The sequence below is a fragment of the Schistocerca cancellata genome, chromosome 6 (assembly GCF_023864275.1).
Source record: "Schistocerca cancellata isolate TAMUIC-IGC-003103 chromosome 6, iqSchCanc2.1, whole genome shotgun sequence".
Taxonomy (NCBI): Eukaryota; Metazoa; Arthropoda; class Insecta; order Orthoptera; family Acrididae; genus Schistocerca; species Schistocerca cancellata.
The window spans coordinates 18,401,742-18,507,878 of record NC_064631.1 but is presented as its reverse complement, the minus strand read 5'-3'; the positions used below and the strand labels follow the sequence as shown (position 1 = coordinate 18,507,878).

The following is a 106,137-nucleotide window of genomic DNA, read 5'->3' as shown; positions in this document are numbered from 1 at the left end:
TGAAAATTTCCACTGCAGCTGCATACATATATCACACTGCACAACCCTCAGCTATGTAGGGCATCTGGGGATGACTGCAGTGGTAGGAATTTGGAGATTATCAATGCATTCACCACAAACGTCCTTTATTTTGAATCTTCTCTAGGCTGAGCGGTTCTGAGTGCTTCAGTCCGGAACTGCGCTGCTGTTACAGTCGCAAGTTCGAAACCTGCCTTGGTCATGGATGTGTGTGATGTCCTTAAGTTAGTTAGGTTTAAGTAGTTCTAAGTCCAGGGGACTAATGACCTCAGATGTTAAGTCCTATAGCGCTTAGAGCCATTTGAACCATTTGAATCCTCTCTCACATAGAATACATGTCCACTTCTGTCATGCTCAGCCAGCACACTGGTCATTTCACCAGGCCTCCCTGGCACAGACAAGATTAGACAGGTAGGCCCAGCTCCTGTAAACATCAAAGGCTGAGGTAATACAATACCTCCAGTTGCTGAATCCTCGTCATCACACTTGCAGGCAGCTTCAGTGCACTGTCAAACAAGCCTCTGCAGCTTGGAAGCATATGTAGTTCTGAACAATCCCTCCCCCCATATAGATCCACCAGCTTAAAACATCTACTTTACCCAGCCTGTAGGTCACTATCAGCTATACTTTGTTGTGTGTGTTCGAGAATTAACAATGAATGGGCATACTGCACAGTCGTCTATCTATATTGTCACTGGTACTTGCAAAGTAGTGGAGGGACTATTTAGTGATGATACATAAACTGGGAAGCAAGCTGCCGTGTCACTGGTCAGTGTTGTAAAAAGCTGGTAAAATAGCTAAAATTTATCACACTATCAACTGTGATGCTTATTATTACAGTACATCGCTGGTGTCTTTTCCAGCCCATCCGTCCACTAGTATGCTGTTGATTGACTGACATTGCTTGGTTGAGATGGAGAAAGAGACTTGGAGGGGCAACACCATCCAGGGACGGCTAGCACAGAAACGGTGATTGCGTACGTGACAGCAACATCATGAATCAATAGAAATGCAACACCAAGCCATCAGCTATTCCATCACTGTGAAAGATGAGTTTAAATGTAGAGGCCATCATCCACCTTCTGACAGCTGTTTGGAAATGTTCCACAACGCAACAAAACTCTCCGTTTCCTTATGTTGTGTCTGTCTTTTATTTCAATCATTCAGGGTGTGTGTGGTGGGAGCACCAGCAGCATGATTTAGACTGTGCGATGTCCAGTTTTTTGTGAGAGCCAATGGATTGAAACATGTTAATGTCAGTTTAGAACACGACACAGACGACGAAGTTGTTGAGGTAGAAACAAAATGCATGGCAAGTACAAAGCCTGTTACAGCATAAAAAAAGTATCAAACAACAAAACTGGGACCCTCTCTTGCAACTGATAGTCTGTAGCATACGATCCTCCTACAGTATAGGCAATGAAACTTTACACTAGTCTGTGTAAGCGACTTCGATCAATGGCTAGTTGTTCCAATGGATTAATACCTGTATACAGGGTGTTACAAAAAGGTACTGCCAAACTTTCAGGAAACATTCCTCACACACAAATAAAGAAATGATGTTATGTGGACATGTGTCCAGAAACGCTTAATTTCCATGTTAGAGATAATTTTAGTCTCGTCAGTATGTACTGTACTTCCTCGATTCACTGCCATGATTTCATACGGGATACTCTACCTGTGCCGCTAGAACATGTGCCTTTACAAGTATGACACAACATGTGGTTCATGCACAATGGAGCTCCTGCACATTTCAGTTGAAGTGTTCGTACGGTTCTCAACAACAGATTCGGTGACCGATGGATTGGTAAAGGCGGACCAATTCCATGGCCTCCACGCTCTCCTGACCTCAACCCTCTTGACTTTCATTTATGGGGGCATTTGAAAGCTCTTGTCTACGCCACCCCGGTACCAAATGTAGAGACTCTTCGTGCTCGTATTGTGGACGGCTGTGATACAATATGCCATTCTCCAGGGCTGCATCAGCGCATCAGGGATTCCATGCGACGGAGGGTGGATGCATGTATCCTCGCTAACGGAGGACAGTTTGAACATTTCCTGTAACAAATTGTTTGAAGTCACGCTGGTACATTCTGTTGCTGTGTGTTTCCATTCCATGATTAATGTGATTTGAAGAGAAGTAATAAAATGAGCTCTAACATGGAAAGTAAGCGTTTCCGGACACATGTCCTCATAACGTATTTTCTTTCTTTGTGTGTGAGGAATGTTTCCTGAAAGTTTGGCTGTACCTTTTTGTAACACCCTGTATTTAACAGGATCACCAAATATGCCCGATGCCGGCATGCAGAGGGTATTTGTTTTCATATAACAGAGGAGAGAGATGAGGTAGAAATCTTATCGAGTTTTCTGTCAGATGAAGTTAGTGGAATTTTTATAGTTCGTAGTTTCTTATTCTCTGTTGAATGGTACAAAATAATGATGATAGAATGTTTGGGTGACAGATGTAAATGCATCCTGAGGGACACAGATCTCCTTTGGACTGTAGTACCTGTATGATGTGGAGTCTTCCTTATTTTCCCAATACGGAACACCACGGTAACTGTTCATACTGTCTTTTATCCTACCTCATGTTGCAGGAGAAAGCTTCGTTTTGGCGCTGACCTTACACATTGTACACCATTGTCGGAGATATGACAACATGTTCCTATTTCCATCGATTGGTGGAAACACAGTTCTATGGCATTAACTCAGGTTACCCTGTTTACTCGGGTTGCATAAGGTGGTAGATATAGCATTCTCCGACTTTCGTTTAGTTCCGACTTAAACTGGAACGATCATAAGCACAAAGCTGCAGGGGTGGCGGGGAGAGACTAAAGAGCAGCTACAAGATGCATAGGGACTATTTAAAACCGCGTTGGAGTTTACTGTAGCGAATAGGTTCGGAAAAGTTATTCGTTTCGAGATATGAAAGCGCTTCGAATATGTTTCACTAGCGGCTGTAATCATTAAAAGACATCTCCATAGCATCCAACGAAGGTTGAATGGAAAGACTTGATTCCAAATCACATACATCATTAATGTCTGAAAGCGGAATACTATCACTGACTCTTGTGTATTCCTGTAGAACCAGGACTGCTTTTCGTGCAGGGTGATGTTAACATAGTCGTTGTGATCACGTTTTTCATAGTGCGGTCGTTACATGTAAGTATGTTGCCGGCGGTAGCTTCCTTATTTGTTGGTGGAACTACGACAATATGTTCCCATTTCCACCGAGTGGTCAAAAGACAGTCCTGTTGCATCAACCCAGCTCAACCTGCAGAAGGTGGTGGATATAGCACTCTCTGACTTCCGTTCAGTTCCGACTTAAATTGGGATGATCACCTGGACGAAGCTGCAGGGAGGCTGAGGCAGAGACTGAAGAACAGTTACAGGAAACATAAGGATCGCTTCGGAGTTTTGCTGTAGCAGATAGGTTCGACAAAGGTTACTCGTTTCGAGATATCAGAGTGGCATGAACGTTATTCACCAGTGGCTGTAATAGTTAAAGATGTCTCCAAAGGAGCCAACGCAAGTGTGTGGTTCAATGGAGAAACTTGATTCCAAATCGCAGGCAGCGTTTCTGCCAGAAAGTGTTACACTGTCAGCCACGCTTGGGTGTGCATGTAGAACCAAGACCACTCTTTATGTAGGGTGATGGTAACATAGTCGTTGTTATCGTGTTTTTAATAGTGCGGTCCTTACGCGAAACGTGTGTTGCTGGCGGTAGAATCCTTCTGTGATCTGCTTCAAATTTCAGTTCTCAGTAGTGTTCCACATAAAGACCATCATCTTCTCTCCAGATATTCCCATTTGAACTAACGTGTGAGTGTAATCCGACTACTGGAAAAGAAAAATTGCTCACAAGGCAAAGTGACTCTCATGATCAATTTAATTAATTAGCCTATCAATTTGATATTACTGACATGACGCCTGCCGGCTGTAGTCGATGGCTAGGGCACCACAGATACGATTTTTTACTTGGTGTTTTTTTCGTTGCGGCGATACCTTTTAAAGATATTTCAATCATCTAGTTATATAGGGAGACACAACCATCGTAATAAAATCAGATGTGCTTGTATAAAGTGATACATAGTATAAAACTTACATTTACAATTTCTCTATGCTGTTACCTTAAGAGACTTCGTATGTGGCGAGACATTTGGTTACCTAAAGAGAGAGCTTGCAGGTGAGGGTTGTCCTGTGACAGTGGTAGATCTTAGCACTCCTTCATGAACCAAAAATGAGTTTACTATTCTAGTTCTGTGATGCATGACGTGACAGATAAAAAAAATATTTTTCTACTTGATGAAAGATTTCTTGAGGGCACATAGTTTATATCATAGTCCTGTACGGAATTTTCACAACAAACAACGATACTTTAGCGATGCGAAAACTCGTGTATTGTCTAATTGCTTTTATCTTCGAACATAACTCGTATATTGTTATTGTTGTTGTGGTCTTCAGTCCTGAGACTGGTTTGATCCAGCTCTCCATGCTACTCTATCCTGTGCAAGCTTCTTCATCTCCCAGTATCTACTGCAGCCTACATCCTGCTGAATCTGCTTAGTGTATTCATCTCTTGGTCTCCCTCTACGATTTTTACCCTCCACCCTGCCCTACAATAATAAATTGGTGATCCCTTGATGCCTCAGAACATGTCCTACCAACCGATCCCTTCTTCTAGTCAAATTGTGGCACGAACTCCTCTTCTCCCCAATTGTATTCAATACCTCCTCATTAGTTGTGATCTACCCATCTAATCTTCAGCATTCTTCTGCAGCACCACATTTCGAAAGCTTCTATTCTCTTCTTGTCCAAACTATTTATCGTACAAACGAGAAGAATATACATCTTGCGTAAGAAATTCGAGGTGTTTGGTCAACAACATCATTGCCCTCCGGCTGGGTAATGTAGATATTTTACAGTGGCGGGTCTATATGGGGGTGGGATTGTTCAGAACTACATATATGGTCAAGATGCAGCTGCTTGTTTCGCAGTGCACTGCAGCTGCCTGCAAGTGTGATGACGGGGATTCAGCACCTGGAGGCACCGGATTACCTCAGCCTTTGAAGTTTACAAAAGCTTCGCCTACCTGTCTAATCTTGCCTGTGCCAGGGAGGGCTGGTGAAATGACCAGTGTGCTGACTGAGCACGATAGAAGTGGACATGTACGCTATGTGCCTCCCAGGGAACGTTCCATACGGAGACAGTAGCCACAGTAGTTGCTTGGATAGAAGTCGCCATGGAGCATGTAGTATTCAATCGCAACGCAATTTCTGTGTTGCATGGTCAATGTGAGGGTGTGAGGGTTAAAATAAATGGTTCAAATAGCTCTGAGCAGAATGAGAGTTAACAACTGAGGTCATCAGTCCCCTAGAACTTAGAACTACTTAAACCTAACTAACCTAAGGACATCACACACATCCATGACTGAGGCAGGATTCGAACCTGCGACCGTAGCGGTCGCGCGGTTCGAGACTGAAGCGCCTAGAACCGCTCGACCACCCCGACCGGCCATTACAATAAACTGGCAGTGTTGCATCGGAAAGACTCTACTTGATTCCCAGGTGTAGCGCCGCTTCCTTTGAATGCGAAGATGAAAATATGAAAATAGTACTCAAAATTCAATACAAGTCCCAAACCCAAGAACCAGATTTCATAAAAAAAGAAAACGAAGTCCCACTGTGATAGCATCACTTGCATAGTAGCAAGTATACTGAAGAGAAACAATATAAAGAGAAATAGCAATGAAATCCAGTATAAAGTAACTTAGTATTTTTGGATAAGAATGTAAAATAGAATCCCTTTTGTATCAAATTAAAGTAAAAGTAGATCACAAAGTAGTGTTCTTATAGAGCACGGAGTACAACAAGTGACCTCAAAGAATACTCCCTGTGAGTACTCTTTGAGGACACCACGGAATACAGATGATAAAGTTATACACTGTTAATGTGCTCCTAGCACTTGCTTGATCATGTCATAACTTAACGTGTGCTCTTGTACATAGGCAATACGAGATTGTTTTTACATTTTGGAGATTTGCGATCTGCTTGAAATTATTAAGCTTGAAATAGGTAGGTCAGCTACCTTGAGTGTATCATTATGTAAAGTCAAGATAGGTAAGAACTGATCAATCTTTAATTGATTATTATTAACGGAAGACTAAACTTTGCCCCAAAGTGATAGACTGTTAGTAATTGAACGGAAAAGGAAGTGAATATTAGTATCGAATTGTGTGAAAACACTTAGATTTCGTTAAAGAAGCTGGTGAAATCTGGACCTTATTGCAGACACTTTGACTGAAATTTACGTAACAAATTCCACCCAGCTTAGGGAAAGATGACTTCTTTAAGACAATGATAGGAATGCTTAGACTATAATAAACAGCATAACGTGAATTTACCGTGTTTGACATTTATTTCAAACCAAATAATATTATGTGCTTGCAAAACATTTTAGCAGTGCAATGATACAAATTAATAACAGAGTGCTGCATATAATCTTTGCCACTCTCAAAAAGTTATCGTACTGATTCAGACTATTTATCTTACATAAACTGAAAACTTTAGTGGAGAAAGTATTGCTGTATATAGACTGTAACCATGATTAGTGCAACAATAGCAGTTTGTATGCATCTACGTGTTGCTGGGCCCATACACGTCGGGGAGCATATGATTATTTGAGCTGGCTGGTATAATTAATACACACTCGGCGTGAATATAGTGCAGGACAGACTTATTTTCTAACGTTACTTATCAGACAGTATGCAGACATTCTAAGGCTAGCTGGTCGGGGCACGTACTTCATCAACGAAAATTTTCGATAGAAGGAGCAGTTACAAAGAAATGGGCCCAATGTGGGGCCCGATTCCATTGAAAAACTAGGATACTACGTTTAGGACACAAGTAACAAAATTAGTGCCCTTAAAGCGTGGCCAGATTCCATTATTACTTCAAGTAGACGCCACCTTGCGCCCCCCACCCCCTACACCCACTACGCAGAGCTTCGAGTCGATATCGGGTGATGCAGTGCTGACAGAGCTACGACGATGGGTCGACCTCGACTACGTGGAGGCCACCGACTGCTGAGAGCGACGACTTCCGACGCCATGAAGACTGGGGGGCGCTGTTGCTGGCAAAGCTGACTGCGCATCCTCCGTCTCAACTCAAATATCAATAGTAAGTAATAAACTGAACAACTCACATTAGTGAGTTTCTAGTTAATTTTTTTTTCATTGTGGTCCAGCACCAAAATTCTTGTACCATTATTTGTTTATGTGTAACATTGAGTGTACAACCAGAAAGACAACTTCGAAATAAGTATACAGAGACATTTATTAAATTGTTAATTGGTATAACGTTAAAAAATGTCAAAGAGGACAAGAAACAGTAAATTATAACATGAAAAAGACGAATCTGAAATCAGAGAAGAATTGGTAGAGGAAATGAGTCAAACTGTAGAGAACATTTTTCTATTGATACAGGTAATGAGCCAAGAGAAAGAATAGATGCCCTGAAAGTGTCTGCGACTTCCGAAGATGAGATAGAAAAAATTCTGGATGTTGTGGAGGCTCAAGTGACAGTAATTAATGAACAAAGGTGAACTTCTGGGTTGACGAATGTTTCTTCCATACAGCACTTTGATATGAGCGTGTTGTTCAGTTTCATGTCCCGTATGGAAGAACGTGATTCATGTCAAGCTGAAAGAGATAAGGCATTTAGACTTGACATGGTGAAACGTGATAAAGAAAGAGAAGAATATCTGGCACAGATAGAGTTAGAAAGAGAGGAATATTTTAGAAAGAGGGAAGAGGAAAATAGGAAATTTAAACAGGACATTTTAGAATTACAGAAGGCTTGTGATCTGAAATATAGTCAGAAAATTGTAGAAGTACAGACTGAGATCAATGACATCTCTGGCGCTGTACAAACACTAGAAGAAAATCTCGCTGTAGTAAAATCAATTCAAAACGCTGTAGTTCGGAAGGTTTCGGAATTGTCTGACAAAATGAATCAACTGGAGTTAAACAATAAACAAAATGTTGATTGGTTTCTTCTTAAAAAGTCTAATCAATGAGGAAAGGAAATGTGTCTATGGGTAGATGAAAAAATCATAGGAGATAAAGAAGCAAGTAAACGACACTGTTGAACTTAAATTAAACTCAATTAGTGTGAAAAAATTGAACATAACCAATACAGAAGATATTGAATAACGGAAAGAGGAATTTCACGTGATTAAAAACTAAGTAAACAGCGAAATACCTAAGGATATGGAGAATTCAAGTCGTTTTAGCTGTGTTCTAGATGATTGCATCGTGGATCATAACCCAGATGTACGGGAATTTTCTGTCAGAAATCAACATTGTGACCCTAGTCTAGAGAAGAAAAGACATCATGAGTATAGAACTGTTGGAATCGATAGTGATGAACGCTCTTTACCTGAGTTTGAGCTATTCACTCAGAAAACGTCTTTGTCATCCATTAAAATTGAAAACAGCAGATTTAAAAGTAGACAGTTTCCGGTATTCTAATCCGGAAAGAACACAACCAACCCCCAAATTTTCATTAACAGTTTCAAGAGAATATTTACAAAGGTATGGACCAAATATGATAAAATTCAATTTATAGTTTCAAAGATTGTTGGTGAGGCATAGCTCTGGTCGAGTGAAGTTAGTGAAACTTGTAGGACATGTCATGAGTTTGAGAAATTATTTTTGGCTAAGTACTGGTCCACGAGCAAGCAAGAGCGTTTAAGAAAAGGGGTGTTCAATCCTGAGTTTTATAACCCGAAGAAAGGAACCTTATGGTCGTACTTTGAAAAGTAGATTAATAAAATTCGGTATTGGACCAAACGTATATCCCAATGTGAAGTTATTCAGATCCTAAAAACCAGGCTTCCGATTAACCTTCGTGAAATGCTTGTTCATGCATCCAACAATGATTCTGAGCAATTTCTGTCCACAAGTGGTCCCGACAGTCGGGATACCAGTTACTTGGGAATAAGGCTGGGCATCTCGGACATATTCTGAGTCGTGGTCACCTTTGTGCTCATACGGCAAAGACTACCAAATCCATCGGTTAGTCCCTCAGCCGTTGGGGGTAAAACCCAATGGGACTCGGGGCAAGTAAGGCTAGTAACCTGCTTCCCTGGTACTTTAAATATGATGCTGGCAACAATCAGAGCAAAATGCCTTGGACCTTTGGAGGTGACACGAGTCCCACCTCTAACTGACAAACCAGGGACTCCTAAGATACGACATGGTAAACTAATGGTAATGAGATGGGGAGCTATTAATATCAATGGGGGCTACTCTGGGAAGAAGGTAGAGCTGGCAGAGGCTGCAAGTAAGATGGGGCTGGACGTTTTAGTTGTTAGTGACATTCGGGTAAGGGGTGAGAAAGAAGAGGAAGTGGGAGAATACAAGGTCTACCTGTCAGGAGTCAAAGCAGGAATAGCACAATGGGGTGTAGGGCTTTACATCGGGAAAGAAATGGAACCCAGCGTAGTTGCAATAAGGTATGTAAATGAACGACTGATGTGGATAGATTTGACAGTGTCTAGCAAGAAAATCAGGATTGTGTCAGTATATTCGCATTGTGAAGGGACAGGTCAAGATAAGATGGATAGTTTTTATGAGGCACTCAGTGATGTAGTTCTTAGAGTAAAGGACAAGGACAGTGTTCTGCTCATGGGTGATTTTAACGCCAGTATTGGAAATCGAACAGAAGGGTATGAAAATGTTATGGGTAAATTTGGAGAGGATATGGAGGCCAACAGGAACGGGAAACAACTCTTGGATTTCTGTGCCAGTATGGGCTTAGTAATCACAAACTCCTTTTTTAAACATAAGAAAATTCACCGGTATACTTGGGAAGGCAGGGAACCAGATCTGTCATTGACTATATAATAACAGATCAGGAATTCAGGAAGGCTGTGAGGGACACACGTGTATTCAGGGGATTCTTTGATGACACTGATCATTATTTAATCTGCAGTGAAATTGGGATTGTGAGGCCGAAAGTGCAGGAGGTCAGGTTCATATGTAGGAGGATAAGAGTGGAGAAACTTCAGGATAAGGAAATCAGGCACAAGTACATAACAGCGATCTCAGAAAGGTACCAGTTAGTTGAAGGTAGTCAATTACAGTCATTGGAAAAGGAATGGACAAGGTACAGTGACACAGTACTAGAAGTGCCTAAAGAATGTCTGGGAACAGTAGTGTGTAAAAGTAGGATGAAACAAACAGCTTGGTGGAATGATACAGTCAAGGCAGCCTATAAAAGGAAAAAGAAGGTGTATCAAAAATGGCTACATACCAGAACCCAGGTAGACAGAGAAAGTTATGTTGAAGAAAGAAACAAAGCCAAACAGATAATTGCAGCATCCAAGAAGAAATCGTGGGAAGACTTTGGAAACAGGTTGGAGACTATGGGTCAAGCTGCTGGAGAACCATTCTGGAGTGTAATTAGCAGTCTTAGAAAGGGAGGTAAGAAGGAAATGACAAGTACTTTGGACAGGTCAGGAAAACTGCTGGTGAATCCTGTGGATGCCTTGGGCAGATGGAGGGAATATTTTGAAGAGTTGCTCAATGTAGGTGAAAATGCGATCAGTAATGTTTCAGATTTCGAGGTAGAATGGGATAGGAATGATGATGTAAATAGGATCACATTTGAGGAAGTGGAAAAAATGGTCAATAGATTGCAGTGCAATAAAGCGGCTGGGGTGGATGAAATTAAGTCGGAACTCATCAAATACAGTGGAATGTCAGGTCTTAAATGGCTACACAGGATAATTGAAATGGCCTGGGAGTCGGGACAGGTTCCATCAGACTGGACAAAAGCAGTAATCACACCAATCTTTAAACATGGAAACAGAAAAGATTGTAACAACTACAGAGGTATCTCTTTAATCAGTGTTGTTGGTAAAATCTTCTCAGGTATTGTTGAAAGGAAAGTGCGAGTATTGTTGAGGACCAATTGGATGAAAATCAGTGTGGGTTTAGGCCTCTTAGAGGTTGTCAGGACCAGATCTTTAGCTTACGGCAAATAATGGAGAAGTGTTGTGAGTGGAACAGGGAATTGTATCTATACTTTATAGATCTAGAAAAGGCATATGACTGGGTTCCTAGGAGGAAGTTATTGTCTGTTCTACAAGATTATGGAATACGAGGCAAACTTTTGCAAGCAATTAAAGGTCTTTACATGAATAGTCGGGCAGCAGTTAGAGTTGACGGTAAATTGAGTTCATGGTTCAGAGTAGTTTCAGGGGTAAGACAAGGCTGCAACCTGTCTCCACTGTTGTTCATATTATTTATTGATCATATGTTGAAAACAATAGACTGGCTGGGTGAGATTAAGATATGTGAACACAAAATAAGCAGTCTTGCATATACGGATGACTTAGTTGTGATGGTAGATTCTATTGAAAGTTTGCAAAGTAATATTTCAGAGCTAGATCAGAAATGTAAGGACTATGGTATGAAGATTAGCATCTCCAAAACGAAAGTAATGTCAGTGGGAAAGAAATATAAACGGATTGAGTGTCAAATAGGAGGAACAAAGTTAGAACAGGTGGACGGTTTCAAGTACTTAGGATGCATATTCTCACAGGATGGCAATATAGTGAAAGAACTGGAAGCGAGGTGTAGCAAAGCTAATGCAGTGAGTGCTCAGCTATGATCTACTCTCTTCTGCAAGAAGGAAGTCAGTACCAAGACTAAGTTACCTGTGCACCGTTCAATCTTTCGACCAACTTTGTTGTATGGGAGTGAAAGCCGGGTGGATTCAGGTTACCTTATCAACAAGGTTGAGGTTACGGATATGAAAGTAGCTAGGATGATTGCAGGTACTAGTAGGTGGGAACAATGGCAGGAGGGTGTCCACAATGAGGAAATCAAAGAAAAACTGGGAATGAACTCTATAGATGTAGCAGTCAGGGCGAACAGGCTTAGATGGTGGGGTCATGTTACATGCATGGGAGAAGCAAGGTTACCCAAGAGACTCATGGATTCAGCAGTAGAGGGTAGGAGGAGTCGGGGCAGACTGAGGAGAAGGTACCTGGATTCGGTTAAGAATGATTTTGAAGTAATAGGTTTAACATCAGAAGAGGCACCAATGTTAGCACTGAATAGGGGATCATGGAGGAACTGTATAACAGGGGCTATGCTCCAGACTGAACGCTGAAAGGCATAATCAGTCTTAAATGATGATGATGATGATGATGAATTGATTCGATAGATATCATCCAAGAGGATTTCCGTCAGTTAAATGGCAGAGTTGCGCGTTACAACAAGGATAAAGGACATAATAATAGTAATTAACCACTCTCTGTCTAACAGCAGTAATCATCGGCAATCGAATAACAGAGATTCACAAAGTAGACAGAACTTCAATAATCAAAACTTTCATAACCTAAATTCCAACAATCAAAACAATAGAAATGCATACAGCCAGGGACCGGTTTCACCGGATGTAAATGAGACACATATTGGCGAGGCAAATGTTCAAAATCGAAAGAGAAAATTCAGTGACACAAGGCAATGCTCTAACCCAGAACAAAACAATCCTGAGAATCGAAATCAGTCATATCATTGGGTTCCAACAAGTTCTCGTTGGAACAACCAAATGAACCAAACCAGTATAATGAACGTTTCACGTCAAAACACTTCTGCAGCGATTGCGTTAGGAAACGGTGTAGCTGATGTTCGGAATACAATGTACAACCCACAGAATCACAACGTCCATGTCGTAAAGACAGTGGGGGAGCCACGTCACGAACCAAATAACGCAAAAAACTAGGACCAGCCAAACCTAGACTTCTGGGGGTGGCTAGTGGACTTTAGGGAGGTCAACATAATCAACCTGTGTGTTTACTAATGTACAATTCTGGAGTGGACATTAGAGATGAACTACTGAGTGAGGCAACTTCGCACCAACCAGAATCCAAAGAATATGTGCAAGCTGTATTAGCTGGAGATATAAATGGTATACCTGTACACGTTCTAATAGACACAGGAGCTACCACTAATGTGATGTCGTTGGACCTGTTTAAATGTATTAGTAAAATAGAAAAGAACTTACCTTTCCTGTAACAGGGTGTACTATTTCCGGAGCTTTTGGCACAGGTTTCAACCCATTAAAGCTCAAGTACTGGCGGAATTAATCATACAGGAGGAAAAACTTAAGAGTACCCACCTGGTAGTCAAGAATTTATCTGTACTGTGCATTTGGGGATGGGACTATTTAGTCGAAACCAGGGCAGTCATTGACTTACAGAAAGGGGTGTGTGTTTTTAATACAACCAACGGGATCGCTGAATTGTCTTTGTGAAGGGAAACAAGGATTCTCGATAAATACTGTCGGAATCTGCCGTTATTATGTAATTATAATAATGTAATGTCAACTGACGTGATTAGTTTGCCTGTGGTCGATTGCAATTCAGATCTCGAGCAAGTTATCAAAGACCTTTATAACCGAGTCTGAATATTTGTCAAGTGTACAGAGATAGGAACTATCAAATTTACTAACTGAAGACGCACCAATTTTTGGTGTCATCAAAGGGTTTAAGTATAAGATGCATGTGCGGCTTCATGAAACATATTGCAAATAACTTACTCGATACCCTGGTCTAAACAAGAATCCGTTAGACTAGAAATTTAGGGAATGTTGGAGTGGGACATGATAGAACCGTATAGCAGCCCAATCCTAGCAGTTGTGAAAGCTAACGGTGATATAAGACTTGCGATTGACGCCAGAAACATCAAGAAAATTTTAATACCTATTCGGACGAGGCCAGAGAACTTAGACAAACTACTGCAGCGGTTCTTTGGCGTAAAATATTTGACCTCCATTGACTTCCGACTTCCTATTGGCAGGTTAAGTTGGATGAAGAGTCTCGGAAATATACAGCTTTCATTTTCATGGGAAGAAGTTTTCACTTCAAAGTCATGCCATTCAGTCTCAGTATTACTGGTGGTGTTTTTATTTCTGCATTAGATACGGTTTTAGGCCCAGACTTGTTAACCGACGTAACCTTATATGTCGATGACCTCCTTGTGGCAGCCGACATCTGGGAGCGTCATATAGAATTGTTACGTCAAGTGTTCCGTCTTTTTTAAGATTACAGAGTAACTGTAAACCTTTCTAAGCCCAAATTTGGCAAAGAAATAATTAAGTTTCTCGGGCATATTATCTCTCCCTTGGGTATTACACATAACCCTAAAAAGATGGAAGCTATAAGTGATTTTCCGTACCCATGCACTTGTAAACAACTAAACTCTTTTCTTGGTTTAGCGTCTTTCTTCAGGAAATTCCTGCCTGATCAGATGCTAAACCAGGATTGTTTACTTAACCTGTTGACCAAGAACGTTTGGTGGCAATGGACTGCTGAATGTCGCGAAGTGTTTAACAGAATACGAAATGCTTTGCTGAACACACAGATATTACACAAGTCACAAATGGATAAGCAATTTTACGTAGCCACAGATGCTTCAGACACTAGTCTGGGAGCAACGCTTTTTCAAAAGGGTATTCCAGATGACATTAGTACTATCAAAATTATAAGTTTTGCCAGTCGTACCCTCACAAGTTGTGAGAGAGGTTATACCACTACGGAATTAGAAGTATTCGCTTTGGAGTGGTCGTTAAAGAAATTTAAGTGTTTTGTATATGGAAAACCAATAATAGTGTATTGCGACCACCAAGCTGTGACTTTTTTGATGACATGTATATTGTTACACGCACAGCTAATCACATCGGCATTACTCTTGCTGGAATATTTATTGGACATACGACATATTCGTGTCAAGGTAGCTAGAGCCAATAGGATTGCTTCGCTTTGGATGAACCTGGCGTGGACAACTTTATCTTTGGTGTTTACATGTCATCTTCAATAACATGGACTGCATACGCGCCAATATTTTGAGATAGTTATTGTTTTTCTCATTTATAATTGAAATTTGGCATTAATTTTAGCAATAAATAGTCTTGTCATGTTGCCTTTTCACATGTAGATATACAGTTAACGTAGTTACTGCGAAATTCCTTATGTTAGTACGATAGTTACCGTTTTTACATGCGGCCAGGTGAAACGTGTTGACTACTCTTTTTACGAGCAACAAAATTACGCATCATCAGTAAATACCTGTTTTCCTTGCACCGACAGTCTTTTAGTGGTACGATTACTTAGGAGAGGAAGACAAAATACCTGTTTGGCAACATCTTTTTGACGATTTCTCAACTATACTAGTGAAATGTTTCGTTACTTTTTTATAACAAGTGCAATGGTGTATTTTGTCACTGCTGTTATTTTTGTGAAAAAAGGGAGGTAAACATAACGTGGTTAATATTGTCAATGTTGTTGTTGTAGTCTTCAGTCCTGAGACTGGTTTGATGCAGCTCTCCATGCTAATCTATCCTGTGCAAGCTTCTCCCATCACCCAGTACATACTGCAACCTACATCCTTCTGAATCTGCTTAGTGTATTCATCTCTTGGTCTCCCTCTACGATTTTTACCCTCCAATGCTAAATTTGTGATCCCTTGATGCCTCAGGACATGTCCTACCAACCGATCCCTTCTTCTACTCAAGTTGTGCCACAAACTTCTCTTCTCCCCAATCCTATTCAATACCTCCTCATTAGGAGGTATTGAATCTAATCTTCAACATTCTTCTGTCAATATGCGTGTGCTTATTGTGCTGGAACATTCATGTATTTTTTAGATCCACTGATATTTTTGTAACTTGTAGCACTTAGTTTAATGAATATCTGTCTTGACGAACTTTGTTGCTTGCTACAGTTATGTGTTTATTTTGTCGTTAAATCATCATTTATTTTATAACAAAAAAATGGCAGTGTATATGCCGCAAAAAAATCACATAAAGCTGGTAGAAAAATAATTTGTAACATTGCAATGTAAAATTCCTTTGAATGTTTCAGTTTAGTTTCTTGTGGATATATTCAAAGCCATCCACTTCTGCAACTTTTTCGATATCCCTCTAGATTGGTAGTAAATTTATTCCTGTGACAAACTTAACTCATTATGTTGTATGCAGTGTCAGTACGTATCACAAGAAACAATTTTGTACACAACAGAGAATGGACTTTGAGATTAAGGTGTTCGACTCTGGTTTGTTCCGTAATTTTCGCACTTTGGACATGTTTTAATTCTCATTATATTTGGGCCTAGTGAAAGTGCTTAAGATTTTACACATAAAGGGTGTAGAGCAAAGTTGTCCCGTTCCCTAACTGTAGCTTCACACACATGTACTGCATGTAATATTTAGTGGCTTTTGTTCTCTAAGTGTTACAATTAGTGCAGCAAACTGACTGGGATATGGCATGTTCCATGGTAGCTTAACATAAGTAGGGTCAAGGCACCACTGACGGCCCGATTAAGGACAATTGCTATACAAATTAGTTTACAGATTACTTCAGTAATTCTATAGTTTCAAATTCTGTGGGGAGCAAGTGTTCTAAATTATATAACAAAAGCAAACGAAAATATTGAAAATGAAATAGCACATTTCCCCAATTTTTGCCACGTTAAACCTCACTATGGCCACACATTTCCTTGCTTTTGGCTGCTACCTATTATAATGAAACTGAGGCTTTACATAATTTCAGAATCTATTTGCAGAAAAGTAATTTATTCTTTGTACAAACATCAGGGTGGCCATCAAATTTGAATTTTAAAATTCAATGTTGTCATGTATTATGTTTACTGTATGGGTTTAGGCATACATACTACACTGGAAAGAACAAATTGCTTGTTTTAAAAATATATGATGTCCGATATGAATCATGTCAAGATGTGCACCACATACAGCATGACTGACCAAGTGGAGTAATCATCTGAAGGATAGTGCACATCAAAATGTCACATGGTTGCATTTATGCAACACTGTCTGTTTGTTTAAGCCAGACATATTAGGGTCAAATGAAGGGTTAAATGGCCAGTACATGAAAATAGTGACACAGGACAGACAGATTAAATTCCACAGTCACATCTCATGGATTAATGATGGTAGAATGTTACAGTTAATCTTGAAAGAAAACTTGAAGTTTCTCGTTGAATTTTGTTAAGGTATTCATAATCTTACATTGATTTGTTTACAAAAAAATTCCTTTTGCAGCAAATTGTCATTACACCTACACTATGCAATATGAAGTTACAGAACTGTGTATTAGCTATATTTGAATAAACTATGGCGACTCATCAATGATTACTTGGTGATGTGACAGTTTGAAAGTTTGTCACGAAAGCTGATTTTTCAATCCATCAAGTCTGTTGAAACAAGTGATCAAGTGTGTGTAACAGGTACAACATACACCGTGCATATCCCTGCCCATCTGCATTAGCTACCCTGCATGTTTGACTTTGACCGACCATTCTGTAGCACACTTACCAATGTATACTTTCTCAAACATCAATTTCTGACAATTTTAGCTGCTTCAGCTGACTTTTGTTTTCAGGGATTGTAACACATTAATTTCAGATTTCATTCCTTTTCTGGATAATTTTTGTTCTTGTTGTTTTTCAGCTTCACGTAGTTGCTTCTTTTGTCATCTATGTACAAGCAACTTGCATTACACATAGACAGAATTAAACTTCCGTTGATTTTAAAATTGTCAACACTGTGCAAGCATTATGACCGAGAATACTTTTCACTCTAACTCTCAACAATACACTCAGAAACTTCCTGACAGATTAAAACTGTGTGCCAGACCAAGACTCGAACTCGGGCAAGTGCTCTCTTATCTGAACTACCCATGTACGACTCACACCCCAACTTCATTTCTGCCAGTATATCACCACCTACTCAAGTTTGTGTCTAGCTCTGGCACACATTCTCAATCTGACAGGAAGTTTCATATCAGCGCACACGCTGCTACAGAGTGAGCATCAATTCTGGAAATACATTAAGAGTTTATTGAGAAACCTCTTTCTACAACATCATTTCCAGGCGAAAGTACTGACATTTTAAGAAAATCTACAAAATTACAACATTCTTTCTGGCAATGTAATGAGGTTCATCCAACCAAGTTTCACTTATTTTGAAAAATGCCAATTTTTTTCTTTTTGAATATGAGCATCATTACAAATATTGACAAATTGTTGTTTGACACAAACACAAATTTTCACCAGAAAGAGAATTTAAAGTCATAATGTCAATCTTTATACAGCTGTTTCTTGATTTAATACTGCTGATGGGTCCAAACATGAAATGGCATGTGTAGGTTTATATTTCAGTGGTTCGCCTTCAAGTAGCTTTTGTATTATACCAATAATACAAGAATGCATTTCTTCTTTTAGCCTCAAGATGTCAGTCAGTCAAGTCCTTAACTTTCTTTTGGTACCTTGGCAGTGAAATCCATAATACACTAAGCATTGTGCAGTGATCAGATTCTTAATATTCTTCATGTCAGCCTACACGAGGGATTTTTCGATTATGCAAAATGTCTGAACTGACAACTTGCTGCATTAATGAGGTGGTACAAGTGAACAACTCATTACACAAAAAATAAGCCATAGGTACATCAGTTAATAAATCACAAAAATTTTTGAAAGGATGTGCTGTCAGTGAAAAGCCAATTTTTGACCTAAGAATTTGTCTCCAACTGTTAAGAGAGAGTTTTCAAACACACTGAATCAGGTAAGTTTAATTTTAAGCCAATTGAGAAACATAAGTTCTTAGATGTGGGAGAATTTTAAAGCTAGTTGGGCCACATTTTCAATCCATTTTATGCCACAGAATTGCAAAGGAAAACCTGAAGACACTATATATTCTGTATATTGACACCTTCGCGTAGGCAAATCGTGAAACACACAATAAAAGGCTCTGAAAATGGTGGTCTTTCCCAATTTGTTTGTGACACTCCAGTTTTAAAAGTGCAATGAACTATATGTGGGTTACAACCACCTAACTGCAAGAGTTTCATGTTACCAGAAATTTATTTTACTTCATTATTCAAAAACTTCCAAGCTGCAAAATTTTAGGAATATTCTGCAAATTAAAAGGTCCTTTCAAAGCATAGACTCTTTGGCATTGAATAAAGACAGAATCAAGTATCAGGTCGAGATCTGCGACTTATTTCAAATCCCAAAAACTAACATGGATGTCCATTCGTTCGTTGTTTTATTTTTGTATGACGTCGGTGCTGTATACAGTCTGACATAAGTAATGTGTGGTCGTTGGCCACATAATTTTATGAAGCTGCTCACATTTGTTGAGTGAAACTACTCAAAATAAAGAAAAATTACATGTAACTTGTGGCTGGTCTACAATTTCAATATCCAACAGTCGCTGGTTCCCTGCAGATGGTGCTTGCTTTTGCTAACATGAAATTGTGTTCACAGTTTACACTGCCAATGCAGAGTCACTCATACGAATTGTCTCATTATTACCTGTTACTTGGCACACTTAAACATTGCAACATGTAAGATACACCAGGGTCATCAGGACACATTTACATTTTCAGTATGTTATGGGAAAAAAACAGTTGATTGGAATTTAAATATTAAATTTTTAATTAGGATTTATTAGTACAATTTTAAGACTATATTCATAATTTGTCATCATATCTTATAGACTTTATGAAGTAATACAGTGACGTGTGAAAAAACAGTTTTCAAATATTCTACACATCAGCTACAAATATTAAGATACACAACTGAAACTTCATATTTAAACACAAAATATGATTTTACATCAAAATTATAAACCAAAAGAAAAGATTAAATTCAGTACAAAAGTATCTGCAGGCATAACTTACAAGAAAATTTTACTGTAACTTTTAGCTGAATGTACAGCAATTATAAAAATATTTCACAGTATCATGAATTGCAATAAAATCTTAGTTTTTGATAATTAAGTTTCTTTCCAGTCAGTTTCAGAAACTTGATTCATCCAAACTTCCAAAACTGTTTGCACACAGAGCAATGGAACTTCCAAACACAATGGTGCTCGACATCTGGCACGCGATTTAGTTTATCTGTGAGTTTCCTGGCATCACAGGTTGCTGAAACATCAAATCGAAGGCAAAATAATAGACATTTCAAGGGTATAGTTGCTCCAAAATTCAGTCTACCAGTGCCATTTATAGCATACAACCAATCCAGTTCTTCACACACTTATGCATGTGCTATTAACTTGTAATAAGTGTCAATTGCAGAATATGTTAAGCATTGAATCAAGAGTAAACAGAATCTTTTGTTGCTGGTCACTGCTTCAACTTACAGAGACAGTCTTCACAAAGAACACATATTTAGACGGAAATACGGAAGCGTCCGATCCCACCCGTCTGCTTTGACCCATGACGTCACAAATATGGCGGAAACAAAAACAAACACACGCACTTTCCACAAGAAGCCTAATGACACTAACGGGACAATCGCGGGAAATGGGGTGTTTTGGGTGGGGTGGGGGGGGGGGGGGGGGCAAACTAAATATAAACAAATTTAGACGCCTTGCGTAGCTACAACGTGTAAGTGAAGACAGCCATGCATGAATACCCACCTACCTCCCCAGGGGTCGTAACCCCTGGAACCCATAGAAGATAAAGATGCTTCAGTAGCTGATTAGTGTTTTTTGTCTTAAAAAAAAAAAAAAAAATCTCACGGGATAGAACGAACAGATCAGAAAGATAAATATAATAAACTAAAACAGAAATTCGAGGAAACAGATAATTAAAATAAGTGTTTTTAAATTAAAAAAAAAATCTCACGAGATAGAACGAACAGATCAGAAAAGTAAATAAAATAAGATAAAACAGAACTGGAGACAGCCACACTCAAACCAAACTCCGCGCCGTCATGACGTCACACACGACAACACCATTACGTCACGGGTCAAAGCAGACGCGTGGGATCGGACGCTTCTGTCGACCCTTTTAGACATCTGAGTGGCATGGGAGAGAATTATGGAGAAAAACACTCATACAAAGTGAGTTCACAATCTTGCCTATATACCGTATAGCACATTCTGAGAAAATAATCAAATAAAAGGAACAATGTTGCTCTAAGTTAAAAATAATTCAAAGATCCTAGCACATAGCCTGACTAAAAAATAGTTAGTCTGCACTTGACCAGAGTTGACCAACATGTCTAGTGCCGTCTCACTGACGGCAAATTAACACACTACTGAAGCACAATCTGTCCAATATGAAGTGCAGCACCTTCGACCTTCACTCTGAGAATCTTTCCCTGCAGCTGTAGGTGCCCTTGATGTTGGGATTGTAAACACTATGAAGTACATCCCCACACAGCTGAACTCTGTACCTAGCAGTTTGGCTAGGTGTCATGGTCAATGATACATGCTTCATCCTGTACCATCTCCACATTCTGCTTGTGCTTCTCAGAGGCATGGTCAATGGTGTAGTTCCATCTATCACATCCATGCTGTCTCATAACCAACCTGTGTTTTAAAAATCTATTTATAGTGAGTCATAACTTGAATGAAAATTATAAAAATGTCAGGTATTTTCTATGTTGACAACTTCATTTACTTCAAGCTAAAAAGATTGTTCAATTAATCAAACTTTTGAAATTATGCACTAAATGCTGAAGATGTCAATATCTAGTGGTGGTTATATCATACTGAGTGCTGACTACCACACTGCATTGTCTTATTTAGCCTTTTCATTTGGTGTTTACTGCATCTGACACTTTCTCCTCAGTGAGCAAGGTAAGATTCTCTGAATTCAAGTTTAGTGAGGAGTAAAATAAAGTGTGTATGACATTATTATAAGGAAGACTATGGAGTGAAATTTAGTCTCATTTAAAAACTATTGCTAAATATAATTCTTGGTGTAACTTGCATGTAATGTCCATTGAGGACATAAACTGTAGTGTTTCTTATGGATTAGGGTGAAAAAGTTTATGTCCTATCTGCAGTGATTCAAAAGTTACAGCATTTTTTTAATTTTCCTAGTGAAGTGTACTTCATGTGCAAGGTGTACTGGGACACGTGAACAAATCGCCTGTGCAGACAACATGAATCACAACAAGGATGTATGTGATCCTGACAGTTTAATTCGTAACCAAGACAATTGCTTATGCCTGTAATGTGAAATATTGGCCATAATATCATCAATACAGAACGACTGTATCACACTATTATATAGCTATATTTGTACTAATATATTTTGTGAAGAAAAACCAGTCTGACAAGCAGAGACAGCAAAGGACTTGGAAGAGCAGTTGAATGGAATGGTTGGTGTCTTGAACGGAGGTTATAAGATGAACATCAACAAAAGAACTTTTCTTAATTTATTAAGGTTCCTTAATCTGTACTGTACCATCCAGTGTCCAACACGTAAAAATTCATGCATAGACAATATTATTGTGAATTTTCCCCGTGGCAGCTACACTGTTAGCCTTGCAAATGGGTGCTTTGCAGACCACGACCCATTGCTTCTCAATCTCTTTAGTAAGCAACCAAATTCCACTAGTGTGCACAATATGACATGGGTAAGAAGACAAAAAGAAGAATACATTATGTCATTTATTCGTATACCAGAGGATGCAAGTTGGGACTTTGTCTATAAGTGTTCATCTGAGAAGTCTGATGTTGAAACTACCTTTGAAAACTTCCTTAAAAATTATACAGAATTATGGTATTCATGCTCACCACTAATTAAAACCAACTCTTCTGGAACATATAAAAATAAAAAGCTGGAATGGTACACAGACGAACTGGTCCAGATAAGAAAAAACATGCTCGTACTATACACAGCATATAAAAATGCATGTAAACAAAGATCAGAGCAGGAGGGCACCTTTTATGCAGCATACCAAAAATGTAAAAAAATCTACAAACTTAAGCTGATACAGACAAAAAAGGCTGCTTATGAAGGGTACATAGAAGGTGCAACAAACAAGTGCAAGGCAGCATGGCAGATTGTAGCACAAGAAAATCCCACACGTCACACACATGAAACTCAGCTCACTCCAAGGGAACTAAATGACTACTTCATTAGCTCAATTAAAGAAATTGAAAGTAAGATAGAAAAAACAGATACATCTGCAAGCGATTTACTTAATGCCCTTCCACCAGTAGATCATGTCTTTAACTGGTATAGTATCACACCTGCTCAGATTAAAAGAACAGTCACAAAATTTTCAAATTCTAAAAGTATGGACTGCTACTGGCTCTCCAATTACATAGTAAAAAAAACTGTAGACTCGATCGCTAAACCATTGGCATTCATATTTAATAAATGTTTACAGTCAGGAGTGTTTCCCGACTCCCTCAAAATTTCCAAAGTTATTCCAGTGTTTAAAAAGGGTGACAAACATCTTCCTAAAAGTTATCGCCCAATCTCAATTGTGCCAATATTTTCTAAAGTATTTGAGTCACTTATGTACACTCAATTAAGTAGCTATTTTGAGACACACAACCTTTTGAGCAATAGTCAGTTCGGATTCCGACAGGGCAGAAATACCACTGCGGCCATCCTGGAAATTGTTGACCAGACATTAACAGCCTTTGAAGACTGGAATATGGTGTCACTTGTCTTGTGTGATCTGAGCAAAGCTTTTGACTGCATTCCCTTTGGCACCCTGGTTGCAAAACTAGAATTTTATGGTGTATGTAACCCAGCATTAGCAGTAATAGAGTCATATCTTCATAATAGAAGACAGTTTGTCTCAGTTAAAAATAATTACTCCCCTGTAGCAGCAGTTAGTACTGGTGTACCACAGGGCTCGGTTCTGGGACCCTTCTTCTTCATCATAGCCATCAATGACCTACCTCATCACATAAATAGTACTACCATATGCTATGCAGATGACACAACCCTCCTCACCTCACATCAGAACATCTCAGCTTTGGACAATAACACACAGGAATCACTCAAATCAGCCATCCACTGGTTCACATCCAATAAATTACTGTGTAACTCAGAGAAAACACAACAGCTTCTCTTAGGGTTACCCAAAACCATAGAAAACAAAACTGTAAAACTATTAGGAATGCATATTGATTCCAAACTTAACTGGGAAGAACACGTAAATCAGGTTTGCAAAAAGCTTTCAAGAGTCTCCTATTTCCTTTGGAAACTTAGGGACATGATTAGCATGAACTTTCTGAGAACAATGTACTGTGGACTCTTCCAGTCACATATTACATATGGCCTTCTCATATGGGCGCACAGCTCTCACAGTAACAAAACTTTGTTGATGCAGAAAAGAATGCTGCGCATAATGTGTAAAGTCGGTCCCACGGAGCACTGTCGTCCTCTCTTTATAAGGCTAAGACTGTTGACCATTGTAAACTTGTATATTTATATCTGTGTGTTACACATTAAAAACAATGGTATGGAAGGTGTTGTCAGGGAAGAAATTCATAACTACAACACTAGAAGGAAGGCAGATTATGATATACCAAGACACAGACTAACAAAAAGTAGTAACTCACACAAAGTGAATACCTTAAAAATATTCAACAAACTACCGCAATCTGCTCGGGACATGCCCACAAAAATTCTTAAACAAAATTTGTACAATTGGTTATCTGACAATCCATTTTATTCTATGCAAGAATATTATGATCTGAGTAGCACAGAGATAAACCTGTAATTGCATAATTAACTTAATTAACTACTATATATACTGTTACAAAATATTTCATATTTAATACCTTTGTATTTCAACTGTGTTAGGTAACTACTTTATTTGCCAGTGTTATGATGTGTTACGTAACTACTGTGTTTGCTACTACAATGTAACTCATTTTTGGTACCTTTGTATGTATCTGAAACAAGAATATGTATTAAGCATTGTAGTCACCTGCTTAAGGTTTATGTTATTTGTAAGTTACTCATATGCTAATTATATCTATGCCTTATATATAGTGTCTGGAATATTAATATTTTTTTTATGTACTGACGAAGCCTATTTCATCTTGCATGATCAATGGCTAATAAAGAATCTTGAATAGCAAAATGAGGATAATGGAATGTAGTCGAATTAAGTCGGGTGATGTTGAGGGTATTAGATTAGGAAATGAAACACTTAAAGTAGTAAAGGAGTTTTGCTATTTGGGAAGCAAAATAACTGCTGATGGTTGAAGTAGAGAGGATATAAAATGTAGACTGGCAATGGCAAGGAAAGCGTTTCTGAAGAAGAGAAATTTGTTAACATCGAGTATAGATTTAAGTGTCAGGAAGTCATTTCTGAAAGTATTTGTATGGAGTGTAGCCTTGTATGGAAGTGAAACATGGACGGTAAATAGTTTGGACAAGACGAGACTAGAAGCTTTCGAAATGTGGTGCTACAGAAGAATGCTGAAGATTAGATGGATAGATCACATAACTAATGAAGTATTGAATAGGATTGGGGAGAAGAGAAGTTTGTGGCACAACTTGACCAGAAGAAGGGATCGGTTGGTAGGACATGTTCTGAGGCATCAAGGGATCACCAATTTAGTATTGGAGGGCAGCGTGGAGGGTAAAAATCGTAGGGGGAGACCAAGAGATGAATACACTAAGCAGATTCAGAAGGATGTAGGTTGCAGTAGGTATTGGGAGATGAAGAGGCTTGCACAGGATATAGTAGCGTGGAGAGCTGCATCAAACCAGTCTCGGGACTGAAGACAACAACAACAACAACAACCCTGAAATGCTATTGGTTATTTTCGTTTCGAGCCGAGCTCTCCCTAATGGTTTCTGATACTTGCAGTTTTTTGTTATGACTTTTATGTAAAATTTGTACATGTCCTATTGAATCTTCATTGAATTGCATTTACAGATTTCTTAGATCAGTACACGTATTGGCACTTAATTGCAACAGTTTTTAGCCGCAGCAGAGACCGGCTCCAAGGGGGAAAATGCACCAAAAATATAATTAGTATTATTAATTATTATTAAATCTCTGAATCGATGTACTACAGTAAAAAAAAAGAGGGATATACAGGGTGTTTCAAGAGTGACCGGTATATTTGAAACGGCAATAAAAACTAAACGAGCAGCGATAGAAATACACCGTTTGTTGCAATATGCTTGGGAAAACAGTACATTTTCAGGCAGACAAACTTTCGAAATTACAGGAGTTACAATTTTCAACAACAGATGGCGCTGCGGTCTGGGAAACTCTATAGTACGATATTTTCCACATATCCACCATGCGTAGCAATAATATGGCGTAGTCTCTGAATGACATTACCCGAAACCTTTGACAACGTGTCTGGCGGAATGGCTTCACATGCAGATGAGATGTACTGCTTCAGCTGTTCAATTGTTTCTGGATTCTGGCGGTACACCTGGTCTTTCAAGTGTCCCCACAGAAAGAAGTCACAGGGGTTCATGTCTGGCGAATAGGGAGGCCAATCCACGCCGCCTCCTGTATGTTTCGGATAGCCCAAAGCAATCACACGATCATCGAAATATTCATTCAGGAAATTAAATACGGCGGCCGTGCGATGTGGCCGGGCACCATCTTGCATAAACCACGATGTGTTCGCAGTGTCGTCTAAGGCAGTTTGTACCGCCACAAATTCACGAAGAATGTCCAGATAGCGTGATGCAGTAATCGTTTCGGATCTGAAAAATGGGCCAATGATTCCTTTGGAAGAAATGGCGGCCCAGACCAGTACTTTTTGAGGATGCAGGGACGATGGGACTGCAACATGGGGCTTTTCGGTTACCCATATGCGCCAGTTCTGTCTATTGACGAAGCCGTCCCGGTAAAAATAGGCTTCGTCAGTAAACCAAATGCTGCCCACATGCATATCGCCGTGATCAATCTTGTGCACTATATCGTTAGCGAATGTCTCTCGTGCAGCAATGGTAGCGGCGCTGAGGGGTTGCCGCGTTTGAATTTTGTATGGATAGAGGTGTAAACTCTGGCGCATGAGACGATACGTGGACGTTGGCGTCATTTGGACCGCAGCTGCAACACGGCGAACGGAAACCCGAGGCCGCTGTTGGATCACCTGCTGCACTAGCTGCACGTTGCCCTCTGTGGTTGCCGTACGCGGTCGCCCTACCTTTCCAGCACGTTCATCCGTCACGTTCCCAGTCCGTTGAAAGTTTTCAAACAGATCCTTTATTGTATCGCTTTTCGGTCCTTTGGTTACATTAAACCTCCGTTGAAAACTTCGTCTTGTTGCAACAACACTGTGTTCTAGGCGGTGGAATTCCAACACCAGAAAAATCCTCTGTTCTAAGGAATAAACCATGTTGTCTACAGCACACTTGCACGTTGTGAACAGCACACGCTTACAACAGAAAGACGACATACACAATGGCGCACCCACAGACTGCGTTGTCTTCTATATCTTTCACATCACTTGCAGCGCCATCTGTTGTTGAAAATTGTAACTACTGTAATTTCGAAAGTTTGTCCGCCTGAAAATGTATTGTTGTCCCAAGCATATTGCAACAAACGGTGTATTTCTATCGCTGCTCGTTTAGTTTTTATTGGCGTTTCAAATATACCGGTCATTTTTGAAACACCCTGTATGTTTTAAAATAGTTGGAATAAAGGGATCGACTTCTTTGATATATCGACTATATTCCAGTTCGATATTTAATTCGAAGTTCCTTGTTTACCAGCAAATTTTTGCGCTTATGTCTTTATGTTTATGAGAATTTGGCGTGAGAAGTGGCTTAGTGCGTGTGTTACGAGTGTCATTTAGTGTTCATGGAAAACGCAAATTACGAAAAGAGCCCTAAAGATTATATGGGTGAACAGTCTACAGAGGATGACTTGGCCGCCGTTACTGCGAGGACGTTAAATGACATTTTAATGGAAGATCCTTTAATGTGCGATTTGCCCAAGAATGTGACTTTAGAAGAGGTTAATTCGCAAATTGCGCTACAACAAGGACAGTCAATTACAGTGTTTATCGACAGGCATAATGAAACTACGGTACCAGTTGTGGTTAGTAATAACATGTCATTGCTATTGGAAGTGTTTGGATGGCGCGTGTTTCCTGTTCTGTAGCAAAGCTGTCATTTCGGATGATAAGATAGTTACGCACTTTTGTAGCAGTATTTTTCTTTATTAGCGGATTCATGTTACGTTGCATGGATTCATTCTGATGTTTAAACGCGTCATTTCGGTCATTGTGCGCAGAAAGTACATGGTGACCATAAATTTTCTTTACAGCTTTAGATTTTAATAAATTGCATGTGACAAAATAACTTAGTTTTTTGAGACACGTAGTCGTACTGGAAAATATGGAATTAAGGGTGATGCTGTGCAATAGCTTACATCATACCCCCAGAACTGGAAACAAATTGCAACTCACTTCTGATGCAGTCCCAAGTGTTCCTTCGCTATACATTTACGAAATTTTTATTTTATTACACTCAGAAAAAAAAAAAAATACGTGAGGAGAATGATTTCAGCCACACCACATGACGAGAATTCACAGACGCCAGTGAATTATATCCGCAAAACATGTTAGGATGATGATACATAATAAATTAATGGGCAGAAATTTTCGTAATATGAAACAAAATCATCGAAAAAATTAATGCTGCAGGAGATTGTTAGAGGAATGCTACTATTTAGTTGAATTCACATAGGGTGAACAGATAATTCGACCGGGAGTAAAGTTGTATTAGAGATTTTTATAACGTGAAGAATTATTAGGACTCAGATGTTAGAATTGTTCGGTCTCTGTTTTTGAGATTTTACTGCACAATTTGTCTCGTGTCTCTGAATCAAATGATTTGCTGTGAAGGGTGATTCCATGATGATGCAAGTGTTAAGGAATTATGAAGAAGCGTAAATGTATCAGAGGCAAGGGACTCGAGTCCAGAACTAAAAGTTATAAGTAATATTGTTCTGATACCATTGACAAAGGACATCGTCAGCTGCAAGCCCTTTGCTTTCACTATCTTGGGATGAGGTAATATGGATGAAAACGAGAAAAAGTCGTCTAGTAAGCATAGGCTCTAAAGTGCATACCTTAAGAGCTACAAGCACTTGTTCAGTCGCAGAGGTTTGTTTCACTGTAGCAAAGGTGAACAGTTCCTCATAGCTTTTAAGATACGCATTTTAGAGGTCTTATTTACTGGACTTTTCTGTTTTGGTCCATAATACTACCTGCCAAAATATAGAAACCAAAGAACATGCAGGAGAAGAGGTTCAGTGTCTTCTACCTCAAACTGATACATTTACCCTTTTTAATCACTCCTGAATGTTTGTAACATCATGATATCTCCGTCTGTATGTTATGAGACTAGTAAACCACAATTCATCCCAAGCCTTAAGGACAGTTTCCAGCTGGCATCCAGTTTTTCTCGGTGTAGCCTATACTCTAGGAATCCAATGGCAACACCTTGAAATGCATTGTGAATGCTTGTCTTCAAGTTTTTTTGGTCCATGACTCTGTTTCGGTAAATCTTTTACAAAACCCCCATAGGAACAAGACCATCTGGAAACTTTTCATCCAGAGATTAATAGAAATTTAGGGACCGGTGCTGTGATGCCCCAGGTTACATGTGTTCCAGTTGTGACACAGCATACTGTTGTGACATATCCAGGTAAATATTACTGTTGATGGGAGACTTGCTGAAAAAGAATGGGCAAATGATGCAATTGTGTGCCCGTATGCACCACACATTGTCTTTCCATTTCATGACTAACATAAGCTTACAGATCCCCATATATTATGATGGTACAGTTTGCAAAGTTGACTTATTGAAGAGAAAAATCTTTCCCAAAGGGTCTTGTTTGTGTCAGTCTTGGCTAGTACATCTTTTACAAATAGTTTGTGATGATGTTTGTCTCTCAGATTTAGTACCTGAAGCATCTGCATCTTGTAGGCATAAGCCTGTAAGCTCCATAGGCATTGATTTTCATAAATGTGTTCCAGGCCTGAGGGGTTGGTGGAGATTGTGGTTCCCTTCCATATTGTGTCTGAAAATTTCGTTGTCCTAGGACATCAGACTTCATCTCTGTGAGGCAAACTATACACTGAGCTTTCTCCCATAGTGTCCATGTTTTTCTTTGTTTGCCATTCTTATTTTTCCCCTCATGGTTCTTAAACGTACTTAATATCATCTGTATTTCCCTAAACATTATAACTATTTTTTTGAGAATGTTGAACATTTTGCACCATTTTATGCTGTTGAATGATTATCCTGGATCGACAAATCCGATGAGTTTGATTTTTCTGAAGTCTTCATTCCACTGCCAATAGAAATGCCAGGACTAACTCTCGGGTACCGTTCATTACCTTTGCTAAAGTCAAACTGATCCTAATGGAACAGCTCCCTGATTTTAGTTTTCCTTTCTGTGTATTATTCTTGCCTACAACGTGGATGCATGAGATGTTAAGCTCATTGAGTGTTAGTTTTCACACTTATCTTCCTGTGCTATCTTTAGGATTGCAGGGGCAGTATTTTTCCAAAAGCCTGGTGGTATGTCTCCAAACTCATAGATTTTATCCACTAACTTGAAAGCTATTTTGTTGCCACTTTACCCAACGATTTTAGAAATTCAGAAGAATCTTGTCCATCCATTCTGCCTCGTTTAATCACAAGCCTTCCAAAGCTCTGTTAAAATGTGACTGTTATACTAGATCCTCTGTTTTTCATATCGGCTCCAACCTTTTCCTTTGTTACATCATCAGAAGAGTTGTCTCCCTCCAAGATGCCTTCAGTGTACTCTTTTCTCCTATCAGTGGAATTCCCATTGATTCTTAATCTTGATGCCCTCCCTTTTTAATTTCACCGATGGTTGTTTTGAAGCGTCCCTTTAAATTCTCAAGCTTCCAAAAGTTATTTCCGACAGTGGAGTGCTGCTCATTGGGGTCAACAGAAGCTGTGTGTGTGTGTGTGTGTGTGTGTGTGTGTGTGTGTGTGTGTGTGTGTGTCCACTCTACTTTGCAGTGCTGAAATTAGTTGGTGATAAGTAATTTTTTTGTCTATTTTTATTGAGTTGTAGTGTTTTGTGTATTTATTGTGTATTGAATGTGTTTTAATTTATGTAGGGATGTTTGACTTTTTGATGTGTTGTGGTTTTATTTTTGTTTTTCGTAGTTGTAGGTGCTGAATTTTTTGTATCAATAGTTACGGTTGACCTATATAGGTCAAGGGAAATGACAGATTCCAATTTTTGTAGTTTTACATGTAGGTATTGGTGTTTTGGTATTGTCAGCTTTGGTCAGGGGAAATGTCTCATTCTAATTTTCATAGTTTTTGCTGTATGCGTCGCTGTTTCGGCTTCGTCAGTTGCGGTTGACCTATATAGGTCAAGGGAAGTGTGCGATTCCAGTAGATTTTTGTGATTATTGTTTTTTGTTCGTCATTTTGTGTGTTTTTGGATTGTGGTGTGTTTTTTTTTACTGTTATATTTCTCGCGGTTTTCCCATTAGTTATCTTATTTATATGTACTTTCGTGTTTGCAGTGTGTATGTAGTGACATCATAGGCGCCATATTGGAGACGCTTTGAGTAGCCGTTTCCGCCTTATAGATGACGTCGTGGTTCATGGTGGAATCGGACACTTGCGTAATCCCGCTCATTGATCCAATCCCTAAACTGGAGAACCAGGATTTTGTATCAGGGTTTACTCTCTTAGGAGGGTTGACTTCTCTCCATGTAAAGAGACCTGCTTTCCGTAGATAAGGCACATTTTCTATGGCAGTTCTCCTGCAGTCTGTGCAGTTTGGTTGGCCTTGTTGGTAGTTGCCTGCCTGCTGGTGTAGCCCTTGAACGTTTCCTTCAACAGTAAGAAATGAGTTTTTAGGTTAATGGTTGAATTTGGCATATGCTGGTGATTGTGGCTATGCACATACATATTCTAAAGGCTCTTCTGTTGTTTGTTGCTCAGTTTAGTTCCTTCTAATAGTCACATCTTATCCTCTTCTCAATGGGTTCCAAATACTTCATCCTAGACCATCCTGTTCCTTTCTTTCCCGGCACTTTTCCTCCAAGAATATTAGTGGTGTGTCCAATAAATTTAATTTTTCTCTTTTCCGTTTCCTGAAATAATCTTATCTCTGAGTTTATTTCCCTTAAGACTTCCAGGTTTTTTTTACGTCCAGCTCTTTCTTGTCATATTCTGCCATATTCGCATTTCAGCAGCTTCAAGTCAATTCCTTGATTCCACCCATCTGCTTTGACCCTTGGCATCATCAGTATGGCAGAAATGGCTAGTTTCAGTATATACAATATGGCAACAGTGACGTCACACAGCAACAGAAATGACAGAGTAACATTTTACTCCAAAAATAAGATGAAATGGGACAACTGCGTAAAATTGTTGGCTTAGGGTGGGGACAAGCTAGATATACATTAAAAAACTACACCATCCTAAAATAAATAATATGAAAAAAATTTAAATTAGCCCTACAGCATTCTGCTACATCAAAAAAAACCACAGGACTCGGACATTTCCCTGACCTATATAGCCCAACTGCAACTATCAATGCCAATAAACCACACTTACAGTCCTGAAAGTCTTTTCGGATGTTTCCCATGACCTGTGTAGTTCAACCGCAGCTATTGATACCAAAAAACCAACTACAACTCCGAAAAGTGGAACCGAAACCCCAGAAACTGAAAAACCCAAATACCAAAGCTCAAAACCACATTAACACAGTGACAACCAAAACTCAAATGAACCCAATACCACATGTTAAACTCTGCGTGTCCGCATCCAACACCAGAGGGCACCATGAAATACAACAACATGACATCTACAAAAAAACACAATCAACTCAAAAATATCACGCCATAGTGATGTTACCCACCACGCCTTCATTACTTCACGGGTCAGAGTAGATGGGTGGAATCAGGCACTTCCATTCACCCCAAATTTCACTTCCAGAGAGCAGTTACACCATACAATTTTGCAAGTAATTTTCTAACATCTATATTCATATATCTGGTTGTTAATATGTTTTTCTTTGTCATAAATACCTTCTTTCCCAGTGCTATTCTTCTCCATTGTCATCTGTGATTATACTACCACATAACAAAATTGTTCCGCACGCTCAGTTCTGGCATCATCAATTTTTATATTGTTTTCAATTTCTCCCACTCTTCTTCTTACAACCATTACTTTTGTTTTAAATTTGTTCATTTTTAAGTTCCATAGTTGAAGAGTGTTGATAAGACTTGCAACATTCTGTTTGTTTGTATGTCATGTCCTTCATGATCTAAATAGCTTCCTCAATGAACATCTTAAATGAATATAGGCATAGTATAGGGGCATGCTTGTGTAATTACTTTTCTAAACTTGGCCTATTCCTCTGCATTACTGAGATTCATTTTTGTGCATTGGTTCTGATTCAATTTATTAATCATTCTTCTGTCACTCCAGAAGAGTCCTATTTTCTTTGTAATTCTAAAGAGTAGCATCCAGTTCACAGTGTCAAAAGCTTTTTTGAAGTCAGTGCTCATACCCATGGATATTAAATGCTGAGCTCAAAAGACAGTTGTTAGCTGTATTAATTGATTGTTTATGAAAGAGCATCAAAGTGTAAAAAATTGAGAAAAGGACTAATGATCAAAATGAGGACAGATGACACAGTGATAGAATTGAAAGAAAACTCATTAAACTGGTACGGACATTTGTTGACACTGATGCTGAAGAAATCTTTCTTGTTCAGGCCATGTCAACAGAATAATGGTCTGCACAAGGAGGATGCTTTGAACAGAGAAGCTTGGCAGAAGATAACAGGAATACAGCAAAAGTTGTTGTTAATTAATCTGTTGAATTCCATAACTCACTTGCCACTGAAAGAGCCATCTGGGTGAGTCAGACTGTCCATTACAATCTGCTCCCTTTTGGGAAACATTGTAACTGTGTGTGTGGAAGTGGACTTCCCAGGTCCTTCGTGCACGCAGGTAAGCTGGTCGGCTGTTGTAAGCGGCTAGCAGGTAGCCCGGAGACTGCAGTGAGCAGACGAATGTCTCATGCAGCCCAGGGCCACAGCTCGTGCGCACTTGGTGCACTTGTTAGATATTGCTGAATAGCACCTGTAAGGCAATATGGAATAAAGTATTTATATATCAAAAAGATTGTCTTTGATCTAATTATTGTGAGTGGAATCAAGGGGAGGACAGTGAGTTCTCTTGCACTACACACTCAAAACTTAGTACAGTCAGGACTAGAGGTGTGCAAGTGAATTGCTTACATTTTTTGGTGGTCTGGGCCGGATACTATCAGCACGTGGAATAGTTATGTTCATCCATGTGTTTGTACCAGTATTTGTGAATGCATGAAATACTGCGAGAAGCTAACTGTGTGTGTTGCACACATTCCGGTTTCTTCAGTAAGTGCTACCCAGTGTTCCAAGGCCTGTTTGTAACACTGATAACAAAAGCCTTAGCACAAGTGACCGGAGACATTTTTTGCTGATGTCTGTTGAGCTCTACACGTGAGAAGTAAAGACACGGACAGTGCCATCATCATCTGTGACGTCATCTCTTGCTCTTGCCGAAACTTTGGGCTATCAGAGACTGCAGCTCCTGACAAGCCAGCACCCGTGATGCTGCTGCTGTTCCAGTTCATACTGTCCTGTGCTGCTGCTGCAACCTGGTAAGTGCAACTGTTGGCTTCCTGTTACCATCTGCCCATTCCTGAAATAGATTCCTTTGAGAAAACGAAATTAGTCAGAGGGGGGGTTGCAAAGGCAGCTCTAGCACACGTACCTTTTTGTAGAATGCAGATAGTGCTAACATTGAAATACTAGAGGCAAAATTAAGCAGACTGATTTTGAGTCATCTCAAGGTCAGTTGGAAATTGAAGATGAATCTGTTGATCACAGCTAGGATAGGGAAGAATTTGAGGATTCATGGACTTGATTGAATCGATTATCAAGGGTTTAATCAAGGGACATACTATGCTACAGCCTATGGAATTGAATCTGAGAAGCAGTGCCACTACTTTAAAAATACCTGCCATTAATTTGCCAAATTCTGAAGGGGAGTGCCCTAAGTGGTCATCTTACAGAGATGCCTTTTTAAGTCTCGTTATGAACAGTAATTCAACTGATGACATACAGAGATTTCATTACCTAAACTCCTCTTTGCGAGGTGAAGCAAGGAACCTTTCGCAACATGTACCTAAAACATCAGGAAATCTATGAATTGCTTCAGGAATTATCATGCAGAGGTATGATAATCCAAACATAATTGCAGCCAGGCATGTAAAGGCTTTGTTACCTCAGCCTACAGTCAGCCACAGCATGGCAACTGATTATAGGCAATTAATTAATCATGTGTGTAGCTATTTTGAAGGCCCTAGAAGCTCTTAAACCTGACATTCCACTTCAGGAAGTGATTCTTTCTGAATCAATTTTGGCTGTTCTATGCCACTCACAGGCTGGCATGAGTGGGAGGTAAAAATTTCTGGGTTCACGTTCACCACATTAAATCAACTAATAGATTTTTTTGGAAATGTCAGGCTCTTGATTGATCAGATTCAGGGACATCACCTCAAGGGAACCACAAGGAAATGCCAGTAACTCAAATCAAACTAAACATGTGAGGAAGGTTCATCTGGCGAATGATGATGAGTTCAGCAAGTCTGCCACAGTAGATTTAATTCTTGGCGTTGCAGTTTTCTTCAATGCTGTTTTGAGGGAAAGACTAGAGAAACCAAATCATCTAACACTGATTGAAACTAAATTCTGGTAGATTTTGTCTACTAGGATTCCTTCAACTTCATGCAACATGCCTCATTGTATATGACCTCGTGCTTTGATAGAGGCGACACTTTCGATGCCAAACTGCAAAGGTTTTGGGAGCTAGAGGAACTGTCTACCAAAACGATGAGTAAGCGGGATAAAATATGTGAGGCTCACTTTCAGTGCCCCACAACTCGAGATGAAGATGGGAGATATGTGATACTACTGCCAATAAAACCTGAATTAAACCCTTAGGTGAACCACAAGAACAGGCCTCTCGGAGGCTAGAGCATCTTGAGAGGAAATTTATGAAGCAGCCGAACTTGAGGAGGGAATATGCTGCTTTCATGCATGAGTATATTGATGTAGAACACATGGAGGTTTCTTAATTCTCAGGATATTGTTGGTCCAAGGTTTTACCTTTGACATCATGCTGTCTTCAAGGAATGCAGCTCCACTAGTAAGTTAAGAGTAGTGTTTGATGGCTCTGCTGCCACTTCTAATGGAGTGTCTCTCAGTGAAATCTTGAAGGTTGCTGCCATGGTCCAGCCAGATTTATTTTCCATTATAATAAAATTTTGATCCTTTAATGTGGCTCTGTCAGCTGACATAACAAAAATGTATCATGAAGTGTCTCTCCATCCTGTGGCAGGAATCACTGTCAGAACCAATGCAAGAATATATATTGTCTAGTCACTTATGGAACCACTCCTTCTGCTTTTCTTGTGACTAGATGTCACCAACATTTGACCTTGGAAAATCAAGACAGGGTTCCAGTGGCATCGCAAACGCTGTTGTGTAGCTTTTATGTGTAAGACTTCTTAGGTGCATCAGCTACAGGAGCTGAAACTCAGGAACTTCAAACCCAGCTGACTCAACTATCTGCTGTTGGGGATTTTCCACTGAGGAAATGGTATTCCAGTAGTGACAAGGTTATGGCAAAAATTCCATTGCAGGACAAACTTCTTTGCCTTGTAATTTTACTGGTGAATAAACCATAAAAATGTTAGGAATATTATGGCATCCTGGCTCTGACACATTCTAGTTTCACATGCAGCTGAAGAGACGACAGTGCTCAAAGTTTACCAGGTGCTTGTGTATACATCAGATGTGTTCTTTCCAACAACGAGGTTGTAGTTTCATTGGCTGCAGCCAAATCTCATGTAACTCCTGTCAAACTGCAATCTCTTCCATGACTGGAATTACATGGTGCTCTGCTTCTTGCTTGACTCACTCATAAGGTGGCAAATTCCGTAGATGCTGTAAACAACAGTGATACCCAACTCTGGATGGACTCCACAGTAGATCTGGCTGCAGTGTAGCTCTAGTCACTGGAAAACTTTTGTTGCCAACAGAATCTCTGAAATTCAGGAGCTGAGTTCAGTTCCCAACTGGAGACATATCAAATCAGAAGACAGTCACATGGCATGGCATTAGTCCAGCACATTTGAGGTCACTTGTGCAATGATAGTCTGGCCCTTCATGGCCATCCAACTATGACCTGGGCTGCAGCAGTTGTCCTTTTGTGGTAGAAGATGTGCACAAAAGAAGGTGTGTGCAAGTATCTTTGGTGTCCGTTATTGAGCTTGATGATGAATTGCTGTCTAAATATTCCTCATTCAAGAAAACATACAGGGTTTTGGCTTATGCACTGAGGTTTGGTAACAACACTAGGCTGTGGCAAGCATACAGCATAACTGGTCCACGCAGCCTACAAGAATGCCAAAACACCGTCAAAAAGGTCTTTGGCATAGTTCAAGATGGTGAGTATGGTAATGAGATCACTTTGTTAATGGCCAATTCTTCTATGCCACATAACAGCAGATTATCAAATTTTCATCCATTTGTTGATACAGAAGGTATCCTACGGATGGGAGGGACGTTAATGAATGCTGACATACCATATGATGAGCGACATCCTATTATCATACCATCTAAGCATCATCTGACAGAAATTCTCATCATTTATGAACCGGAAAATCTGTAGCACACTGGGTCACAGCTTTTGCTGAAAATGTTGTGTAGGAGTTTTGGATTCCCAATGGGAGCAACACAGTCAAAGGTGTTATTGGGAAATGTTTGAAGTGCATTAGGTTCAAATCATAGACTGCAGTTCAACTCGAGGGTCAACTACCAGCATCGAGAGTAAACAAGTCTCGTCCTTTCCGGTACTGTGGAATTGATTCTGCAGGCCCTGTTAATGTGAAGCGTGGTGGAAGATGGAGTAGGGTTACTATCAAGGCCTATATTACCTTATTCATTTGCATGGCAACCAAAGACATCCATCTATAGTTAGTTACTGACTTAGTAACCGGCTTTCTGGCTACCCCCAGGAGACTCATTGCGAGAACAGGAAAGCCTTCTCACATGTATAGTGATAAAGGTACTACATTTGTAGATGCACACACTGAACTTAAATGTTTTTTCTGTGACGATGCTACAGTTGAAGGTTTGGTGAACTTTCCGACCTCAGAGGGTATTAGTTGGAATTTTACTCCACCTCGTGCCCCTCACTTTGGTGGACTGTGGGAAGCAGGAGTCAAATGTATGAAGTCGTGTACATAGCAGTACAGTACTGAGCTTCAGAGTACTAGCTATGGTATTAACTCAGATAGAAGCATGCCTAAATTCAGGGCCATTGTGTGTGCTCTCTCTGATGATGTAAATTCTCCGTCTGTTCTCACTCCTGGGCATTTCCTCATTGGACAGCCACTTTGTGCCCATTCCAAACCCTCCATCCTTGAGATTCCTGCCAAAAGGTTGCACAGCTGGCAACTTGTACAGAAACTGCATCAGTCCTTTTGAGGAGATGGTCTACTGAGTACCTGCACCAACTGCAGAAACGCAGTAAATGGAAATTGGAAGGAAAATTGCAACCCCAGATAGGTGATCATGTCTTGGTCAAAGAAGATAACTTGCCTCACGTGGTGTGGAGGCTGGGTGTTGTCGAGCAATTGTTTCAGGGACTTGATAATCATGTGCGTGTGCTGATGGTGAAAACTGCTCACATGCAGGTTAAGAGGCCTATAGCAAAACTGTGTCCCCTGCCTAAGCAGTGATCACTCAAGTGTACCCTCAGATTTGTGTGGTGGTACATTGTAAAGGCCCATTGCTAAATTGTGATTTACAGGAACAAACCCTTAATGAATAAAGTCAGCTTGAGAAGCTGTTCATGTTTCTTTTGTGGACTGGCTGTTGTCAGTATTGACTTCATACATTTCATATGCAGTGTGATAGTAATATTTTGTTGCTTTTGTGTTTAATGTTAGTATTCTTCACGTCTCTCATCAGTGTGACAGCAATATTTGTTGGTCTGTGCAACTAAAAGTTAATGAATTTCATATTTATGTGCCCTGATTTTGTGTCTAGTATTATTTTTGTTGTTTCCTTGGTTTAAACCTTGTTGTTGGTTAAATTTATGTCTGTTTGTAAAATGAGGAGACTCATTTTAAAGTGGAAGTACTTTGAGTTCCATGACTCACTTGCCGCTGTAGGAACCATCTAGTGGCAGTCTGAAAACTGGACAGGTTAGACTGTCTGATATAATCTGCTCCCTTTTGGAAAACATTGTAACTGTGTGTGTGGAATGGTCTACCAAGGTCCTTTGTGCTTGCAGGTAGGCTGGTCAGCTGTTGTAAGTGGCCAGAAGGTAGGTCGTAAACTCTGCAGCGAGTAGACATATGTCTCGTCCAGCCAAGGGCTGAGCTCACAGGCACCTTGTGCACTTGTTAGATATTGCTGAATATTAATATGGAATAAAGTGTTTATGTATCAAAAAGGTTGTCTTCGGTCTAATTATTGAGTGGAAACAAAGGGGGGACAGTGAGTCCTCTCGCACAGCACGCTGAGAACTTAAACGGACTAGAAATTAAATGGACTAAAGCGGGACCAGAGGCCTGCAAATGAATTGCATACATAATCCTTTACATTTAAAACAATGTTTAAATATAGGCTGAATCAGTGCTGACAACCATTTCTTTTTCCATTTCTTCACATTTTTGCTGTAGCCATTGAAATTTTTTTGTACCTGCTCCTTTTGTTGATCAATTGAAGTATTTCTTGCATTACCTAGGATTTCTTCACATTTACCTTCCTTGTATCTATAGATGTCTGTTCAGGTTTTGTGATTGTCCATTTTAAAGAAGTCAATTCCTCTTTGTTTGAACTGAAAATTGTTGTATTAATTATCACATTCTGTACAGAATGAGACAACTTCATACATCACATCATTCCTCAGTATTTCAGTATCCCACTTCTTTACACATTTATTCTTTGGGACAAATCTTTTGAATTTCAGTCTAGTCTTAATCATTACTGAATTGTGATCTGAGTGTATTTTTGCTCCTGGGTATGTCTTATAGTCTAATTTTAGAATCTGTTTGACCCTTGTGTAATCCAGCCAACAGGTCTTCAAACCTTCTCTCACGATTTTTGATGAGAGCAAGAAACAGTTCTGATTGAATGTATGTTATTTCTCTTTTCTTTTAACTGCAGGCATGAGGGCCCAGCTTTTTGGGTTAGACTAATAACAGTTCTCACCCAAACATCCGTCTGTATCTGCAATGAGAATCCCCAGTTCAAAAATCATGATAAGGTATGTGGCATGTTACCATGACCTGCAGTCCAAAGGATTGGTTTCATGCAAATGCTAGGCTATTGTGGGCAAGACTCACCCATTCTGCACAAGTTCTGCAGTGTACATCCACTTGAAGTTGGCCTCCCTCTACAGTTTTTACCCCTGAATCTTTCCTCTGTTACCGAATTAACAATTCCCAGATATTTCAGGATGTATTCTTTCAACCGATACATTACTTTTTTTGAGTTTCAGCCAATTTAATGCAGTACCTCTTCATTAGTTACATGATCTTCAGCAGCACTACATTTCAAAGACATCTAATCTCTTCTTATCTTTGCTTTTTTCATATCAACATGTTTCCAGATAAAGCTATGCTCTACAGTAACATTAAAAAAATTTCTGTATTAGATTAAAACAAGTTCCTCTTTTTCAGAATATTATTTCATACTACTGCCAGTTTGTATTTTATAGCCCCTTTATATCTGCCATTGTCACTTATTTTTTAGTGTCTCATGTCCCACACTGATTCTCCCAGCACTGCCTAATTTATGTGGACTACACTTAATGACCCTTGTTTTACTTTTCTACAGTTTTTTTGGTCTTGTGCTTTGTCAAAGCTAGCTGCTTAGGCAGTACGCGCATTTTGTTAAACTCAATTTCCTTGGTGCAGCCATAGAAATAATAAAACACCCCAACAACATGAACATCAAGGATCGATACAAGCTTGCTCCATCCTGGCTGCCAGCCCTCAGAGTCCAACAGCCACACCAACAACACGTGACGTGAGCACTACCTGCAAGTAACTGTTGCTGTATGGCATGTGTCCGGCAGGAGGAAAACTAGAGCCTATGTCTCATTCACTGAGTCATAGCATACTGTGCAAGAAGCAATAAACATCAGCAGATATGTACTCTGTCCACTGCAGCAACCTATTATATTAAAGTTCCTGCTCCTTCTACTTCAAATGACCAATCACAGCTATGACCTTACACAAAATTATAATGTAATGTCATGCTCAGTGAACAGCAGTTACAAAATAAAATTGACTCCTCACAACGAAATCACATCAGTAGGTCCAGGAGGACGCCACTGTAACTGTGGCTGAAATGTTGGTTTCTCCAGTAAAGTGTTTTATATTAAGAAATGGTACAACACTCCGAGAACTTGTCTGTCAATGACTCAGAGTTGGTTCTGCCAACTCCTACAAACATTTGGTTATAACAGTTTGTAGGGATATGAAATGGAATGATCATATAGATTCAGTTGTGGATAAAGCAGTTGGTAGACTCCAGTTTATTAGTAAAATCCTGGGAAAATGCCATCAGTCTCAAAGGAGATTGCATACAAGTCACTCTTGCACCCCATTTTGGACCTGTACCAAATAGGAGTAAGATGGAAAATCAGATGTATAGAGGGAAGGGCACATTGTCTTGGGGCAGGTCAGGATGCAAGACAGGGAATGTGCTCCGGCCTCAGTGTGTCGGATACAGGGTGAGTCAGGAGGAAAGGTACATGCTTAGATGGATCATAGTATTAGTGATTCTGAACAAAAAACTTCATATGGATGTATGCTCTATTCCAAATAGTTTCTGAGATAGAACACATTTAATATCACTTTTGTACATTTTTCTTGAATAACTCGAAAACTGCACCCTTCAGTGAAAACATGTTGCAGTACAAAATTAAACTATATTAAATTTCCTACAAAAAAGGTCCTATTCATTTTTTTCTCGAGAACTAATGGTTTGTGCAAAGAGAGCGTGAGAGTGTTGAAAAAGTTGCTCGACGCACGTGGTGTGGCTTTCGTAGTTTTTGTAGGCCAATTTGAGGTAGTTTCCCAACTTGAAAGACCACAAGTGTCCTATATCAAACTGTTCGTCTCAACTTGCTACCTCAATATGCTACCTCAAATTGGCCTATAAAAACTACATTAGGTACAGCGCATGCACATCGAGTGAGTTTTTCAACATTCTCGTGCTCTCTTCACACAAAAAGTTATTCAAGAAAACGTACAAAAGTGATATTAAATGCGTTCTATCTCGGAAACCATTCGGGGCATACGTCCATATGAAGATTTTTGTTCAGAATCACTAATACTATGGCCCCTCAAAGCATGTACCTTTCCTCCTGACCCACCCTTTATGTGATGGCTGCTTTCCAAATTCGTCTGTTCGATTTGGAGGTGATTGTGTGAGACCCAACTCGCTTTATTTGTTTATGAGACCTAGAAAATATTAGATACAGGCTCCCAGGTAGATGCTATTTTTCTTGACTTCCGGACAGTTCCGCACTGTCGCCTGATAAACAAAATAAGAGCGTAAAGAATATCAGACCAGCTTTGTGGCTGGATTGAAGAGTTTTTAGCAAACAGAACACAGCATGTTGTTATCAATGGAGAGACGTCTACAGACGTTAAAGTAACCTCTGGCGTGCCACAGGGGAGTGTTATGGGACCATTGCTTTTCACAATATACATAAATGACCTAGTAGACAGTGTCAGAAGTTCCATGCGGCTTTTCGCGGATGATGCTGTAGTATACAGAGAAGTTGCAGCATTAGAAAATTGTAGCGAAAATCAGGAAGATCTGCAGCGGATAGGCACTTGGTGCAGGGAGTGGCAACTGACCCTTAACATAGACAAATGTAATGTATTGCGAATACATAGAAAGAAGGATCCTTTATTGTATGATTATATGATAGCGGAACAAACACTGGTAGCAGTTACTCCTGTAAAATATCTGGGAGTATGCGTGCGGAACGATTTGAAGTGGAATGATCATATAAAATTAATTGTTGGTGAGGCGGGTACCAGGTTGAGATTCATTGGGAGGGTCCTTAGAAAATGTAGTCCATCAACAAAGGAGGTGGCTTACAAAACACTCGTTCGACCTATACTTGAGTATTGCTCATCAGTGTGGGATCCCTACCAGATCAGGTTGACGGAGGAGATAGAGAAGATCCAAAGAAGAGCGGCTCGTTTCATCACAGGGTTATTTGGTAAGTGTGATAGCGTTACGGAGATGTTTAACAAACTCAAGTGGCAGACTCTGCAAGAGAGGCGCTCTGCATCGCGGTGTAGCTTGCTCGTCAGGTTTTGAGAGGGTGCGTTTCTGGATGAGGTATCGAATATATTGCTTCCCCCTACTTATACCTCCCGAGGAGATCACGAACGTAAAATTAGAGAGATTCGAGCGCGCACGGAGGCTTTCAGACAGTCGTTCTTCCCGCGAACCATACGCGACTGGAACAGGAAAGGGAGGTAATGACAGTGGCACGTAAAGTGCCCTCCGCCACACACCATTGGGTGGCTTGCGGAGTATAAATGTAGATATAGATGTAGGTAGGTACCTAATGGCACTCTCCCCTGTCACACCCAGTACTGGGCCTGTAAGACTGTGAAAATTGCAGTCTGGCTGTGTTGACTCTCCTCAGAGCCTCCACGCATTGATAAGTCCATTGCAACACTGCACGCTAAACTGGTACTTGTAGAAAAGGTGATGTGGTGGTACTCCCAAGTCCAGGTGAACTGTTCGTGTGAACACTTGCTGTGATGCAAACACAGAAGATTCCTGATCTGAGGTGTGTAATCTGGCTGCACAATCTTGCATGGCTACGTGAACTGTACATCTGTCCCCGCTGACAGTGATCGCGTGAGGTGATAAGAGTTCTGGAGCGGCACTGAGTACGGCTATTCTGAACCTGTGGATACTGTACTCGTGTGACAGTCGTGGAATCCTGACTGATGTGAGCAGCAATATTGGTGAATGGAGGACTGCAGTTTTGGCACACTGCAAACCCGTTGCTGTCAAATTCATGCACATGCTACTAAGCATGTCCTTACTCAGTGCCTAACATGATCTTCTCACAAACAGTTAAAACTGAAATGGGAATTCTGAATGAGAAACCAGCTGTGTCTTTTCTTTTGTCCGCCACTCGTGGTCTCGCGGTAGCGTTCTCGCTTCCCGAGCACGGGGTCCCGGGTTCGATTCCCGGCGGGGTTAGGGATTTTCACCTGCCTCGAGATGACTGGGTGTTTGTGTTGTCCTCATCATTTCATCATCATCCAGGAAAGTGGCGAAATTGGACTGAGCAAAGATTGGGTAATTGTACGGGCGCTGATAACCACGCAGTTGAGCGCCCCACAAACCAAACATCATCATCATCAGCTGTGTCTTTTCTTATACAGGGCGAATCACTAAAACTTGCACTGCAAGTATTGTGGGAATGGAAAGTGCTATTGATGTGGGGTTTTCACAGAATGGATTGGTAGTCTAAATACACATGTTTTTCAATGGACCAATGTCTATTGACTTGAAAAAAAAAACCAAAATTGAGTAAATTAGAATGTCAATGTCCCCCTTCCCCCCCTCTCTCCACCAAGGGAGTCACAGTTCTTTCGTGAGTTCGTGCGTGACACACATGGGACCCTGAGCTATTGCAGCCAATTCTTCCTCCCCTGGCTGCATTTCCTTCACCCTGCCGCCCTCCCTATCCTCGCTCCTTCCCTGTTGCCCCCTTCCTGCCCCTCTCTAGGTGTTCTGATTTACATCAAGCTGCTGGCTATCCACCTGGTTTCCTGTATCGGTTGCAATCTTGTTCCTTTCTCCTGTTCTTTCATCCTTTGTGGCATTTAGGACCCCGCTTGAGGTTTGACCTCCACTCCAAAATTTCCTGTTTTTAGTGTGAGGTGTGAGACATTTGGGGAAGAACTCCCTCCTTAGCATCTATGGTGTGGATTCTCTCCCCCATTCCTTCTCCTCTTCCTTCCCCAATGTAGCCCCCTTCCACCCTGCTGGGTCACCAGCATGTATAGACAGTCCGTATGGTGGGGTTGTTATGTACCCATATGGCTGAGCTCTCTGACAACATAACAACACTAATGATACCTGAGCTCCTCCCTCCCCATGTATGCCAAGGACTTGCTTGTGTTCTTGGATCATCGGAACTCCTGGCAATGGCTGCCATGCCAGATGGCCGTTGCTGTAGCTGGGTGGTTCTCATGAGGAGAGCCGCTGGTCAGAGTGGGTGGTATCAGGGTGGATGCTTTGTGCATGAAGCATATCAAGCTGCAAAAAATCTGGCCGTTATCAAACAGCTGTCTCTTTGAGTGGTGAAGGGTCATTGAATACTGCATCATATGACCCACCAACCTTCCCTTCCCTGGTGATGCCATGGGAGGGGTGCCAGGCTCTCCGTCTTGGGATGGAACACTTTCCCTGTTACCCCGTCTGTACTAGGATGGATGGAGACAAGTTCATTGCCACAAAGTCATTATTTTGTGTGGAAAATATTGAGACAAGTTTGGTGAAATGGAGTCTCTTACTAAGATGCGGTCGGTCTCCCTGTTCATCAAAGCTGCTTCTGCCACCCAATCCACAGCTCTTCGTACCTGTGACTGTCTTGGCAGTGTCCCTGTGCCTATTAAGCCTCACCAGTTTCTGTATATGGTCCAGGGAGTGAGTTTTCATAGGGACCTCATCCTGCAAACAGATGAGGAACTCCGGGCGACGTGGCATTCAATTTGTTTGACGGGTGCAGAAGGGTTGCGAAGACAACTGCATCAATACTGGCGCCTTCACTCCTGACCCCCTGTGGATCCAGGGGTTAGAATAGGCCCTAGGTATTCCTGCCTGTCGTAAGAGGAAACTAAAAGGAGTCTCACACATTTCGGCCTTTATGTGATGGTCCCCTGTCGGGTTTGACCTCCATTTTTCAAAATTTTCCTGAAGAGCGAGCCAATTGCGGAACGGCGCCTTACATAGTGTATCATGTCTATCATGCACTGAAAGCTATTGCATCCTTCACTGACATGGATCTGCACTTCTGCTTATTATCCAACTGTTGGACGAGGTCACCCTCCTGGATGTGTATTTTTCCATCAACTGTGCAGCATCGTTTTCTACATTGGCAATGATAATGGACTTGTTTGCTTGGTGGTGCCTGATATCCAGCACAGTAGCCAGTCCTTTGTGGTGTGGCCACCATGTACCCTGTTGATTGTAGCCCCGTGACCACACAGGAGCCGGCCAGAGTGGCCGAGCAGTTCTAGGCACTTCAGTTTGGAACCGCGCGACCGTTGCAGTCGCAGGTTCGAATCCTGCCGCGGGCATGGATGTGTGTGATGTCCTTAGGTTAGTTAGGTTTAAGTAGTTCTAACAAGGGAACCTCCCCATCGCACCCCCCTCAGATTTAGTTATAAGTTGGCACAGTGGATAGGCCTTGAAAAACTGAACACAGATCAATCGAGAAAACAGGAAGAAGTTGTGTGGAACTATGAAAAAAATAAGCAAAATATACAAACTGAGTAGTCCATGCACAAGATAGGGAACATCAAGGATAGTGTGAGCTCAGGAGTGTCGTGGTCCCATGGTTAGTGTGAGCAGCTGCGGAATGAGAGGTGCTTGGTTCAGGTCTACCCTTGAGCGATAATTTTAATTTTTTATTTTCAGACAATTATCAAAGTTCAGGCACTCACACATAATCAACTTCACTCTCCAAAATTCCAGGACATGTTCAGATTTGCTTGGACATATGCAGGATTTGACGGTCTACACACGGAAAAATTTGAAAATGTTAAAAACATATGTTTTGACAGCGCACAGGGAAAACTGTGCGACTGTGAAACTGTTGCATTCATTTGTTGCAGTTTATGTGACAAACTCTTATGTTTTCATCACTTTTTTGGGAGTGATTATCACATCCACAAGAAAACCTAAATCGGGCAAGGTAGACGATCTTTTGACCCATTCGCCAAGTGTACAAGTTAGGTGGGTTGACAACATATTCCTGTCATATGACGCACATGCCGTCACCAGTGTCGTATAGAATATATCAGACGTGTTTTCCCGTGGAGGAGTCTTTTGACCGATGACCTTGCAATCAAATGTTTTCGGCTCCCGTTTGAGAGGCATGTCCTTTCGTCTACTAATCGCACGGTTTTGCACTGCGGTCGCAAAACAGACATTAAACTTATTGCAGTGAACAGAGATGTCAATGAACGAACGGACAGATCATAACTTTGCGAAAATAAAGAAAGTAAACTTTTCACTCAAGGGAAGACTTGAACCAAGGACCTCTCGTTCCGCAGCTGCTCACGCTAACCATGGGACCACGGCGCTCGTGAGCTCACATTCTCCTTGATGTTGCCTATCTTGCACGTGGAATACTCAGTTTGTATATTTTGCTTATTTTTCTCATAGTTCCACACAACTTCTTCCTGTTTTCTCGATTGATCTGTGTTCAGCTTTTAAGGCCTATCCATTGCACCAACTTATAACTAAATATGAGGGGGGTGTGGTGGGGAGGTTCCCTTGTAAGTTCTAGGGGATTGATGACCTCAGGTTTTAAGTCCCATAGTGCTCAGAGCCATTTGAACCATTTGATCACACAGGGATTGCTCTGCTGATGCCTGTGCCTTTAGCTCCCCACCTTTGCCGAGGAGTAGGTGCCCATCACCCTAGGGCATCGGGACTCCCCGCAATGGCCATCCTGCCAGGTGGCCTTTGTTTCGGCTCAGTAGCGCCTGTGGGGTGGAATGGGTGGCACCAGGGCGGATGACACACAATGAAGCATAGTACATTCTCTCTTGCTGGTGGTGAAACACCAGCAGTCTCTAAGTGTTCACGGGCTCAATTCAAAGCACGGAAGCACAACCCCATATTGTTCCCCTCCCTGGCCACACCATGGGAGGAACGGAACATCAGGCTAAGGATGGCAGCAGCTCTTATTCGCCCCGGTACCTTGTATGTTCGAGAGCTGATGGGGAATCTTTCATGATGATGAAGTCTCAGATTTTTGTTGAGCATTTAGAGGACAAGTTTGGGGAGGTGGAGGGCTTGTCCAAAATGAGATCTGTGTCAGTCGTGATCAAAACAGCATCCTCTGCCCAGTCATGGGAGTTACTCATTGTGACAAGCTGAGGGATGTTTCTGTAACCATCACACCCCATAAGAGCTTAAATATGGTCCAGGGCATCATATTTCAAGGGACCTTCTTCTGCAGTCTGACGATGAGCTGCGTGCCAATTTAGAGCAGCGAGGTGTACATTTCATCTGGTGTGTCCACTGGGGTCCGAGGGATAATCAAGTTGCCACTGGTGCCTTCATCTTGGTCTTTGAGGGTGATACATTACCTGAGAAGGTCAAGGTGCTTGTCTACCACTGTGATGTAAAGCCCTATATCCCTCCCCCAATGTGGTGCTTTAAATGCTGGAAGTTCAGCCATATGTCTTCCTGCTGTACTTCCAGAGTGGCGTGTTGAGATTGCAGATGTCCATCACATCCCAATACTCCATATCCCCCACCTCCCATCTGTGTCAACTGCGGAGAGCTCCATTCACTTTGCTCGCCAGGCTGCAGGATTTTCCAGAAAGAAAGGATAATCGTGGAATACTAGACCCTGAACTGATTGACCTACACTGAGGCTATGAGGAAATTTGAAAGCCTACATCCTTTATGTATGATATCGTCTTACACCACCGCTATAACAGTTATAGCATCAGCTCCGCCAACCCCAGTCCCCTCTCAGAGCCAGAAGGCTACACCTGCCTCCTAGGTTCTGGGGGGCACTTCCCTCCCTGTTGCTCCTGCACCACCTACTTCGGGAGCAAACACCTCCCCCCCCCCCCCCCAAACCATTGGTTTTATCAGTCCCCACTTCTGTGCCGGAGAAGTGTAAGTCTTCTTTGGCTCCTCTCGCTAGGAAGGGGTCGTAGGGCTTCATGCTCATCCTCAGTCCCGGAGACTGGATCAGTGAAGTCCTCCCAGCTAGGGAAACCCAAGGAGCAGTGAGAGAAATCCACAATGATGATCCCCAAGAACAAGGGAATTGTGGTGGCAACCACACCACCGCTGCCTACAAGCTCTGCATCTGCGGATGAGGTGGAGATTCTGGTGTCCACTGAGGACCTAGATCTTGCCGACCCTCAGACACAATGGATATAGACTGTTCAGGCAAGTCAGTGGCAGCAGTTGACCTTGGGGCGTAAATTGCCTCACTGAATGTTCCATGCCTTCCCAGTTTCACGATCACGTCATCCTCCAGTGGAATTGCGGCGGTTTTTTCCACAGCCTGGCTTAGGTAAGGCATCTGTTAAGCTTTACACCTGCTTTCTGCATTGCCCTCCTGGAAACCTGGTTCCTGGCAATGCGGAACTGGCCCTCCGCGGCTATAAGGGATATTACAGGAACTTTAGCAACTATAATAGAGTGTCTGATGGAGTTTACGTTTATGTTCTAAACTCGGTCTGTAGTGAAACTGTGCCCCTTCAAATCCCTTTTGAAACTGTGACTGTCAGAATGATGCTGACACAGGAAATAACTGTCTGCAATGTATAACTTCCTCCAGATGGTGCAGTACCCCTGAATATATTAGCTGCACTGACTGATCAACTCCATAAACCTTTCCTACATTTGGGAGATTTTAACGGGCATAACTCCTTGTGGGATGGCCCTGTGCTTACTGTCCGAGACAGAGATGTGGAAACTTCACTGTCTCAGTTCGACCTCTACCTCTTAAATACAGGGGCTGCCATACATTTCACTGTGGCTCATGGTAGTTATTCGGCCATTGATTTATCAATTTGCAGCCCAGAACTTCTCTCATCTATCTACTGGAGAGCACATGACAACCTGTGCGGTTGTGACCACTTCCCCATCTGCCCTGGGGTCAGGCACATGGATGCCTGCCCAGATGGGCTTTAAACAAGGTGGACTGGGAAACTTTCATCTCTGCTGTCACTGTTGAATCTCCCCCTCTCGGGAACATCAATGTGATAGTTAAGCAGGTGACTGCAACAATCCTTTCTGCAGCAGAAAACGCGATCCCTCGCTCTTTACAGTGCCCCCGGCGAAAGGCAGTCCCTTGGTGGTTGCCGGAAGTCACTGAAGCAATTAAGGAGTGTCGGCGAGCTCTACAGTAGCATAAGCAGCGCCCTTCCCTGGAGCACCTCATAGCCTTGAAACGGTTATGTGCCCACATTCGCCTTCTTATCAAATGACAGAAGCAGGAGTGTTGGTCGAGATACATCTCGACCATTGGGCGCCATACATCACCTTCCCAAGCCTGGGCAAGGATCAAACGTGTTTTCGGGTACTAGAACCCGGTGATAACGTAAATGGCGTGTTATCCTCTGTCACAATCGTGATTGCTGAGTACTTTGCTAGAGTCTCTGCATCGGAGAATTACCCCCCAGCCTTTTGCACTCTCAAATGGCGGCTGGAAGGGAAAGTCCTCGTTCATTAAATGCCACAGTGAATCCTACAATGCCCCCTTCACAGATTGAAAGCTCGTCAGTGCCCTTGCACATTGCCCTGACACTGCTCCTGGGCCAGATCGGATCCACAGTCAGATGATTAACATCTCTCACCTGTCTACAAGCAGCATGTCCCTGTCATCTTCAACCGGATATGGAGCGATGGCGTCTTTCCATAGCAATGATGGGAGAGCACCATCATTTCAGTGCTCAAACCCGGTAAAAACCCACTTGATGTGGATAGCTATCAGCCCCACCAACATTCTTTGTAAGCCGCTGGAACATATGGTGTGTCGGCAGTTGGGTTAGGTCCTGGGAGTCACGTAGCCTATGGGCTCCATGTCAAGGCGGCTTCCGCCAGGGTCGCTCTACCACTGATAATCTTGTGTCCCTTGAGTCTGACATCCCAACAGCCTTTTCCAGATGCTGCCAACACCTGGTTGCCGTCTTTTTTGATTTACAAAAAGCGTATGACATGACCTGGCAACATCATATCCTTGCCACATTATATGAGTGGGGTCTCAGAGGCCCACTCCTGATTTTTGTCCAAAATTTCCTATTGCTTCGTACTTTCCATGTCCAAGTTACTGCCTCCCATAGTCTCCCCCCCCCCCCTCCCCCTATATTGAGGAGAATGGGGTCCTACAGGGCTCTGTATTGAGTGTATCTCTATTTTTAGTGGCCATTAATGGTCTAGCATCAGCTGTAGGCTTGTCTGTCTCATCTTCTCTGTATGCAGATGACTTCTGCATTTCATATTGCTCCTCCAGTACTGCGTGTTGCTGAGCGGCACCTACAGGGAGCCATCCACAAGGTGCAGTCATGGGCTCCAGCCCACAGTTTCCAGTTTTCGGCTGCAAAGTTGTGTGTCATCCGGAACCAGAACTTTACCTTAATGACAATCCACTCACTGTAGTGGAGACATATCAATTCTTAGGACTGGTTTGTTATGCCTGATTGACTTGACTACCTCCCCTTTGTCATCTCAAGTGGAAGTGCTGAATGAGTCCGGTGACCAGTGTTCTGGTGGAGGGCGGAGTCTCTCCATTGCAGGTTAGGCGTGCACAACTCCTGGTCAGTTACATTGCACATGTTCATAGTTCTCCTGTGCATCCGAATTACCGTCTCCTTTTCCCACCCATGGGGGTTCATCTCCTGCATCAGTAGCCCAGGTCAGGGCTTCCAATCGCAGTTCGTGTCCAATCCCTTCTTTCCGAACTGGAGTCCTTGCCTTTACCTCCATGGTGTACACCTAGGCCACGGCTTCGCCTGGACCTTTCGCATGGCCCTAAGGACTCAGTTAACCCTGTGGCTCTCCGATGCCGCTTCCTCTCGATTCTTGACATGTACCAAGGTCATGAAATGGTTTACACCGACGGCTTGATGGCTGAAAATATCGTCGGCTTCGCAGGAGGACATATTGAACAGCATTCCTTGCCTGATGGCTGCAGTGTTTTCACTGACGAGCTGGTGGCTATATCTGCTGTTCTTGAGCACATCTGTTCATGCCCTGGGAAGTTGTTTCTTCTGTGTACCAACTCCTTGAGCAGCCTACAAGCTGATGGCCAGTGCTACATCGTCATCCTTTGCTAGCGACCAACCAGGAGTCCATCTGTGCCCTGGAATGGTTCAGTCGTACAGTGATGTTTGTCTGGATCCCAGGTCACGTCGGAATCCCAGGCAACAAACTTGCCGACAGGCTGGCCAAACAGGCTATGCGGAAACCACTTATGCAGACTGGCTTCTCTGCAGCTGAACTGTGTTCAGTACTACGCCGCAAGGTTTTGCGGCTTTGTGAGACGGAATGGCATAACCTCAGTACGCACAACAAACTGCGTGCCAATATGTGGTGCTCTGTCCGCTCTGCGTTGGCCATGCTTGGATGACACATGGCTGCCTCCTGCGCAGTGATAACCCACCTCAGTGTCAGTGCTGTGCCCTGCTGACAGTGGCAGGTATCTTGGTGAGCTGTCCTCCTTTGGCTGCCCTGCAATGGACTCTTTAGTTATCGGACTCATTGCCATTAATTTTAGCTAACAACGCCTCATCAGCTAATTTAGTTTTATGTTTTATACATGACGGTGGGTTTTATAATTCTGTATATGTTTTTGTGCATGTCCTTTGTCCCTTTTTGTTCTCCACTCTAATGCTTTTAGGCTGGATGTTTTAATGTGTCACAGAGTGTCTGGCTTTTCCTTTTTATTCTCATGGTCAGCCAGCCACAGTCATCAGCTCTCTTTTCTTTATTTTTTTTTATCCCATCTACCTGTTTCTTGCTTCTCTCTGTGGTTTTCTTTCCCTGTTTTGTTCATAGCAGTGTTGGTTGTCCTGTCGTTCTTCTGGTTCTTCCATTCTCCTGTTTTTGTGCTGTATGTCTACTTTCTTTTCTTCTTTCCCTTGTGTAATTATTTTACCAGGAACAAGGGACTGAAGACCTCACAGTTTGGTCCCTTCCCCCCCTCCTTTAAACCAACCAACCAACTAACCAGCCTTCATTCTGTCTTTCGAGGGGGACACCCTCTTTAGAGAAGGTCAAGGTTATATGCTTCACATGTGACGTGAAGCCATACGTCCCTCCATGTATGCGGTGCTTGTGTTTTGGGAAGATGTCTTCCTGGTGCATGGCAGACCATCTGTGTGGTGACTGTGGACACCCACTTCATGAGGTAAGTCCCTGTGTTCTGCCACCTGTGTGTGTCAGTTGTGCTGACCGTCACTCCCCTTGCTCACCGGATTGCCCAGTTTACGAGAAGATCCAAGAATAAAAGTCTCTGGATTGCCTGCCTTATGCTGAGGCTCGCCAAAAGTACACTATGTGATCAAAATTATCCAGATACTTAGCTAAAAATGACTTAAAAGTTTGTGATGCCCTCCATTGGTAATGCTGAAATTCAATATGGTGTTGGCCCACTGTTAGCCTTGATGACAGCTTCCACTTCAATCAGGTGCTGGAAGGTTTCTTGGGGAGTGGCAGCCCATTCTTCACAGAGTGCTGCACTGAGGAGAGGTATCAATGTTGGTCGGTGAGGCCTGGCATGAAGTTGGCATTCCAAAACATCCAAAAGGTGTTCTGTAGGATTCAGGTCAGGGTTCTGTGCAGGCCAGTCCATTACAGGGATGTTATTATTGTGTAACCACTCTGCCACAGGCCATGCACTATGAACAGGTGCTCGATCATGCTGAAAGATGCAGCCGTCATCCCCAAATTTCTCTTCAACAGTGGGAAGCAAGAAGGTGCTTAAAACATCAATGTAGGCCTGTGCTGTGGTGGTGCCATGCAAAACAACACGGGGTGCAAACCTCCTCCATGAAAAACATGATCATACCATAACACCACCGCCTCTGAATTTTACTGTTGGCACCACACATGCTAGCATATGACGTTCATCAAGCATTCGCCATACCCACACCCTGTCATTGGATCTCCACATTATGTACCGTGATTTGTCACTCCACACAACATTTTTCCACTGTTCAATCTTCCATTGTTTACACTCTTTACACCAAGCGAAGCATCGTTTGGCATTTATTGGCGTGATGTGTGGCTTATGAGCAGCCGCTTGACCAGGAAATCCAAGTTTTCTCGCCTCCTGCCTAACTGCCGTGGTACTTGCAGTGGATGCTGAAGCAGTTTGGAATTCCTGTGTGATGGTCTGGATAGATGTCTGCCTATTACACATTACAACCCTCTTCAACTGTTGGCTGTCCATGTCAGTCAACAGATGAGGTTGGCCTGTACGCTTTTGTGCTTTACATGTCCCTTCACATTTCCACCTCATTATTACATTGGAAACAGTGGACCTAGGGATGTTTAGGAGTGTGGAAATCTCGTGTACTGACGTCTGACACAAACGACACCCAATCACATGACCACGTTCGAAGTCCATGAGTACCACGGTGCACCCCATTCTGCTCTCTCAAGATGTCTACTGACTACTGAGGTCGCTGATATGGAGTACCTGGTAGTAGGTGGCAGCAAAATGCACCTTATATGAGAAACATTAGTTTCATCACATAGTGTATGAGAGACTCCATCCAGTCTCACTGTCTTCAACCTTTGGCTCTGTTACTTCATTTCCTCCTCCTACCTCTTCCTTACCGCAGCCCAGTCCACCTCCTCCTCCCCCTCCCCTGCAGTTCCCATGACCTCCTGTGCGAATGCTGCTCCCCTTCTTAGACACCTCCCGGCACCCCTCTCCCAGACGTCTCTCAGGCCGGCAGACTTCTATTACCACCTGGTCATGAGAGACACCTTCTGTGTGCCCCTGGGTCGCCCACTCTCTTTCAGTTCCAGATCTTGCAGAGGCCTATGATCCCTCTGTGCCCTGCACTCCTCCACCTCTGAAAGAGAAGAAGAAGAAACATAAATCCCAAGACAAGGCCTGCCCTGTGCCCCTGGAGGTGCTGTCTTCTCCCTCATAACCTGAGTCTGACATCTTATATGTGAATGTTACCCCATTCTTGTCGGTGATGACTACTGGCCGAGTGACATGACCTCCTCTCGGCTTCTTTATCTCTAACCTGAACTCTCGCCACCTGATCATCCAGTGGAATTGCAACGGATGCTATCATCACCTACTGAAAATGCAATGTCGTCTCCTCCTGTTCTGTGTGCTGTCTTGGTCTTCAAGAAACGCATTTCCGTGATGACCACTCTCCAACATTTTATGGTTGTTGGCATTCTGTCGAAACTGTGCCAGTCCCGGGGTCTCCACTTAGGTTCGCTCCGATGTCATTAGTGACTGGATCCCGCTATGTACCAGCCTGGAAGCAGTAGTGGTTCAAGTGCAAATGACTCCGGCAATCAACATTTGCAATGTCTACCTTCCTCCAGGTAGGCGGCCACTTCCTTATGCTGCACTGTCTACTTTAATCCAGCAACTCCCCCCTCCTGTGCCGCCTCTGTGGGAACTTGTACGCCCACCACCCACTGTGGGGGAGTGTCACTTCAGTGCGTAGGGGTCTCATCAGTGGTGGTTCCCCTACCCACTTCAGTGCCACTAATGGCACCTTCACTGCTATCGATCTCTTGATCTCCTCCCCTGCCCTCGTGGCTTCACTACATTGGTCATCCCACGATGACCTTTGTGACAGTGACCACTTTACGGTGATTCTATCATTTCCCTGCTGTTGCCAAGCAGACAGGCTCCCAAGTTGGGCATTCCGCAGGGTCAGTTGGCCTTTATATACGTCTACTGTTCAATTCAACACCTGCATCTCGAATTCCGTTTCTGCAGTCATGCAAGGCATCTCTGCCACTATTCTCAGTGCTGCTTGCACTGCTTTCCCCCCATCCACAGTCCCCCTTGTCATTGACTGGTACTGTGGTGGAACAAGGATGTCACAGTCGCTGTCCAGGACTGCCGACGGGTGCTGCTGCAGTTTGAGTCATGCCCTTCACAGACCAACCTCCTTGCTCTTAAGCTTCTCCAAGCTAAGGCTCATTCCCTTATTAAGCAGAGTAAAAAGGAATGCTGGAAGCACTATGCTTCCTCCCTGGGGTATATGCCTCTTCATCTTAGATTTGGTCCAAGCTTTGTAGTCTTCTGGACTGCCAGTGACAGTCAACTGTCCAGGGTCTTAACCTCTGAGGTGCTCCGTATACTTTTATTTTTTATTTGCACGTTAAGTTCCGTAGGAACAAATTGAGAAGTAAATCTCCAAGGTCATGGAATGTGTCAGTACATGAAATTAAACATAAGAGAAATAACAGATAAAAATAAATGTTTATGAAACCCAAGAAAGTCAGTCCATAAGTTTAAGGAAACACAATCAACAATACAACAAGAATCAGCCTAATTTTTCAAGGAACTCCTTGACAGAAAAAGAGTGACCCATGAGGAAACTCCCCAGTTTCGATTTGAAAGCGCATGGGTTACTGCTAAGATTTTTGAATTGGAGTGGTAGCTTATTGAAAATGGATGCAGCAGTATGCTGCTCACCTTTCTGCACAAGAGTTAAGGAAGTCTGATCCAAATGCAAGTTTGATTTCTGCCGAGTTTTAACTGAGTGAAAGCTGCTTGTTCTTGGGAATAAGCTAATAATGTTAACAAGAAATGACGGTAAGGAATATATATATTGAGAGGCCAATGTCAAAATACCCGGACTCGGGAACAGGGTTCAACAAGAGGTTCGTGAACTTAAACCACTTATTGCCCGAACTGCCCATTTCTGAGCCAAAAAAATCTGTTTAGAATGGGAAGAGTTAACATCAAAATATAATACCATAAGTGAATGAAAATAATAAAAGTAGACTAATTTTTGTGTTGAATGATCAGTCACTTCAGATACCATTTGAATAGTAAAGATCCTGAACAGCTTACTATTTATCTGAACGCCTAGAAATGTGAACTGTTCAGTTTCACTAATCATATGCCCATTCTGTGAAATTAAAACATCAGGTTTTGTTAAATAGCTTGTTAGAAACTGTAAAAACTGAGTCTTACTGTGATTTAGTGTTAGTTTATTTTCTACAAGCTTTGAACATGTCATGAATTGCACTATTTGAAACTGAGCCAATGTTGAACACAACATCCTTTACTACCAAGCTAGTGTCATCAGCACACAGAAATATTTTAGAGTTACGACTAATACTAGAGGGCATATCATTTATATAAATAAGGAAGAGTGGCTCCAACACTGATCCCTGGGGCACCTCCCCCCCCCCCCCTTTCACTTGACTCTACCCCACTCAGACCCCCACTCAGACCCCCACATCACAGCCATTCTCAACATTGTGAATAATGACCTTTTGCTGTCTGTTGCTAGAGGTGAACCAATTGTGAGTTGCTCCCCGTATTCTGTAATGGTCCAACTTCTGGAGCAATATTTTGTGATCAACACAATCAAATGCCTTAGTTAAATCAAAAAATATGCCTAGCATTCGAAACCTTTTGTTTAACCCATCCAGTACCTAACAGAGAAAAGATAATATAGCATTTTCAGTTGTTAAATGACTGCTAAAGCCGAACAGTACATGTGATGTAAAATGATCAATAATCCTTACACATGCAGCCTTTTCAATAACTTCAGCAAACACTGATGGCATAGAAATAGGTCTAAAATTATCTACATTATCCTTTTCTCCCTTTTTATAAAGCCGCTTTACTACTGAGTACTTGAATTGTTCAGGAAACTGACCATTCCTAAAGGAAAAATTACAAATATGGCTAAATACAGGGCTAACGTGTGCAGCACAGTACTTTAATATTCTGCTAGGCACTCTATCATAACCATGAGAGTTTGGAGTCTTCAGTGATTTAATTATTGACTCAATCTCCCTCTTGTCTGTATCATAGCGGAGTATATCAGACATCAATCTCGGAAAGAAAGTTATGATTCCCTGTAGAAACTTATCCATTCGTCATCGCAGAACACCTCGCAACACACTTCGTAACGGCTTTGACATCCTCTTCCTATCCTATTACCTTTCTCCGGCAGAGTTGAACAGCCCCCCCCCCCCCCCCTCTGTTTCATCCTGCACCACACTGAGCCCTATAATGAACCCTTCACTGAATGGGAATTCTTGCAGGTTCTTACCTCTTGACGAGACATGACCCCAGGCCCGGATTCCATGCACAGCCAGATGATCCAACACTTGGACATTCCCTAGAGGCATCATCTGCTCACGGTCTTCAACTACATTTGGCTCATGGGTGCTTCTCTGTCACAATGGCGAGACAGTATAGCTATGCCCATCCTGAAGCTCGGGAAGAACCCAACGTCTCTCAACAGCTACTGCCTATTTAGCCTGACGAATGTATTTTGTAAACTGCTTGAGAGGATGGTCAGCTTCAGATTATGTTGGGTACTCAAATCTCGAGGCCTTTTGCCCGCACTGGCTTCTGGGCAGTGCGATCTGCAACTGACCATTTGCTCTGATTGGAAACAGCCACCCGACAGGCTTTTACTCACCACCGGCACCTTGTCGCAGTCTTCTTTGACCTACATAAGGCATATGACATGGCTTGGTGCCATCACATTTTAGTTACCCTCCATGACTGAGGCTTCCATGGTCCCCTTCCGATTTTTATCTGCGAGTTTTTATCTCACTGGCTCTTCCGGGTTCGAGTTGGCATTTCACTCAGCACCCCTCGGATTCAGGAGAAAGGTATCCCACAGGGTTCTGTGCTGTGTCATCCCCTTCTTCATTGCCATCAATGGGCTTGTGACCTCTGTTGGGCCTCTGGTTACCCTGACATTGTATGTGGATCTTTTTGCATCTGGTGCAGCTCCCACTTGGTAGCACCTGCTGAGCATCGGCTCCAAGGCGCCACCCGACGGGCCCCTGCATGGGCTACCTCCCATGGCTTCCAGTTTTCTCCTACAAAATGCAGATTATACCTTTTTATCAACCCACAGTACACCCCTATCCAGAAGTTTATTTAGGTGACCAGTTCCTCAACGTTGTATTACAGTCCCGTTTCTTGGGCCTCATTTTTGATAACAAGCTGACAGAGCTGCCCCACATTCGCCACCTAAAGACTACATGTATGTAGAAGCTTAATGCTCTCTGCCTCCTGGCCCACACATCTTGAGGTGCAAACCTTACCACTCTTATTCATCTCTACCTTGCTCTGGTCTTGTCCAGACTAGATTATGGTAGACTGGTTTGTGGCTGGGCAGCTCCTTCCACTTTGAAACTGCTTGACTGTGTTCACCATTGTGGTGTGCATCTGGCTATTTGGTGCCTTTCACACTAGTCCCATTGATAGTCTCCTCACAGAAGCAAGGATTCCACCATTTACACATGCGATGGAGCCAACTCCTGATTTCGTATGCAATTGCCATTCGCCAATTCCTTGACCATCCCGTGTAAAGTGTGCGTTGTGCCAATGAGGGATTTCTCTCTCCTGACACCTGGCCATGGGTGGGATTGCTGGTTGGCATGTGTCTCACTTCCCCCGTCGGGATCTCCATCTCCACTCACTGGAATGCACCCCGTGTCTTTCCTCCCATACCCCCCCCCTCCCCCCTCCACCCCTTGTATGGTGCCTAGACCATGGATTAGGACTGATCTATTCCTGGGTCCTAAGATCTCTGTTGCCCCTATGGTTTTCGGCATCTTGTATATGCAATCCTTGCAGAGTTCCAGGTTGCCACCATCTTTTACGCTGATGGTTCTAAGACAATCGATAAGGTGGGATACGCTTTCACATCTCCTACTGGCTTAGAACAAAATTTATTGCTGGGATTGTGTAGTGTGTTAATATCAGAGCTTCTAGCCATTCATGGGGCTATCCTTTTTGTTTCTCAGGCCTCCCTCCACAGTGTTTTAATTTGTTCCGACTCATTGAGCAGCCTGCAGGCTATTGACCAGTGTTACTCTCACCACCCTTTGGTATCTGCTATCCATGACCTCCTCTCTGCACTTGGCTGTGCCGGGTCCCAAGTCATGTGGGTATCCCAGGGAATGAACTGGCTGACAATTTGGCTAGAGAAGTAGATACCCCCATTTCCTTTCATGATTCCAGCTGTGGATATGCAAATCTACGTCAGATCTCTCTTTGCCCAAAAAAGGAATGACATATGGTGTGCTACTGCTCATAGTGATAAACTGTGCACAATGGAGTAGTCTACTGCAGTTTGGCGCTCTTCCTTCCGCTCCTTTTGGAAGGAGTCCACTGTTTTATGCTGCCTATGCGTTGGTCATACCATGCTCACCTATTGTTTCCTCCTATCTAATGATCTACTCCCACAATATGGTTGTGGAGCCAGACTGACGGTACCCCACATATTGGCGAAGTGTCCGCTTTGTGCTTAGTATAGTCCTCCCGATTCCTTAAATTTAGTATTAGCAGACAATTCATGGATGGTTGAACTGTTTCTCAGTTTCCTCCTTGAAAGTGGTTTTTATTTTCAGATATAAGTTTCTTCTTTAGTCTTGAAGCAGGGACCTCTTATCCAGTCTTATTGGTCTGGGACTCCATGACCACTCCCCCATGGAAAGACCATCTTTTGTTTTTCAGTTTTTAGATTTGGTCTCACCTTTTATGCCTTTTGCTGTGTGTTTAATGATCATTATTTTATAATTTGACTCCCCTGACTGGATCTGTACACTTTTAGTGGACCCTCTTTCTTCTGCGCCTAACTTCAGAATCGAGAGACTGACGACCTTGCCGTTTGTTCCCATAACTCCTCTCAATTAATCAGTCAATCAGTTAGAATGTCAGTGGTATTCGTTGCAGGATTCTAACATGAGTTGTTTACGAGATATCTTATTTTGAAACATTTGTGCACCAATACTTGTTTGTGCCACTCAACCTCCGTAGTCACTAGACACGATGTTGTTGTGTCCGTTTACAGTGCGTATGTACATTCTTTGAGTACATTGCGACCTGCTAGTCACTTAGTGTCTGACAGTCCAAGCAGTAGGTTGTGAGTAGATGATGGGATTTACGCAAGCAAAAAAAAGCCAACATGCTCATTGTGTATGGAGAGTATAGGAAGAATGCAGTTCATTATTGTTCAGTGTATGCTGCAAAATATCCCAGTAGTTGCTAACCATCTCAGCAGTTATTTATTAACCTAGACAACATAACAGAAGGAAACAAGTGACAGCAGAAGAGGGCGAAATTAATATTCTTGCTACTGTTGAAATTTATCCACATGTTAGATCCCACGCAATTTGCACGAGAAGGAAGTGGCATGCATCAGGTAAGTGTCCTTTGCATACTCCATCAACATAGGTTTCATTCATACCCCATCTTTCTTCATCGAGAGCTGCATGGAAACAATTATTAGATTGTGTTAACTTCAGTACACGGGCATTAAGGAGAGATGTAACGGAAAAGTAAACATTTATTTAAAAAAATCATTACAGCCATATTTATTAATGTACACATCTAAAATTTTGCATGTGTAAAGCAAATGAGCTGTGTTTTAACAGAAAAATATAATAAAATATGAAGGATTAATGTTTTGCCAGAAATTTGAATTTTTAATTTTTTAATTTTTTTATTTATTTTTAATAAAAAGCCATAAAACAAATTCTAATCATTCAATTACTCTGAAAATTTTATTGTATTGTCCTGAGAAGGTTATAAGACAGTTTGTGTTACAAATTTTATTGTTAAGAGTTTTTAATTTTGCACATCCAATCATCTAAAAATCAGAATGTAATTGCAGGATCTTGTATTTTTTATTTCCAGGGAGACAGCAACACGTTGTGGACAGTTCTGAAAATTTCATAGCATTACTGCATATGCTTTTTGAGAAAAGGCTTCTAATAACGTAAAAAAAATGTAAAACAGAGAAAGTGAGGTTCAAAGATTTTCTTTTCATACTTCTATGTGTAATAAGCTTACCTCAATTTTAAAATCCTCCATACTGATACTCCTCATAATCCAGGTTTCTCTTCTCTCCTTTTCGAATATTACTGGCCTGTATTTGCAGGTAAGACACTTATCTGGTACCTTTCTTGACCCTGCTCTCGTTGATAGTGTAAAATGCTTTTGTTGTAAACACACCAGGCTCTATACCAACTCTCTTCAGCACTTCAATTCTGCCATTATTTCTGTTATTGTAACATAAAACTGCATTATAGACACCTATTTTTGAGTACTTAAAGTCCACAGATGTCCTTTTTGGGTATCTAATCCAAATTAAATTATTGAGGCTTTCATTTGCATTTTGTGTCTTTCCATGAAGCCACTTCCTCAATAAATCAGGGTTTGCAAGAAACCTAAATGTGGGCTTAATTGCATTCATAACTGGTTCTGGCAATGAATGTTTATGTGAATACGTCTCATTTCTGTTGCTGAACTTAACACCAATCATCTTTCGGACACAGATTGTGCATTGGTGTATGGTCAGTGGATAGTTTGTGGAAAAAATTGCCCACACAGTACGCTTAATTGCTTCTAAATTGTATGTTTTTTCCTGATAGGTCTCCCATAAGGTAATTAAAGAGAACCAATTTCTTTCAGAGTAAGCCTGCCTTTTCCTCCTAATGGTTTTCCATCGTCAAGAACTTCACCTTTCTTCTCTTTCAGCAAGCTACAAAGCCTACCACCAAGCCTCTTTTGGATGTGACCAACACATTCCAACTTTTCTATTGTTGTATTGTATGGATTTTTATCTGTTACATCTTTGAACCAAGGTATTTGGTATATCTAACACCATACTGGACCTCAGATCTGGAGAACATCCTCACAACTGCAGCATACTCCATGCCCCAACTTGAGCCACTATAATTTTTAGAGCATGCTACTGCATGTTTTTCTCGCCACAGTTTCTCACTGTCTTCATTGTTGGACATTTTCCTTGTTGCACACTGGTTTCATTATTTAGACATAATTTGTACATCTAAAACTTTTTACCTGAGTCAATACCAATAACAGATGCAACTGATGTGTGACCCCTTTTCATTCAGGTTCCATCTACAGACACACATAGGTCAGTAACGTTTGTTGGAGATTCACTGTCATGAATATCTGCCCCAGGATCTATTTCTTTTTGGTTTATTTCCACCAATTCCTCCACTGCTTTCTTCATAGAAACTTTGCCAGTATCGCATGCAGCATCGGACATTTCTTTATTTATTTTTTCAAACTTTGCACAAGGTGGAGGCATGTTCTGAAAATCGTGCAACAAATTCCCTCCTTGCCTGCTCTGTCCGAGGCATCTCGAAGCCTCTCTCTCTCTCTCTCTCTCTCTCTCTCTCTCTCTCTCTCTCTCTCTCTCTCTCTTTTCAAGCATTAATCCCGGCTTGTTCGCTGTACCAGTGGAGACGGGCTTCCCTCACTTCGTCGGTGATCGGTGCGACACCATACCTTTGCTGGATGTCTGTATTTTTTACGTGGTCACATCTTGTTAGCCCCATGGACCATCGAAGCATATTCATCTCCATGGCGTGTAACATTTGGTTCTGGTGTTTCATCATAGAGCGACACTCAGTCCCATTCATTGCTGCTGGGCATACCGTGGTCTTATATACTTTTGTCTTTAGATACTGAGGCATCTTTTTATCACAGAGGACTCAAGTGACATGTCTCCACTTGAGCCAAGCTGCATTCACCCTCATTCGAATATCAAGAGCTGTGTCGCAGTCTGAGGTGACAACAGACCCTGGGTACTTAAAATGCATGTCTTCTGCAGGTCTTCTTTGCTGATACTTATGGTGCCTCTGGTTTGGGAGCCGCATTCTAGCTACTCTGTCTTCTGGACTTTGAGGTGCAGTCCATTTTCAGCCAGTCTGTCTTTTCACGTTTGAACCTGGTGCTGGAGTTCAGGGCGAGCTTTGTCGGCAAGTACCAAATCATCTGCATAAAGAAGGGCCCAGGGTTGTGAAATCTGTATGTCAGCTGTTGCTGTGTCTATGTAAAGATTGATAGCAATGGTGAAAGGGCAGAACCCTGATGAACACCCACAGTGATACCGAAGAGCAGAGAAATACCAGCAGTACTCCGAACAACAGTAGTGGAATTACGGTACAAAAGTTGCACCCAGCTTACATACTCGTAGAGCACCTTAGAGCATATGCTAACGTAAAATTTCTTTCATAGATACCAGTGTCAGTTTTCTTGGAGGAGAAAAATGAAAATTCATAGCCACACGGATTACAAATTTATTTAAAATCACAAGCTCTTCCCACTCTTTGTTTTTCAACAATAATCATGCATTCCGTTTTTTTTTTTTTTTTTTTTTTTTTTACAGCTAACACGTGAACATGAAAACTTACTAGCCCGGCAGAGAAGCTCTAAATAAGTCTGAATCTGGTGTAATCCATATCAACATCATTCACACCCCTGTACAATTCTCCTGTCCCAACTTTTGATACTGAAGCTGAGAGCTTATGTTCTTCATTTCGAGCTGCTTCCTCTTTTTTGTTGGTAAACAGATTTCCATGAAACCTCAGTTTCCTAAACACAGTCTTTCCACCACCCATTATGCATAAATCTTGATTTCCACATAAAGGTTTGCGAATTCAACCATCCACGTACTAATATGGGTTAGTAGCGAAACTTCCTGGCAGATTAAAACTGTGTGCCCGACCGAGACTCGAACTCGGGACCTTTGCCTTTCGCGGGCAAGTGCTCTACCAACTGAGCTACCGAAGCACGACTCACGTCCGGTACTCACAGCTATACTTCTGCCAGTATCTCGTCTCCTACCTTCCAAACTTTACAGAAGCTCTCCTGCGAACCAGGCAGAACTAGCACTCCTGAAAGAAAGGATATAGCGGAGACATGGCTTAGCCACAGCCTGGGGGATGTTTCCAGAATGAGATGTTCACTCTGCAGCGGAGTGTGCGCTGATATGAAACTTCCTGGCAGATTAAAACTGTGTGCCCGACCAAGACTCGAACTCGGGACCTTTGCCTTTCGCGGGCAAGTGCTCTACCAACTGAGCTACCGAAGCACGACTCACGTCCGGTACTCACAGCTTTACTTCTGCCAGTATCTCATTCTGGAAACATCCCCCAGGCTGTGGCTAAGCCATGTCTCCGCTATATCCTTTCTTTCAGGAGTGCCAGTTCTGCTTGGTTCGCAGGAGAGCTTCTGTAAAGTTTGGAAGGTAGGAGACGAGATACTGGCAGAAGTAAAGCTGTGAGTACCGGACGTGAGTCGTGCTTTGGTAGCTCAGTTGGTAGAGCACTTGCCCGCGAAAGGCAAAGGTCCCGAGTTCGAGTCTCGGTCGGGCACACAGTTTTTATCTGCCAGGAAGTTTCATATCGGCGCACACTCCGCTGCAGAGTGAAAATCTCATTCTGGAATATGGGTTAGTATTGTCAAAATGTAAATAAACCACATGCAAGGAAGTTTTCAGCCAGAGATATAGATGTCAGCCAGAGATATCGAAAGAAAATAGCATTCATACTGACAAAAATTCCACTGAAGCAAGCAGTTTCCCAAATGTTAGAAAAGGTCGGTGCAGAGGCATTTCTAAAGCTGCTATCATGATAAAATTCACACAAGGCATAGATTAAACTGTGTAGATCAAGAAAATAATATTTTTGAAAAATCGATTTTTCGGACCAATATTCATTACACCCCTCTTAAGGCAGGATACCCCAGAACTGTTGGTTCTGTCATGTGGAACGTCTGTATCCATGGAGTGTAAATGTGTGGTGCAGAATAGTGAACCATCGGCTGATAGGGCCATTTCTCATAGGCTGAATACTGAATGTGTACAAGCATTGTAGCCTCCTAACAGACCATCTTCTTCAGATGCTAGTAGATATCCCTCTGCAGACTAGAGGAACCTGTGGTACCAACATTGTGGATATCCAGCTGTAGTGCACGTGTACTATAGAATGTCTTCACCAGTTGTTTCCAAATCATCGGATTGGACCTTTACCTTGACCGCCCTGTTTCGCCAGTTTTATGCCTGTGGACTTTTTCTCTGGGTAAAGCTGAAAGACACAGTCTACAAGGATATACCAACTACATCTGATGTTGTGCAACGAAGTATTACTGCAGCCTGCTCAGACATCTTCGCCGAAATGCTAGCACATGTGCAGCATTGTTCCTTATGAGACAAAGCCTGTATTGCCACTGCGAGTGGTCGTTTTGAACACAACCTGTTGATGGTCAATTGTCTCCTTACTGGTCAGAATCCTCATAACTAGTGTATGCAGTTTTGTTCTTCTTTAGTGTGTGCCACTTTAGGTATTGTACAAGTGTCTGTGGGGGAACTTGTCAAATACAGTATTTCGTAAATGATTCACACTAGAATCCCATGACAAAAATCATTGATTTAATTTACTCTACTTTATAGTGTTAATGTCATTTAAAAATGTATGTTTGCTGCACAAAAAAATACACTTTCTGAGCATCATTACAATCTTCTGAATGTCTAACGGTATGAGCCCCTGACTACTATCCCATTTTGTAAAAACTGCACATCAATGGAACTTTCCATTTCCACAATATTTGCTATGGAAGTTTGAGGCAATTGACTGTGTATACAGACTGTAAATGGTGCTACGCTGACCTACTCTATGTGTCACCTTGATGTTGTAATTGTTAACACCCATGCTAGTAGCCAAGCATTTTAATATACCACTTCCGGGACCTCGGGAGGCAAGTCCGACTGGATCAAATCCACTCAGTGCATTGATGACAAGGGCTGCGGGCCGGCCTGCCCAGATTTGCTATTTTTGGTTGATTTCCCACATCCCACTAGTTATACACTAAGCTGGTACCCACATTCTGCGTCATTGACACTCTTTGCAAATATTTATGAAAAATTCTCACAGCTGAATGTAGAGACAGCCTTCACTGTGTTTAATTTTAATAGTGGTCAGAGTAAAGTTGATGCATCTGAAATGTTCCTGTTGTTCAGGTGTTAACGCCACCAGTATGTGTGCCTTGGGGGAGGGAGGCCGGGCTATACCTGAGTACAGAATACTTTTAGTATTTTGGAAGACGAATGGCAACTTGTAAGTAGACATAAAAAATTTCTTGTTCCAACCTGTAGCAGTTCAACCTGCTATTATTATTTGTTTGTTGTCCTCGGTTTCAACGTACTGCGTTGCTGCACTGGCTGAAAAAATTTGTAAGTGGGACTACTGTAAATAATGTAGCTGACAAATGCACAGCTGCATTTCACTGTCTTGTAATTTACATTCACAACCACCTCTCCACCCAATAATACACAGTTACACATGGCCAGTGCACTATTGTTCTTACTTCCTATAAGCCTCATTAATAGTTAGCAGGCGAACAATCTACGTACTGCTACAATAGTTTAGTGTTGAACATCTGCGAGCAGTAAAAGCCTAACCACGAAGTTCACAGTTCTTGAAGAATAGAAAGGTACGTATGGAGCAGACACTGTCGCTGTTTTAACACGTGGCCTAATTGTTTAACACTTATTTCACAGTTAATTTGAAGCATTGTTGTTGTTATAACCAGCACAGGTTACGCGTCTGAAAATTGGCCGTGGACTACTGTCTCGTGACAAAAAATGGGTCCGTTATATATCCTCACAATAACAGGTGCTGAAACTACATATTGTTCGAAGTTTAATTTACAGTAATTACAATTGAAACTTAACTCATTAAATTAACTGAATACATTGAAAACTTTGTTCTTTTTAACAGTTTCTTCTGCTGCAAGGTTTAGGCTGAATTATTTGTTTAAATGATGAAATTAACATATAGTTATGTAAACAATACTTTTGACAAAACTGTTAATTACTTTGGAATTAATGAAAGGCTGGTTTTGATAACATGTTCCCGACTAGAGCCAAATAGATACTTTAAGATTACTAGCATTTTGTCTTCCAGATGTGTATAATTAGAATTTGTTTATATGTCAACAATAGAATTTAAATTATGAAACAATTACTGATTTCACTCTATAATAAAAGATAAATTAGATAATCAATTATATACCTAAAACTAAGCACAAAATTAGATCTGGTGTTATATTCTTTAAAGCTAAGGGCCAGTCTTTCTCTCTTATGAAAATATGGGATATATTCACGTATGTTAATGCTAATTAGTTAAAAGTGGAAAAACGAATTTAAAGATGCAGATGGCAAAACAAGAGGGGAATTAAAATTATTCCAGCTTGCTTTGTCACAAACCCTGTTAAAAACTTACGTAATATTGACTTATACAAGGGTCACCAAAAAGACCAGAATTATTTTTTAAAAGCTATATATTTTGAAATTGTTACTTAACAATCTTATCCCCTTCAAAATATTCTCTATTACAACCAATACATTTGTCCCGCTAGTGCTTCCACTGCTCAAAACATGTTTTATAGCCATTGTTAGAAATGGCTGACAGCTCCTCTTTGTTTTTTTCCCTTGACTTCTTCAATGTTGTCAAATCGGTGTCCTTTCATATCATCTTTCATGTGTAGAAATAAGAAAAAGCTTCATGTAGGCAGGTCAGGAGAGTAAGATGCGAGGGGCAGCGGAAACATGCCATTTTTAGCCAAAAAACTGTCTAACAGAGATGGCTGTGTGTGTAGTTGTGGAAGAACCAGTCTCCTGTCTGCCACAAATTTGCTGAACCAAGCTCCAAGATAACCCACTAATCTCTGACAGTTGATCAAATGTCTCGATTAATAAACATAATCCGAGCTATTGTCCCCCCTGCGGGTTCGGGGGTTAGAATAGGCCCGCGGTATTCCTGCCTGTCGTAAGAGGCGACTAAAAGGAGTCTCCCATGTTTTGGCCTTATGTGATGGTCCCCTCTCGGGTTTGACCTCCATCTTTCTAAATTATTCCGAAGAGCGAGCCAATTGGGGAAGGGCGCCTTACATGGTGCACTGTATCCGTCGTGCAATTAGACCTTTAGCCGGCTTTCATGTCGTTGTAATGGTGTCCCGCTCGTTTTCGATCTTTAGGGCGGGGATACGTCCCTGGGTGCGATTACCACGCTGCCCTCTGCAGTGTTTCTTTTAACTGCGACGACGACCTTGGACAGTTTTGCACCTAAGATCCAGCACGGTAGCCAGTCCGTTGTGGTGGGGCCGCCATGTACCCTCTTGGTTGTAGCCCCCTGACAACACAGGGATCGCTCTACTGATGCCTGCGCCGTTAACTCCCCACGTATGCCAAGGAGTAGATGCCTATCCTCCTGGGGTATCAGGACTCCCGGCAACGGCCATCCTGCCAGGTGGCCTTTGCTGTGGCTGGGTGGCGCCCGTGGGGAGGGCCCTTGGTTGGAGTAGGTGGCATCAGGGCGGATGACCCGCAATGAAGCGTGGTACATCATCTCTCGCTGGCGGCCAGCCGCCAGCAGTCTCTAAGCGTTCTCGGGCTCAATTTAATGCTCAGAAGTACGATCCGAAAACGTTCCCCTCCCTGGCCACGCCGTGGGAAGAGCGTAAGTCCCAGGATGGAGGTAACAGTTATTCGCCCCGTTTCTTAGTTTGCACGAGAGCTGATGGGGAGTCTTTTCTCTCCACAAAGCCTCAGTTCTTCGTCGAGCATTTAGAGGACAAGTTTGGGGAGGTGGAGGGCTTGTCTAAAATGCGCTCTGGCTCAGTACTGATACAAACGGCATCCTCCGCCCAGTCACGCAGGTTACTTGCTTGTGACAAGTTGGGGGATGTTAACGTTACTATTACTCCACATAAGAGTTTAAATATGGTCCAGGGTGTTATTTTCCATAGGGACCTCCTTTTGCAGTCTGATGACGAGCTGCGCGCCAACTTAGAACGTAGAGGTGTTCATTTCGTCCGGCGCGTTCATCGGGGTCCGAGGGACAATCAGGTTGCTACCGGTGTCTTCATCTTGGCCTTCGAGGGTGATACGTTACCGGAAAAGGTCAAGGTGATGGTCTACCGATGTGACGTCAAGCCCTATATCCCTCCCCCGATGCGGTGCTTCAAGTGCTGGAAGTTCGGCCATATGTCTTCCCGCTGCACTTCCAGCCTCACATGTCGAGATTGCGGATGCCCATCTCATCCCGATACTCCATGTGCCCCGCCTCCCATCTGCGTCAACTGCGGGGAGCACCATTCACCTTGCTCGCCAGACTGCAGAATATTCCAGAAAGAGCGCAAAATCATGGAATATAAGACCCTGGACCGACTGACTTATACTGAGGCCAAACGGAAATACGACCGATTACATCCAGTGAGAATGACAACTTCCTATGCCGCTGCTACAACACCTGTGCTAGCCCCATCAGTTTCGCGCCTTCCGGCCGGATCGACGAGTGGTACAACTCCTCCTGCCCCCTTGCCAGTGGGGGGCTCTACCCACCGGGTTGCTCCTGTGCCACCTACCTCAGGAGCAACACCATCCCCCCCATCGGGAACGTCGGTCCCCGCTTCTCAGCCGGAGAAGTGTCCAACTTCTTCGGCTTCTCACGCTCGCAAGGGGTCCCTTGGGTCCCTCCCTTCCCAGGTTTCCACCGGCGGGAAGGCTGACGATCGACAGTGGCGTAAGTGCCCACAATCTGCAGGTCGAAGGGCTTCCCGATCCTCCTCAGTCCCGGAGACTGAATCGGTGAAGCCCTCCCAGCCAGTTAAACCCAAGGAGCAGCGTGAGAAATCAAAGAAGAGCAGCTCTAAGCCCAAGGAACGCGCGGTGGTAGCCACCCCATCGCAACCTTCTCGCTCTGCGTCTGAGGACGCGGTGGAGATTCTGGCGTCCGCTGAGGACCTCGATCTCGCCGGTCCCTCAGACGCCGTGAATAGCAATAGCACTAGCACGGGTGCTCAATTGGAGGCAGCAGGTGACCCAGCGGCGTAATCTGCCGTCCCAGTCCCGGCACGCCTTTCTCAGCCATGGACAAAACCATCCTCCAGTGGAACTGCAGCGGTTTCTTCCACCATCTAGCTGAGCTCCGCCAACTTATCAGCCTTCACCCTTTCCTCTGCATTGCTCTGCAGGAAACTTGGTTTCCAGCAATGCGCACCCCCGCCCTCCGTGGCTATCGGGGTTATTATAAGAACCGAGCAGCTTATGAAAGGGTGTCTGGTGGCGTCTGCATCTATGTCCTTAACTCTCTTCACAGCGAGTCTGTCCCTCTACAAACAGCTTTAGAGGCTGTCGCTGTTAGGGTGTGGACGCCGCAGGCTCTTACCGTCTGCAGTCTTTACCTTCCACCGGAGGGTGATGTCGCGCAGCATGTCCTGGCTGCGCTGATAGCCCAATTGCCGCCACCTTTCTTATTACTGGGCGACTTTAACGCCCATAACCCTCTGTGGGGTGGGTCAGTGGCAACAGGTCGAGGCGCCACCGTTGAGCATTTATTGTCGCAGCTCGATCTCTCGATTTTGAATGATGGTGCCTCCACACACTTCAGTGTGGCGCATGGCACCTACTCCGCCATTGACCTTTCAATCTGTAGCCCTAGCCTCTTACCATCTGTCCACTGGAGTGTGCATGACGACCTGTGTGGTAGTGACCACTTTCCGATTTTTCTGTCACTACCACAGCGTCACTCTTCTGGGCGCCCTAGCAGATGGGCTATGAATAAGGCTGACTGGGACTTGTTCTCCTCCACTGCCGCTATTGAGCCTCTCTCAACTGATGCCATTGATGCGGTGGTTACATCGGTCACCGCCGGCATCGTCACTGCCGCCGAGTCTGCCATTCCCCGTTCTTCTGGGTCCCCTCGGCGGAGGGCTGTGCCGTGGTGGTCGCCTGAGATCGCTGAAGCGATTAAAGATCGCCGGCGGGCGCTCCAGCGTCACAAGCGACATCCCTCCACGGACCACCTAATCGCCTTCAAACGGCTGCGTGCGCGGGCCCGCCTCCTTATCCGCCAAGGCAAGAAGGAGTGCTGGGAGCGGTATGTGTCCACCATTGGACTCCATGTCACTCCATCGCAGGTCTGGGCCAAGATTCGACGGGTCTTCAGCTATCGGACCCCTGCCAGCATCCCTACGCTCTCACTGAATGGAGCAGTTTGTACTGACTCCGACGTCATTGCAAACCGCTTAGCAGAGCATTTTGCTATGAGTTCCGCTTCTGCGAATTACCCCCAGGCCTTCCGCTCCATTAAAGAGCGGATGGAACGTCGGAGCCTTTCTTTTCGCACCAACGCTTCTGAACCCTACAACGCTCCATTCAGTGAGTGGGAATTTCAGAGTGCCCTTGCCGCTTGCCCTGATACTGCTCCCGGGCCAGATCGCATCCACTGTCAGATGCTGAAACACCTTTCAGTGGACTGCAAGCGACGCCTCCTCGACCTTTACAACCGTCTCTGGGTCGAGGGTGAGTTTCCGTCGCAATGGCGGGAAAGTATTGTCATCCCCATTTTGAAACCTGGAAAGAACCCTCTGGAGGTGGACAGCTACCGTCCCATTAGTCTCACCAACGTTCTTTGCAAGTTGCTTGAACGGATGGTGAGCCGGCGCTTAAATTGGGTGCTGGAGTCTCGGGGCCTTCTGGCTCCGCCTCAGGGTGGGTTCCGTAAAGGCCGCTCCGCCACCGACAATCTGGTGAGCCTTGAGTCGGCCATCCGTACAGCCTTTGTCCGCCGTCAGCACCTGGTCGCTGTCTTTTTCGACATGCGGAAGGCGTACGATACGACATGGCGTCACCACATCCTTTCTACGCTTCATGGATGGGGTCTTCGGGGCCCTCTGCCGATCTTTATCAGAAATTTTCTGTCGTATCGTACCTTCCGCGTGCAAGTCGCGGCCTCGTATAGTTCCTCCCTCGTCCAGGAGAACGGGGTACCCCAGGGCTCTGTCCTCAGTGTCTGCCTGTTTTTAATTGCAATAAACGGTCTCGCTGCGGCAGTAGGAAATTCTGTCTCCGCTTCCCTGTATGCTGACGACTTCTGTCTTTACTATAGTTCTATTAGCATTGCAGCAGCTGAACGTCAGCTACAGGGCGCAATCTGCAAGGCGCAGTCTTGGGCTGTAGCGCGTCGTTTTCAGTTTTCGGCTGCCAAGACCCGCGTTATGCATTTCCGCCGGCGCCGAACGGTCCATCCTGAGCCGCGGCTTTATCTTGCCGACGAACTTCTTGCTGTGGTGGAGACCCACAGGTTTTTGGGTGTCCTTTTTGATGCCCGGTTGACTTGGCTGCCTCATATCCGGCAGCTTAAACAAGCGTGTTGGCGGCATCTCAACGCCCTGCGTTGTTTGAGCCACACCCGCTGGGGCGCCGACCGATCTACCCTGTTGCGGCTCTACCAGGCGTTAATCCAGTCTCGCCTGGATTATGGGTGCCTAGCTTATGGCTCAGCATCCCCATCTGCGTTGCGGGTGCTGGACCCAATTCTCCACAGCGGGATACGCCTTGCCACTGGTGCTTTCCGCACCAGCCCTGTGGACAGCGTCCTAGTGGAGGCAGGTGTACCTCCACTGCGGTTCCGACGCCAACGTTTGCTGGCCGCTTATGCTGCCCATGTTTTTAGCTTGCCCGGGCATCCAAATTATCGTGTCCTGTTCCCGCAGTCAGTCGTCCATCTGCCAGACCGTCGGCCCCGGTCGGGTTGTCCGATCGCCGTACGCATCAAGGAGCTTCTCTGCGGGCTTGGGTTTTTCCCAGTTCCACCTCCTTTCCGGGCGCCTCTGCGTACACCCCCGTGGTGTGTTCCTCGCCCTTGCCTTCGGCTCGACTTGGCACAGGGCTCGAAGGACTCGGTCCCTCCAGAGGCCTTCCGCCGCCGCTTTTATTCCATCCTGGCCACGTATCAGGGCTCTGGAATTGTTTACACCGACGGTTCGATGGTTGCTGGTCGTGTCGGGTATGCGCTAACTCTAGGGGACCATTCCGAACAACGGTCCTTGGCGGCTGGCTGCAGCGTTTACACTGCTGAGCTAGTCGCCATCTTTCGTGCCCTAGAGTATATCCGCTCCTGCTCAGGTGAGTCCTTCGTTATCTGTAGCGATTCCCTGAGCGGTTTACTAGCTCTCGACCAGTGTTTTCCTCGTTCTCGTCTGGTGATGGCTATCCATGAGTCCCTGCATACTCTTGCGCGTTGCGGCCGCTCTGTGGTCTTTGTGTGGACCCCCGGTCATGTCGGTATCCCGGGCAATGAACATGTTGACCGCCTGGCGAAAGAGGCCACGAGTAAACAGTCTCTGGACGTTGGCCTCCCAGAGACTGATTTGCGGGCAGTCCTCCGCCGAAAAGTTTTTGCGCTTTGGGACGCTGAATGGCGCAATCGGATCATGCCCAATAAACTCCGTGCCATCAAGGAGACGACGACTGTGTGGCGGTCATCCCTGCGAGCTAACCGCAGGGACTCTGTCGTCCTTTGTCGGCTCCGCATTGGCCACTCCCACCTGACACACAGTTATTTACTGCGCCGGGAGGACCCTCCTGTATGTCGCTGCGGGGCGGCTTTGACAGTGGCCCACATTTTGTTGGCCTGCCCCCTTTTAGCTGTGGTCAGGCAGACATTTGCGCTGCCTTATACACTCCCTGCCCTCTTATGTGATGACCCTGGTATGGCTGACTTAGTTTTCCGTTTTATTCGGGCAGGGGGTTTTTATTATTCACTCTGAGTGTTTGTTCTGTTCTTTTGTGTTGATTCTGGCCATTGGCCTACGATTTTACGCTGAGTTTTTAATGTGTTCTCGGTGGTTGGCTTTTCCTTTTTATCTCTATGGTCGGCCAACCACTGTCACACTCTGTGTGATTTTAATTTGTTTCGTCTGATCTCTGTAGGAGTATTTCTTGTCCTGTGTCGTCTGACGTCTTTCCTGTTGTTCGTTTTTTTATTCTCTTTGGGTGGTTTTACTTTTTTTGGAAAAAGGGACCGATGACCGTCGCAGTCTGGCCCCTTTAATCCCCCCCAAACCAACCAATCCGAGCTATTGTGACGTGGTCGAAGGCATTTCAATTTAAAACCCAAGATTTCATCCCCATCTGCGGAGGACATTTTCAATGGGGGCCTGGCTTTGTTGAATGTCCGATTCACACCCTGGGTCGCTACTGACCACAGCAAAATTCCACTTCCCCGAGCTGCTCTACGAGCACAATTGGCCGTTGTCGACTGTTTATCATCCGCTGTTACTATCATCCCTTGGTGGAAAAATGGTACACATCTTCTTCAGCAGCAGAATCCAAATTTAGTTTAAAATGTCTGTCAGTGCTCTGTGAGAATATCTTGAACTTTTTCAATATTTTCGTTGATTCGGGCAGTTGATGGAAGTCCAGAACAAGGTTTGTCATAAATCGACATGTTGCCGTTTTTAAATCGAGCAGACAACTCGTACACTTGAGTTTTTCCCATAGTGTCATCTGTATAAGTTGCTTCAACGTTAAAACAGTTTCAGCAGCATTTTTACTGAGTTAAAAACAATATTTCACAGCTGCACATTGTTCACAACTTGCCACCATAAAAAACAAAACAAGAACAAAACAAACACTGCAGATGAACAGAACAAATCAGGTTCACAACACAGGTGGCACTGAACTGCCAATGAGTTGCACTATACATGCCTAGTGGCAGAAATGCATATTGCAAAAGCTCTGCCGGAAATGTTATTCTGTTTTTTTTTTTTTTTTTTTTTTTACCTCCTCCTAAATTATTTTTGTGAAACAAAAACACCTGACTATGCTGTGAGCTGAGTTGGTGACACTTTGCACTCAGCTCCAGGCTTTGTTGGCTTTGGTTATACAGCTTGAGTTTGCAGTGGATGGACATCACTGATGTGGACCAGCCACGGGAATCCAACAGACATCCAGCATGACCCAAGAGTCCACCAATTGGCTCAGACTGGACGACAGTTCAGTTACTGCATTGAGGTTGATCTGTCACCCATGGTCGAGTTGGACGTTGCCTTGGGGTGTGTAAGGCTGCAAAAGACTACCAGGGAAGGGGGGGGGGGTGGCAGGTTCCAGTTACTGTCTGTGGCCATGAAAAGCACAGGTAGCAGCCAACTGCAATTGGTGGGTCACATTGATACCAATGATGTTTGTCACTCTGGATTGAAAGAGATTCTCTCTGATTTCAAGCAGCTATCTTAAGTGTTAAAATAGTCTTCACGGGTTTGCTGCCGGATCACGTGCAAATTCCACAATATTTCTTCGGGGCAACTGTCTGACATCTTCAGGTGGTTCAGCCTTGCTGGTGGCTAGGTATGATTGACAGTATCCTCATGTCGACACCCAGTTTCTAGAACACGTGCATAAAGAATGTGCTGCTGCGGAAATTGCTTATGCGCAATGATTTGCAATATTCAAACTCCCTCTGCCGAAAATTGCAGAGCGGTTCTTCCACGCATGCGCTGTGCGCTGTGTTTGTCAACAGTGTGGCCAGATGTTACTCACCAACAGCTGTACTAGGCCAGTGTTATGACGGGCCTGTTATCGAAGAATCTTGATTTTCGCGTCGTGATTTAATAGCAGCCAATGCAGGGTTCCAGGCTGTGCTCAGTTGAAATCCCGTATCCTTGTTGAAGAGATTATCGGCTGTACAGATATGTATAATTTCCTTAATGACACAATCCCAGAAAGATGATGCGGGGAATAAAACTTGTATCTTTTTATAAATCATACCATGTCCTGTATTCAGGCAGTGTTTCGCAATTGCCGACTTTTCTGGTTTACGGTGTGTATGACGCTGATGTTCATCACAGCATTCTTGTACTGTGCGGCATGTCTATGTCTGGCCTATATACATTGCCTCACATTGACAAGGAATCTTGTACACACCACATTTCCTCAGGCCAAGGGCATCCTTAACTGAACCCAACAGGTTTTTCAGTTTTGCAGATGGTTGAAACACACACTTAATTCCATATGTTCCGAGGACTCTTCCGATTCTTGACATGGCACCAAAATACGGCAGAAAGGCCAAAGTGGTGGGTGTCTTCGTATCTTCATTTTGTTCCATAGATTGAACTTGCCTGGGCCTGAATGCATTACGTATCTGTTTCTCAGAATAACTGTTTTGTCGGAACACTGTCTTCAAATGTTGTATTTCACTTGACAGGCTCTCAGGATCAGATACCACATGTGCTCTATGAACTAACATATGTAATGCACTACCGCATTGTGCAGGATTATGGCAGCTTATGGCCTGCAGATATAGATCTGTATGTGTTGGCTTGTGGTAGACGCTTTGTCCCAAGGTTCCATCTGATTTCCTTCATACCAAGACATCAAGAAAAGGTAAAGTACCATCTTTTTCCACTTCCATTGCAAAATTTATATTCGGATGGAGCAAATTCAGATGCTGAAGAAACGTAGGTAGAGTATTCCTTGCCAGTGTGGGGCAGCGTATATAGGACAGACATGCCGTACAGTACAAGAATGCTGCGATGAACATCAGCATCATACATGCCTTAGTCAACCAGAAAAGTCGGCAATTGTTGAACACTGCCTGAATACAAGACGTCGTATGATTTATGAAAACACAGAAGTTTTATCCTCGGCATCATCTTTCTGTGATTGCGTCATTAAGGAAGCAATACATATCCATACAGCCGATAATCTCATCAACAAGGATACGGGATTTCAACGGCGCTATTAAATCACGATGCGAAAATAAAGATTCTTTGATAACAAGCCTGTCGTAACACTGTCCTAGTACGGCTGTTGGTGAGTAACGTCTGGCCGCAGTGTTGACAAACACAGCGTATAGTGCACTTGCGGGAGAGCCGCTCTGTGATTTTTGGCAGAGGGAGTTTGAATATGGCAAATCATTGTGCATGCGCGATTGCCGCGGTTATGCATTCTTCGCGCGCGTGTTCTAGAAACAGGGCATCGACGTGCGGATACCATCTGTTGTACCTAGCCACCAGCAAGGTTGAACCACCTGAAAGTGTCGAACAGTTGCTCCGAAGAAATATTGTGGAATTTGCACAATGTGATTCAGTGGAAAACCCATGAAGACTATTTACAACACATCTGCCAGGAAAGCTTGAAGAGTCACACTGCTAGTCTTGCTTGTGAGACGAAGGTAGAGCTCACCATTTGCAGCATAGCCGATAGGACTGATTGCAGACGTCTGGTATAGAGCCGTGTAGAGGGTCTAAATCAGAGCTTCAGAATCCTGTGACCAGATTTCTTGACTTGCATCGTAGGGTGGTGGGCAATAAAGAACCTGCTAGATATGGATAGTTATTGTCCTATCAGCTTCACCAACGTTCTGTCGAACCAGCTCGAACATATGGTGAGCCGGCAGTTGTGTAGGCTCCTTGAATCTTGGAGCCTTCTGGCGGTTTTCATCAAGGGCACTCAATTGCCAACAACTTGGTCCACCTGCAGTCTGCCATTCAATTGGCCTTTCCCTGGTGACAACACCTTGTTGCTGTCTTTTTTGACCTCACAAAGGCCTATGATACCACTTGGTGACACCACATCCTCGCTACTCTGCACAAGTGGGGTCTCTGGGGGCCCACTCCTGATTTTTATACGGAACTTCTTGTCGCTTCACACTTTCAGAGCTCAATTCAGTGCTTCCCGCAGTTTGCCCATATCCATGAGAGCGGGGTCCCGCAGAGGTCTGTCCTGAGTGTCCCACTCTTTTTAATAGCTGTTAATGGTCTCACACTAACAATAGGGTCCCTCCTATATGCTGACGATTTTTGTATTTCCTCCTGCTTCTCTTCTATTGGTGTGGCTGAAAGTTGTCTGCAGGGAGTCATACGAAAGGCACAGTCAGGGGCTCCTCACTCGTGGATTTCAGTTTTCAGTGGCAAAGACTTGCGTTGTTCACTTCTGTTGTTGTCATACTGTCCACCCCCATCTGGAACTTTACCTCGATGACCAACTACTTAATATAGTGGAGACTTACTGCTTTTTGGGGCTGGTCCTTGACACCTGCTTAACTTGGCTTCCCCATCTTCATCAGTGCATGCAGAATCGTAATATTATTTAATGCATGAGCCACACCAACTGGGGTGCTGATTGACTTACACTGCTGCAGCTGTACAAAGCCCTCGTGCAGTCCCGTCTGGACTATGGGAGCGTGTTGTATGGTTCAGCATCATCCTCTGCATTGCAGCTGCTGGACCCTATCCACCGCAGTGGAGTTCGACTTGCAACTAGAACTTTCCAAATGAGCCCAGTGAATAGCCTCCTCGTGGAAGCTGCCATTCCTTCATTGCAGCTCAGGCGGCAACTACTGCTTGCGAATTATACTGCCCACATTCATAGTTTGCCTCACCATCCAAACTACCGTCTTCTTTTCCCTAAGACGACAATCCACTTCCTGCAACAGTGGCCCAGAACAGGGATTCCAATTGCAGTCCGTGTCCAGTTGCTTCTTACTGAACTCGACACTTCCTTCTATCATCTGTCCTGTGGGTCCACTTATGTACACCTCCATGGTCCATGCCTTGGCCATAGCTTTGTCTTGACCTATTGCCCAAAAGGCTCAGTTCCACCTGAGGCCCTCCACCAGCAATTTTTCTCTATTTTCGGCAATTTCCAGAGCTCATAAATAATCTACACCAATGGATCACTGTTCGAAATGAGCTAGCAATTGCAAATACCTGTAGGCTTTAGTTGCACAATTTATTGGTGACGTGAAAATTTGTGCTGGACTGGGGCTTGAACACAGAGTTCCTGCTTTGGGAGCAGTTGCCTTAACCACTTGTCATGCCTCCCGGACTGACACAAACCTGCATGTCACCGTGTGTCCACATCCTGCACTCGCGCAGTTCCCTGTACGGTAATCGCAGCAACTGTGTGAGTTTAGGATATGGGCCACTGTGACGTATTGGAGGTTTGGTTAGTCTAGGTGGTGTGCTCAGGCAGCTGAAGTGGTTAAGGCAACCATTCATGTGAAGTGGGAAATCCGGGTTCGAATCCTGGTCTGAAGTGTATTTTCATGTATCACCAGTATATTGTTTGAAGTCTAATTGTATTCGTAACTCTGAATACATTTCTTCCCTTCCAACTGCTGACTAGTAGGCAAAATCTACCTTAAATTGTTTTGCATCTGTATTGTAATTCTGCAATTTGCTCTTCTCCTGAAACTGGTTGTAATTTCACTCACAAATATTTTCACCCAGTTTGCTGGCCAGGAATGAGTGAGGGAGGGGTGGCAGGTGTACGGGCTAGGCATGTGATGCATGGTGCCAGAGCTGGTGGGGAGTGACACACGATGTAGGTGATTTGGAGAGGCATGATAGGAGACAGGAAGGGGGAACTGTAGCATGGAAAATGTGGTTACAGTGGGTTAACAGAGATTAGGGTCAGCCGGGTTATGGCAGCGACACATTCATGTGGCATAATCTTCTTGGTCAAAACAACTACAGGGAAAAAAGTTCTACAGTATGTGCAGTTACAATATAATGCAAAGTCAATAACCAACATTTTTAGAAGCTTCTTCAGAGATCTAGATGTTGGTACCATCATGTACCAATGCATTTACATGCTGTGGTATTTGTAATTAATAATAAATATTAATAAGAATTTGGAACAAACTGTGCAATTTATAAACACAATACTTGAAAATAATATCTGTGTAGACTCTGTCTCTGACTAGGATTCACATTGGAGTATTGCTTTCTGGTGCAAAGTGTTAAACTGGCTGCCTGAAGACACCGGACAGGAAGCTGGAAATCCCAGATATTAGGAGGGGGGGGGGGGGGGGAATAAAGAAGCTTAGAAAAAACTGCAAAACTGCTTAGCCATTCGTAAAATTGTCAGTATATTTGGATTCGGAGATGTACATCCAGTTTTGTTGGTGTACTTTACAAAAGCGGTCTGTGGTGGCCGCTACTGCGTGGTAATGTATACCTTGACTCGTTCATACCCCCAATGTGTCTCCTTTGTGTTGGGATTTACGGGGAAGATGTGCAAATCAGTGATATGAAAAGCTCTTAGCAAAGTTTATTTAGGATTTTTCAGTTTCTGTGCTGCTATATTTTGGACTTGGAGTTAGACAAAATGCTGGACTGATATGATACGTAGCAGAATTGTGAAGGCTATTTTCATTAAGCAGTAGACGATATACACATTTTAATTACTGAGTTGGGGTTTCTTGATTGGTGTATTTATATTATCGTGGTTAAAGTCTTAAAATAATCACCACACTTTTTTTTATTTCTGACACAAATTTCTGAAAGCATATGTAACATCATTAACTAACATTTTGTGTAATCTTTATGATTTATGTCTGCCTCAATGTCTCAGAGTTAGACAGATATACTTTCTGAATGCATTTTGTTATTTCAAATGGCAAATGTTGATAAAGAAAAACTACTCACCAAATGGAAGCAGTCGGTTGGTATAGCAACAGTCAATATGGATAAATGGGCATAGATGGAAAGTAAATACTTGCAACTGTTGCCAGACATGTTCTGCAGCACTTCAGTTGTGAACTGGTGCCTGTAAAATCATGCACTGTTGCAGATGTGGGTCACTGGACTCATGCAGGAGGATGGAAGCTCTAATTCCCATATGACAGGACAGGTGGATGTTTTACAATTAAGGTTTTATGTTATTTTCTTAAAATGCGTGATACAAAAGCTGGGACAGTTCCTTTGAAAAGAACGTGGACCCATTCTTCCCCAACTCCATCTCTAATAACCTTGTCACTGATGAGGCATTTTGTGTCGCATATTTGATGGACTTCACCTCTTGCTCAGAACTTTACTGATTGGACGTTAATTGTACCATCCATCTGTCTTGAGTGTACAATAATTTTTCTTTTCTCACTTTTTTTTCTGTACATAGTTTCTCCCTCTCTTTCCTGCTCATGTCAAACTTGACAACCATCCTCTCTATCTCCTCTAAGCTCTTGGATACTAAATCTCATCTAGTACCAACAACCTTTTTTTTGTCTTGTTGAGTTAGTCTTTTGTTTGTTTGGTAATTGTTTCTTCAGCATTAAACTTTGCCAGGGTTTTTTTCCTTTCAACCCTTTCCTGTCTTCTCCAGGAAGAAGGAGCTCATAACTCTTTAAAATTTGGAAAAATTATGTATTGCTACATTTTCTGCTCCTGTCACTCTTTCTGAGTAGATTTTTCTGTATCAGTTTTCTATTCATGGAAGCCCTAATAGGTATTTTATTTATTTATTTTGTAGAAGATGAGTCTTATCAAAAGTATATTTCTTAATATCTGTTTTAGAACAATGGTTGCTTTTTTCCCTCTAGGTGCCGCAAAGAGGTTCAACTGTTTTGGATTTGAAGAGAGCTTTTCGCCGAAACATGTCATTAAAGCTTGCCCGAGAGAAGATATACACCAAAATCAGTTGGCGCTATGTTTGGAAAAATAATTGGCTGTATTTTGAAGGTCAGAAACTGAAAAGTGACAGTGATTTGTTGGAAGACTTGGGAATATGGAATAAATGTCATGTTAGTTTTATCAAACGACTGAGGGAAAAGGGGATAAAGAACTGACACTATTTGCTGATGCAAAATACTTTTATGTATATTTAGACAAGTGATCTCACAGTATAAACATTTTGTCACATTGTACTATCTTACAACATTTTTTTTTTTTACATGTGTTCATTACGTACAAAGATTGTAGTACAATGCAATGTGGTCACAGAAAATAAATTGATCCTTCTTTATAGAAATGTAATGCAATTGGGTTGATAAAACAATCTACTCACCATGAGGTGGCAGGAAAAAAAAACCATGTAAAGATTCTGAAATTTGTAAGCTTTTAGAGTCAGTGGCTCCTCCTCCTGGCAGGAGGGCTGAAGAGGAAGGGACTACACTGGAAGAGATTTGGAAATCTGAGAGCTTAAAGATAGAAGACAGGGCACTAAGCAAGACAGAGATCACTAGCAAGACATTGTACAAGGTTAACAAAAATAGAGAGGCAAGTGCATTGTATGTGGCAGAGGTGGGAAGGTGGGAAAAAACAACAGGTCAGAAAAGAAAAGATGTAGAAATAAAAGATATAGAAATAAAAGATATAGAAAACTAAAAGAAGAGTAACGAAGGAAATGGTTACTGAGAAGAAATGCTGGGACTGAAGAAATAAAATTAAGCCAGGTGGGTAGTGAGGACAAAGGGCATTTTGTAATGCCAGTTTCCACCTGTGGAGTTCGCCCCCTGCGGGTTCGGGGGTTAGAATAGGCCCGCGGTATTCCTGCCTGTCGTAAGAGGCGACTAAAAGGAGTCTCACATGTTTTGGCCTTATGTGATGGTCCCCTCTCGGGTTTGACCTCCATCTTTCTAAATTATTCCGAAGAGCGAGCCAATTGGGGAAGGGCGCCTTACATGGTGCATTGTATCCGTCGTGCAATTAGACCTTTAGCCGTCTTTCTCGTCGTTGCAATGGTGTCCCGCTCGTTTTCGATCTCTTGGGCGATTACCACACTGCACTCTGCAGTGTTTCTTTTAACTGCGACGACGACCTTGGCCTTTTTTGCACCTAAGATCCAGCACGGTAGCCAGTCCGTTGTGGTGGGGCCGCCATGTACCCTCTTGGTTGTAGCCCCCTGACAACACAGGGATCGCTCTACTGATGCCTGCGCCGTTAACTCCCCACGTATGCCAAGGAGTAGATGCCTATCCTCCTGGGGTATCAGGACTCCTGGCAACGGCCATCCTGCCAGGTGGCCTTTGCTGTGGCTGGGTGGCGCCCGTGGGGAGGGCCCTTGGTCGGAGTAGGTGGCATCAGGGCGGATGACCCGCAATGAAGCGTGGTACATCATCTCTCGCTGGCGGCCAGCCGCCAGCAGTCTCTAAGCGTTCTCGGGCTCAATTTAATGCTCAGAAGTACGATGCGAAAACGTTCCCCTCCCTGGCCACGCCGTGGGAAGAGCGTAAGTCCCAGGATGGAGGTAACAGTTATTCGCCCCGATTCTTAGTTTGCACGAGAGCTGATGGGGAGTCTTTTCTCTCCACAAAGCCTCAGTTCTTCGTCGAGCATTTAGAGGACAAGTTTGGGGAGGTGGAGGGCTTGTCTAAAATGCGCTCTGGCTCAGTACTGATACAAACGGCATCCTCCGCCCAGTCACGCAGGTTACTTGCTTGTGACAAGTTGGGGGATGTTAACGTTACTATTACACCACATAAGAGTTTAAATATGGTCCAGGGTGTTATTTTCCATAGGGACCTCCTTTTGCAGTCTGATGACGAGCTGCGCGCCAACTTAGAACGTAGAGGTGTTCATTTCGTCCGGCGCGTTCATCGGGGTCCGAGGGACAATCAGGTTGCTACCGGTGTCTTCATCTTGGCCTTCGAGGGTGATACGTTACCGGAAAAGGTCAAGGTGATGGTCTACCGATGTGACGTCAAGCCCTATATCCCTCCCCCGATGCGGTGCTTCAAGTGCTGGAAGTTCGGCCATATGTCTTCCCGCTGCACTTCCAGCCTCACATGTCGAGATTGCGGATGCCCATCTCATCCCGATACTCCATGTGCCCCGCCTCCCATCTGCGTCAACTGCGGGGAGCACCATTCACCTTGCTCGCCAGACTGCAGAATATTCCAGAAAGAGCGCAAAATCATGGAATATAAGACCCTGGACCGACTGACTTATACTGAGGCCAAACGGAAATACGACCGATTACATCCAGTGAGAATGACAACTTCCTATGCCGCTGCTACAACACCTGTGCTAGCCCCATCAGTTTCGCGCCTTCCGGCCGGATCGACGAGTGGTACAACTCCTCCTGCCCCCTTGCCAGTGGGGGGCTCTACCCACCGGGTTGCCCCTGTGCCACCTACCTCAGGAGCAACACCATCCCCCCCATCGGGGACGTCGGTCCCCGCTTCTAAGCCGGAGAAGTGTCCAACTTCTTCGGCTTCTCACGCTCGCAAGGGGTCCCTTGGGTCCCTCCCTTCCCAGGTTTCCACCGGCGGGAAGGCTGACGATCGACAGTGGCATAAGTGCCCACAATCTGCAGGTCGAAGGGCTTCCCGATCCTCCTCAGTCCCGGAGACTGAATCGGTGAAGCCCTCCCAGCCAGTTAAACCCAAGGAGCAGCGTGAGAAATCAAAGAAGAGCAGCTCTAAGCCCAAGGAACGCGCGGTGGTAGCCACCCCATCACAACCTTCTAGCTCTGCGTCTGGGGACGAGGTGGAGATTCTGGCGTCCGCTGAGGACCTCGATCTCGCCGGTCCCTCAGACGCCGTGAATAGCAATAGCACTAGCACGGGTGCTCAATCGGAGGCAGCAGGTGACCCAGCGGCGTAATCTGCCGTCCCAGTCCCGGCACGCCTTTCTCAGCCATGGACAAAACCATCCTCCAGTGGAACTGCAGCGGTTTCTTCCACCATCTAGCTGAGCTCCGCCAACTTATCAGCCTTCACCCTTTCTTCTGCATTGCTCTGCAGGAAACTTGGTTTCCAGCAATGCGCACCCCCGCCCTCCGTGGCTATCGGGGTTATTATAAGAACCGAGCAGCTTATGAAAGGGTGTCTGGTGGCGTCTGCATCTATGTCCTTAACTCTCTTCACAGCGAGTCTGTCCCTCTACAAACAGCTTTAGAGGCTGTCGCTGTTAGGGTGTGGACGCCGCAGGCTCTTACCGTCTGCAGTCTTTACCTTCCACCGGAGGGTGATGTCGCGCAGCATGTCCTGGCTGCGCTGATAGCCCAATTGCCGCCACCTTTCTTATTACTGGGCGACTTTAACGCCCATAACCCTCTGTGGGGTGGGTCAGTGGCAACAGGTCGAGGCGCCACCGTTGAGCATTTATTGTCGCAGCTCGATCTCTCGATTTTGAATGATGGTGCCTCCACACACTTCAGTGTGGCGCATGGCACCTACTCCGCCATTGACCTTTCAATCTGTAGCCCTAGCCTCTTACCATCTGTCCACTGGAGTGTGCATGACGACCTGTGTGGTAGTGACCACTTTCCGATTTTTCTGTCACTACCACAGCGTCACTCTTCTGGGCGCCCTAGCAGATGGGCTATGAATAAGGCTGACTGGGACTTGTTCTCCTCCACTGCCGCTATTAAGCCTCTCTCAACTGATGCTATTGATGCGGTGGTTACATCGGTCACCGCCGGCATCGTCACTGCCGCCGAGTCTGCCATTCCCCGTTCTTCTGGGTCCCCTCGGCGGAGGGCTGTGCCTTGGTGGTCGCCTGAGATCGCTGAAGCGATTAAAGATCGCCGGCGGGCGCTCCAGCGTCACAAGCGACATCCCTCCATGGACCACCTTATTGCCTTCAAACGGCTGCGTGCGCGGGCCCGCCTCCTTATCCGCCAAAGCAAGAAGGAGTGCTGGGAGCGGTATGTGTCCACCATTGGACTCCATGTCACTCCATCGCAGGTCTGGGCCAAGATTCGACGGGTCTTCGGCTATCGGACCCCTGCGCTCTCACTGAATGGAGCAGTTTGTACTGACTCCGACGTCATTGCAAACCGCTTAGCAGAGCATTTTGCTATGAGTTCCGCTTCTGCGAATTACCCCCAGGCCTTCCGCTCCATTAAAGAGCGGATGGAACGTCGGAGCCTTTCTTTTCGCACCAACGCTTCTGAACCCTACAACGCTCCATTCAGTGAGTGGGAATTTCAGAGTGCCCTTGCCGCTTGCCCTGATACCGCTCCCGGGCCAGATCGCATCCACTGTCAGATGCTGAAACACCTTTCAGTGGACTGCAAGCGACGCCTCCTCGACCTTTACAACCGTCTCTGGGTCGAGGGTGAGTTTCCGTCGCAATGGCGGGAAAGTATTGTCATCCCCATTTTGAAACCTGGAAAGAACCCTCTGGAGGTGGACAGCTACCGTCCCATTAGTCTCACCAACGTTCTTTGCAAGTTGCTTGAACGGATGGTGAGCCGGCGCTTAAATTGGGTGCTGGAGTCTCGGGGCCTTCTGGCTCCGTCTCAGGGTGGGTTCCGTAAAGGCCGCTCCGCCACCGACAATCTGGTGAGCCTTGAGTCGGCCATCCGTACAGCCTTTGCCCGCCGTCAGCACCTGGTTGCTGTCTTTTTCGACATGCGGAAGGCGTACGATACGACATGGCGTCATCACATCCTTTCTACGCTTCATGGATGGGGTCTTCGGGGCCCTCTGCCGATCTTTATCAGAAATTTTCTGTCGTATCGTACCTTCCGCGTGCAAGTCGCGGCCTCGTATAGTTCCTCCCTCGTCCAGGAGAACGGGGTACCCCAGGGCTCTGTCCTCAGTGTCTGCCTGTTTTTAATTGCAATAAACGGTCTCGCTGCGGCAGTAGGAAATTCTGTCTCCGCTTCCCTGTATGCTGACGACTTCTGTCTTTACTATAGTTCTATTAGCATTGCAGCAGCTGAACGTCAGCTACAGGGCGCAATCCGCAAGGCGCAGTCTTGGGCTGTAGCGCGTGGTTTTCAGTTTTCGGCAGCCAAGACCCGCGTTATGCATTTCTGCCGGCGCCGAACGGTCCATCCTGAGCCGCGGCTTTATCTTGCCGACGAACTTCTTGCTGTGGTGGAGACCCACAAGTTTTTGGGTGTCCTTTTTGATGCCCGGTTGACTTGGCTGCCTCATATCCGGCAGCTTAAACAAGCGTGTTGGCGGCATCTCAACGCCCTGCGTTGTTTGAGCCACACCCGCTGGGGTGCCGACCGATCTACCCTGTTGCGGCTCTACCAGGCGTTAATCCAGTCTCGCCTGGATTATGGGTGCCTAGCTTATGGCTCTGCATCCCCATCTGCGTTGCGGGTGCTGGACCCAATTCTCCACAGCGGGATACGCCTTGCCACTGGTGCTTTCCGCACCAGCCCTGTGGACAGCGTCCTAGTGGAGGCAGGTGTACCTCCACTGCGGTTCCGACGCCAACGTTTGCTGGCCGCTTATGCTGCCCATGTTTTTAGCTTGCCCGGGCATCCAAATTATCGTGTCCTGTTCCCGCAGTCAGTCGTCCATCTGCCAGACCGTCGGCCCCGGTCGGGTTGTCCGATCGCCGTACGCATCAAGGAGCTTCTCTGCGGGCTTGGGTTTTTCCCAGTTCCACCTCCTTTCCGGGCGCCTCTGCGTACACCCCCGTGGTGTGTTCCTCGCCCTTGCCTTCGGCTCGACTTGGCACAGGGCTCGAAGGACTCGGTCCCTCCAGAGGCCTTCCGCCGCCGCTTTTATTCCATCCTGGCCACGTATCAGGGCTCTGGAATTGTTTACACCGACGGTTCGATGGTTGCTGGTCGTGTCGGGTATGCGCTAACTCTAGGGGACCATTCCGAACAACGGTCCTTGGCGGCTGGCTGCAGCGTTTACACTGCTGAGCTAGTCGCTATCTTTCGTGCCCTAGAGTATATCCGCTCCTGCTCAGGTGAGTCCTTCGTTATCTGTAGCGATTCCCTGAGCGGTTTACGAGCTCTCGACCAGTGTTTTCCTCGTTCTCGTCTGGTGATGGCTATCCATGAGTCCCTGCATACTCTTGCGCGTTGCGGCCGCTCTGTGGTCTTTGTGTGGACCCCCGGTCATGTCGGTATCCCGGGAAATGAACATGTTGACCGCCTGGCGAAAGAGGCCACGAGTAAACAGTCTCTGGACGTTGGCCTCCCAGAGACTGATTTGCGGGCAGTTCTCCGCCGAAAAGTTTTTGCGCTTTGGGACGCTGAATGGCGCAATCGGATCATGCCCAATAAACTCCGTGCCATCAAGGAGACGACGACTGTGTGGCGGTCATCCCTGCGAGCCAACCGCAGGGACTCTGTCGTCCTTTGTCGGCTCCGCATTGGCCACTCCCACCTGACACACAGTTATTTACTGCGCCGGGAGGACCCTCCTATATGTCGCTGCGGGGCGGCTTTGACAGTGGCCCACATTTTGTTGGCCTGCCCCCTTTTAGCTGTGGTCAGGCAGACATTTGCGCTGCCTGATACGCTCCCTGCCCTCTTATGTGATGACCCTGGTCTGGCTGACTTAGTTTTCCGTTTTATTCGGGCAGGGGGTTTTTATTATTTACTCTGAGTGTTTGTTCTGTTCTTTTGTGTTGATTCTGGCCATTGGCCTACGCTTTTACGCTGAGTTTTTAATGTGTTCTCGGTGGTTGGCTTTTCCTTTTTATCTCTATGGTCGGCCAACCACTGTCGCACTCTGTGTGATTTTAATTTGTTTCGTCTGATCTCTGTAGGAGTATTTCTTGTCCTGTGTCGTCTGACGTCTTTCCTGTTGTTGTTTTTTTTTTTTTTTTTGGAAAAAGGGACCGATGACCGTCGCAGTCTGGTCCCTTTAATCCCCCCCAAACCAACCAACCACCTGTGGAGTTCTGAGAAATTAGTGTCTGGGGAAGGAATCCAGATGGCATGTGTAGTGAAAGTGAAAGTGGATGGGATTCAGAATACCGCGCGAAATTTAATTGGAAGAATGTGTTTAGAGACATCAAGAATTTTATCAGGTCAGCCTCACCATGAGTCCGCATGGTAAAGATGTCATCAGTGTATCTAAACCAGACCAGGGGCTGAAATCTTATGGATCCCATGGAAGCTCCCCTCCAAGTGAACCATGAAAATGCTGGCAGAGGAAGGAGCCACCTGATTCCCATGGCTGTGCCCCTGGTCTGCCCCTCATAGGTAAAGTTGGTAAGTATAAAGTTGATTAAGGTGAGCAGAAAGGACATCAAGTGTGTGCTGATTGAGGAATTGTTCAGCAGCAGACCAACCATGTACATGGGGATGTTGGTATAAGGAGAGGTGACACCAGTGGCAACAAGCAAGGTGTGTGGTAGGAGTGGGATGGGCACAGATTTCAGACTATCTAGGAATTGGTTGGTATCTTTAATATAGAAGAGAAGTTTATGTACTATACTTCTTAAATAATAGCCACTTGGCTGCTCTTGTAAATAATTTAGTTAATGACCAATATTGTAAACTAGAGGCCACTTCATAGGGTTAAATCTATTAAATTAAACAAAGCATTTGCTACAGTTGTGGCCAAATTTTAGCTGCATTCTATAGTGAGAAATAGAGAAAATTACTTACATGGTGAATTGTAACATTAATGTTGCAATGTGGATGGGACTAAACATTCCTTGTGTATGAATAAATGCCACAATTGCCAGATCAATATGTATGCAGAAAATATGGGTCCACAGTTCCTCAAGTGTGCCTGATTTTTTTGAAACCATCAAGAAATCTCCTCACAACATAATGTGATAAAAGACTGGTAATGGACTAGAACACCCAGTCAAAAATTAAAAACACCTGTCATGAATCAATATGGGCAACAGTAGACCAAACATAGATAGATTTAGGGGCACAATACATCCAGGGTTAAAAAATTAATGAAAATGTTAAAGTATCAACAAGAACCCAGTTAGTAATAAAAACAATATAAAGACGATAACTCCCCATCAGTTATCATCTTTATATTGTTTTTATTACTAACTGGGTTCTTGTTGACACTACTAACATTTTCATTAATTTTTTTTTAACCCTGTATGGGGACCGCCCCATGAACCATGGACCTTGCCGTTGGTGCGGAGGCTTGCGTGCCTCAGCGATACAGGTAGTCATACCATAGGTGCAACCATAACGGAGGGGTATCTGTTGAGAGCCCAGACAAATGTGTGGTTCCTGAAGAGGGGCAGCAGCCTTTCCAGTAATTGCAGTGGCAACAGTCTGGATGATTGACTGATCTGGCCTTGTAACACTAACCAAGATGGCCTTGCTGTGCTGGTACTGCGAACAGCTGAAAGCAAGGGGAAACTACAGCCGTAATTTTTCCCGAGGGCATGCAGCTTTACTGTATGGTTAAATGACGATGGCGTCCTCTTGGCTAAAATATTCTGGAGGTAAAATAGTCCCCCATTCAGATCTCTGGGCAGGGACTACTCAAGAGGATGTTGTTACCAGGTGAAAGAAAACTGGCGTTCTATGGATCAGAGTATGGAATGTCAGATCCCTTAATCGGGCAGGTAGGTTAGAAAATTTAAAAAGGGAAATGGATAAGTTAAAGTTAGATATAGTGGGAATTAGTGAAGTTCGGTGACAGGAGGAACAAGACTTTTGGTCAAGTGAATACAGGGTTATAAATACAAAATCAAACAGGAGTAATGCAGGAGTAGGTTTAATAATGAATAAAAAAATAGGAGTGTGGGTAAGCTACTACAAACAGCATAGTGAACGCATTATTGTGGCCAAGATAGACACGAAGCCCATGCCTACTACAGTAGTACAAGTTTATATGCCAACTAGCTCTGCAGATGAAGAAGAAAAGTATGATGAGATAAAAGAAATTATTCAGATAGTGAAGGGAGACGAAAATTTAATTGCCATAGGTGACTGGAACTAGATAGTAGGAAAAGGAAGAGAAGGAATCAGTAGGTGGATATGGAATGGGATTAAGGAATGAAAGAGGAAGCTGCCTGGTAGAATATTGCACAGAGCATAACGTAATCATAGCTAACACTTGGTTCAAGAAGCTTGAAAGAAGGTAGTATACATGGAAGAAGCCTGGAGATACTAGAAGGTGTCAGATAGATTATATAATGGTAAGACAGAGATTTAGGAACCAGGTTTTAAATTGTAAGACATTTACAGGGGCAGATGTGGACTCTGCCCACAATGTATTGGTTACGAACTGTAGATTAAAACTGAAGAAAGTGCAAAAAGGTGGGTATTTAAGAAGATGGGACCTGGATAAACTGACTAAACCAGGGATTGTACAGAGTTTCAGGGAGAGCATAAGGGAAGAATTGACAGGAATGGGGGAAAGAAATACAGTAGAAGAAGAATGGGTAGCTATGAGGGATGAAGTAGTGAAGGCAGCAAAGGATCAAGTAGGTAAAAAGACGAGGGCTAGTAGAAATCCTTGGGTAACATAAGAGATATTGAATTTAATCATTGAAAGGAGAAAATAAAAAAAATGTAATAAATGAAGCAGGCAAAAGGGGATACAGAAGTATAAAAAATGAGATTGATTGGAAGTGAAAAATGGCTAAGCAGGATGGCTAGAGGAGAAATGTAAGGATGCAGAAGCATATATTTCTAGTGGTAAGATAGATACTACGTACAGGAAAATTAAAACGACTTTGGGAGAAAAGCTCAGATGAAAAACCAGTCCTAAGCAAAGAAGGGGAAGCAGAAAGGTGGAAGGCATATATATAGAGGGTCTATGCAAGGAGGATGCACTTGAGGGCAATATTATGGAAATAGAATAGGGTGTAGAGGAAGATGAAAAGGGAGTTGTTATACTGCATGAAGAATTTGACAAAGCACTGAAAGACCTGAGTTGAAACAAGGCCCTAGGAGTAGACAACGTTCCATTAGAGATACTGATAGCCTTTGGAGAGCCAGCCATGACAAAAGTCTTCCATCCGATGGGCAAGATGTACGAGACAGACAATATAATCTCAGATTTCAAGAAGAATATAATAATCCTGATTCAAAAGAAAGCAGGTGCTGACAGGTGTGAGAATTACTGCACTATCAGTTTAATAAGTCACAGCTGCAAAATACTAACACGAATCCTTTACAGAAGAATGGAAAAACTGGTGGAAGCTGGCCTCAGGGAAGATCAGTTTGGATACCGGGGAAATGTAGGAATGAGGTAATGCTGACCCTATGACTTGTCATAGAAGATAGCTTAAGGAAAGGCAAACCTAAGACTTGGAGAAAGCTTTTGACACTGTTGATTGGAACACACTTTCAAATTCTGAAAGTGGCAGGGTAGGATACAGAGAGCGAAACAGTATTTACAGTTTGTACGTACAAAAAGGGAAGTGGTGGTTGAGAAGGGAATGAGACAAGATTGTAGCCTACCGATGATGTTATTCAATCAGTATATTGAGCAAGCAGTGAAGGAAGCGAAAGAAAAATTTGGAGTAGGAATTAAAGTCCAGGGAGAAGAAATAAAAGCTGTGAGGTTTGCTGATGACGTAATTCTGTCATAGACAGCAAAGGACTTGGAAGAGTAGCTGAACGGAATGGACAGGGTCTTGAAAGGAGGATATAAGATGAACATCAACAAAAGCAAAACAAGGATAATGGAATGTTGTTGAATTAAATCAGGTAATGCTCAGGGAATTAGATGAGGAACTGACACTTATTTTAAAGTCGTAAAAGAGTTTAGCTATTTGGGAACCAAAATAACGTGTGATAATCAAAGTAGGGTGGACATAAAATGTAGACAGGCAATTGCAAGAAAAACGTTTGTGAAGAAGAGAAGTTTGTTAACATGAAGTATAGATTTGAGTGTCAGGAAGCCGTTTCTGAAAGTATGTGTATGTATTATAGCCATGTATGGAAGTGAAACATGGAGAATAAATAGTTTGGACAACAAGAGAATAGAAGCTTTTGAAATGTGGTGCTACAGAAGAATGCTGAATGTTAGATGGGTAGATCATGTAACTCATGACGAGGTACTGAGTAGAACTGGGGAGAAGAGAAGTTTGTGATACAACCTGGCTAAAAGAAGGAATCGATTGGTAGGATATATTCTGAGGCATCAACGGATCACCATTATAGTACTGGAGGGATGTGTGGGGAATAAAAATCGTGGCGGGAGACCAAGGGATGAATAGAATAAGCAGATTCATAGGGATGTAAGTTGCAGTAGTTACTGGGAGATGATGAAGCTTGCACATCATAGAGTAGCATGAAACCAGTCTCTGGACTGAAAACAACAACAACAACAACAAGATAGTTACTATAGACAGTACAACAAATGAACACAGAATTCAAAAATTTGGTAGAAACTTTGACACTAATTTTCTGAGACTCGTGGTTCTGTCACTTAAAACCCTTTGCTTTTAACCACTTCAAATATTATCACGTCAGACAAACATTATTGCAATAAGTGCTCAATTTTTCACATATGTCACACTTTTCCTCGACAATTTTTTAAACTAACATTTGAAATTAATGCAGACACAATTCTATTTGACATCATGGAGGTAGATCAAGTGAATGTTGGGATAATCATTCCTACAGGCTTCGGTTTGGACAGGGCCTCTAGTGTGCTTCAGACAAGAAATCATGCCTGAAAGTGTATGAATTCCACAGGAAGTTTAAAAAGTTTGCTGTGTATGTGGTTTGTTTCATAGATATCTTTTGCCTTTATGCACTTTATTGCTATAATATTCTGTTCATGTAACGTTAGAATAAACAAGAAAAGGTAGTCCTGATTCAGGTATGCTTCTTTTGTTTATATGCTTCCCTTGACTGATTGCTATATCAGTCCACGAAACAGATTACATTGTATGGATTTCATCATTGAAATTTTATGGCTTAAAATTAATTTGTTATACAGTAACTGGCAATGAATTTTTTAAATCTAATTACTTTTTTTTATAGTCTTCACTAATTACAGATGTGTTCAAATTATTAGACTAAAGACATTTTTTCCAAAACTTTATATTTATTACACATTTACATCCACATACAGATTATATTTGTACATGCAATACTTTGTATGCACGCCTTTGTTCTTAATCAACATTTTTATCCTGTTTGGCATAGCTTTTCACATGACATTTTAATGTTGTCCTGGTACCACATTTCCTCTCATTTCTCCGTGAGATCTTGTTTGGTGGTTATTGTAAATTTCCTTATCCTCTGTTTCACAATAGGCCATAATTTTTCAATTGGGTTCATATCAGGGCTATTCCCTGGCCAGGACAGCACTTTCAGTTGCTCTTCTTCCAAGTACCTACTTTTAAACACTTTCGGCATTGTGGCAAGGTGCCCCATCATGCATAAAAATGGCATCTTTATTAGGACACCAGTCATTTATTTGGGGGAAAAGTTCCTTTCCAAGGATTTTTGTATATTGTTCTTGCCTCATTGTCCCTTCAATCGTGTGTAATCTGCCAGGACCTTTCACGGACATCACACTTCAGACCACCCTCAGGAGGTCCACAACTCTTTTGTGGATACGTGCATAGCGAGCACGGGACCCCGAGCTAGTGTGGCCCTCTTTCCTTTCCAGGCTGCATACCTTCCTTTTCCACATCCTTCCCCATCCCCATCTACCTCCCCCCCCCCCCCCCCCCGCACCTCACGTCCACCACCTCCTCCCTTCCCTTCCTCCCCCTCTGGGAGTATGTTTAGTACCTACGTCCGGTGACGGATGCTTGAAACTGTAAAACAGTCTCTCTTCTTTGCTTTCTCTGCTGGCAAGTCTCTGTCCTTCCTTTGTCCTTCTCTTTTCCTTACCTCTTATCTTTACCCTCTTCTCTGCTGCGGCATTTGAGACCTTTCTTCTTTCCTTTTATTTGTTCCTCCCTTTCTCTTTTTTCCTCCCTGTGCATGTCTGAAGGCTGACCCACGCATTCCCACGCGTAGCCGGTGATGGGGTAACACGTAATTCCCCGCCCTGGGTAGACAGGTAGGACACGTACGTACCCCCTGGTAATGGCCAGGCCCAGGGAGGGATGATTACCCGAGCTGGTACCTTCCGAAAGTGCCGATTGGTCCTTCCGTCCGTTCCTTGGGAGGTGTGACCTGAGGTGTGAACAATCACCTAAGGCGGGAGTGCCCTCAGAGAGGGCCCCCACAAGGAAGGACGCTGGTAATCATGGGGGATACTTCCGCAATGGTTTCCTCATTGTCTACTATGTCTGCTCAGAAGCGAAAGTTAAATGAGTCTCAGCCATGGACAATTCTTCCATCAGTGCCACAGTTTCTTGCTGTTTCTCCGTTGGATGAAGGTCAAGACTTCTCCACAGTCAATCCTTTCGTTATTCAGAAAGGTGTCGACGCAATTGCAGGTCCTGTAAAGTCTTGTTCCTGATTATGAAATGGCACCTTATTGTTAGAAACAGTCAGTGCCCTCCAGGCACAAAAATTGCTGCGTACTTCACTGCTACACACCTTCCCTATCCAGGTGGAAGCGCACTGCACTTTAAATTCATTACATGGGGTGGTTTATATACACTCCCTTGACGTATTGTCCGACGAGAAAATTCAAAACTACCTGTCTGGCCAGGCTGTTCGAGTCATGAAAAGGGTTGACGAGGACTTGGTTTCAACCCCTGTCTTCTTGACATTTGACAGAGTTCAACTTCCATCGAACATAAAAGTGGGCTATGAGATAATTTCCATTCGCCCTTACATCCCAAACCCTACGCGTTGCTATCAGTGTCAGCAATTCAATCATACCAGCCAGTCATGTTCCAATCCGGCCAAATGCGTTACGTGTGGCAAGGATGCCCATGAGGGTGCTTGTCCACCTCCATCCCCTCGTTGTATTAACTGTATGGGTGACCACGCTGCTTCGTCTAGAGATTGCCCCATTTTTAAAGACGAACTGCTTATTCAGGAAACCAGAGTGACCTTTGCTGGTCAAAAGTTATATGCCAGTCGAAAGCCCACTGTGCCTCACGCAGGTAAATACAGTACTGTCCTTGCCTCTCGTCGGCCTACAAAGGAGGTAGCCACGCAGACTTGTGATCTCACCTTTATTGCCACGGTCATCAGATCGACCAGTGCAAAGATCGCCCATCCAACCTCCCCACTGTCACCTGCTCACTCTATGGCTCACCCTTCATCAGGTTCTGCTAAAATCAAGAGCCCCAAAATCAGACACCTGGACTTCCAAAAAGAGCCTACTCGTTAAGATTTTTTACGTGCCCTGACTTCACAACCATCGATTCCTCCCTCATCTCAATGTCCTGTTTCCAAGAAGGCTAATAAGAAACCCAGTTTCCTCTCCTCCGCCACGACGTGTCTCATCTACGGCACCACCTGGCGGTAACTGCCCTCGGCCATCTTCTGTGTCGCCAAGGCACACTGCTGGCGGCTGATCAACCGGCCGATTGCTGGTGGCAGGAGCTGCTCCCGAACAACCTATGGATCAGGACCTTCTGCCTTCGTCTGAATGCCGTTCCACGCTGTCGGCCGCCGGCTCTGAGCAGTTGTTGAGTTGAGGGCAACCTTGGTCACATTCTTCCCTTTTCTGTCCACCATATGTCCATTATCCATTGGAATATCCGCAGCATTCGAGCCAATCAGAATGAATTGTCGATCCTCTTATGATCCTACTAGCCGGTCATCTTCTGTCTTCAGGAAACAAAGCTGCATCCCCATGATCGCTTTGTTTTCCCTCATTTTCAGTCAGTCCGATTTGATCTCCCCTGTGTTGATGGCACTCCAGCACATGGAGGACTCATGATTCTTCTCCATGATACTGTCCATTATCACCCAATCCCCTTAAACTGTTCCTTCCAAGCTGCTGCTGTCCGTCTTTCCCTTTCTGGATACACCTTCTCTCTTCGTACTGTATACATTCCATTGTCAACACCAATGGCAAGAGCTGATCTCCTTCATCTTCTTGGTCAGCTTCCGCCCCCCTGTTTGCTGGTTGGGGACTTCAATGCCCGCCACCCGCTTTGGGGATCTCCGTGTCCTTTTCTGCACGGCTCACTATTCATAGACATCTTCCACCAAGCAGATATTATTTGCCTCAACAGTGGGGACCCTACATTTTTTATGTGCCTCCACAACAAATTTCTCTCATTTGGACCTTTCGGTTGGTACTGTTCCACTAGCTCGGTGCTTTGAATGGTTCGCTCTTGCTGATACACACTCGAGTGACACATTTCCCATGTGTCCTTAAATTGCAGCCACAACTGCCATATATGCGCCTGAGACGCTGGAAGTTTGCCCAAGCCGATTGGACACTTTTTTCATGTCCAGTGACATTCAATGACAGTCACTTTCCTAGCGTCGATGATGAGGTCACTCATACTACAGAAGTTATTCTTACAGCTGCGGAACGTTCAATACCTCGCACCTCCGATTTGCACCGATGCCCCCCTGTTCCTTGGTGGAACGAGGCATGCCATGATGCAATACGTGAGCGGCGACGTGCTCTTCCGCCACCATCCTACTTTGGTCAACTGTATCCGCTATAAGCAGTTCCGTGCACGATGCCGTCGTGTCATCTGCTATAGCAAGAAGGCAAGCTGGGACTTCTTTACTAGCTCATTTAACACCTTCACTCCCTGCTCGGAAGTTTGGAGTCAGATTCGACGGTTATCTGGAGTGCCTAGTTTCTCCCCGGTCTCTGGGCTCACTGTCATGCATGATACCTTAGTGGATCCCGTTGCAATTTCTAACTCATTGGGTCAACACTTTGTGGAGATTTCGAGCTCTTCAAATTCCCCACCAGCTTTTCTCCTGAAGAAACGTGCAGTGGAAGTGTGACCTCTTGCTTTCTCCTCTCAAAATTGCGAAAGCTATAATACATATAAAAAACAAAGATGGTGTAACTTACCAAACGAGAAAGCGCTGGTATGTTGATACACAATAAAAACCACACAAACACACACACAAACTTCAAGCTTTCACAACCCAAGGTTGCTTCGTCGGCAAAGAGGGAAGGAGAGGGAAAGACGAAAGGATGTGGGTTTCAAGGGAGAGGGTAAGGAGTCATTCCAATGCCGGGAGAGGAAAGACCTACCTTAGGGGGGAAAAAGGACAGGTATACACTCGCACAAGCTCGTGCCGCCCTCCCCCCGCCCCACACAGACACACAGACACACACACACACACACACACACACACACACACACACACACACACACACACACACACACACACATATCCATCTGCACATATACAGACACAGGCAGCTGTAATACTGTTTTCTCCATGCGGGAACTCCAGCACGCACTCTCTTCTTCTCGCTCTTCCGCCCCAGGACCGGATGGCATCCACATCCAAATGTTGATGCATTTATCATACCATAGTCTGTGCTACCTCCTTCGCCTTTATAACCGAATTTGGACCGACTGTACTTTTCCCAAAAGATGGCAGGAAGCTATCGTTGTTCCTGTTTCGAAACCTGGAAAGGACATACATCTCCCCTCTAGCTATCGCCCCATTTCTCTCACGATTAGTGTATGTAAGGTTTTGGACCATATGGTGAATTGCCGTTTAGCCTGGTGGCTGGAGTCCCGAGGTCTTTTAACACCTGCCCAATGCGGTTTCCGTAAGCATCGTTCTGCTGTTGACCATCTTGTTGTTCTCTCCACTTATATCATGGACAATTTTCTCAGGAAACGCCAAACAGTAGTGATATTTTTTTGATATGGAGAGAGCATACAATACCTGTTGGAGGACAGGCATCCTCTGCACACTGTTCTCTTGGGGCTTTCAAGGTCGGCTGCCCCTTTTTCTTCGTGAATTTATGGCAGAGCGCACATTTAAAGTGCGGGTGAACACTACTTTCTCCTGTACCGTCTCCCAAGAAAACGGGGTACCCCAGGGCTCCATGCAAAGCATTGTACTGTTTGCCTTTGCCATAAATCCGATTATGGATTGTCTCCTTCGCGATGTCTCGGGCTCCCTCTTTGTGGACGATTTTGCGATCTACTACAGCTCTCAATGGACCGACCTTCTTGACTGATGTCTTCAAGGATGTCTCGATCGCCTCCACTCTTGGAGCATCGAAACTGGATTCCCTTTTTCTCCCAGTAAGACTGTTTGTCTCGGTTTTGGTGTCGTACGGAGTTTCTTCCACCTTCCTTACATCTAGGCCCTGTCAACGTTCCGTTTGCGGATGTCACTAAATTCTTGGGTCTTATGTTTGACAGAAAACTGTGCTGGTCCTCCCACATTTCCTATCTTTCGGCTCGCTGTCAGTGATCTCTCAACACCCTCCATGTCCTGAATGGTACCTCCTGGGGAGCGGACCGAGTGGTCCTTCTCTGCCTCAGTCGCACCTTAGTGCACTCGAAATTGGACTATGGAAGCATAGTTTACTCCTCTGCTGGGCCGTCTGTTCTTCGGTGTCTCGACTCTGTTCACCACTGTAGATTACGTTTAGCGTATGGCGTTTTTTACACCAGCCCTGTGGAAAGCCTTTATGCTGAGACTGCTGAACCTCCGCTGTCCAATCAGCGAACTGTCCTTCGGAGTCATTATGCTAGCCATCTGTCTTCCATGCCTGTTAATCCGGCCCATGACATTTTTTTTGGCGCCTCCTTGGATTTAGGGTATGCGGGCCACCCTTCCTCTCTACTACCACCGGGAGTCAGCTTCCATCAACTGCTACGTTCTCTTTCCTTCCACTGTCCTAAAACTTTCTTGACAACTTGGGGTACAGCACCGCCTTGGCTCCAGACCCGGACCTGCCTGCTCCATGACCTTTGTCAGTTTCCCAAGGATGGGCATTTGCTGCTCTATGCACACAAATGAAGGATGCCACATTTATTTACACTGATGGCTCAAAACCATCATTTGGTGTTGGGAGTGCCTACATTGTTGGCGACACCCCTAATCGGTTTCGGCTTCCCGACCAGTGTTCGGTTTTTACTGCACAGCTTTACGCTGTTCTCCAGGCTGTCCAATACATCTGTCCCCATCAGCGGATACAGTATATTATATGCTCAGATTCACTCAGCTCTCTCTTTGGTCTCCAAGCTCTCTACCCTGTCCACCCTCTGGTCCACCGGATTCAGGACTGCCTCCACTTGCTCCACTTAGGGGGTGTCTCTGTGGCGTTCCTCTGGATCCCAGGACATGTCTGTGGAATCGAGGCGGCCGATACAGCGGCCAAGGCTGCAGTCTCTCTTCTTCAGCCTGCTGTTCGCATGGTTCACTTCGCTGATCTACGGAGTGTTTTATGTCGTCGTATTGCTCTTTTATGGCATGCACATTGGCCGACACTTCCAAATAATAAATTGCGGGACGTGAAAGCTCTTCCCTATGCTTGAACCTTTTCCTCCTGACCTTGTCGTCGGGAGGAGGTAATTTTAACTAGACTCCGGATAAGGCACTGTCTTTTAGCCATCGACGATCCTCCCCCGCTTTGTCCCCACTGCTCTCAACTGTGGACGGTGAGACACCTTTTACTTGAGTGCCCCTATTTTACTCCGTTACGCACCCATCTACAGCTGTCTCCTGATATATCTTCCATTTTAGCAGATGACACTCGCTCAGCCGATTGCGTTCTCGAGTTTATTAGTGTCAGTGAGATGACATCAGTCATTTGAAGTTCGTTTTGGGGACAAACAACCCCCCCTTCTATAGTGGTTTTTTAAGCTTTTTTTCTGTTTTTAGTTTCCCCACTTTTTTTGAGTTTCACTCCCTTTGCTGATTGTTTCCAGTTTGGTTTTTTTACCTTTTCCTAAGTCACAGACTGGGCGCTAATGACTGTAGCAGTTTTGTGCCCTAAAAACGTAACATAAAAAAACCCACTCCAGACCATTATGAAAGTTGAATGCTTCACACTTTGCTGCACACACTCAGCTTTGAACTGTTCTCCAGGTCTGCAGCGAACATACTGGCTGCTTTCTTCCATCACAGTGAATACAGATTCATCACTGAAGCATACCTGAAACATGTGTACAAAATTGCAGGTTAGAAAAGCTGGAAATTGTAGCATAGCATAGCACAGTCCCAAAATTCAAGTGGCGTTTCTTCAGTATCAACAAAACATCACAGTTTCAAGCCAAAACTCCTAACCTTAAGAGATCAGACCCACTTAATTTACCATATCACCATGTTTACCTTAGCCCAGTCTTCACTTATCCACTCCTAAAGTTGTTTAGCCCACTGCAGTCTTTTGGTTTTCATGGCAGGTGTGATTTTCTGTTTTTTCCTTGGTCGACATGCCTTTAAACCACATTCAAACAGCCTCCTCCTCACTGTCTCAGGTGAAACTTCAACACTCAAACCTCACAGATGTTGGTTCATGTCTGTAGAAGTAAGTTTACAGTTCATTGTTGCCATGTTTTTAAGTCTTCTCATTGTTCTAGGACTGAGTTTTCTTTTATGTCTGCATTTTCCTTCCCTGTTTGGCTTGTATTCACCACCTTCCTGCACTGAAAGTTTTATTCTGCTGTCAGTTTTCTGTGATATTCTCATTCTGTAAGTAATTTCTTGCTGTGTGTAATGATTTTCAGCAAGAAGTGCTACCACAGGGGAAACTTTTCGAGATGAAACATCTATTGTCTTCCCCATGACCTCAAGTTGGTTGGAAACTCCACGATTTATTCCTATAGCTAAAAACATGCAAGTTTACAAGCTATATAATGTATTGTTAACGTAGCAAGAAGTTGATAGAATACATAACAAGCTGAAGTACACCACAGAAACATAAACCATTACGAAAACTTCAGTGATCTGCGAGTTGCTTGGAAGGGAAATTTCGTGGAATCAATCAAACTATTAAAATAAATCAATTATTACACTTTTCTATCCTGTTTTTACACCAGACAACTTAAAGAGTATCAAAAATAATCGTTTAGTCTAATAATTTGAGCACATCTGTATTATTACTATATACACATTATAAACAGTATATCGTGAAATAGTTAACTTCTTTTTAAATTTAGGTACTCCATTACCTTGTAAAAAGTGTTATTTTGTAAATAATCTTTCAGTTTCGTTTTGAAAGAGTAGATATTATCTATACCTTTTGTGTGTTGTGGTAATTTATTATGTAACATGATGGCATTGTACAATAAATTCTGCTGAGTTTTAACTTTATTTTTTCCATCCGGATACAAATTGTAGCAGTTTCTGGTTTTATAATCATGTACTAAGCAGTATTTAACATAGTGGTCAACATATATTTTTTTAAACATATATAACACCCCAAAAAATATACTCATAAGATACAGTTAATATTTCTAGCGTTTTAAAAAGTGAGGAATTTAGCTGTTTTTCCGCTTTTAGTCATTGTACTTCTCTCTTTCTCTCTCTTTCTCTCTCTCTCTCTTTTTACAGTCTGAATACAGCTTGAATGTTTTTCTTATTCACTCCCCACAAAGTTATGTCATAGTTAATAACAGAATGAATATAAACAAAATACACTGATCTGATACATGAAATATCACATACTGATGTAAGAGTTCAGAGGACATAGCATGCTGTAGAGATTATATTACTAAATATTTTTACAGGCTCTCTCCATGCTAACTGGCAGGCAACATGCATTGACAGAAAGTTTTTGTTTTCTGCACATTGTGGAACTTAATTATTTGTTTTCAGATTGTTGTAATCCTGCATTTTGTTTATGCACAAGTTCATAGCGATTGTTTTCTTTACATCGCGATTGACTTTATTGTCCATTCATATACACTGCTAAGTGTTTCTTCAGCTTTCTCTCTTATAGTGCTTCTAGTGATTTGTCAGTGATCATTACATTAATCATCTGCAGACATATCAAAAGTCATCTGCAAATACATTTAACAGTATTTTGTGGCCAGCTGTGTTGAAAGCTTTAGTTAGATTGAGGAATATACCTTTTATATAAGAAATTCCTTTAACCAATGTACACAACTGCCACACAACTGCTAGGACGGAAAGGACAGAAGGAATACTTCCACAAGAACTTCCTACATACCTCCAGCCAATACATATCTGAGACATCCTCTGCCAACTGGAAAGGCTCCAAGAATTCAAACAAAGGCAAATGGTCTTCTCCTTCACTGACTTGGAGATCTTCTTCAATGGTGCGATACCCTCGCCTGGCCGACCTCCATGATGCCAGTGAGCACCACCAACCATTTTTCTGCCCTGGGCTCCGCAGACTGACAGGAGGAGAATGGCGACGGCTCCATAGACCTCATGAAGCAGGATCCTCCATCCACTGTGCTTTGTAGCAGCAAAGGCTGGTACTCGGCAGCCGCCGAGGCGACACCCCTTCATTTTTCCCCTCCTCTCCTGTTCTCGTTATGACTCTCCTACAATGGAACTTTCGCAGCTTTCGATCCAACAAAGAGGATTTATGCCTGCTCTTGAATCGAAGTTTCTGCTTATTCTCTGCCTCCAGGAAACAAAATTGCGTCCTCACGACTCCTTTGAGCTCTTGCATTTCTTCCAGCTCCACTTTGAGGTTTCCTCCAAGAGCGGCATTCCATCTCATTGGAGAGTCATACTGTTCATCCAGGATGATGTTCGTAGTCAACCCATCTCCCTGACTACATGACTTCAAGCTGTTGCTGTCCACGTTTTCGTTCCTCACTTGATCTTTTCCCTTTGTACTGTTTACATTCCTCTGTCATTTGGTGCATCAAGGCAGACTTCCTCCAGCTTACTGGGCAACTCCCTCATCCATATCTGCTGCTCAGTGACTGAAATGCATACTGTCCTCTTTGGGGCTCACCCAGAACCTGTCTGAGGGGTGCCCTCTTGGCTGACCTTCTCAATTACTTTATCATCATCTGCCTTAACATGAGAAGACCCACATTCCTTTTAGACTCCACTCACACCTATACCAATTTGGACCTCCTTTTGCACTGCCCAGCTTGCTCATCATCTCGAGTGGTCTGTTCTCTCTCACATGTACTCGAGCAACCATTTTTTGAGTGCTATCCGATTACTGACTCCCAACCCACCTATGTGCAAACCAAAATGGCAGCTTTCTGAGGCCGACTAGAGACTTACTCCTCCCTGGCGACCTTCGACGAACAACATTTCCTCGGTTATGATGACCAGGTAGAATATCTTACAAACGTTATCCTTACCGCTGGATAACATTCCATTCCTCGCACTTCCTGTTTGCCATGCCATGTCCCAGTCTCTTGGAGGACTGAGGCGTGTTGCGACGCAATTTGTTCGTGGAGGCATGCTCTCCAGTTTTTAACCGTCATCCTGTGATGGCCAGCTGCATTCGTTACAACTGTTGTGTGCACAGTGTCGTTGTGTTCTTTGGGATAGCTGGATTTCCTTTACTATTTCTTTTAACAGTTTGACACTATCTTCCATGTGTGAGCCAACCTCCAACAGCTGCCTCGGACCAAGGTCCTTTCCCCAATTTCTGGCCTGATAGTAGCAGTTGATGTAGCAGTGGATCCTACTGCTCTCTCCAACACCTTCAGCCGCTATTTTGCGGAGATTTTGAGCTCCACCCACCATCACCTTGCCTTCGGAAACGAGTGGAAAAGGCTCAGCGATACCCTTCTCATCTCAGAATCGTGAGTGCTACAATGCCGGCTTTACTATGAGGGAACTAGATCATGATCTTACTTCATTCCAATCCTCTGCCTCAGGACCAGACAATGTTCACATTTAGAAGTTGTAGAACCTTTCTCTTGTGGGCAAGCGCTTTCTCCTTCATATGTATCTGGGCAGAGGGCATGTTTCTCAGATACAGGCATGAAGCTACTATCATACCCTTAGTTGAACCTGGCAAGGACAAACAGCTTCCTTCCAGTTATCGCCCCATTTCTCTCACCAGCTGTGCTTGCATGGTGATGGAACATATGATTCATGCCCACCTAGAATGGTGGCATGAGTTTCGCAATTTACCAACCACTGCACAGTGTGGATTTAGAGCGCGCCATTTTGCGGTTGACCTTCTCGTCACTTTGTCGACCAATGTCATAGATGGTTTTCTGCTGAAATACCAGACTGTGGCCGTGTTTTTCGATTTAGAGAAAGCCTACGACACCTGCTGGAGAACCGGTATCCTCCATACTCTCTACACATTGGACTTCCATGGCTGCAGACCCCATTCCATTAAGGAATTCTTAAAATGCCATGTTTTCAAGGTGTATGTGGGTTGTGCTTTGTCGGACATCTTTCTCCATGAAAACGATGTGCATCAGGATTCTGTTCTGAGGGTCGTCCTCTTTGCTATGACCATTAAACCTATTATGGCCTGTCTCGTACCGGGCGTTTCCAGCTCCCCTTTTTGTTGACGATTTTGATATCTATTGCAGTTCTCCATGGATTTGTCTCCTTGAGCGATGTCTTCAGCGATGTCTCGACGATGACTTTCGCTTTTCCACTGACAAAACCATTTGTATGAATTTCTGGCAGCATAATTGTTTTCTTCCACTGCCTTTAGGTATTGGGCCTGTTGTTCATCCGTTTGTTGAAACTACGAAATTCCTGGGGCTCATGCTTGATAGGAAACTTTCCTGGTCTTTCCACGTCTTACCTGGCCACCCACTGAACATGGTCCATCAATGTCCAACATGTCCTCAGTGGTACCTCCTGGGTAGCGAATTGGATCACCTTCCTCTGTTTGTGAGAGTCACTTTTCCATTCGAAACTAGACTGTAAGTGTTTCGTTTATGCATCTGCACGTCCATCCCTCTAATGCCCTCTCAATACTGTCCACCATCATGCATTTGTTTGGTCATTGTCGACTTTTATACTAGTCCAATTGACAGTCTGTATGCCGAAACAGCTGAACTATTGTTGTCATACTGTCAGGACTTTCTCCTAGGGAGATAAGCATGCCGTTTTTCTGCCATGCCTGGTCACCCATCCTACGCTTCCTTCTTTGATGACTCATTTGATTGCCAGTATTGGGCATGTCCCTCTTCTCTGTTACCTCCTGGAGTTTTCAGCTCTTGCTCCAGCAGCTTAACTTCATGCTACCTGCCACTTTCTCGATGGGTGTGAACCCTTCACCACCTTGGCTTCATGTGGCGGTCTGTGTTCACCTTGGTCTTCATTCACTTCCTGAAGACACTTCTCCAGCCTTACTCTATCCCTGTAAGTCTTACGACGTCCACACGGAGCTTTGCGATAGTAGCTTTGTGTACACTGATGACTCTCAGACTGATTGTGGTGTCGGGTGTGCCTTGTGTCATTGGCACCGACGATTTTCGATATCGGCTT

The 106,137-nt window shown here is 43.6% G+C and overlaps 1 protein-coding gene across 1 annotated transcript; it reads left to right on the top strand.

Annotated features, from left to right (window-relative positions):
• Window positions 1–27,543: 27,543 nt before the first annotated feature.
• On the top strand, window positions 27,544–82,495 carry LOC126190634 (U11/U12 small nuclear ribonucleoprotein 25 kDa protein-like). Its single transcript, XM_049931052.1, has 2 exons — window positions 27,544–27,898; window positions 81,872–82,495. Exons 1-2 carry the CDS (start codon window positions 27,659–27,661, stop codon window positions 82,115–82,117), a joined length of 486 nt encoding a protein of 161 aa, XP_049787009.1. The 5' UTR covers window positions 27,544–27,658; the 3' UTR covers window positions 82,118–82,495.
• Window positions 82,496–106,137: the final 23,642 nt, after the last annotated feature.

What these genes read in the sequence shown, in the direction of transcription:
- LOC126190634 (XM_049931052.1), top strand. Translation starts at nt 27,659, where the DNA reads ATGGAAAACGCAAATTACGAAAAGAGCCCTAAAGATTATATGGGTGAA. An exon ending in AAACTACGGTACCAGTTGTG is followed by an intron (nt 27,899 to 81,871) that starts GTTAGTAATAAC and finishes TTTTCCCTCTAG; the next exon opens with GTGCCGCAAAGAGGTTCAAC.